This window comes from Molothrus ater, chromosome 3 (genome assembly GCF_012460135.2).
Source record: "Molothrus ater isolate BHLD 08-10-18 breed brown headed cowbird chromosome 3, BPBGC_Mater_1.1, whole genome shotgun sequence".
Taxonomy (NCBI): Eukaryota; Metazoa; Chordata; class Aves; order Passeriformes; family Icteridae; genus Molothrus; species Molothrus ater.
This window is the reverse complement of record NC_050480.2, coordinates 98,933,428-99,077,606: the sequence shown is the minus strand read 5'-3', so window position 1 is coordinate 99,077,606 and position 144,179 is coordinate 98,933,428. Positions and strand designations below refer to the sequence as shown.

The window sequence follows — 144,179 nt, the reverse complement described above, 5'->3', positions numbered from 1 at the left end:
TGGAATATGTTTATTTAGAGATTAGATTATGGATATGAAATATTAGATGATCAGATATTTTATGATGTGTTCTTTTACTATTTTAAAGGAGTCTGGTTTTGGATAAAAGTAATTTTTTGTATAAAATTAGGACTTGAATAAATGTTCTTTTCTGATCAACAGAAACTAAAATGAAGTTATCTTTGGGCAAAACTCTGAAATCTATCTAAAAGTTGCAGAAATATTGGCACCAGATTTGAAAATCACCATTTTGATAACTTAAGTTTCTCTAGAAAACAATTCACTGTACTCAGTGATACATGAGTCTCAGGAAACAGAAGCTGGACTTTCAGGCCTGCTCAAAACATTATTTTAATGCATTAATATTGCTCTTCTGCTTTGGCCTCATTGTTATAAACAAGGATGTTATGTCCCCATTGCATCTTCACAGAGCATGACCCTGATCCTCAGGGAAGGATCAAAGTTCACTCAAATTATTGCCAGTAATAAAAGAATCTTTCTAACTAGGATATTACAACTGTGAGTCATCTCCTGGCTTTAGATGCCAGAGGTGAGCTGGGGAGGATCTGCTCTGTGTCCTTGCCCTGTTGCTTTTCTGAGACACGAGGGTTGTGTGAGGAACAAGAAACCAAGACCTCAGAGTGCCTGCAGGGTTTGCATCCTGATCTCATGCAAGAGCACGCTAAGCACAATTTGGCCGACTTCTTTATCTTTTTTCATTTACTCAAATATTCATTTAAAACTCAGCTGCAACAGATGAAATAGTACATTCCATTTCAAAACATCTCAGTGCTCTTCAACATCACATCATGCATGCAGGACCTGAAGAGATACTAGGTGAGGTCACAGGCAACACAAAACTGGGAGAAGCTGTTGACTCCCTTACAGACAGGGAGGCCCTGCAAAGAGACCTAGACAAGCTGGAGGACTGGGAAAACATCAACCATATGAAATTCACCAAGGGAAAATGCCAGATTCTGCACCTGGGATGGAGCAAGCCTGGATGTACAGACAGACCAGGGAATGAGATAGGGAAGCCTCATCACAGTTACAACTTCCTCCTGAGAGGAAGAGGAGGGGCAGACACGGATCTCTTCTCCGTGGTGACCAGTGACTGGACCTGAGGGAGTGGCCTGAAGCTGTGGAGGTTTAGGTTGGATATCACAAAAAGGTTTTTCACCCAGAGGGTGGCTGGGCACTGGACAGCTCCCCAGGGCAGTGGTCACAGCACCAGCCTGACAGAGTTCAGGAAGGGTTTGGACAATGCTCTCAGGTACATGGTGGGATTCTTGAGGATGGTGCTGTGCAGAGGTGAGAGTTGGACTCAGTGATTCTTGTGGATCCCTTTCAACTCAGCATATGCTGTGATGCTGTGATTCTGTGATTCTCCTTTGTTTCTATTCATTTCTATTATTGTTTTATGCAGTGCTAAAGCACCAATTAACTGTCAGAAAACTTCCAGATTCTCATGATTATTAATCTCTGCTTTTCAAAGAGCTAACTGAGTTACTGTTGTGTAAACCCAGAACATTATTCATGAGGCTCTGACTGAAATGGCATTTCTTTCAGTTTTCAACAAGATCAACTATATCCTTAATGAACAGGAGCAAATGGGAAATAAATACAGCAGAGGATTTTGATACTGAATCTGAAAATACTACAGTCTATCAGTCTTGGCAAGAAAATTGCATAAAAAACAGAGAAATAGCGTTTGCATTATGCATGTTGAAAAGAAAGAAGGAAATGTGTCCTGGTTGCATGAGAACATTAGGAATATTGCAGTGCTCAACTTTGCTGTACAAACCTCACAAATATCACTAGGTACACCATTTCTATTTTATAGCATATCATATCAGATAAGTGTAACTGATTATTACGACTGCAAAAAACTTTACATTTCCATGAAGCCTTGCTTTGTATCCTCAAATAAAATCTCATTGGTTTTTTAATTTTCCCTTGGATCCTTTAGTATATTTAGAACATTATGCTACAAATCTGAGAAAAAATGAAAATGAAACAATTTCCTTCATTTTTAAAGGTGTATTTTTTATTACATCCTTTCTATTAAGCCAGTCTTTTCTGTGAGGTGGTGAAATTCATGATGTTGTAGGAAAATCTGCTTTTTTCTCAATTTCCTTTTCATATTTAATTAATATTGCCTCCATGATGACCATTTTTGCAGCAGATTCACCATCTCTAAACACTGTATTTATTCACTGCTGTTAGTATTCGCCAGTAAAAAGACAGCAGATTTTTGCATCAAGTAGCAGCCAGGCAGTGAGGGCCATTGGCATTCAGTGCTACCCTGAGTCAAATCCTTGCCACCGGGGTAAGGGGTTCACAGGAGATTTGGGGAGGGACTGGGTGCCCCTGCAGGGCTGCAGCAGAGGTTTCTGACCCCTTCACTCTGGCAGACAGGGACTCCTTCTGGAGACCTGAAGCTTCCAGAGTCTCTGCATTAGCTGAATTATATTTTTCTGTGCCTCCATGAGAACTTTACCACTAAGCATCTGATCTTTCAGCAGAAACAGAGAAAACTTGACCTGATCCTTTAGTTCCTTGAATGCTTTTTTTACTGTACTAGTAGTCAGCAGCAGCTGGCTATTCCACAGTCCGCCCAAAATAGATTAACACCTCAATCACCTCTTTCTGTTAATCATCTTTTCTACAGCAATCACAGCCCCTTTCTGTTAGTCACTGTGTATTTTTTAGAGGCCTATTTACCTGAAAGATCTTGGCACCCAAGCACAAAATCAGAAATGGATACAAAAAGATGGGAGAGTTCTGAGGAAACAATGAAATTATATGAAATGATATAACATAAGGAAGGAAAGACACTTATGTCAAAACCACCCATTAACCTGACCAGCTAATTTGAAGACTGCAAGCATAAAATCTGCACATGAGGGGGATCATACCTGCAACATTCTGCATGCTGGTTTGTCTGAGAGCATGTTGTTAAAACTACATTCCCATCCCTCTGTAGATGTAAATTTATTTTAAAACTAATTAGGTTTTCATAATTTTGAAGAGATGAAAGAGGCTGAAGATGCTCAAACACTTAGAAAGCACTTCAGTCAGTTGTTACCGTTTCTTCACCTTTCATAGAAAAATAAATTTGGGGCCAAAAATTTCATTCTATTGCCAGAGTTACTCTGGCCATGGACATGACCACACAAGTCATTCTTGCATGTCATGTGGATTTGTCATCTAGAGCACAATAATCATATCTGATTTGCCAAACCACCAATGAAGGTTTATTCTCTGAGATGTGCAGTGGATGTATATAAAACAAATAATTAAATAGATGTGAACTTATACCAGGAGACAACAAAGTCGCAGAGCTGTCATCTACTAGATTCACTCTGTGCTCTTCACAGCTTCCTAAGAGGTTTGTTTTTTAATGGTCTTTGTCTCTATGCCTAGGTGGAGTATGTTACTAAGACATTCTATTAAGAAGAGAAAGAAAAAGAAAACTTCTGTGTTGGGGGATTTTAGTTCCAGCTAATTTATGTAATATTGCTACATCATTTGTACCCAATTCAGTGACAAGCTCATAAAGGAACTTTATTACACTCTCTGCCTGCAACCAATTAAGGGGAAAAAAGAGCCTTTGTTCAGCTAATCATCTGAGTGTTATCAAAATAATCCTTCTGGGCCCCATTTAAAAGTCTAAATACCTCTGGCAGTTGAAGTGTAATGCATGTAAATAATTGAAATTATAAATATCTCTAAACAAAAGAAATTGCTAGTGATCTGGTAGCTTGCCAATAAAGTCTTGCTCAGTGAATTAACTGAGTTGAGAACAACAAAAGAGGTGTTGTAATCGGACAGCATATGGCAAAATTATTTTTAAAGTTTTCAAGTAGTGTTTTGTTTACTGACTTCTTTTTAAATGCTGTGCTATGGAAACAGAGGGCAGCTAATTCTGCTTATGGTAGGAGACAGATGTTCCAGGCAGCAAGAAAATAAAGGAATATTCTTCAGGTGTCTGACTTTATGTTTTGCTTTGCATTTTTATGCCCCAAAAATAATACCTCAGGTGTTGAATTGAGGACTTTCAGTAATTTACTGCAAGAAGTAATTTTACATTCTTTAAGAGATCACAGTTCCTCTTTAAAATAATCCAAGGAACCTAATGAATTAAACATTTTGCAGCTGCAGACTCTCAATTTTTGTTTACTTGTACTATATGTGGTAATAGTATCTTTATATGCATAATATTTGGTGTACAAATATATCTGTTTATTTATTAATCAGAAATAGCCAGAGCTGAATTAAAATCAAACAGTCAAAGAAAGTATTTTGCAGAATATTTATGAGGTTGTGGTTTGGTCTGAGTGATAGTTTACAGGTTCAAATTCTTTTTTTCTGTGCACCATTTGGAAACATCTGTGGATTTTGGTATTCAAAGATGTGAAAATTCACTTCCTCTTAAAATGCTTTACATTTCAGGTGCTCGAGCAAGACCTTAAATAATCAATTTCTGTTTAAATTTAAATGGAATTTTTTCAAAAATTTCTCTGAAATTTAAATAAACAGACTATTAGTCTCAGAGAATAAAGAAAACCTGACCACATTCACCTATCACTTCCATTTTGTGCGTCTCTGATTAGAAATCATGCTTGCATATAAGCAATAAGATTTACAACATTACATCAATGACTGTACTGGATGAGAAAAATGACCTACCATGATCCTATTCCCAGCTGTAGCATTGAACACAAGTCTAGGGAAAGGAAAAACAGAGCACATGCTTTTTGTATCTCCCACTCAGCCTTTGCCTGTTTTATCCTGAGAGGGGTCACGAGACTGATGTTGGATTGCCATTTGGTTCTCCTCATCTGATCTCTCTTCCAAGAACTTTAAAGTATCCTGTGAATCCACTTCCTCAAAATCCTCTGGAAAGAATTTCCCTGGAAGCAATACTCTCTGCAATGCCCTGGCTCTTCTACTGACAGAGAAAATGAACAGCTTCTAACCCTGCTCTCTGTGTCTCCCATAATTCTGCTGATCTCTCTCATGTCCCCTCTACATCAGCTCAGCAAGTGAGTTCTGCTTCACTCAGAAACTGTTTCCTACTTTTCATCATTCCCATCAGCTTTCTCTGAATCTCTTAATGTGTCTTTTATCAGGATGAGGGGATCAAAATGGGCAGGATGGGATGGAGGAATAAATAAATTTATTCCTATAGCAGGAATGATCTGTTTTTTTTCCAGAAACTACAGGACAGAACCTCAAACGTCCATCCAAAATGCTAACAGCACATTTCTACCAATGCATCATACTGCATAAAAGTGATTTCCACCTCTTATTTGACTACCTAATCATAATATTTCATAAAGGCCCCTGTAATTCTTCACAACCTGCTCTGATCTCATTACCCTGAATAATTACAAATTACCAGTATACTTTCTTCTCTCACTTCACACCCTGTTTTTAGATAGATAGATCATTACAATGCAACATTTCCCTAGACTTCCTCTTCCCAATGTGATATGAACAGGACAGAACAGGTTTAGGATAGATCAGGTTCCCAGACCAGTACTTTTCCAAATCACTTCCTAGAAATACCCTCTGCCATCACCATTTGCTGCCTGTTCTCCTAGTTACTGTTGTTTGTTTCTGGATGAAGTCGGCACATGACAAGGAAATATATTTAGCAAATTGATTGAGAGGAACCTTCATCCTGGGCTATAGTGATGAATGACTTTCCAATTGCAAATTCTTGCAAATTTTGATACATAATGTATTTGATACATTTTAGTGACATCTAAAAGTCTGAGAATCTTGGGGAACAATTAATGAATATCAAATAAAAGTCTGCCTTTAAAATTTCAGTAAGACAATTGTGATTTCTTTCATTGTGGAAATAGTAATAAGTTACATTACATCTTCTAATCCTTGGACCAATTTTGGTGCCATCAGTTGAGACAAAGTGGTATGTCTTGCAAACCTCTAAAAGAGTATGTGCTGGAAGAGCTGTTGTTCACCACTATTAACTGCCTCTCCTATTTTAATCTGGCCAAAATTCATATTTATTTCTTTTCTTCACAGGATTATTCAGATAACTGATTAGATAATTTTTCTTGTCTCTTTCAGTGTCAGTATGACCAGATGTTATTCTTTCTGTTTGCTTATTTTGTGCTACTTTTATTAAGTGATTTTTTTTTCTTGTCTGTTGGTTTTGACAAGCATTACCATCAGTATAAGGGCCAAATTCAGTAAATATTTTTATTTAATGGAGACTATCATAGTTATTTAGATCTATATGTATGATAGAGTTAAGTTAAAAGTTTCATCAAACTGCAATTAAAACAGAGACATTGGAAAAAAAATCTGAGGTAAAGACGTCTATAAATGTAACCTTTCAAAGGGACTTGGCAGGACTTCTGGCTTTGGTTCTGCTACTTATCTTACTGTTGCAATGTTATGACACATTTTAGCTAATGATTTTTTTTTTACTCTGTAAATGTATAATATTCAAATTATCAGGAATATGATAAGGAAAGAGCCCCCTATTAAAAAAAATGTTGGGGAAATAATTCTTCCTTGACATTTGGACTGGAGGAGGACACTAGTTTTATGTGTCATGAAATAACTCCAGAGGTGACATCAGATGTGACAGAATATAAAAGAATTCAGTGACCTATTCATCTTGTTCCTTCAGAAGCTGAACAAATCCAGAGGTCAAGATTATCAAAGCAGGGTTACAAAGGTCTAGTTCTGACACTTATATATAGATATGTATTCTGAATAAAGGTCTTGGACCTTGTGTCCTAGCTCCAAAATCCAACAAAGAGTTACTGAACTGAGGCAGAGGTTCCAAGCAGACCACACACAGAAGTGAAGTCTCACTGACCTGCTTTTCAGAAGATTATTTGTTCAGAAGTTCCCACTGAAACTAATAGGGCCTGTTGAAAGCTTGGCACTTCTGACAGTACCACTTTCTGTGAGTCCAGCAACAAGTCAGGACTTACATGAAAAATCTGATAACACATTCCCTGTATGCAAGGAGAGCATGTGGGAATTGCTGATTGCATTTAAAACATCTTTACAGATGTTTCAAAATTACTTGTCCATACTGCATACAATTTTCATTTAGTGTGTTAACTCTTAAAACTAGATTCCTCTCTTCATTTCTGACAAGCAGTATTTTCATTCTCCTAATCTAAATTGAGCTGTGTGATGCTGCAAAGTACATTTCCTCAATGATAACTCCAGACTTACATAATTTCTCACATCCCAAAGTCTAATGTGAAGGATACAGCATGAAGCACATAGATGGGAAAGCAAAATTAAGATTAAAATGTCATTACTTTAATTTTGGGGAAAATGTAATTGCTAGGCTTGAAACTAATTTGAATATTATTTGAGAAACTGGATGACTGCATGCAGAGCTCTGCAGGACATGACAAATATACTTGCAACCCTCTTCCCTTTGAAAAGGTGAAAGGAGTTGGCCTTAAAGTGAAAGGCAGCTGGGGTTTATTTACATTATGTTTACATATATGGTTCTCCACCTGGCCATGTCAAAAGTAACTGTTTTTTTACCCTGGAAAAAATACCTACTTTAATTTAAAATTCATAGGAATAGGAAGTTTTAATAATGATGTTCAAGTCAAAATTAACAGGAATTTAAGTAAGCAAGGGATAGAAAGCCTCAGGAAGCAGGGTTCTGCACTGGGTTCAGAGGCAGTACTGACCTACTTGTTTTGACAATAAATCCTTATTAAGCTGCCATGACTACAGTCTCAAAAAGAAACAAAACTGATCTTGTATGTACATCCCAATGAAAAATGGAAGTAATATCTTTATATTAAACAAGTAAGGAACTCGTTAAAATGGCCTTCCCAAGGTCACACAGGGAATCTGAATAGGGACTTTCTCATGGCTCTTCTGCTTTTTACTGTTCAACCTAAAGTCTGGATTTGGATTCAGATCTGAGGATTTTTTAGTAAATCTTACATATGGCCTAACCTTATGTGACCTTGTCTGCACTATGTACACTTCTGCTCAGAGTGAAAAAGGTGAAATCCTAAATAATGTAATTCATCAGAAAATGAGAGCAAAAGAAGTACTGTAGAGGAAAACTAGAAGTCTTGATTTAATTTTAAATGTTTCTCCTTTTAATTACTCAAGAGAAAAATCAATTTAGGCCATTCCACACTTCATTTGCTTTGAAGCATGTAATTTTAAATGCTTGGTTTTGTACTTTGTCTCACACTCTTTTATTACTTCTAAGTAATAGATGTATAGAACATAAGTTAGAAAAATATAAAACTACTTAAACTTACATTGTTTGAAATTTTTTCATTAAAAAAAAAAGAATGAATGTGAAGTCTATTTTTCTCTTTAGTTACAGGTTTCCCAGGCTTTATAGTAGGAAAAATTAAGAAAAGGTAAATCTGAAAATACTAGGAATAAAAGTATTCATTTATTTTTAGTAACATGTGTTTTCAGAATTCCTCCATTAGATATGAAACTCTTACAGCCTGTTTCAGGGACTCCTCCCTTGTAGGGTCTGCTGCTTCAGAGGGCAGTTTGATGAACTTGTTTGAGGATATGCAGCAACATTTTGGATTTAGAAAGACAATTTAGAAAGACAAATTAAAAAAACAATTTAGAAAGAGTGACAACTCTCCTAGATGTCCCCACTTTTGCTGAGTACGTTATGCACTCCTGTAACAGCTAGAACCTTCGAAGGAGTCAGGCTAATCACTTTAAGGAATAATACATGTTACTGATAACAGAAAACTGACAGTTTTGCCATTGACAGTGACTGACTGCAAAAACTAATTTAACAGAAAATACAGATAAGCTCTAATCACCAATGAGTTAGCTAACTCTATGCACCCTAATCATTTAGGATGCATAGAGTTAGGTTCTTATTCAGTAGGTGTCCCTGTTAGGTTGTGAGAGATGGCTGAGGCAGGGTAGAAATCAGGTTCAAGCTGTCAACCAAACCCAGAAGTATGATGGAGTTTTCCTTAACTTCTCCCCATTTCTATATTACTTTTATACTGTTTCTTTACACATAGGTGGAACCTGAGTGACTCTGGTCTTACATACCTTTGTTACTGATTGTTGTAAAACTCTCTCACTTCAAACATAAGATATAGTCAAGAAAATATGGAATGCATGCTCAGGGAGGGGTGGTCATACCTTGCAAGTGGATAGCTTTGGGATGGAGCTGTGTGTTAGTATCTAAAATTAGATTAAAATGAACAAAGTTCACCTGAGAGGAGCAATTTCACCATGGTTGCTGGTTCAGCAGCTGGATGTTCCCTATCTCCCTTGGCTGATGGGTACTTTGTGGTTTGTTGGCTACTTGGAAACATCAAGTTCTCCTCTGCAAGCATTAGAACAGAGCCTGGCTGTGGTGTTTCCTCTCTGCTCCATCCTCCATCCCATCCCTCTCAGCAGCTGCCTAAAGTTGCAGGCTGTGTTGGGTGAGGAATCATGGTGGAATAGACTTTGTGCACACCAACTGCATTCCATCCAGGAAGCAGCAACTGCATTTCACCATATAACATCTGTACTGTTATAACTTCTGCTAGAAAGTGAGTATAACTGCCCAGTTTTCTATAATTTCACCCCTAGTCATCTTCCCACAACAAGAGACCATCATAATATTAGGCATGGTACAGATACATGGAAATAAGAGTTCTTCCTCTCAGAGCACAATCCTAACATTCTCTTTCATCTTAGCCTAGCAAACATGCTGAATACTTGTTTCCCAAGATGTATTTGTATACAGAAAATAGTGCATTAATCTGTAGAAACAAACAAATTATTCTGCCAAAATGACCTATGAAAGGAAAGCCAGGGTAAAAAAAAAATCAAAACAAGAAGTGGTCCCAGATTTCAAACACCTTTGAATTCCAAAGTAGTCCAATGAGCATAATGTAAAAGCACACACCATCTGCAAATTTAATATTTCCCATAGACTGATTGTTGTAGAGTGGATAGTTGATTTCAGACCATGTGTGAATGGGTGGCAGGTTTTCTCTACAACATATTTAACAAAACCCACACTGACATTTTATAGCATTATCATGTCAGCACATGACATTAAGAATAAAGATTAAAAAACATTTAAGGCATTTAACTGACTTAATTCCAGCAAATGACCTTTGCTGACATTACTTACATGCTGTTTTGCAGTGAAACAAAAAATTAGGTTCAACTGTTCACAGCCTGTCAACATTTTAAATTACTTGAGGAACAAATTTCTGATTTTCTGATTTTTCAGAAAACTGGAACCTTTCCCAGTGGCCTGGGTAAGTGAGCTCTTGAACAACCTCAGGCAGTGAAGCAGATAAAGGAGATGGTGAAAATTTTTTGGGAACACCTTTACCAGAAAGGTTTTTCTCCACAGGCTGACTGATCTGCTGTCCTCTAGCTAAGCTGAAACTTCAAACGATGCTACATTTTTTGACAGAGACCTAACTATATCTCCAGTTTTTCTTTCCATTATTTTGGTCTAATACCACCACTTGACATTTCCAGGTGTTTGTCTTGAACTATGTAAAAACAGCAGAGTGAAACTTCTGAGCTCCTTCTCCTGCAGTATGCCACCAGAAAGAACAGTTATTTCCATGTTCTTACATGGAATTTTCCACTTAGCATAACTGCTTTTGTTTCCTTATATTCGCATGTTTTGGACAAGAAACCATCACGAATAAATACCAATCCAATTTCTCCTGTCATCCTTCTGCTCCTTTCATTTCTGGCCAATCAAACTTGAAAGAGCCCTTTACACAGTTCATAAATCTTCATTTTCTTCTCACAAATACTTAAAATTTGTTGTTAAGCTTTAAGTCCTATATGTTTACCTTTCAGACTTAAATTAGAATTTCTGTGCCTTAAGTCTCATTGACAACTAATATTTTTCTAAACTTGAATATTTTTGTCTGCAAGGATCAACCAGCTTGACTCACACAGTATCAGCTTGCTTTTCTAATACCTGCACAGGTCATTACACATCCTTTTTAATCCCTAATGACAATGATTTATGTGCATGATCTTCTTTTTCATTATCCTTGTCCATCTCCATAAACAGTTCTGTCTTGCTAGAGAACTGCCTGCTTCAGTGAAATTTTCTCATATAAAACTAAAGAGAATTTATCATACTATTTTTAAAAAGGATTTGAGCATGAAGAAAGATGTAACTTTTCCAATGAAAATTAAACACAATTAAAGGCATTATGATCTGCCATCTCCCTGTTAGTCTTTTGCAAGGTACAAAACCGGTTTTCAGCTAAAGCAGCACTAGAAGCATGGAAGGCCTAACACATCATCGTAACTTTAGAGGGGTTTATTTAAGCTTATTTCTCCATTTTCTTTATAATTTAAGTTAGAAATTAAAGTCTGCTAATTTTTAAAAAAGATAATTTCAATAAGAGCTCTCATTTTTATGAGAGCCCTGCTCTATGGATGCATATCAGCAAAACAGAAGTGTCTTTGTACTGACAGCAACTAGATGAAAATGCAGAGGGCTGGTTACTGATGTTTGTGTGTTTTAGGTCTGTTAAATGCTGCACAGCAGCTCGGCATTAATAGCTGTGCTGCATGGTAGCTTTGTCTTTGTTAGCTCAAGTTAATGTTGAACAGAGTGATTTTTCAACTCCCTGGCAATTTGAAGTGAGTTAGTACCAGGACATGGATCCTTTTTTGAAATCTGTATGGGATCTCTCTCTACCTGCTGTGCCTAATTTCAAAGCCCAGTGCTATCATTAGGAAAAAAGTGTTGTTTTCTCTTTTGTCTGTGTGCTCTACTTCACATCAATATCATCAAAAACCTCTCATGACTCTTGCTATAAATTGATCCTGTGTAGCCCTGACTGACTTTCAGACGTCACAAAGTTGAATTTTTTCAAGTTTAAAACCTTTCTTTGTGACAGATCAAATAGCCTGGGACACATTTGTACCTATTATTATTCCATTGAAAATATTTCATTTCCATAAGGAATGAATTTTTAACCAAGCAGAGCACTTTTCAGCAGTTAGTACAGCCCTGCTCTCTCCAGTATTGTAGAGGGCGCAATCTGCTTTTATCCACTGGCTGAAAAGAAGCAAGGAAAAAGAGGAAAGTAATTCTAGGCCTCACCTGGTAGTTGCTGCATAGGCAAAAGTACTTTATTTGAGAGTTCTTCAGGTGGCTGACTTAGAAGATTTATTGGATTTTCATAGGCATCATAGCTGTATACAGTCTGCACTAAGTTATATCCTAGAATCCATCTTGCTCTTCAGTTTATCTTCTTCTGCAATTTGTGCATTCATATTTTAGTGCAAACATCTGTTTATAATACCTGCTCCTACAGGAAACACTTTTTATATACTTTTCCTAATGCATCCTTTCTTTAAACTTCTTTTAATTTTAAAGGCTGTTACTTGGTACAGATGTTCATTAGTTTTTGTTAATAGAGACAAAAATAAAGGGCTTTTTGGTCACTCCCTACCTGTGTTTTATAATCAGTATACTTAGGTACATTTCTGTATTTCAACTCAATCAGCACAAAATTGGGATATTTCCAATCCTAAAAACTGGGTTTGGGCTTTACCTGTTACTAGGAGAAAGGTATTTTTAAGATAAAATAAATATTATCAAGTAGTGGTTTTGCACACCATTTTTTTTAGAATATATTGTTATCAGATACTAAATATGCTGGTAGGCAAAAGCAGAGCAAGAAAGGGGCAGAAGAGAAAAGAGAGGGTCCTTGAATCCCAGCACAGGCACACTAGCTTCTACAGCTCCACTACATGGGACACCAGCTGCTTTTGTAATGCTAGAAAGCAGTGATTTTATCAGTGTTCTTCTAATACCTCCTGTGAGCACAGCATTCCTGGGAGAAGAGAGAAGATGCAGCCTGCAAGGCACTCTGAAAAACCCTCACCCTGTCTGCGTAAAAAGGAGGAACATTTTTTGTCTGATTCAAAATGTTTCTGAATAGCTCTAATTTTTCGTTATTGTTTGTTATGGTTGTTATTACTAATTATTTAGGATTTATTAATTTTTTATTATTATTATCCCACACAAAAATTATGTCTGAAAATCTGTCATATGTAGGAACTGCATCAGCTATAAAGACTCTGTTAAAATAAAACCCTGGAGTTTCTTCAGATGGCTATGTAGTGAGTTTTCAGGGTTACAATGAGACAAATACCATTAACTTCCTTGGTCTGCTTCTTTCACCTCATTCTGCAGGTCTGATTAGACAGGATTTCAGTGGGAATTTCTCTGGAACTGAAATGCCTGGGTCATGTTGACTTTCTGTGCAAGGTCAAAATGGCACCACAAATTCCTAGACACGTGCATTCACATATCAATGGATCCATGCAATATTTGCTCTTGTATTTGCTTTGAAAATGTCACAGTAGCACAGATAGTGCAGTTAGGTGCTTGGCTTTGGTAAGTTGCACCTGCTTTAATGTCCTTAGAACATAATGGCCTTTTTATTTCTTGTAATACATTTTCAGCTGGTGGAAAAGTACTTGCTGTTTGCATTGGGGTCCTTCTATGGCAGCAGTCTATGTCTCCAGAGGAATATAGGGCCACTTTTTATTTACTGGTGCTAATGGTACCATATGACTTTTACTGTCAGTTGGAAAATGAGGCCACTGCCAGATGTGTGAAACAAAATTGCATTTTGTACTCAAATGCTTTTTCTCAGTGAACTCAAAGGAAGCCTGCAAAGACAAATGTTCTGGCTGGTAATGACAATCTACCTTTTTAAATTAAAATAGAACATGTGTTTTATAAAGGAGTTAAGGAAAATAAATGATAAAATGTGCTAAGTGCTGCAGCTAAATTAAAGCTCTTTTTTTCCAGGTGAAGCACTTTGATTTATTTCCCTAGACTACAAGGACTTTTTCACTGCCTTCTGCTATCAGCTAAGAAAAAGGAGCTTTTTATTTTCACAGTGGCACTCCAAGCTTTCTCAGATCTCTGGAATGAGTGATCCAGATGTTAAAGGACACAGCAGGACTCAATGGGGATTTGGGAAAGACTGGCAAGTAGATAAGGTCATAGCTTAAAGAGCAAGGATGAGTCTTTCTAAATTTGAGAAGACTTACAAGTTCCTACAACTAGAAGAAACTTTTTCAGCCCTTGGATAACTTGTGGATGTGTCCTTTATCCAGGGGAAACACTCAGATATGGTGCATCTACTGGAAGTAAATGTCATGGAAATCCTGCTAAGATTTCCTTTCCATAAGGTAACTAATAAATAATCAGTTTTCTTTAGTATAGTTTCTTTTTCCCGACTCAATTTTACTGTGTCAATCAAAAGACTTTTCTAATCACATCTCAGTCCTCCAAAAAATTCTGAGAAGTATTAATTATGGTCTATTAAAATGTAAAATGTAAATCAGGGTTTAAATACCAATCAGAAGGATCATATGCATGAATTTTAACACACCTTGCACAAAACACTTTTAATTTAGCAATTTAGCAATTAGTTAAATTTAGCTGAAGTTTCAGACTGAATTAATAACAAAGATCCCCCCACCAAAAGTTTTTAATTGCTTGAAGATTTTACGGGAAAAAGCATACATACTGATTTCCATTTTGCACAAGCATATTCAGGATGTGTGCCAATTTGTACTCAAGTGTTTAATCTCTCCAACACATTCAAATGTGGAGGTTATAGCAATGGATAATAGGAAAATGTAATTTAAAATGTAGAGAAAAGAAAGTGTCTCATGTCCAACTGGTAGCAAAGTTAGACATGCAGAACATAAAAACCTCTGTTCTTCCTTTTTCTTTTATATACTTGCCCCAAAACACACAAACATCAGTTTATCTCCTTGCTGTTTCTCAGACCAGCTGAGTGTTCCTTCAGCACCAACTGTTTGCTTTTTGCAGTTTACCTCAAACCCTAATATTTTTTCATAGGAGTATCATCTCTATTAATTGCTTCTTGGAATCAGCATTCATAAAACACACTGCACAAGGAAGTCCAAATCCGCAGAAAATTAAATATATATCAAGTTACAGGCTCAACTGTAAAGGCACAAGGGAAGAATATCAAGGCCTCACCTCTTAAATGAAAAATTTTGTAAGCCACCTATATAAAAATACATTCTCTATGTGTGTGTGCATGATATTCATGCATGATACCTTTATACTGTGTCATATAGCTTTTCAAGTGTTAATGAATGATGAGCCAATTAGCCTGTCCAGGGAAGTGGACATCAGTATTTTTCCCCACAATGTGAACTGCAGATATATTTGTTTTTTGCAAAATAGAAAAGAATTTTTTTAAAGCAGCTAAAAACATAGAAGTTATAAATGGCCATGGATGTCATAAATAAATGCATCTAATATGTTGTTGGATATACAAGTGGCTAAAACACTCCTCCTCCTTGACAGGGTGAGAAAGTGAGATGAAAAACTCCTTGAGGAGGAAGGTCAGGGAGGCCATTAACCAGCCCCCCCCTACTACCAACACCTTGACAAGTACGCCAAGAGCAGGCCGGGAGAGTGGCACAGGGTGTGTGAGGGGACAGCCCAACCCCTCTGAGAGATCCTGTCCTTCAAACTGATAATGCTATGGATGAACCCCAGGACAGCCACTCATCACATTGAACAGCAACTACATAATCAGAGACAGGTTACTGCAACTCTCTGAGCAGTAGTGTGACAGAAATGGACACTTCTATAAGGTGTTGGTAGAGGCCTTGGAGCTGAAAAACCCTGACGGCACTGCCCTCCCCCCAGGACATCCCCATCCCTGACCTGGGCTCAGCAGGTCCCTGTGGGGTGCAGGAGCCCCTGCAGCTGGCAGAGACCCCAGTGAGGGGGAGTGGGGACAGCCCTGCTCGGCCAGGGGCACCTGGGTCACCTGTCCCTAGCACCACACAGGGACCTGCAGCCACACAGAGGGGAGGGAGGTTGTCTGTGCTGCCAGACAGTGTGAGAGCACATGGAAATACAAAGGGGCATTACCTACAGAAGGAAGTTTGGAAATGGGCTGGTTTCATTTCAAGCATCTGGGACTTTTGTTTATCTGTTGTGTCACCAATATTGATCCTGAATGTACAGTTCATTGATAGGCAGTTCACCGACTGCCAGTTAACTCTGTCATCAATAAATCAGCAAACCTTTAATCCTTATTTGATTTAAACCACTTACTACAGGTGAGTAGTTTTTCCCCATGGCACATATGATCTATCTCTACACTCATTCAGAGGCCGGAAACCCACTGAGGAGGATACAGGACCATGCTTGTGTCCATAAATAAACAAAAGTTCTTAGCTGAAATGGTCCAGTAGTGGCAAGGGTAAATATAGTGGAATATGGAGGATTTTATGCTCTAGAAAACAGAACTTATAACTCCATTACTAGGGAGAGCAAATTGAGAAAATTATACAGTAGGTTTTGCAAACAGCAAGACTCCTTATGTTTAGTAGTCATTATTTTTTCAGGTTATTGAAATAGCACAATTTCCACCTTGTATTCACTGTTGATTTACAAAGGAGCTAAAAGGTTTGTGACCATTCTGGCTTCTGCAAGCACAGAATGGGTTTCTCTTGTTAGTTTTGAATATCAGTACTTTGTTGCTGATTGTGATTTCCAACTGGCAAGCTTGGTTATGCAGTGCTATGTGGAGATGCAATGGTAACCACCATGTAGAGCAGAGAGGTTCAGCTGTAGAGAGGGTATTTACAGCAAAATCTTCAGCTTTCCCTAGGAAAAACAGATTCCTGCAACAGGGCACAGAGTCAGCCCAACAGAGACATTAGTGAGAAGAAAAATCTGAACCATGTTGCTCACTCAGAAATCAAATGTTCATGAAGAATTTTCTGAATATTTATCAGACAGAAGAATCAAAAAGCTGAGAAAGATAACCAAATTTTAGAAAAAAACTAAAAAGGATCAAAATTCACATGGAAAACTTCTGCCCTGAATCATCCCTAATACAACAAAATTTCATGTGAACAAAGTTTTCCAGTGCTTCAGAACACAGAAACAAATGACATCCCAGATACTAAATAAAGATTGTGGGGACATTCAATTGTTGGTGAATAATTATACCTTGTCTCTTAAAACATCTTTCATAAATTTAGTCTTCAATAAATGAAAAATAAACATTCAAACTGGAGGAGCTTTTTAAGCAGTAACATCCACCATTTCTACTAAGTAATTGCTAAGAATATTTGCTTTTATTTTGAACACATACTGGTTTTGACAGTCATTCATAGGGAAAAATGTATCTGTAATTAATTTTTTTTCTTACCAGTTCTGCAGCACTTCAGCCCTAGATAAAAGACCTGTTCATGGCCTGATGTGCTGAAAAATCTCACTTATAAACACAATCCTTCCTTACAATTGAAAATACTATCATTAATTAGTTAATATTAGAGCAAGATCAAAACGTTTGGTATTCTGCTGACATTCAGATGTGAAAAGAGTTGGGTGTTTCATTATACTTTGATTTGTAAAACCAAACAATTGGAAAATGCACAACTGGACAAAATTCTCTTGTAAAGGGACTTCTGGAAGCAATTGTACTTCTGGCTAATGGCTAAGGTAAATGACAAGTTTCATTGGATTTTGACATCTGGATTCTGCATAGTACCTCCTACAGAATGAGAATTGTAGAATTGCTGATGTATTCATACACATGAGAGATATTCATTGTTTCACCCCCTACATCTGAGATTCAAATTTCAAGGCCAAATTTATTATTATTCTTTATATGTGCATGACAACTGCTGATGAATCTGGATATAGCTGCCACTGGCAGAAAGCTGAATAAACTGCCATTGGAACCATGGGCAGTATTATCTGTGGCATGTCTGCAGGCTCTCTGGGAAATTCAGTACCAAAATCGTGCAAATTAATTCAGCACCTTTGTAGCAACAAAAAGGTGAAAATAAAGTTTCAGAACAAAAATGAAGTACTATTCCTAAAAAATTTGTCCCTTTAAGACCAGTTGGCTGTTCTGCAGAAAGCTTAAACTAGTTTAAGCCAACTTAATCTCACTTTACTCTTGTCCACAAGTTCTCAGTCTTTTCCTTGTATCTATACAAGGCTTTATGCAATCAGGCATACATCCTACTGGCCCTACTGAAAGAAATATTTTTCGGCATTAGTTTTTAGCAGAATGAGCTGGCTGAGCTGGCTGACTGGAAAGCTAATGTGAGTCATGCTGGCAGAAGTGCACAGCAGAAACACACCATGGAGAGCAGGCTGGGAAAAGTCCACTCTGAAGTCCCAGCCAATCAGATCAACTGGAACCAAGGCTGCTTTTCCAATTGGCTCTGCTCTGAACTATGTAGACTATTTTATCATCCATGTCATGCAGCTCCTGTGATATTGTGACAAATAATATGAACAAGTAGAATAAATGTATTATCCTCTGTCATGATCTGCATAAGAACTGAACAGTATGTGCTGTATAAAAAAATAGGTCTGGGAAGACAGAGGGGTTGTGTTGTAAAAACAGCTGCCTTTGAAAAGAGTTGTTGATGAATATGCTAAAACAGCTGAAATTAGGACAGATCTTGTTAAGAAAAGAAGTTTGCAACAGGCTGAAATGTTGCATTTTTATTTTTTTAGTGTCACTGACACATGCATCTGCTTCTTAAGGAGCACGGGGTGAAAAGACCTCTCCTTAACTTTCTCATTCAGTTCCTGTCATTGCAGACACCTATGCTACATAGTTGCTTTAAGTGTTTATCAAGATCAATTTTTTAAGAAATTTGTTACATTTCTTATCTACTGTACTTCTACGAGGAGAGTTTGAACCCAGCTTTCAGTGATAACTAACAGAAGAAAAACCAACTGAATATCTTCTCAGAGTTCTCAAGTATAATTTTTAAACACCGGAAAAAGAAACCTCATTTCCTCTTTCAAATCATAGTAAAGTCTCTCATGATGGCATTCTTTTTCTTCCCTAAAGGTTCTGTAGTTAAAAATGTCTCTTTTGTATTTCTGTTTCTTGAGCAAGCTACATTTCTTTCATATATTCTTTTACTTCTTCCAAAATCTCAACTTCAGTGACATTTTTTCAAAAATCAAACTAGAATTTATGAAATATGTAATGTTCATGACACATACTGATGATCCCATCAAATTAGAATATCGCATCAGGATATCACCAGGATATTCAATAAAGATTTTTTAAATTAGAGTTTTAGAAGCTGTTTCAGAAGATTTTCAAAGAACTATTTTCTTACTTTTCTCAGATCAAAATGTGTTCATCAGAAAAAATAAAGAATTGTGCAAATGCCTTTTCTTGAAGCCAGCAGGAGGTATGGCTTAATCAAAATTCATTATCATTTTGATTAACCTTTCACTGATTGTATTTCCGTATCAACAGAAATAGTAGTATATAATAATAAATAATTGAATCTCTTCTGCAATTTAATAAATCATAGAATCAATTATTTAAATCAAACATATCAATTTCTTCTCCAAAACATTTAAATTGCTTGAAAGGTCTGCAGAGAAATGGTTACAAGAAATTGAAAAGGAAACTAAGGAAATTCATATATGCTATACATAGCCATATGCATGCAAAATGCTTCAAGTTGTTTGTATAGCTCACGTTTGAGCTGTAAAAAAAGTCAACAAAATCCACTCCTCCCTAGAATTATCAATGCATCAAATAAAAGAAAAATGCATAATGGGAAAAAAAAAACCTACAAAAATATAGCTATTAATCTTGATTTTAATACAACAGAAATTATTTTAAAATCAAATTTTACTTTAATAAGTTATAAGTGGCATTAATACTGCTACCTTGTTATGCAATGCGTCTTATTTGGGAAAGTGTATATCTGGAAACTGGTGCTCCAGAATTACTCTGGAATAAAAAATATAAAATATACACATGGAAAGAGAAATAGTCTTGGTCAGAAGAAAAAGTGGAAATTAATCTTGCTGAATCTTTCCTATTTGCACTCCAGCCAGTCACCAAAGTGAGTTCTTTTAAGGCTTTTGGTTCATAATTTATAGCAACAGCTATTGTTGGCTCACAGGGAATGTGAAAAGAAAATAATACTTTCATGGCATTTTAGAAGAATAAGTTGTGTGCACTTTCTTCTTATGCACAGGCCACAGGAGGATTTTCAGCAAGTTCCGCAGTCCTGAGCTACTTTGTGCTTCCATTTTTGGGAGCAGAGCATTGCACCTTTGGAAGATGTCAATTCCAAAGCACTTTCTCTTTGTCTTAATAAATGTGGACAGTTAATTTACTGTCCATTTTATGGCAATGATATTCCAACACTTGAAAAGCATAATTCATAGCAGACATTGCCCTCAGCTGGCCCTCTGCATCATTTGCTTTCCTCATCCTTGTGTCACCCAGGCACAACAGAATGCCAAGCTGTAAAAGTTCCCTTGTTTGAGTTAAAAAATTGAAATTAATCTTGACAGAACAAATAAAACATGTTATCTCTATGGTGTGTACCTTTCAGTCACCTTAGAAAAATAAGACCTTCAAAAGTTGTAATGAATATTTCATATGTGTGAGAGGAACCATTGCACTCACACCTCATGGATGAAGCTGCATTTTTATAGGGATTCATAAAGACATACTCAGCTATTCTGGAATGACAGGGTTAACTGGACTACTTTTCCCCCAAGCACATAAGAAAAAACAGAGGTGAAACACACTGGGAACAAACTCTGATAATTTTAACTGGGAGTTCAAAACCTGTACTACAGTGGTGTTATGAGCACCATGACTTTAATTAGGGAAGTGCTAATGGTGTCTCACACATAGAGGGGCTACTTGGATACCTCTGCTGGGTTTTGTTTTAAAGTAAAAAAAAAAAGATCGAATTCCATATTATGTTTTGGCAGTTTGCTTCATGTTCTAAACATCTAAAAGTAAATATAGATCTTTAAATTTGTGTTTATCAACATGTGAAATATTAAAAAAAATCAAAAGAAGGTGTGGTGGAAGACAAAAACTTCTTTTGCATTTTTTCTACACAATAAGTTTTTCATTTCCTGAAAAAGCCAAGATATATTTATTTTTCATGAACTGCCACAGAAAAGAGACACATAAGCAAGCCAAAGTGCACAGTTAATGAAGATTAAGCAGTTTTATGATGCTGCAAATTGTTATAAATATTAAGAATAAGTTTCTGGACAAAGGCTAATGAAGAGAAGTGCCCTGGAGTGCATTTTCTAGCTGAAAATTTGAGTATTTGGAAAACAGGGTGATTTTGAGGCTTATTGTCTTGTTAATGTCTTGTCTGAAATTTTTCCAGCAACACTCAGTAGAGGATAATTGAATAGGACATGTATAATCTAAAAATAAACACACTTTTTATTTGAATTGCCATTATTGATCCAAATATTAGCTCTCCAGTCTGAATACATTTGGCTTCATAAGGAAAGCTATGGTATCTTACATGTGCACTGGATGATTCAGTAATGAACAAGTGCTAAACAGAGTTTGCTGGAGCTGAAATAGTACTGACAGAGTTTTTGCATATTGGTTTCAGGAACTGAGTGTAACAGCATTATTCTTGTCACATAGATAAGACATAAAATATGCAGGTAGATTAGACTAGCAGGATTAATCTTTTCAAATGAAGCTGTCTACAGTATGGATGTCTGAATTTAAGCTAGATCTTGTGAGATCTCTTAATTGTGAATGGAGAGAAAACAAGTACACTAGAGTGCAATTGACTTGATGCTGGACCTAAAGTCAGCACATTCAGAACAGGTCAGATACATGAAAATCAAGAAGGACTAGGAGCCAGGACAACTATGTTAGAGTTAGATGGATACTTTGTACATTTAAAGTAAAATGAGACTATTGATACAGGAAGGATCTTCACACAGGAAGGACCAAGACTAACAGAGTCCAGCCACATGCCTCAATTTCAGTGAAGTTAATGTCCAGCAGAATTAGTTTAATGGGGAAAAGAAGCTACTCAGAACAGCTCAGTCTGAATTCTGGGAGTTACTGATTCCCATACAGTTGGATTTTTAAGATAATTCAAAATTAATTTAAACCTAAAGGAAAGTAGTACCAAACAGGAGAAGAAACATGGAGGTGAAAAAATATTACTCAGCTTGAGAAGACACCTTGGCAAAATAAAATATGTTCTATGTCATATTAATAAGCTTTCCATTGCTGCCTTCCTCCACAGGTGCACTAGAATGTCCTCTGAGTCACACAATTTAATAAACTGTGATTTTACTGATCCCCAAATCAGAAAACTGGGAAAATATGAAAAAATGTCTGAAGGCATATTGGAATGTTTATGAAAGAAAATAGAAGTCAAATTTCCAGTGTGTCTATATAATGGAAAGCCTGACAGGCTATAGGACCCACTTTTCTTATTTAGAACTATGAGCAAAGTCTGGCTAAACGTGGAGAAATTGGGACTAGAAGAAAAAGTTTGTATGTTCAGCAATCTCACCTGAGGATAGATACCATCAGGTTGTGGACTAAGCCTGTGAAAAAGATGGATGAAATTGATACAAATAAATACTAAGCACATTCACTGAAAAGAGCATCTCTATCTCAGCCATCGAGGAGGGGAATGACTGTATTTGATCGTGGCAGTAACAGTTCAGTCTGCAGTTAATATGTTCATGAAATACTGAGAACCAAAACACAGATAAGTACACATTGTCTCCTAGAAGGGGACATTATGTCAGTAAATTAACATGGGAAATTATTGCTCCTCTCAAATGAGAAATATATGTGTTAGCAGAAGACCTGATGTAAATTTCCTTAGGCAGAGACTCTGCATCACTGTTCTGCCTGCCAACCTAAAGGTTGAACACTTAGCCCTATTAAATACTGTGCTTTTTGGTTCAAGCAATTTCTGTGATGTGTCAGAAGTTAATATGTGTGTATGTGTTTGTACACAGGTTTTTTTCAAGAGAAGGATTTTGCTAAAAACCTGTAAAGGGAATTTGTGCTGGCAAACAGGGGGAAAAAGATTATATAACTAATGTTAGCATTTATATAATGCTAACATTAGTTCCATTCCTGTGCTGGGGTCTGTGGGAGTACTTTAGTGAATAAAGACACTGATAAAATGGTACATAAATTCCCTGGATTGAAGGCATAGATGTGATATCATGAGGAACGAAAACACCTTTGAGATTCAACTCCTCTGACACACTCATTAGTGTGATTCTGGCAAAAATTTCAATATTAAAAACACTGACCTGAGAATAAAAACTTTAGTGGCAATTTGTCATTATCTTGCTCTATCTCCAAGTTAACCGCATGCAAGGAGTGAGACTGTCCTTGAAAACACCTGGAGAACATTTGTGTTTTTAAGGAACAACACAGCTCTCTCCTTTTATTGGCAAGAGAGCACAATTCTACTGCATAGCAGTCGAATATAGTTTTTCTTTTATGATCACCAAAACTGGTGTACAGTGTGCAGTACCTACCATGGGAAATGTGAATTGTTCATTCCTCTTTTTCGCTGAAGAGATTGAAAAGAATGGAAATCCATCCTAATTTGGAATCTGCTTTTGTCATCCTCAACATTTTGCACTCAGTGTGCTGTAACTCCTGCTTTAAAGTCCTGTCAAGTTTGTTTACAGAAGCATCATCCCTGGAGCAAGAAAGATAACCAAAGTAACCTGGTCAAAAGACAAGGAAGAAAAAATTTCAAATACAGAATGATGGGATTCTGCAGAGGTAACCTGGATTTCTTAATAACTCAGTATTGTTTTTCTGAAGTTTCTCATCTATCCATTTTCCCCTCCCTCTTCTTACCCACACATAAAGGGTGTAGCTCCCTCACCCCTACATGCCTACCCTTTCCATCCTTCCCCACTCAGGCATTTGAATGCAGTTTTTCTGTAAAACACAAGCAATAAACTCAAAGGAGGGGGAAAAATACTCCAATAAATATAGTAAAAGGAATATTCCATTTTCCCAAACATTCTACTGATTATTTTCCCTCAAACATCCGCTTTTTGTTCTGTCTCTAGTTGCTCTCATGGCCCTGTTGAAAGCTTTCTAATTTGGAGCCAGAGAAGAGGCCAGCTGACTGCAGGCAGGGCCTCACCTCAATCTGCCTCCTGCAGCCTCAGCCCTCTCTGAGAGAGATGGATTACTTAATTGCAATTTTATTGTGCCAGCGTTTGCCTTTGCAAGTGTAGCAACTTTTGGGAAAGCACTTTTCTAATGTGAGACAAGTACAATTTCAAAATAGAGCAGTTTGGACCATTCTATTTAATTCAGTTAAATGTAATGGCAAATGGTACTTGAAAAAAATCCAACTTCTTAAGATGGTATAAAAAAATCAATGAAAATGTATTTCCCTAGCTCTGGTTGCATCATTAGAGAAGCTGCAAATTTTGGATTCCATATCTGTGGGGCTTTACTCTTTTGATCCCAATTCAATCTTATGCTATTCTTCCCTAAGGAAGAGAAGAAAACTGACAGAAAACAAAAAAAAAAAAACCCAAAAAAAAAGCAAACAAACCTGAAACACCAAACCCCACAAAATCTCAGAATATAATGCTTCATTTCACATTTTTGAAAAATATTTGCTTACTGACAAGGCAATAAGGTCTAAAAATGAGAGACATAAAATTTCAAAATGTGTGGTTTCCAATGGTTAAATTACCTCTTTTTCTAGTTATTTTTTTCAGGTAATGCAGAAAAGTATGTCTGATATAAGATTTGATGCTGTAATACCTCTACTAATATGAAGAAAGGTAACCTACATAAATCCTGTATCCTCCGAACAAAAAAAAATTAAAAGGATAAAAGAAGGAAAATACCACTTTTTATTTCACCACCCCTAACATGTCATTCAACGCATGATATAAAATGAGCTTTCCAACAGAGAAACCTACCCAGGTGAGTGAATGTGTTTGTTTGCATTTCCAGAGCAGTGCAGGGGAGCAGCAGCCCTCCAGGCAGAAGCCACAGGTGTGCCATGCACTCAAAGTGCCCTAGCTCTATCTAGTGGATGGAAAGGAGATCCTGCTTGCTGTGCAAAAGCTGCTTAGTGCTTTTGCTGGACATTTGAATGCAACACAAACACCTTCTCTTTCCACTTTTAGTGTAGCTGTGCCATCTATAAATTGATGCATGCAACAGCAAAACTAGCTGTATTATTTTATAATACTTCTGTTTGCACAAAAACTTGGAGGTGGAGTTACAGAGAGAAATAATATTTTATTAGGCAACCGATATTATTGGACTAAAGAAAAAGTCACACAAGTTCTTCTCTGGAGTTAAACAAGAAATTTTATGTTATGGAACAAACTAGGTCTTCACCAAAAATAGTATTATTTTCCTCTTTTTTCCCCTCTTTTTTCTTGCATTATGAGTTTATGGTTATGAATACTTTGTTTACAAAGATACTGCTTATCTCCTCTATACACAGTCTTACATAAAAATCATAAAGACTATAGCACCAATATAATAAGTAATATCTTTTAAACTTCTCTTAAGGCAATTAATTATGACATTTTTGTCTTAATTTTTATATATTATACCTATTTAGAGAAAATGAAAGACAATACAAGATGAAAATGTTTACACATCTATTAGCTAATAACAGTGTTCCCTCTTGAAATGTAGCTGTAAATCCAGCCCAGGCTTCCACCTACTCTTTCCTGCAAACCCTTGTGCAAGGAGGAAGACCTGCATGGGGGCTGCCAAGCTGAGAATACAGCACAGCCCTTGCTGTGGACTCAGTGGATGCCCAAAGGCCTTGCATGAGGTGGGGAAGAAAAACTTTTAAGGGGATCCCTTACAACCACCAGATAAGAATCATCTTTTTCATTCAGTTTGAGGATGAGGTTGAAAAGAATTGTGAGGTCTACTCACAAAATCACGAGGAGCTCAATGAGATTCTGTGGGAGGTCCCCTCTATATGTCACTGAGCAAGTATGCTCACTCATTTCTTAACAAGGTATTTGCCAGGCTGAAGGGTGTGAAAGCTCAATTACTTTTTTTCATTATCATCACACATTGCACAAATTTATGTGTATTTAGGGTCTCCCAAATGAACTGATGAGATGTCTGCCATATGAGCTGTTTTTTAAGGCCTACAGGAAATTTATGCTTGTGCTGAATGTAGCTGCCAACTTGCTTACTGGAGTGAGAAATGTGTCTTTCTCTTCCAAGGACTCCAGTTTAACTCTGAACAATGTTTGTCTTTTCCTTTTGATCAGTAAATCCCTCTACATTTGAAACTTTCTTCATTGCCAGAGCATTGATCTGTTGAAACATTTTAACTAACTTCCTTTAACTTTGCACAGAAACTCTTTCAATCTAGATATATCTTTATATATTGCAATTTCAGCAAAGGAACCAGTGTTGTAAAAGTCTCAGAAGCACAACTGCAATAAAAATTACATAAATCTAAATAAATCAGAACAATGTCAGGAAAGTAAAAGAGAAGTGAAAGGGAATAAAAGATCATTGGCTTAGTTAGATTAGAAAAATATATTTTGTAAGAAGAGACAATCCTAAGTTAAACACATCTTAAGGCAATGTATCGTGTCCATATCCATATAACACGTGGACATGTAACATATCCACCTTCATTCCAACCAACTAAAATGAACTGGCAAAAATCTTTCTTTCCTCAGCATAATTGTGTTTACATTCAGATTTACAATAAGAAACTGTAGAAAACTGTACTGCTAAGTGTTGTGACTTTTTTAGTTGATGCAGTTATTTTTTTGGATGAACTGACACAGCTTTATAAAAATAGACAAGTTTTATTTATTGAGAATATATATCATTATTTTTAGCACGGATTTCTAACAAAGATTCTCCTTCTCCTCCCCTGAGAACGTGCAGCTAGTATCACTATAACACAAAAAGATTCTAGCATGAACCTACCTGTAAATCAATACTTTTAAAAATGTTTTTCCTAGCATTTTTCAAAGTATAGACACTTCGAAAGGTCTTCTAGTAGAGATAATGATTCCTGTAAAGAAAATTTTACCCTAATGTCCTTAATTAGCTATAGAAGACCTTTGTTTAGACCAAAGATCTTGAGAGTCCCATGGAAGCACAGATTTTAATTGAGTTAATCTATTTTTAAACAGTAGATGTACATATCATAATTTTCCTAACATGTAATTTTACCTACAACCAGTCTGAATAATTGCTGAAGATCAGAGAGCAAGCAACTGGCAGAGATGAGAAGAGGCAGTCTTGTTTAGTGCTTAGCTGTACAACACTCAAGTCTTATCACTAATTACTGTTTTTGCCTGAAGCTGAGGAAAATGCCAGAGGAAGTCTGGCGAGAGCACAGCACTGTCTTGGGAGGAGGGGATGCTCAGAAAAGAATGTACTACAATTAAGATATTATTATGCTGGGGCTGGAACATTTCTGGGGTTTTTGGTGCAAGATGGTGATCCACTGAAATCATATCAATTCTAAGATACAGTGATTTTTTAATAAATAGTAATATTTATCTGAATGCATGCTAATATTTTATATGCATTCAGATCTTGTTGATTTAGCTTGTTTCCTAAATCAAAAAGTATACACCCATTTACACAGCTGATATTACATATGCAATTAGCTAAATTAAAAGCTGGAATGAAAATAGGAATATTATCACCATTTTGCAATTCCATGATTTCACAGTCAAAACTCTACCACATGAGGAAGAATTGTACAACTGGACACCTTAATGTGCTTGGATAAAAAATTTTCAAAATTCCTAAGACTTTTTTGTCCCTTGGTGAGGTTTTGCAGAAAAACTGAAATGTCTAAATATAACAGTAATTTATTCTACATAGACTGCCACTTAATTGAATTGTAACTGCACCATGACAACCCTTTAAAAATGAGAAATGAACCCCTCAGATTATTTCTTCTTGATTAGGAAAATAAAATAAGCGTAACAGCCTCTACAAATCCCGAGTCCTTTTGTTGGCAGCATGAAGTAGCTGTGCACAGCACACAGATACTGCTTAGGCATTTATCTGATATACTGAAACACTGCTATGTAACTGCAATGTATCAGTCTCCCAAACAGAGGTTCAAGCTATGATGTGTAAAATATTAACAGGAAGATATAGGCTCATTTTATTTGCACATTTTGAAAATACTCACTAGAAAACTCCCAGGGAGGTGAAATGCTTCTGGTCTTTGGATGAAGCATTTTCAACATTTATTTCTTGGACCTTTATATGACTATTCATTATATTGCTGAAGGGATTTCATTTCACCCCTACCTTTTAAAATTGTATAAATAGCTACATAGATTGTAACCCATATATTCCTGCCTGCAAGTGCTATCTCTATTGCACTTTGCCTATTAGGATTCAGTCATTACTAGAGTCCATGGGCTTCACTCCCAAATTATTTGTTACTGCAACTTCTCTTCTCGCTTCCCTCCAGGCACGCAACTGCAAATACAGTAAAAACTAACTGCATTTCTTACAACACCCCCTTATATCTCTTACTCTCACTCTGCTTCCAGTTGTAATTCCTGATTTGTAGACTACTGCTGCAGGCAGTCCCACAACACAAGTAATGAGTCATGCAGAGCAGTACAGAGTGCCCAGGCAAACAGGGGAAATCAGTTACATGCTCACAAGTGCTGCAGCCAGCGAGGCAATATGTAGAATTTAGACACTGGCAATATATCTAAGGCACAGCTGAAGATATAAGCCCTTCCTCTTTCACCTAGTCAGAGCCCAGCTGGGGAAGATGAAATTCATATTTGGAGCCTGGGCCATCCCAAGAGGGCAGTAACAACAAATCAGCAAGAACAGCCTGCCAAAGGGAGACAGGGCAAGTGGCCCCTGTCTAAAATATGCTAAATGAAGGGGATGAGTGCATGGTAGGGACTGAATCCCTTGCATTGAACAGGGAACAGCTCAGCAGTGAGAAAGGGGAAAAAAGGAAAGAAACTCTCTTTTTAAGGCTCAGTATTCTTGTGGAAGTTGATATATTGTATTGGCACACTTCTGAGTTGCAATATATATGGAAAAACTAGCAAACCTGATTCCACCCTCTCTCTAAGACAGATGGTTATGCTAGTGGAGGAACAGCAGTCAGTGTGCCTCAGGCACAGATGTGATCTTTAGGATATGTCTAAACTGCTAATTGCAAGAGGTCTTCTGGCTGCCAGGACCTAGGCCACACCCTGTGTTGTCCTTTACTGGGATGAATGCTGATCACAGACTGGTTTGGGGGGGAAGAGACCTTTAAAGGCCATCTAGCCCAACCCCCCTCAATGAACAGTGACATCTTCAACTAGGTCAGGTTTCTCAGAGCCCTGCCTAACATGACTTTGAATTTTTCTAGGGACAGGACACCTACAGCTTCTCTTGGCAACCTGTTCCAATGTTGCACCACTTTCATTGTAAAAAACTTCTTCCTTATGTCTAATCAAAATTGACCCATCTTCAGTTCTAAACCATTACCATCAAAATGATGCACACCAGCTTCCTTTCATTGTGCTTCACCTCAGTTTGTGTGAAGGGATGGAAACCTGGGCATCCACTGCCAGTAAGGATCCAAAACATGTTAGACTCTTTTCCCATTCTGGATGGGAATTCTCTTTTCCCATTCTGGATGGGATTCTGTGGTCTGGGACCACAAACTCTTGTCCTGTTAATTCTTGTAAACACAAACATATAAATGAGTCATGGCTTATATTCATATTATCTCTTATTGGGAAAAATGTAATCTACTCTGCTTAGCACGCACACTTTCATCACACCTCTGACAACATCACTGTGTCAGTAACACTTTCTTAGACTTCAGATGGTATTTGTTCAGTTCTGGTTTTGAAGACCCCAGGCTTCCCCTCAAGGGTGCAAGAACATAAAAGATGGGTGCATGTCCCAAAGTCTGTTCTCGCTTAGAACCATTACTTGCAGTAGACTACTCTTATTGTATATCTTCAGGTTGTTGTGTGGAAGAAAACAACTAAGCGGATCACACATGAGGATCAAATTAAGGGCTGAACTGTTGATTTAAACTCTGTCATCACCATGGTGTAAGTACAGAGAAGCTGTACTCATGTTGGTGGATTTAAACTGATAGGAAATGAGGGTAAGTAAAACAAGGGCAAGAGTCCATCCACTAAGGAGTCTTCCCAGTCCTTGGGGTAGTGTTATGCAAAATTAAGGCATTCCAGAGAGGAGTTTGAAAGAAAAGGCTCTGAAGAAATATTACCCTTGCATTATCACAGTTTGAGGTCTGATACGCAGAGCTGAGACTGTAGCTTACTATGTCAGGAATCATGTCTAAAATGTCAGATGAGCTGGAATAAATCTTCTTAAAGCTAATAGTTCCTTTCATTGTTATTCTTTACTCATCAAAATGATGTATTGATTTTGAAAAAGCAGAGTGGGTGGGATTTTTCCACTTCTATCTTTAAAAATTTAAAATCTTACAAGGCAACAGACAAGAGTTCAATAAGGTTAAAACATCTCAAGGACCAGAATGTTGTGATTATTTGGGGTCTTTGCACTAATATAAGTAAGAATCCATGTATCTCACTGGAGGTGAGATTTGTTTTCTGTAATAATACTACATTTTTTTTCTTAATCACAGTGTCAGTTGAACTGGTTTTAGAATTAAATACACATAGATGGTATGTACACTATGACAGGTGAAAGAAATTTGGTTTTCTTAAAACAAAATATTTGTGTCAGTCAGAAATAAAAGATATCTCTGCATGCTGTAGAGGAAGAGCTATGCAGTAACTCAGAAAAAATCTTGAACAAAGATAAAAAATGTCAGTTATTATGCACTTAGCTGGCAGAACAGCTCTTAACAGCAGAAATGACACACAAGAGTGATGAAAAGAGGATATTTTAAAACCTTTTATTTTACATAATCTGTAACAGAATAATTAGTTATAATTGTGATAATTAATAGCACTGATTTTGATTGGTATTAGAGAATATATAAATATTAAAAAGTTCTATTCTTGTATGGGAGAAAAAAAAAGCATGTTTTAGATGCAGCAATCCAGAGACAGAAGACTAAGAAAATACCTTTTATTTTTCTTCTTTACAAGACCAGGGTCCAGCAAATCAGAAGGAAATTATTGAGAATAAAAATATTCTTGAAGTTCTTTCCTGTCTTAGTAGGTGGAAATTACATTTTACTATTTTTTAGGCTTAGTACTATGCTGCTTAATAATCCATTTCTGCATGTTCCCATCTCCACTTGTAACACCATTGTAGGAAAAAATATTTTTATGGTTCTGTTCCACACAGTCTCACTCTAATAATTTGGTCTTACTAAATAAAAGGTATCAGCAGTACTTTAAGTTTTGCAAGTCAACAAGAAACACTGCAGAGTTAAACCCGAGACTAATTTTTTTTGCAATTACTCGAGAATCTTTAAAATAAAAGCCTCTTCCATGTTCATGACTCTTGAGTAGCCACCAGAAAACTAAGCTGGACACAAGTGTGAATTCCATCAAATATGTGAGTCTGCTCCCTCAGAAGCAGAAATCTGGTCAGTAAAACCAGCACATTACCCAACTGTATTTCCAGTAGATCTCTCACCTAAGAAACAAATTTCATTGGATCTTTTGGGAAACGTTTTGTTGCTTTGGGAAGCGTGTGCTTCCTGAAAGCTGCTGGATTGACATGGTGGCAGTTTGCACAGAACTGCTGGGATAGTCATCTAGATAGACAAAATTAAGCTGGTGCTAATATTTGACTGTCCACTTGGATGTGTGCTGTTTGGAGTTTCCTGGTCAAATTTAAATTTGAATTAATCTACATATTTCTTGACCTTTAAAAAAGATGTGATGTGACAGAAACAAGCTATATGGACTTCCATTTATTTTGCTCTGAGTTTATGGGCATTTATCCTGTCTATGGCTCTGTAAGAAAAATCTGTCTAACCCCACTTTTAAAACAAATTATGTTTATGATGTGTGGGGAAACTGCACTGTGCTGGATCCAGTGGCCCAAGAGAGGCTGAGCAGACACAGAACACACATGTGCATCTCTTACAGACTCCTGGAACAGTCCTGAGAGGGGCCCAGGTGGAGTGTCCCTTCTCTGAGCCCTTAATTTGTGTTCCCACGTGCCACAGGGCTCTCTGCTCCTCTGGGGTGGTGAAGATCCACTCGTGATGAGCTGATGGATCCTGGAGGATACAGAGCAAGGTATTATTTGGCTTGCCCTCCATGTACCATTACTTCTCTGTGTTTCTGTGTATAAAGACCTTTTGAGACATAGCATTCAGATGCTGGTGCTCACACAAACAAATTTAGTGTCTAGTCTTTGATCAGCAGGAAGTGCCACACTGAGAATGTGTGGAAAATGAGAAAATATTAGAAAAATTTGCTTTTGAGATCATCTTTGACATCTTTCGATACCTCTTTCACTGTAATTTCCTTAAGATCGTGATTTTATGAAGCAACAGATTTCCAGCTCACACAGTGCACCCAGAGAGGTACATTCTCTGCTGTCAGAGAACAATGATTGACACCTGTCTTTTTCCAAGATTTGTGGTTACAAATAGCAGGTAAAATGCAAGGAAGACACTGTGTGATTAATCAACTGGTTTCAACAAGACAAAACAGATTTTGTTTTGCAAGCTGTCATTTGTGAAGGTGCATAATGCAGTACATAAATAGAGAGTGCATCTCACACAAGCAGTATGAGCTGCATGGCTGGTTCTGACAGGATCAGTGGAAATATCTGTCCCCCTGCTATCAGGAGAACAGGTGGTAGTAACATCCATTTCTGTTCATCAAAGCAGCAGGGTGGGTAGTGCAGACTTTTCAACCATGTATTTTACTCTGAGCAAGTAACCCAGACCCACAAAAGTGACCCACTGATATTCTGTGGCATCTCAAAAATTAATGAAAATTATACCAGATGACATTGGCATCTCCCTTGTCATTCCACACAGATCCTTCTGAAATCAGCACTGAGCATTTGGTTTTAATGTTACAACAAGCAAAATAACAGCACAGAGATGTTGCTGCCATCCAAAACTCTCGCCATGGCAAAGGCTATCCAGGGGCTCTGAGAAATGGCCTGTACAGTTTCTAGATTTTAGAAATATATTAATCTCTTTTATTCCTTCAAAAGAAAGCAATAAACAATGTATAGGATACTAAAAGTGATGTTGGCTGAGCCCTGATCCAAATGATAGGTTACATTTTGGTGTCTGTAGTCAAGCACAGAGGCAAGGGGATGACAGCAGCATTTAAACTGTAACACCCAGGGGACAGAGCAAGGACCTTCAGGCTTCTCAGATCCAGCAGTACTGAGCTAAAGCAGCAGCCGAGCAGATGGAAAGCTGCTATCTGCTGGATGCCATTGTAGTACCAGTCCTTTATGGCTCTTTGATGAGTTAGGAGAAATCACACATCAGTCCCATAGCATGCAGTGACAGTTCCAGAGCTCAGAGTGCTTGGAACCAGGCTCTCTTTAAAATGTCAGATTAACTCATCACTTAAATGTACAGCAACTCCAGAGAAGTCAACAACTAACTGAGTAACCACTGGTGTCTATGTGGCTTCTTTAACTAATATTTGATGTCTCAGTGCAATGACATTATTTGACACTGTTGGTCATGTGTACTTCAAGGTCAAAAACATGCTCTGAGTGGGGAAGCTACATCAACATACTAACTGTGATACATCAGTAGTTTACAAAGCAGCTTTGTTAGCGGTCTCCAAAATAACTTTCACTTGGGAACGGCCTCTAGAGGCATCCTTCACAACCACTTCTTGTTGATGGGTCATGTGCCAAGTATATATTGGATGAAGGATGAAGCCTTTTGCCTGAAGCAGCCATATGATCTCTGTCTTCTTTTGCTTTTCCACAATCAGCATCAGCTTTTTTTTCTCATTCTTCTGGTTTTATTGATGCCTGTATATCTGCATGAATGTTTCATGTTCTGCATGAAAATGTGAATTTTCAGCACACCAAAATTAGAGTGTAAACAATTCTATATGCATATATCTTAAGAGCACTGCCCTAATTTTTCCATGAAAATATCAGAAAATATTAGTCACAAGAAAATGTGACTGATCTGAAGCTATTCCTCAAAACAAAACTAAAGTAAGTTTTAAAGTGATGTTTCACAGAGATTCCTGTGAATGTTGTTTTCCCAGTATCTAGTGATGTATCCCCAAAGGAGAACTGACATTTACTTTCAACTATTTATTTAATAAATGCACATGCTGTTAAGGCAACCAACAGAACCCTGGGATTAGTTCATCCTCACTGTCGAGCAAGGTCAGCAAGGTCAGCAGTGGTGGAGCAATGTGCAGAATAGGCCTGTGCTAAAGAGGCCACCTCACTGCCCTCTGATGTTTAAAATTCTTTTCCTAGTATGTCCCTGTGTGTTGCAAAGCTACTGCATTTAAGCAGAATTGTGAGCATCCCAAAGGAAGCACAAATTTGATGCAGTAGTAGGTGGCCACATTCCATGTGCATCCTCAAAGTCAAACTGATTTACCATTTTCCTTAACTCTACCTGTCAGTGACAGATACCCCCACATCACTACAGCAGTAATAATAATAGCCCAAATAAAGCAAGGTGCTTGCTGGGCCTTGCTGTAACTTAGTGATTTATTGTATATTACATGGGAGCTTAAAGGTGAACCTTATAGTGAATCTCCATGATTTAGCACATATTCCAGAGATGCTTAGCATGTAATTCTGTTGTAAATTTATATTGATTTGCTGTACAATATACAGAACCTTATGCTGTAGCTTCATTGGGAGGTTCTTCTTACTCACTTCCAATATCATGCACTGTGACTGTAGCTCCAGTGTGAAATGCTCTGATTTACAGGGGGCACAGATGATTTCACTGTGCAACTCTGCTGTGACCCTCTAATGATGTCCTCACTGAGTCCTGCTGGAGCATAGGCTGAACTTCAACAACCCACTGAGGCTACCATGTGCTAAAGTATCTGCAGCCAATGAAATATTTAAATATTAAAAAAAAGCTTTCAGAACAGAGAATCTGGATTAAAGCATATTTGCTTCTAATCCAGACACTAAGGAGGTGTCACAAAACATGACTTGTTCACCTTTTCCACAAAAATCCTAGTATCAAAAATACTACACATCAATTACTCCTATTTCCAAAAGCTCCAAAATTTTTAATTTTTAGCTTGTACAGTGTTTTCACCTAGGTTTATCTTAGGCCAGGGGCACAAATTTTCAAGTAACAGTTTATGGCAGGTTGACTGCAGTCAGCAGCCAAGCACCCCCACAGCTGCTCACTCACCCACCCTCCCATCAGGGTGGTGGAGAGAAATGGAAGAGCAAACAGAAGAACTTGTGAGTAAAGACAATTTAACACGTGAAGGAACAAAGAGAAAAAAAACCCAAGTGACATAAAGACAATCCACCTCCCACAAGCAGATCAGTGTGCAACCAGTTTCCAAGCCACGGCTGCTTTGAAAGAATTTCCCCAGATTTATTGCTGAGCACATTATATTGTATATAAATGATATCACCTTTGTCAGTTTGGGTCAGCTGTTGCAGCTCTGTCCCCTCCCAATTTCTGGGCGACCCCAACCTATTTGCTGGCAATGCAGAGTGAGAAACAGAGAAAACTTTGCTGCTGTGTAAGCCCTGCTCAGCAGTAGCTAAAACACTGATGTGTTACCAACACTGTTTTACTCACAAATCCAGAACACAGCACCTTTGCTGTGGGCTCCTTTGAAGGGAATCTACTCCATCCCAACCAGACCCAGTACACTGTTGTACAATATCTAAGAAATCAGATTTCAGTAGCATTGTCCTCAGCCCTAATTTTGAGAATTAAACAATATAGTATAGAAAATAATGTAATTTATTTTTTTGCCCTGTGGCAATTTCTATCTGTTTCAATAAACAACCAGAGGTGCATGGGAGCTAAGCTCCTAACTGAGGTGTGCCAATAAAGTGCCTAAAATTCTCTGGGGTGAGTTTGAGCACAATAGCTTTGAATTCAATTTAGTATTCTACATAAAATTCATATAGAGTGTGTATGGAAGGGACACAAAACAGTGTCAGTAGTAGCTGCAATTCTGTAAATGGTGGCAGCAAAACAAGAAACCCAAAATGAAACAACAACAACAACTACAAAAAGAATAAAAAACCAAGGACATAACATTACCAGGATGGAACATCATAGTCAGTGTGAGATGGTAGAAAGCTCTATTTGTGGACATTGTTATGATGAGAGCTCAGTGTCAGCAAAGAAATCAAAAGGCACTCCAAAATTACAGATTAAATTGAACAAACGTGATTGTATACCTTCAATCAAAAAAAAAAAAAATTGCTCTGTATTTGCAAACTCATGCAAGTGATTTCTAACTTTCAACCAGTCATTCTTCATCCAAGAGCTGGTCTTTTTTTCTCAGGTGAATTAGAGCTTGCACAAAGCACTCTCACTTGCTCAGTCCTCTTCACATCTTTCTCCCATTGCTCAACACTAACAATTTTAGTGGAGTTTCTTGCAAATAGCTCCTCTCCTCTTTACTTCCTTTACTGCCAAATCCTGGGACTGCATTGGTGCGTTTTCCGCAGACAGTGTATTCAAAGGTGTTAAAACAGCAGAGTTTCAGAGCAGCTAAATTAATGCTCTGCAACAACATTGCAGTATCAATTTTTATTTTGAGAATGAATTTGAAGAATTTTGAACATAATTGAACTCTTTAGTTAAAAAGAGCCAAACAAACTAAATCAAAAATTCATGAAGGTGTTGCAAAGAAAAGGTTGGAGGAAAAGGATTGCTAAGACTTAAATACTACAACTTTGTGAAGAAATTCCATATTGAAAAATGTGAGTTGTGGTAGCAGACTTGCAGAGCAAAGCCATATGGATATATTTAGTCAGAACCACTTAAAAATGGCTATCCCACATGCTGAAAGATATCTAGAATGTGCATCTAAATTTCAATAAATCAAACTCTGGGTAAAGTTATGTTTCTGCTCAGAAATAGAAAGGTGGTTGGAATAGGTATTTCTAGGGTGTGTTTATTGACTATGCATTTATGATTTTCTTCCTGCAGATGGGGAAAAAAATGACACAACAGTATAGGTAAAATGGAAGTCTCTATAAGCAAGTAGATCTCCCAAAGTATTTAAGTAAGATGGAAACATGAAATAAATTCTACTAATGGCCTACATTACATTACAAAAATGGAATATTGCCATTAAATGGTTTGTACTTTTGTTGCAATGCTGTTAAGGATGATACACCTAAAGATCACACACACACACACATGAATATAGATACAAGCCTTTCACTGGACTGTGTTATTATCAAGAATGAAAACAATATTTTGGATCTATGGTGCTTTACTGAAAAGGCCATGCAAATTCAACAGATAAGTAAGCTTAGCTAAACCAATGTAAAAGATACGCATTAGCTTTCAGCTGCCACGCTATTTAAAAAAATATTGTAAGCACATATATAAAACATATGGGTGCATTTTAATGGGTGTTTTTCAGCAGAGCATGACAGCTTGAGATCCCAGAGGAACACTGCACAGTGCACTGCTGCCCTCTGGCTGGAGCCTGAAAGAATAAAATTTGAATATATACTTGGGTGCATGACATGATCACCTTGACTTGCTGGAGACATGTTAGCTAACAAATTCAATTCTCTTTTCATATCTCATGAAACATGAAGCCTGGTTAGAAGCATGGCATTTCCAAATAGAAAATGAGTTACTGTATGAAGGGGTTTGTAGCTTTTGTATTATTTTTTGGATCCTACATCACAAAAGAGATCAAGTTATGATGTGTACCAGGGGTATGAGGTACCTCCATTTCTCATTGCATACATTCAACATAAAATTTTCCTGAGCAATGATATTATAGAGTTTCACTACATTTTCACTGTGTCCCTAGTGTTCCATTACATTATATGTCTAACTGTAGCTGTACACCACTTTTTCTGACTGCTTTGCTACTCTGTTTCTTCTGGTATATTTTCTTCCATACACTCACCATGGATAGATTTCTCTCATTAAAAATATTGTGAAAAAGTAAATGATAAAAAATAAAAATGATGATAAAGCTATTATTATTTTAAAAGCATCATTATTAAAAATAATGATTAAAAATAATTTTTAATCTCCTAAAATATATAGCGTAGCAGTCTGTTCAATGATCTCACAGCAACATGGGACCCAGCAAACAATGAAAACGAGCCATCCTATTACAGCTGTAAACACTGTGAACATACCATGCATCAGTATAGACTATCTTAGTGCATCATAAATTACACTGTGGAGTCCCTTATCAAAACACTGCCACTTTCCATGGTCATCTACCTGGCTCCAGTTTCATTCTCTCTAACACTCTGACGTATTCCAGATCATCTAATCTAAATTTTTCTTTATGAAAACCTGCTGCTATGTTTTAACTGTAACATATAGGAAGAAAAGATAGTATTCTGCTCCTTAGCTACATCCTCTACATGCCTGAAAACCATTAGGAAAACCTGTATTCTGTCTCCACTTTCTGAGCTACACAATTCAGTTATTTCTAGTAAATAGGTCCTACCTAGATGTATTCACTTACTTTGGTGCCCAGATTTTCTCCAATAAATCTGCATGTCTTTGAAGTGTGTCACCTTATTACCAAATACTGAGAAGAATTTAATTGAGCAAAATGATCAGGTTTTTGTTCTTGCAAGCTATAGCCTTGTTAATATTTCCTGATCTGCCTCTTCTATGCAATGCTGAGCTGGTGAAGACACAGCCAGATTCCTCTCTGAACAAGCACAAACTGAGGCTCCTCACATCCTTGTCTCAGTGTAGTATCCTGCATTTACTCTTATTCAAGTACATATTTCTCCCTTGAGGCCCCACTCTGGAAGTGTTCAACTCCACACTGAGTGAAGCTCCAAGAAAACCTGTTCTAGAGGAAAGTGTCTCTGCCCAATGCAAGGGGCTTGTAACTAGATGACTATTAAGACTCCTTTTAACTCAAACCATTCTACGGTTCTATGATTTTATGAAATCCTATGAAAAATCATCAAGAGCATATGCAAGATTACGGATGCCAGGGTTTTTTTTATTTTATAACACTACACTTATTTATATTATCTAACTAATAATGCTCTAGACATTGACCTCAGACCTGTAGAAGAGTGAAGTGTACTTTCAGGCAACACTTGAAGATCAAATGTTAATGATACAACACTCAATAATAATTAACTTCAGCTGAGCAGAGTGAAGTAATTAACTTTTTCTTGTTGTCTTTCTAAGGAATATGCATGAAAACTTAGTTGGGGATACATGCAAATTTAAAATTCATTTGAAATAAGTTGAAATAAATGTTTTTGTGCTTTCTGACAGAATTGGAGTTACTCTATTTTGATTACATAGCATATATTTAGGAAAAGGTATTGAACAATATTGACCAAAATTTGGGACCCACTAGCTTCAGACTCCATCTGTGAACTTTGTAGTTTAAAAAAAATATCATTCATTTGCCAGAAACATGAAATGTTTTCATTTAATCATATATCAATGTCTTTTCAGAGTATGAGTCATCAAGGAGTATGAGTCACTACTTAGAAAATACCTGTAGGTTTATTTTACTGGTTTACCTTATCTCATTATAACTGATTATAACTTGTAGAACATCAGAACATTAGACACCTGAGGTTTTTTGGTTTATAAATAATGGCTTTCTGTCAATCTAGTCAGGTAGTTGGACATACAGCAAGAGGTTTAGTTATGATGTTATTTTTTCAATGTTGTGATAAGAAAATATATGGATAATATATGTAGTATATATCATAAACTTCATGTTTATTAAATTCAGTTGTATATATTTTTTAAGTGAAGGTATACAGTGGCATATAAATTATAAATCCAAGACAAATGAGAAAATGTCTTATAAACCCACACCAACGAATAACTATTAATCTGTGTGACTACTGAGACTAAATATTAAGTATGCTAAGTAAGCTCTCTGAGCAAGTAAATAATTTTTATGTGTGTCTTCTGCCAAGAGTTTGTGAAAATGGTAAGTAACCAGAAAGAGAAGAGAGAAGTCAGATTTACAGAGCCCCCGAAGAAGTGCTTGGGCAGCAGCAGATTTTTTTTCAGAATGGGAAATTCTGCTTAAATGCAAGGCTATGCAAATATATGCCCAATGCAAATTAGCCTCTAGCAAAGAAAAATATTCCCCTATATGCCTGAAAATTGGGCATTCAAAAATGTATCATGAGAGTAAGAGGGAGAATCAAATCCACACACCAATCACAGACATGGGAATTCATCGTGTTTCTTTAGGTTATTTATTTCTTCATGCTACCTGAGTATATAACGAGTTCTTTGGAATCACACAAAAAGCTTTAGCATACCAGGTGCTACATTTCAAGTACAATACTTTGTAGAGGAAGAATGGAAGATCCATCAGTAGGCAAGTAGCACATTCCTGTTCACACCTTCCTAATTCTGCAAGTTGACAGAGGCATTGACTGAATCTTGTTTTTACTCCACTGATGACCAAACTTTCACTGACAAATTCCTACACATAGATCAAAATATTGTGACAAGAAAAAGAACACCAGAAATCATTGTTAATGCAGAGGTGGTGTAAGAAACAAAAGTTATCTTTAATAATAAAGGATGACAGCAGTAACAAGAACAAAGAGCAAATCTAAACCTCACCTCCTGCTATTCCTAAAAAATATTTTTCTTTACACTAGCTGCCATTTCTAATTTTAGGATTGGGTCTTTTGTCCCTCTATTTTAACCACGAATTTTCAATCTCTGAATTTGCATCTTAAATGTTTCTTTCTTATTTCAACTTACTCTTTCTGCTCCTCTCCTCAGTTGTTTTCTGCATGCTTGATAAAATCAAGTTTCCTAAAAAGTACAGTTTAAGCTCTAAATTCTCTGGCTTTTTTGACTTTTTTTTTCCTCATTTGCCATTTTAATCTGAATTAACCCATTAACCATCAAAACAGATATAAAACCAACTCATTTTTTATTGCACAGTGGCCTGACACTGCTGACTTACTATTACTATTCCCTCTTCAAGTCACCATTTGATTTCTTTTAATATTTTTATTAACTATAATTCTTGAAAACTCCATTCAGCAGCAGAATTCATGATGTATAGATTACTATATAATCCATCCTATCTTTTTTATTTATATCCATTAAGATACTGATTCCTGCCTCTCAGGTCCTACAGCCTCAGTCCTTTGCCCCTCTCTCTACAATGTTCATTGTTCTAGCTTAGGTTTTAAATCGAACTCATATTCTTTTGGTTTAGCAACCCATCAGTTACTGAATAGGCTGGAACAAATCCCATAACCATACTGAACACAAAATTCCCCGCCTTCCCCAGTTCTAAACCCCACTCCTCATCACTATCCTCATCACTCCCATTTTTCTGCATGTTATATGGTCCTGTTACAGTTGAATAGTTGCTCTTCTCCATTTCACGTTCTCTTTTCTTCTTTTCACCAGCAGGTCTGCCAAAAAAAACTCCACCTGTTTCTTAAAAGCTTGTTAATGTCACTTCATTAATATATCAGCTTTGTGCTGCATGATTGTATATGGACAATTAAGTGTAATTAACATGTACTGTACAAAGGAGGGGGGGAAATCCCAAAGCATTAAAAAGTTTTTAAATATATTTAAAACTAATTTCAAGAATCTGAGCCATTCACTGTATGCATTTACACAGCACCACTACAGAAGAGTGCTCCTTCTAAATAAAATATCCCAGGCATTTATTCCTTTCACTATCCATTTCTTCAGTTTCTAACTCATAATGTTTCATGGCAACAAAGTATCGGATAAAAGTTTCGCCTAATGCTTCCGTAATGCACGTATCTTTCTCGAGTGCAACCAGAGCATCTTCTAGTTTCAGAGGGATAGAGGAGTGTTTCAGATCAGCAGTGTGATCTTCCTCCTCAAGCATATCATCATACCTGAGTCCTCTCTTTACTCCATCTAGACCTGCAGCAATAGTAGCAGCAAGGACCAGGTATGGGTTTGCTGCAGCAGAACTTAATTTATTCTCCATGTAAGTGCCTTTTCCACCATGGCATTTGACATTAAAGGCACAGCTGTTATCATTATATGCCCACTTTGCATTTACAGTCTCTTTTGATTCTTTACTGTATTTGGAATAAGACTTGCGGCAGCTGGTGGTAGGAGCCATCAGGCAGCTGATAGCTGCCGTGTGTGCCAAGAGACCTGACAACCAGTTTATTCCAAGCTCTGAGAGCTCCTCAACTCCATAACCGGCAGAAAACAAATTCTTCTGGCCATTCAGATCCCACAGGCTGTGTGATAGAGCCCCCGAATTGTAGAATCCTGATTCTGAGAAAAAGCTAGCCACGTAGTTATACTTCTTAGCCACCTCTTTAAGGCCTGTTCTGAATGTGAAGGCACTGTCAGCTGCATCTAGGCCAAATGCTGGATGAAAAGTGATCTCCATTTGCCCAGGCCCACTGGAAGAAGAAAAGCTTTCAATGTTGGCACCAGCATAATACATTCCTTCAATGAGCTCCTGAATGAAAGTCTGGTCATGGTTATTTAGTATCGTGGCTGCAGGAAAGGATATTGTCTTTGAATTTACAACCTCAGTAATGCCATAAATACAAAATTCATAAGTGAATGCAGAGTGCAAAGAAAAACCATTGTCCTGAAGCTGGCTCAGCTGTTTCTTGGCAATGTGCCTTGGGGAGGTCATTAGTGGGGTGCCCAGCACGGTGAAGGAATCACATATCACTCTTGCAGTCTGCTCAGTCCAGGGTAGTATTCGAAATGTCGATAAATCAGGGTTCAGAATTATGTCACAATTGAAATTGGTTGCATTTATGTACTCTAATTCATTATCTTTAGGATTCAGCGTCAGTTCAAGGTAACTTCTGGGCATGGCAATACCATGAATTGCTTTCTCCTAAACACAGAGCAGAATGACATATTACCAAACCAGAAAACAGCTCAACAGTATTTTTATGGATGTAAAAGACATAAAATTCAGATTCTCAGGTAGAACAATGATATTTTCATAAAAGAACACTAAAATGCAGTGATCACTGATGTGAAGGGTAAGAGCCAGTTGCTGTGTCTTTATAAAGCAGACAACTTTCTGCAAGATTCTTATGAAAACTGTGCCATCAATGATCATTTTTAAAATTTCCATAAAGGACAAAAAAATTGTTCAACACTTTTCTTGCATGGTGTTTATATAATTATGGGTATCACCAGTTAGATGCATACTTTGCAAGTCAGACTTTTATCTATAGTTAGTCTATTTTACTACCATTTTTTTAAGTAGACCCAAGTGACCACACAAGACTCATATGAATTCATTTCAGGCTGTAACTTCTCTTTAAATACTGTTTTTCAGATGCAATATTTAACAGAAAAATCTCACTTTCTAGACTTAAAAAGTTTGGGGCAAAATGCAGACAACACTTACAGGTGACAAAAATTCATAATTATACTTTCTTCTCCATTTGAACAGAAAGTGTCAACTGATGAAAATTAAATGCAGATAAGACCCCAAGGAAGGATCATCTACCTTTGATCAAGCACATTTACAAATTCCCTTACGATCAAACATTTTTCTGATGAAAGCTGCAATTAGGCCAAGTTCTATCAAGTGAAATTTGGCTCATATTTACATCTTACCTTTACTCTTCTAAGGGAAAAAATTGCCATTTGCGTGAGCAGAGGAGACAGAACAAACCCAGAAAGGAGAAATCTCAGAGCAGAAAATAGCCAATTTTGCATTTTCATATGGAAACTGCGTATGGTGGCTTCTCTTAATATGAATGAATGAATGAATGAATGAATGAATGAATGAATGAATGAATGAATGAATGAATGAATGAAGTCTGTCTTCTTTTAAGCAGGTGGCAGTCAACAGTATCAATGTGTGACACCCATAACCAAACTCTGATGATCCCTGCTCCAAGATGTCTAAGCTGTCCCTTTGGTACTGAAAAAGGTATCAAAGGTGACTACCCCATAGTAGTACCTCTCCCTCCTTGAACACTGCTACCTAATTTATCCTGCTTCCTGATTGGATTTTTATTTCCTGAATCATTACTATGGCAAATATTGCTGTTAAATCATTGTGCAACTCAATGATATTTTCCTATCTTATTGATAATTATGACAATTTCATAACTAAAATTATTGTATTTTCAGTCATTTTATTTCTTTCAGTGTTTACTCCTTTCTTTTTTTCAATTTAGAAATGTTTGGCAAACTAAAATTTTTATAACATGTTGAATCTGAAAAGATATTTCTGAGGGAAGAGATAATTAGAACTTCAAAGAACTGAAATTATTAGCCTTATCTAATTAGATTACTATTTGGAGGAAAGGAGGAATAAATTATTGTAGTGATGAAAGGAGTCTAGATCCTTTGGGAACATGAGCAAGGGTAGGGAACAGATAATTTGCTCTAAGTTGGAGTTGCTGCCTGCAGTATGAAAAAATATATAATTTAAGGATGGGGGCATGAAAACACATAAAGATACAACTAGAAACTAAAAACTTACTTGAAAAAAACGAGAAGGAACATTCTTTGATCTTGACACACCATGGAGGTCTATTGATTCAAATCTGACAAACTGCACGTTGTCCCTGGCCATCTGCTGCTTAATAAATTCAATATGAGAGAACAGGTAAAGGAGAGTTGGGTTTCCGAGGCCGTTTATGTCAGGGTCTCTGTTGAATGCTAGAAGTGAAGAGGAGTGTTCACGTCAAACAAAATGATGAATGCTGGAATAAGGCTCTCCTAAAAAGTGCAACAGTAGGAAATTGTGGCATGGGGTGTAAAAACAGAAATGACAAAAAGATATGGATAACGAGAGAGTTTTGCAGATAAACACAAGTATTTTGCCCTGACATCCTGTATAAAATACCTTATTTTTTGAATGGTCTGTAGTTTAAACTCTTTTTCAAGTTAAGAAGAGAACACATGGTAAAACCAGGAATTTATGAGGTTTGTTGAGGGGTTTTAGGAGCAAAAGCAGTAACTGGATACCTATTTCCCACTGAAAACTGACAGAATACAGGTGCTGTTTCTTCAATGACTTCTTAAAGTGTGTTGATACAGAAACATAATAAAAAGGCACTTGTCTTCTACTAAACCTTTCTCAAGGCCTCTTGAGGAGGATTACTTTCTTCTCCAGCACAGGCAGTGACTTTTAAGGGAAGTTTAGGCATTTATACATTTGCTGTTATGGAGTCATCAACTGTATTGCAGAAGCTGTAGGGCACTATAAACTTCTTGACATGAAGGCAATAACACCTGAGTACAGCTTCTATAACAGTGCAGAGAGATAGGCACAGAAACTTCCTTTCTCCAACCTCAATCTCTCAGCCTGCTTTTCTTTGAAGTATCTATGCATTGTTTTTATTCAAGTTAAACTATATAAGGCATCAACTTCCACTTGATACAATAAACTAAAACAACCAAGAGTAAAATTTTATATTAACAGGCAAAAAATTGGGGAAAATATATTTCTTTTCACATTTCTGGGAGAAAAGTGTTCCATTCTGAGGATGTGCGCAGATGAATTTATGCAGAAGTTTCAAATCCACAGTGAAAGATCACCAACAGCAAGCATTCACTGCCACCACCGTTCAAGTGGAGGTTTAAAGCTTCATGCTGATGCGCTTTTAAGGTTGGTGGATCCATCCCAATCTCTCCAGTAGAAAAGTACCCAAACTAGAGCAGATCTCCTCTAGCAGGAGCCAGCAGGCACAAACACAGCTTTTTGACCTCTCCTTTGGGGCGTAGGACTGCCAGTTGCAAGGCTTTAATAAGGCTCAGCAGATGGCCCAGCGCAAGGCTGTCAGATTATTCCCTGAGAAGGCCACAAATTCATCTGTAGTCACAGACTTCTCAGAATCTTTGAGTATTACTGGAGCATCCTCCAGCTTAGATGGCAAGAAGGATACTTTAGGTCAGTCAAGTAAGAAAAAGTTAATAACAGTGCTTCCTGAGGAATGGCAGCTGAAAGCACAGAACAAATTTTAAGTCAGTAGGAGAACAGAGTAAAAATTGAGCAGAAAGAAAATAATTTTGTCACATTCACTTCTCTTCACGACATCTTTCTCTTTGGCCTGTTTCAGCTCTAAATTCCTTATGGAAATAACTTTTTCATCCCCAATGTCTTCTATGAGCACTGGGGCAATATGCCCTTTAAAAGATGAGCATTAAATAAGGAAGTCCTATTTAATAGTTTCGTGTAACACTCACTCTGTTGCAGGTGCTGCCAAAACACAAGCAGGGAGGACTGGCCTTGCCCTGCCTATGCCACCAAATTATTTGAATACCACTTCAGTCATCCTTCAGTCATGTTGTTTTACAACATATGGGTTTACAGGCATTCACCAGATTAGACTTTTTTAGGAACATGACCAATATTTAGATGTTTATTAAGAGGTATAAAGTGTGGCTGTTTAATAGTTTAACAGAACTTTAAAAGATTCTGAAAATCGTCTTAAGTTTATATCAAGAGAAGTTTTTTTTTTATTCCAGGGACAGAAACCTGAGGCTTTTACCTTTAAAGCAGTGCTTGAGGCCTTATTTTATATGTTTAATTTCCTTGGCAAAGATGGTAAACATTTCCTGTCAACCACCTGTCACACTGAGATTTTTATGTCTTTGTATTGTTCAAAGTAAGGATTGGCTGACAACTCTTGACATCAGTCAACTTTTAATGTAAATTTTGCAAGTATTTCTTAAAATGTCCTGAAATGTTGTCTGTTAAATTTTCATCTACTGAACAAATATTTTTCAGGTAAAAATATATAAATTATGAAAAAAAGCAACTTTAATTCTGCTCCAATTAATTCTTTAAAACAATATTCCTGAGAGATAGAGATTCTTTTAATCAGTATCTAAGAAAAACACAAGTGTTATGTCATATTACTGATGTATAAATTCATTTTAAAAGTACAGCTACAAATACTGAATTAAACATCTGCCAATGGCAGATAATTTTCCAAATTTTATATATGTGTGTCTTGGAGCTAAAGTTATTTAAATAAATACATAATTCCATATGTGAACAAACATTAACAGAAAATTCATAAATATACAATTTTTCTAAAGAACACTAAGAAAGAAAAAATTAATAACTAAAGGAGAAAGAATTTGTCTTCTCCAGTTAGACTTTTACAATCAAAGATATTTTTAAATTATGAGAATAAATTGTATATATTGATCTAGTATTAGTCTAGAATTAATCTATATATCCGTGTAGACACCCTGCTAATCAAAAGACACTTAATCATCTACAAGAGCTTTTTCCAAAATCTTTTAGAATCAACAGAAACAGTCATGCAGCCTTCACACACTTTTTAGAGTTCATCTTTTACACCATTTTCAGATTAGCTTTCTCATTGAAATAATGTTTCTGTAAATTGTAAGACAGATAAAAATGTCACCTCTGGTTGATTTTGGAAATATGTGAGGGGATTTGTTGCTTAAGTAATAATTAGTGAATAACTAGTAGCTGCTCACTTTTCCACTACATAGGACCCAAAATATATTTTCTTGGTAGCCGCTAAATAAATCACTGTCAAACTACATCCATGATTCTAACAAATAGTATAGTAGGGAACTCAATACTCTGTCTTTACTCAGTTCATATAGTCACCATCTGGAGCATTAGCTACCAGAGGTAAAGTAGCTAATACATATTTGACAGGCCTAGCTGATTTAGAATCACAGTCTAAAATTTCTACATTCTTCTAAGGGAGGATTCTATTTGCAAGTGTAATTTTTTCTCTAGGTTTCTGCCTAGAAATAAGGACATCTTCCTTTTCGTTTCAGAAAATCTTGTTAAATTCAATGAGATGCTTAAATTTTTGCTCATATTTTCATTTTAAAAATCAAATAAAAAATCCAAACTGGCCATCTTTCTTTAAGCAAATCATTAAATATCTACATCAGTTTGGGAGGACACAGGAAATAGCCAAATGTTTGTTTGTCTATGGTTCTGTCTGCATTTCCCATTTAAGTTACCACTGAGAAACAATTGGTAATATTCATGTTTCTATTGTAATTAGTACAAAATATCTACAAATATGAACTATGTTCACATATTTAAAACATATTAATTGCACAAAATTAAAAAATATTACAAATACTATTATTATTATCATTATTAGGGTGTCATTCTTATATTATTAATATTTCAATAATCCAGATTGCTAAGAGCAGCTAGGGCAAATAGCTGACATCAGCTTTCCCTTCTCAGCAACAGAGAAGTGCCAAAACAGAAGAAAGTGCATGTCGCAGATCAATCTCTCATTTTCAACTTGTTCAAGGGTGTTAAAGCACACCACAACTCAAGTGAACAGTTTCTTAGTTCTAGAAGAGGCTCCTATGTTAGAAATCTAACACAGGGTGCTCTGCAGATCTTTGTTTGACCACTTTACAAAAACAGACACCTTATGTTGATGGTACTCACTAGAAATGAGCCCCACAGGATAATCACACAAACACACTCTAAATCCTTTGGAAATTACTGTCAGAACCAGTTTAAATGTCCGCTCTTCCTTACAGTGGTCTGGTTTGTATAGTTAGGAACAGCCAGTTTACTTGTTTTCACAGCATGTTGTTTACTGTTCTCACTTTTGCCTTCAAACATTAACCACCTTTATTTCTCAAACCTTATATGACAGCTTTTCCTACAGCTGATATAATTCGTATTGCTACTTTTCTATTCCCATCTGTTTTTTTGACATGGTAAGTAGACATTAGTTGCATTCAAATGCTCTATTGATGTAAACAGTGATCAGAAGCATCTTAGGTTGAAAAAAATACGCAATTTCCATTTCTTTCTCACCTAAAAAAATGTTTCGCCAAAACTGCTCAATGATTTGATTTCTGCAGTAAAGCACATAAAAAGTTGTTTCCTACCTTGTATTTTAAGTCATCTTTGAGACTCTTAACAGGGGAATAAATATGCAAGCCTACTAGAAACTCTCAAAGGATACGAGATAGTAAAAACATTTCCCTGATCTGTTTGACAGTGAACTTTTTAAGTCCATTTTTTTCCATTTATTTCTTTGTTCTATACTTGCTGGCTTTGCTTTATTTTTTAAACTTAATTGCAAAGCAGGCTTTTTACTGGCATGACCAGGCTTTTTTTACTGGCATGGAGAAGCTAGGCTTTTTCTTGAGTTCTCTGGCTAATTTAGAGACTGCCATATAGCTTCAATCAGCCATGAATTATTCTTTCTAAACTGTAAGAAAACAACATGACACAGCTTCTCAGAGAAGATACATCTTCAAGAGTCAAATGCAAAGTACATTTTTATCTTTCAATAAGTGAGAGATGAAATAAATAACCTATATTTTTCCACATCCCAGGATATTTTATATAATATCTGCAATGAATGAGAAAATCATCACAGTTGTCTACAAAATTTAGAGGATTTGAAAACAAAATGTGCAGGTGTCTGAAAGAAATTTAAGTTATGAAATACCCAATGTAATTACCTAACTGATAATTCTAAGATTAAACTACACTGGCCTATCTTTCTTCAAAATCAAAAAGAAAATTTGGATTTATGAAGGAATCATTGAGCAAAGTTGTGTGAACCAAGGCGTACACTGTTGCAAACTGGAAAGTCCCTACTGGTCTAAAAATATTTGTCCTAATTAAAAAAAATCAGGATAATCATAGAACAGTTTGGGTTGAAAGAAACCTTAGAGATCATCTAGTTCTGGGGCCCATTCCATGGGCAAGGACAACTTCCACTAGACCAGGTTGTTCAAATCCAATCTGGCCTTGAACACTTCCAGGATGAGAGAGAGCACTATGCTCAATGGGAAACAAGGTTAATTAGGGAAGAGACTTTGTACAGTATTGAAGGTAAGGACTAAACTTTTCATTAATAAGTTGTAGAAGGAGAGGCAGCTAGCAGCCATAACAAGCAAAGAATGCATTTCCTTTACATTAGGTCCAATCTAACAATTTTTGCAACCTTTAACTATTACTGTAAAGCAAGCAAGCATGTCCAGTGGGTGGGAAGAATTACTGCCAGAATACACCTCTTTCTCACACAGTCATGCCATGACTAGCTTACAACAAATACAAGAGACAGATGAGTTGAATCTCAGCTGAAAGAGGACAAAATAGATCAGAAAGACTGGATGGAAGTCCTGTCTGAGCATTTTTCTTTCATATAGATTAAGAGGAAAGATGGGAAATCATGCAGAGTCATAGAGGAGGATGATTTCATCTATTAGTATGGAAGATAGAGTACTAAAGAGTTTTTGGTTGTTTTGGTTTGTTCTTAGAGTTTGTTAGGTAAAAAAGAAATGGTCAGTTGTATACAGCTTAGTTTGTAAAGAAAAGGAAAGAAAAAGAAAAAAAAAATTTTTTTCAACAGAAAATAAGGGCAAGAGGGTTTAGAAAGGAGCTGAGCTTCAGCCCTGCTATGTTCCAACTCTGTTCAAAATGTAGAAAAAGAGAGAAAAATTGTGTGGAGCCACGGAAAAGGCATGAGGAAAGAACATGAAGGAACAGTTTATCTTTGGTTCTTTACTTTAGGAGAACTGCAAGAATGGCACAGATTGTGTCACATACAAAGTGGAAAAGGGTACCAAGTGAAAAAGACAGTCCTAAGTCCCAAAGTAAGACATTGTTATACTGCAGGAATTACAGCAGAGCCAGTGACTATGAAGGGACCACTTATATTCCCTGATTGTCCACCTGCAGCTCCCAAAGAGTCCCCATTTCTCTTTCCTTGTGACTGACTGGTTTTGCTGAGCAGAGTCAGTGGGGGCAGACATGTCTCCTCCAGGTGAGCACAGAGGACAGTGAAACCACAGTGAAACCACATGGGGAGTTGAAATTTGGTAAAGACAGTGTGAGCAAATTTTTGCATGTCAAAAGAGAAAAGCCTAGGCTATTTCTTTGCTTAAGGATTCATAATTCTGTCCCTAAATATTAGGTAGCATTGTTTGTTAGTGCCTCATTATTAAAAATAAGAGCTTTGAACAAGTCAAGAGTAAGAATATGAGGTTAATATTGTAATAGAAAACAAGATTTCTAGTAGGATTGATGAAATCCACTTCTAAGTATGAAATACAGCCTGCTAGTATCTTCTTGAAATGTTTTTCTTTAAAAAGCCAAGTTAACAAAGGAACTTAGTGTTTGGGGTCAGCATGTGATTCTTGAAGCATTCAGACTTTCTTGTGCACTTGAAATTTCAACAGTCTCTAGGTAGCTATTGGTGCCTGCAGCCATAGCTGAAACATATTTTCTTTCTTCCGTTTCCTCTCAAGCAGTTCTTGGCCTCATGTTGGTCATATTTACATGGCTATTGACATATACTCAAGAATATGAGTCCTGTTGAGAGGACCTGCTTTGGGAGCTGTCCTGGATGCCCAGCTCTGCAGTCTGAACTGAGTAGATTTTAAAACATTTTCTATCCTGGCTACCTACCAAGACACGCAAAGCAAATTTGAAGCCTCAGATGAGAGATTTATTCCAGTGCTTTGCTCACCTACAGCTACCTGGGGGTGATGTAGTTTTGTAAGGTCCAGAAGAGCAATTTCTCCTCAGCCTGTGTGATGTCACCAGCCTCAGCTGGTCCTTCTGCCCAGAGTGCCTGCGGCTGCTGAGGCCACCCTCAGTCCCTGGCTCTGGGAGCCCACATCCCCCTGTGTCAGAGGAGATGATACACCAAGAGTCTGGGATATCATGATCCTTGGGTGCTTCATATTGCTTGAATAAAGTTATTTCCTCTGGCCTCCTCTCTGGCCGCTGTAGAATTAATATTCTAATGTAGCAGCATACAGAGCAGCACGTGGTAAGATTTCAGTTCAGAGAGGTCAGAACACACCTGCCCTATGTGCTATAGACACTATACATATAGCACATGCATGAATTCATCCTGTGTGCATGTACATACCATGAATGGTTATTTAATACTACTTGCATCTTTTACTGTTATTCTCATCCTTCACTGTTTGGAACCATCCCTCTTTGTCTCCCAAGAATGCAGGCATTGAACAGCTTAAGAAGCACCTGGTAATTGATGACTACATACCAACTTGCAGAAATTCATGTCATTATCAGATATGGACACTTCAGCAAATAAAATTCCTAAATTCAGGTTAGTGCTGGCAGTATATTCACCTAATTAGCTGCATGTGTTAGTTTCTACCTTTCTTTCTTCCTTTCTAGCTTTAGATTGAGTTTTAGCTTTAGCTTCAGCTCCAGTTTCTCTGACATTGTTCAAGTAACATTTTTCTTACTAACCTAAGTATCTTACATGTCTGCTTCTTTCCCTTTATTTCTTCCATGCTCAAGTACTTTTTTTTACAAAAGATATGACAAGAAATGGAAAAAATTCAGATCAGAATTTTGGAAAAAATATATTAATTTATCATTTTAGAGAGATGTTAGCCATGTAACTAACATGCCTTTGTATAAATCCTCTGATGTACTCTGAATCACTGATGCCCAGCTACGTGTTTTAACCTTTCTACTGCTGATCTCTAGAGATTGTCCCTTAATTCTGTACTTTTATAACAATAAAGTATATTCCTGTTTTGGCCATATCTCAACAGTGAGTAGATCTGAAATATAACTTCTTGTAATTTTTCCAAACATTTGGGATGAAGTCTTCTGATTTGAGTGAGTTCAAATATTTGAAAACATGCAAATGATTGGAGATTGTATTTCAGATCTACTCAGAGTCAAGATATTTTTAGATCCAATAATTCGGGCACTTTGGTAACTGAAATATTAACATAATGTTTTAGTCCAAAAAAATGAAAATATTTAGGATTTGATCTTATCAATCAATAAATTACCACAGGCAACAATGAAATACGCAAAGGCTACGTTTATGCAAAGGCTCATTAAACAGTGCAGAAATTTATCTAGAACTTTCTTTTCTTCAGTTAAGTTACTGAATGTATTCAATGAAAATTAAATTTTGAACACATACAGTTCTTATTAAGTAGAAACTATTTCTGTGCATTCCATTAACTAGTTGAAATGCACTGTGAGGCCTACCACTTATTTGATCAAAGATAAATGGAATCCAAACCTCATGAGATTCCAAAAATCTTTGATATTGAATACTTTTCTGGTGAGACCAAACAGTTTTCTCCCAGCTCCCCTCAAAGTTACTTCTCACCTGTAGGTCTCTTGCAGCCATCACCACCACCAGTCACTCAGGGCAGGGTTAATCCCAGGCAGCTTTAGGCATCTCAGAGTTAGACAAATGACTCAAATTAATCATCACGGGGCTTCTTCCCCACTGAGTGGAAATATACACCCACCTTCAGAGACCAGTTTTTCATCCACCTCTAGTACCTCTCTGAAGACAAAATGCCTCTCTTTACTGACTAGGTAATAAGCTTGGATTAGCTACTTCAAGTTGAGTGGTTACAACCAGGTTGAAATTTCCCTGTGGAATCTACAACTAATCTCTTCAGTTCCCTCTACCTTGTAAGTGGTGTTATGACAAAGAATAATTAGTCCTATGTTTTTAAATATACTTGCTGGTTTTGCAGACAATGAGAACACAGTATTGTTAAAATTTTGATAATGGATTTTGCCAGCCTTTAACAATGTGAAAAACAATGTAGTCTGAAAAGGGAACAGCATCAATCACAGGCTGAGAAATAATCCTCTAAACTTTCTATTCTAATAGACATGAATAGAAAGTGGTTCAAGTGCGAAGTATCTTTTCACAGCTTTGTATTTGTCATGCAGTGCCTTGAGTAAACACTAATACTGTTCATGGATTTCTTTTTCAGACTTGTTCAAACTGGGTAATACAAAATGTCTGCCAAGAAATCCTGCTGCAGCTGATAACAATTGACATGTTCAAATTGTCTGTTTTCAGAATATCTATAGTAGGATTTCTATCCATCTGTCAGGAGACTTGAAAAAAGCAGGATAAATTAATACTATTATAAATATTTCATTGCTATTATTATATTTTCTTATATAGTTAATGATGGATAAAGTATTTTATCAATGCAGAGATTCATATTTCTTGTATTAGCAAGATAAGTCAAAAGGCAAGATATCTGTCCTGGAAAGCTGATAATGTGATCTTCTACTGATGCTCATGGAAAGGTATTAATCTCATATTCATACAACTGAAAAACTGATGTTTTTGTGCTTCCTGGAAACAGAACAACAAACTGTTCAAACCCATTACATTATCACAGCTAATAATAGTTTTCAGTTTGTTGATCCATCTAGCCCAGAAGCTTTTACAAAGAAATCACAGCCTATTAGTAGCAATTAATTGTCTCTACAAACACTTCCAAAATGGACTTACTGAACAGCATGAAAATAAGTGGAAGTTTTCTCTGCCTCATTTGCTTTTCTTCCCCTATAATTTGCAAGAGATGTTTTTGTGTTCCAGTCCTCTCACAAGACAAATAATTGAAAACACCATTCCTACATTGGAACAATTTCTACTGCTGGAAATGTTTTTAAAAAAAATAAACTTTAGGAAGTGCAGATGCCATCAGAGCTTTGCAGTATGTAGCAGAATTTTGGGAAATGCTGCCTTCACTCAGTTTAAATGAGGAAATATTTTAGTTTTAGTGAAAAAAGACGTGACCGCTAGTGCGTGAAAGTTTTGGCAGGCAGTTGGGCTTTATAAATACCTTGCTTAAAAAAAAGAAAAATAGAAAAAGCAGCATAGATGTAAGCACAATATCCAATCCATCCTGATCACACAGAAACCACAGGTGTCATATATCTCATGCACTAGCTCCAACTTAAATTTGCAGCTTAGCAAAACACCACAAAACTACAGGAGCATTTTCTTTAAGGGGAGAGCAGGTGATGTTTAAGTATCCTTACCGTCGAGGCCTGGGGAGGAGTCAAACTGCACCTCAGGAGCTGTGCTGTCTGCAGGTGTAGGAGCTGCTGGAAGTCCCAGAATAAGGTGATCCACATTGCTTCCCACTGGTTGCTGCTGATCAGAGCCGGCAGAGCTGAGGACCAGGACAGTTTTGTTCTGCTGCCCCATTCCCTCCTTGTGGAAGCTGAGATACTTTTGCTTTTCCTCTCCAAAATGGGGACTAAAAGTCTCAAAGGGCCGGCCCTGCTTGTCAGCTGCTTTCTCCTGGGGTTTCAAATTTTTCTGAGCAAAAGTGCTGCCTGCCTTGCCACAGAAACTGGGCCCATGAGAAGGCAGATGACCTTCACTCAGCAGGTTTTTCAACTCTTGTAGACTTCGTTTAGAAATGCCAGGTGCCCCCTTGAAGGCCTCTGCAGTTCGGCTCCCTGGCATGGATGTGGCACTTCCCAGGGAGCCTATCTTTGTCACGTGAAACTTGACAATGTTTTCTTCCATCCCACCCTGTTCTTCTGGCTTACCCCCTGCCTGCTCACTGTGCTTCTCCCTCTGTGCTGCCTCCATGCAGCCACCTTTCTCTGCACCCCTCACAGGCTGCACACTTGTGGGCAGCTTCATCTGAGCTGCTGTATCTGTTTCCTCATGCATTTTTCCTAATATTCTTTTCCCAGTATCAGCATATTCCTGGGTTTCTTGTGTTTCTCCACACCTGTCTTCTTTACCATCGCTGCCAGAGTTGGAATTGTCATGACCTCCTCTGTCCTTTTGTGCTGCAGGAAAGATACTGGGGTTTTGGAGAGACTGCTCTGATGGCAGCTCTGAGCAACCAGTGGTTCCTTTAAGTGGACAAGGATCTGGGATTTTTGAGGTGCAGGAGAGCTCCATCTTCTCATTTTCTCGAGGAGGAACATACTTTGTAGGACCTTTGATTCCCTTTTTCTTTCTGAAACCACATATATTGTTGCCATCAACTTCATCATTGTCACTTTCAGATGTGTTCTGTAACCAGCAATAAAATATACAACCAAACAACATGCATGAATGACACAAACATGGCAATGGAGCACTACCACCTGCTGCATTCACCCTGTAGTACTTCCACTACTTCTCGATGATGGAAGTCTCAAAACTGAACACTTTTTTTGACCTTTAAAATATAACACAGAATTCTTTTTCTTATGTTTTACAACAAAATTGGAGAGAACACCTTCATAATACTGCTCTTAGGAAGATTTAGTAGATTATAATAGGAGACATACTACGTTGTGTGACATCATTTACCAAATATGTCCTTCGAAGTTGAAAAAATGTATTTTAGTACTTACAATTAAGTATATTCCTGGTCATATTAAAAGTATTTGTATTTATAAAGGAAATTTATTGCCCTGAAACCAGAACACTGGCAATTCTTATGAGTGTGAGGATTGAAACCTGAAAATAAGCATCTTTTAAATTAATTTCAGGACATAATTTGGACAAATAACTGAACTTTCAGAACAGTGTTCAAAAGGAAAAACTCATATTTGGATGTTTAAATAGGAAAGAACCCGATGTTTACCTTTATATATGACACTGATATAGCTTATATTGTAGTGGTGGGAGCAGATTTTAAAATGGATGTAAACCTGTGGAAAAAGTGGAAAAAGGAGCTACAAAAAGTGATGTGCTTGCATTATCCCCAGATATATCACGTGTCCGGGTCACCATCTCTGCTAAGTGTCCTGATCTTATCTCAAGTGTGATTAATTTGATGGTGACAGGGAAAGGGACAGGAAATCAAAACCAGACACTTTCAAATTAAAAAAAATAGCACAGATTTCAATATTGTGAGTGATTAATTGTCACAATAGTGATTGAATTCTTCATCTCACAATGTCTTAAAAAAGACTCCCTAACTTAGTTTAACCAAAATCACTGCATATCCAATCACAAACCATTATATTACTAATGAATACCTACTGAATTAAGTCTTTAAGAGATATGAACACTACTTGGCTTGCTTGGATTGGGCTGGAATTAGCACCTGTAAAAACACTGGGAAATCCAGGGATATCCTCTGAATGAGACCATTCTTTACCTTTTCCACAAAGGAATAATCTGCACTCTCTCCAATTTCTGGATTTCCAGAAGAAGGGATCTGCACAAAAGCAAAGTGAATGCCAGTCTAGGTAAGGCAAAAGTGATTTCTTTTGGAAGACAAAAACACATAGAAGGAAAGGCAGAAGCATCCAGTGTGCATATGGAATGAAGGAGCATGGCCTACATTAAGGTCATTAAGAACTCCCCTTCTTTACTATTTTCTCACCATACTATTTTCCATCATTTTGTAATCAAAAGAGGTTCACGGCTCCTCTCCTAAAGAAGAGCTCACAGGAATGTTTCCTCCCTCTCTCCCACCTCTCCCAGTTTACCATGACAGGCTGTATGTACAGCTACTTTGGAGCTCACTGGGACCCTGCTGTTGGAGTGGCAGGCAGCTGGCCAGCAGCTCTGTGGGGAGGATAAACCCCTGACTCCCATGCACATATCCTGGCAGGGACATGCCTGTGGTGCTTACTTGCAATGAAACACAGTCACTGGTGCATTCACATCAGAAGTCCTTTCCTACCCCAGTTTTAGCACTCCGTGTTTAATGAACCCTTTTCTTCATCCAAGGGCTTTGGTTTATTCCCATAACACACCCTATAACATCCCATAAAAATATTCTGGGTGTTTGCTGATACCCCTTCACATTCACCCATGCAGAATAGACCTAATTCTTACAGCTCTGTACATTATGGAATAGAAACACAATAAAAAAGAAACTTTTTTGAAAAGAAAAGTGGACAAAACCAGATTGTAATTCAGAATTATAATTTTAATACTTTCCTTAGTAATACAAAAAGGGAATGAGGCTGGGGGAGAAACAGTAGTGGTGGAGGAACTAGAGTGTGCCAAATGGAAAAACACAGGTCTTAAAATAAAACATTCATCATATTTAATTTCTAAACATGTAACATTATTTTTTGAGAGAAAGTAGACAAGAGTTCCAACTATGAAAGCTATAGTCATTCAAAAAAATTTTATTATCATTAATTTATGACAAATATTTGCATTAATATCTTCTGTGGCAGAGGCTGCCATCATCAAAATATCTTGATTTACAATTTATGGTGTTTTCAGAATTCTTTTGTTTCCTTTGAGTAACTCAAAACCAGTAACATAATCATAACACTATATGCATTTCCGCTTTATAATGTATGCTGATAGCTATTGAAAAATTTTTAAATAGACAAAATTTTTGCCTGTTATCCATATTGTAGATCTCTAAAAATATTTGGCAAAATGACTGAAGGAAAGTTGAGCTCATCCTTTTTTATAACACCTCTACTGAAGTCAGGAAAAGGATTGTATAGATGTCAAAAGCAAAATGTCAGAAAAGTACTTATTCATATAACTAGCCATTCTAAAGGATTTCATGAACACAAGATACTATTCCCACACTATAATCCTTACCAAAACAAATTCCTTCTGAATAGACATGAGCAGGAGAAGGACTGATCACTTGTAATTTTGTAAATGGAAATTTTGTTTTGCAACAGACCGCTAATAACTGATGTGTCTATAGTAGTTTGCAAAGGGTTTATTCTCCATGAAGAACTAGGATATGGTACTGCAGTTTGATTTTAGACCCAAAAGAAATACTATACTCATTACTCTTAAACAAAAACAGTGATCAGTTTTAATTTCAAATAAAGAAATCTCTTACAATAATACGGAGAACAACCTATTAATTACTTTTGGTTCTCAGCACATTGCGCATTTTTGCAGGGAAATGACTCTTAATTTCTAAATAAACTCAGACATTATGGACTTTCATTTAGAAAATGTCATTTTTCATTTTAATTTCATTCATTTCATTTCATTTCATTTCATTCATTCATTTCATTTCACTTCATTTCATTCACAGTATTTTCTGCAGTGAAATAAACATTTCTAAATTTGTTGCAAGGTACCACTACAGCATCTCTTCATATTAAAGACAGTCAAATACGTGAGATAGAACACAGATTTAGACTTATTTGTTTAGTAGTTTATGTGGTGTGTACCATCAGAAAAGGCTTGGTACATGCGTACAGAGAGGAGACCACCCAGGAATAGGACTTATGAGTTGTCTGTTTAACTTTTTATTTCTTGAAAGGATTTTTTTTCTACATAGACAGGGATGATTAAGTGAAATAGTGCCTTAAAAGAGATACAATGAGCTAGCTATAAATCATTACTTAATTTAATTGGACCATATGTCGTGCTGTGCTGAGAGGAAAGTAAAACAGTCATAGCATTAATATAGCAAATATTCTGACTACTTTTAATTTCCTTTCTGAGTGCTCCCACACTTTGTTGCTCTGCATCAACAGCACTAGGAAATAAGCTACTTTAAAGTTCTTTTACCCAACATTTGTTTCAGCATGAATTAATTTTTGTTTGCTGATTTTCAAAAATTTGCTTGCACCGTAAGCCAGAGGTCTTGGCAGTTCTGAAATTTGCTTCTATGTCTTAGCAAGTGAACACTTGGGCAGCAATTCAAATATTCCTGCCAGAAGAATCAGCTCCAAAATACAAACAGTGTGAGCCACATTGTGTGACAGATCTGAGATTTAGGTTCTAAAGTTTTATCTGATGTTATTTTTCATTTATATTTATTGGTACTTGCCCAAGCTCTGATTCTGTTAGGTCTACTTGTGCTAGTGCTGAAATTTGTGCTGATACATCGATCCCCTCCGCACTGGAGTTTGCACCTGGTAAGGCTTCAGGTAGAGGAGGACCAGTGCAAGTCCTACAAGAGGCAGGAACAGTAGGCTGGATCACACTTCATTTCCCTTTATGGATAATCTCAACTCATAATAAGACAGTTTTAACTCATCAAATGACAGTTTTACTCGTCTGCACTTTGCGCCGGCTGTGTTGCTCTGAGTACACAAGAGTCTGGATGTCTCTGACTATCAACAGATAAGGACTACACTTAAGCTTTGCAGCTGCATGTTAAGGCACCATGCAGGCAGGAAGAGAAGAGAACAGAGGACAGTAACAGCAGGCAACTATTTCAGCAGATGAAATTGCTCACTCTACTTAACCAGATTAAATGCCGCTTCTGGCATGTGACCAGGATTCTACATCTGAGGGACATTCTATATCTTGTGGTAACACAGAAAATATAAATCTAAAGCAATTTTCTTAATCAGTTTGTGTTCATTCAGGGCTTTGTACAGTCCTGAAGTGAAGCATTAACTGCATCATGAAATACAGCACTGCCAAAAGGCAGTTCAACTGTAAACCTGCCGAGCTGAGAGCATTGGAAATGTAAAGTGTCGCCTTTGGGAGAAATAACAAATACTGAGTTTTGTGGTGCATGAAACAGGTGAAAATCCAGGGCAATTCTTGAAATTTTGCCTTAAAATGTTATTATAGGTGACTGAAAATATACCTGTAGTGTTCTATGTGGCAAATTCAGATGCTGCAGAGGGAACCTTCCATTTTTCTCCTACTTTTTGTTTGTGTAGGCATCAGTGTCATGACTTCAGGCAAGACTGCAAGCACTATTGTATTTTATAAACCTCTCTCAAAAACGTATTGACAAAAAGAGACATGGAAATGAAAAAGATAAACTCTCCATAAAGCATTTGAAAGGAGGGGAAAAAAGAGAGAAACGAAGTTAGTTTAAAAGGAGCTCTGAGTAACTCTAGATGAAGAGCTACAGAAGGATTTCTATCAAAGGAAAAGATGTAAGAGGCAAGGTGCAACTCTAGCAGGAGCTTTAGTATACCTAATCAATAAAATAACCCAATGTTCCTGCTACTGACTACCTAAAAAAGTGATGCAAGCATTCAACAAAAGACAATAGGAACTAAGTCACATTTCTCATTTTTTATTTCATATCGTTAACTGATTGTTAAGATGTCAACTTGTGATGATCTTTTTGACTCAGTGCTATAGATTTTTCAAGAATGAAAGATTATTTTTGCAAATAACATCTAAATGTCAAAATCTGGTAAGCCTAAGAAGTAGAAGAACGTGGGAAACTAAAACAAAAGTAAAAAATATATAAGGTTTGGTTGGATGAATTTTCTTATATATGAAAAGTTAATTTCTTCACTTAGGTTATATTTTTTTTATCACATAAAACACTGCTGAAAAACTGAAATTAAATGTTTCCAGTCTAAAAAAATGTAAAAATGTTGTTCAGGTCATGCTGACATGGGACATTATTCTCATTGTTTGAAATTTTTTCTGGTTCTAAGTCAAAAGCCAGTTTTTTAGTGTTTTCAAATACTGTCATATTCCAAATGCTGAGGAACTTTTTCTGTCCCACTCTGGCTGTCGTGAGGTTACCCTTTACAGTTCTCCCAGTTTGGTACATCAAGTTTATTTAATCTTTTTGTGTAGTAATGAATTTCAAATACTTGAAGCCAAGTCAGCAGGAGGTTTTGCACTCAACAGTACCCATAAAGCAAGTAGTTCTGTGTCCAAGTGATTTCCCTGCCCCTTTCCCTGGCAGGAGGAAAGCATTGCCCTGCTGCTTCCCCAACAACCAGGCAGCAAAGGAGCAGAGGATGCAAGAACAAATTATCTACTGCTGAGAATTAATGAAGCTTCACTGGAGTCACTGGAGCTACAAAGATTTGAACCAGGACAGAATCTGGGCACGGAGTTGTACTGAGGACAACACAGATATTTTCAGGGAGTATCTCCAAGCACAGAGAGGGGGTTTGGCTCTTGGGTGCAGTGCTAAAACAAGGCGTGTGTGCGACGATAAACAAACACTGATTGTTTGTAAGCCACAAACATGAGATCACATACTTTGTCAAGATATTGCTGTGACTAATTTCTCCCTCAGTGACCTTGTTTGATAAAGTGGCTCTTTGAGAGTGATTTACAGCTACAAAAACCTTGTTGTGAAGGATGTGAAAGTGGCATAAATGTTAGGTACATCTCATTATTATGCAGTTTGAGAAGCTGAAGCACAAACTTGCCATAGGTCAAGGGAGATGTGTGGCAATGTGAGAGCAGAAGGAATCTCCTTCCTTCTTTGAAACTTTTAAATATTCTCAAGATTATTAATATCCTTCATGTGAAAATTAATGGAGTGAAGTTAGCTAACAATATTGTGCTACTTATTTTCACATCTAACATCTGCCATTGTCTGTTACACCCATTCAAAGCCTTCATACTACATACACAATTATCAGAAAAGATTCTCAAGGTCGTTGATTATCTTGCTGCTTAAAAGCAACAGAGTTGTCCTTGTAACAAGATTATTTGTAATTACTTTCCCTTGACTATGTTACCTGCATTGTGTTAAAAAAATCTCTAAATAAGGCAGAGTCTCAAAATGAATAAGCTCAAAATGAATAATGATCTTTCCTTCACAGTGGTTTGGGACCACAGAAGTATGAATTCAGGACTAGAATCTGCTTTAAAATGCAATTATATAGAAACTAAGCATTTCCATTTGGGTCAGTAGCCTGACTCAAGAGTGTCACTTTCTTACCCAGGTCAGATCTCGATCCACAGATTGTAGTGCTTTCATTTAGGTTAATGAAGTCAAAGCCAATATGTTTCTCCAATAATATTAATAGGATCAGATTTCAGACATCTATTTCTGTTACTTTTGATAAAGCTATAAATGAAATGAATAGGAAGTCAAAATCTCTTGGACTTGCTTCCTAAAGCAAATGGAGTGTTTTCAGTTTAAACAAGAAGCCTGTCTTTGACCTCCATTTCCTTCAGAATCAGACCATGCTCAACATACATGCATGAAGAGCCTTGCACATAATTCACAAGGAGCAACACACTCACTTGAAACCTTGAAGTAGATGCAAGAAGTATTTTATATCAGTATATCTGCTTGGAAATCATTTATGATCAATCTCTTACCTGCTGACTAAGATCTTCTTTTTTGTTCATGTCCACTTCATTCTAGTTCAGGTCACCATTAGAAATGGCCTAGTAAGAGTCTGGTAGAAAGATATCCCATATTTATAGGCACAGACACAATGAAGGTTAGTTCAAACAGAATTGCTGTTAAGTTCTTTTCCCAGAAGGCCACGCAGATGATGAACCATGGAGAGCAACCCCAATGACTCATGGCCAAGAGCACTGCTCTCTGGAACAGCACAGAAGTACTAAACTGACAAACATGCATTATTAAGCTGCCTGCCTGGAAACAAAGACAACTGAGCATAAAACTGGTTTGCTCAACTTTTCTCCTCACAAAAGGCTTTTGTCCCGTAACAAGCCATTTCTGTTCTGGAATAGAAGCTATTGTTAGGCTCCTTAGAGGTAAAACCTATACTGGGCATTACAACAGCAGTATGTTTTTGAGGCACATGAACAGGGATTTGAAAGGCACAGAACACTGTAAGAAAACATGCAGCACCAGCCAGTTATTCTGGCTTGCATGTTGTAAATTAATAGTGATGCATCTGGTTGTATTAGAATCGGAGAGGGGTCTTTTTTGCATTAGATATCTAAAAATATTTCAAGATTAGATAGTTAAACTTGTCTTTCTGTTTTTTCTTTTTATTTTTCAGGTTTAATATGTATTCAAAGGACTGTTTTTAACTGACGTTTCATTCATTCAAATTCCTTTGGATGACATAAAATTAAAGGATGGCCATTGTTGTGCTTACAGGAGCCCAACCTAACAACCAATCACTCAATAAATTCAAGTAAACATGATGTTCAGATTTAATTATGTGAAAACTCAGATTTGGCATTCTTTTAATACTCAAAAAAAAAAAAGTTTTTAACCCAAAATAACGACTATGCACTAGGAGTTATAATTCACAAAAATCTTGGGCATCACCAGTCCAATGCATAAATATAAATGCCCAAGTCCTAAACTGGGATTCTGAAAATCATTCTTTTTCTTGTAGGCCAGAGATCCTACATATGTGACTCCATCTATTCAATTTCTGTAACTGCCCATTCTGAACTGCCCCACTTGTCACAGACCAGAGCAGGCAACAACTGAAAGTTCACTACTATTCAAGAAATAGGCTTATTTATGACTTGACATTTTGTCAGCCAGACATTAAAAAAAAATCAACACCCAGACCATTGAATAGGACCAGGCTCCTACAAGACAGATGGCATGGAAGTCAGCATTTTGCTTTCAGAATAATTCTTTCAAAAACGCCTCAGACTGCCATCATACAACAGTAGGCACAATTGCACTGTTCCTTTTCTAGGCAATGTACAGCTGTCATAGACCTACAGTCTGCCACAGCAGAATTGCTCGTGAGCCTGCTAGGATGAGCAATGTCCAAAGGACACTTCTAAACAGGACTACTCACACCAAATTGTCTGAGAGGCAGAGGCCAGACAGAAACAATTCTTCTGGCTTCCCATTTTTACCATTTTGAATGCAAGCAGGAACGACATCAGTTCTTAATTTAAAAAAGACACACTTCAGGTTAAAAATCTCATTTTTCAGAGCAATAAAAATATTCTTCGCAACAACAGTGGTCAAACACTTGCACAGGTTGCCCAGATAGGCTGTGGAATATCCATCCTTGGAGGTATTCAGAATTTGAGTGTAAACGCCTTGAATAAACTGAGGTAAGTTCTGACTTAAGTGGCTGATCAAGCCTGATAACTACCACAGATGTTATCCAGAATAAATTATTATGTGATTGTACATCTGATTAATTTATACATATTTTTAATTAACTTCATTACGTTCTTGCAAGTACAAAACATCTCTGGCTCACTTCACATCCTGTTCTACTCTGCTCTGCTAAACAGATCCTAAAGACAAGAAAGAGAAACCTCTGCTTTAAACAGTGTAGTTGAGGCACCAATCTTCTGAACATCATCAGAAAGAAACAATCCTTTCATTCGTGTTGAAAGAATCAACTATTTCCATCTCAAGTATTTATTAAGTCCTCTTAAAAAAAGAGTTGTTTTGTTTTGCTTTGTGGATAGAACGAAAGAGGAGACGGAGGGGGTTCTCTGCCAAGATCTGCCTGCAAGATGCTGCTGGTTTCAGAAAAACTGTGCTGATTGGAGAATCTGAGAATCAGATCCAGAAACTGATGGAAGCTTATTTCAGATCTACCACAACACACAGATTACTACAAAGAGCATTGTTTGGTCAGTTACACTCACCATCTTCCCACCTTTGGGAAATAAGATAAATCAAGACAAATCACTGTATCTCATGAGAAAAAATCCGGGGGTTTATTTAGAAATGGCTTTTATAAATACATTCAGAAAGGCAGTTTCTGTAACTAAGCTTTTGTAAAAACCTGCTTTCAAATGGACATGGGAGTTTTCTTCCTAAAACAAACCTCTGCAGTCTTTCCAAAACAAAGAAACCCCCAAAAAAAAACCTACAGAGGAAGGCGTCCTCTGAGGGAGAAGTATTCTGACAATAGAGAAAAGGGAAAATAAAGTTAATGGAATCATGTTTATTTTACATTTATCATTGAATTGTGCATAAGAGACATTATAAGTAGTGAATTCCAAATTCCTGAAAACCCAGTTTAGTATTGGCCACAATAAGAAAGGGCGAAAAAGTAGGGAGCAATATTTACTGCTTGATCAGGACACAGCTGTGAGAAACAGCCATGGCATGCTCATCCACCCCTTGTTTTCTGGCAGACAGATGAGATGGGCTGGAGCAGACCTGCCTCTTAATCTTGTTTTAAAATGCTTGTCCCATCTTTCATCCCCTCATCCTTTTCCAGTTCATTAGAGAGGAACCTTCTCCAGTCCTTAAACCCTTCAGGTAGGTGTGAGAGGCCTTGAGATGGCTTCAATTTGGCATTAGCATAAATGTGCTAAAAATGTTCTTTTTCCAGCTGTACTGGCTACAAAACAGTTTTTAACATAATTAAAAGTAAACGAAATTTCTCAAGGGCATGTATGGTGCAGACTAATATTTTCATGTTCATATATATTCTTTGTGGCATCACAGGAAAGGGAGTCTGAGAAGAACAGCTCAAAAAGGTGTTTTCTGGAGGAGAAACAAAGATTTACACAAAATAATCCCTTTATTTTAGAATGTAGAACTGATAGCGTGAGTTTGCATAATTGTTTAATTTAAATATACAGGGCTTCAACCGCAGTTTATCAAATACCAATATAAAAATTAGACACTACAGAACTATAATACAGAACAAATGTCACCAAAGTGGTTACTTAATATTTTAACTACAGATACTTTGTATGCACTGTCTATGATGAATAAGTGCTAATGAGAATGTGCAAACTGTTAATTATCCCATTAGTAGCTCTTCAGCAGCTAAAAAAAGAGAACCAGCTTCTCTGGTGACAGCTACTGTGGTAAACAACTGCCAGCTCAGGGGAACGATCTGCTGGTGAGTTGATGGGAGCCTTCAGACAGGCTTCAGCGTCATAGTGGCTTAAAACTATTTCTGATTCCAGCTACTTACAAAAGGGTGGGGGTTTTTAATGTATTTTCAAAAGAAAAAAAAAAAAAAGTTAAAATTTTCACTGCTTGTACTCTCCTCCTATTTAATTTGTTTCTCCAAGGGGGGAAAATTTCTATATATGAATTAACATCCCTTTAAACAGCGAAGAATCAGACTTTGGAGCATCCACCAGGAAAATATTTTTTCTCCTAACTAGTGCAGGTTACATTCAGTTGCTAAAAAATGTTTTCTCCCATTTCAGAAACCTTCAGAATAAAGAGACTTTTAAAGCTGTTTAGCATTCTTATAATGTGGAGATTTCCAGACTGGTGCCAACAGTACTGTATGGATACACAGGTTACAGTATGGATACAGTATACAGTACTGTACGGATATACAGGTTACAATGTGTTTTGGCAGACTTATTGCAGGAGTTTTTTATAAAAAAGACTCTTGAACTCTCCAGCTCCAAGGCTGGCAAAAGGAGGTGTTCACTAAGTCTCTCCCACGTCATCATAAACTTATTAAATTCTGGGCTAATATCTAAAGGCTAGTATTACAAAGCTAAATACAGAATTGGAACATCGAAATGCCTTCAAGTAATTCTAACCTAATGTGTTCCTTCACCCAACAGGATACATTTCTTCTTTTACCTCTAACCCTGTGCCTTGCCATCATTACTAAACAACACTGTAGCTTCTATTCACAGGCCTTTTGCTTTGCATTTTTTTTACAGCTGATATATTATTCAGCATCAAGATTTACAAAATAGTTCATCTAATTAAAGTCCATATTGCCATCTAGTAAAACAGATTGTTAGGGCTTAGATTTGTATTGCCATCTCAATTACTGTAGCTATATTTCTCCTAGGTCCTCCTAAATTTTCCTCATATGGTTTTCTCTTCCTACATTTTCAAAAGGTAGGCACAAATGGTGCTCACACTGAATTGGAACCAAAACAAGACCATGACTAGAAGAAGAAGAATTCCTGTGCCCTGAGTTCTACCCAATACACCTTCCTTCTCCTTCACCTCTCTGGTGGCAATACACACCCACTTCCCCGGCAGTCATGCTTTGCCACAGTGCAGCTGCTGGACTGGGGGAGCAGCCATAGAGCCCTGTTAGAGAATTGTGTCCTATTTCCTCTACATGCCTCTTCCAGCACAGTACCACGTGGGAAGGCTGCCTTGCAGCGTGGCCCTACTCAGAGCTCATCACCCCGTGGGGAAGTGTGACCTGTGAGGAGGTCTGGAGAGGTGCTCCAGCAAGCAGGGCACAGGAGACTCCTTCCAGTGAGCCTTGTGGCTGCACCTGCCCCTGCAGACTGTAATTAGCAATTAATATGGATTGCAGTATATCCAGGTAGTGCTTGTCATTCTAATCCTGCAAAACACATCATGTGAGCATTAGTACCATTGCTGCAGTTTTACAGCTACCCCTGTAATTCTGTCTCACTATGACATACTCCCTGAGGTGAATTGCAAGAAGCTGCACAGCAGAAACTGCATAACAGAAGCCCTGACACCATCTGTGGCAGCTGGGATTTTCCACCTTAATATACAAAGCAAATTCCTGGCACATGTAACAGACGTTACTTGACACAGCACCACAGCAGTGTCACTGGCTGAGGTTCTGTAGCTACAGATCTTTGCAGTCTGTGTAAAATCTTCATGATTTAATCTGGAACCACACGAGGGAGGCCATGAATCCATGCTGGAAGAAGGTTTGATGGTTACCATTAGTTGTCAGCACGGACCGTGACCAGTGCTTCATCACGTGACTCTTGTTGACTCTTGTTACTTGCCACCACGCTCCACAGATTTCTTTTTCCATATACAGTCAGCCTTCAAGTGAGACATAAACTTTAAGGAATTTAGAGATTTTAGAGGAGCTAAGGTTTTAGTTTGAGATAAGATTTATTTGAGTTAATTAAAATAAATGGGTAGGCCTAGATGAAGTTAAGAGTTAGTAGTTAACTAATAACTGATTGATTGTCAACACAATGTTTGGTTAGCTGGGTTTGTAATGAAGACTATAGAAACTGATAAATAACTTTTAGGAACATAAGACAATTGTAGGCCTCCTCTGTTCTGAAACCAATTGAAGACAGGGAGTAGGAGTTCTACCAAGGGTTCATTTGTCATATTTGCATTGAGAAGGTAGAAAGGTCAGAATGAGGAAAACTTCACTTACTTCCTCATTTTGAGACCCTTCCCAATGAAAGGGACCACCAACCCATTTCAAGAAACAAACTGTGCATGCTTAATAGCTTTTGAACTAATTACCACACGAAGCAGGGAATGGGATGTACCAAAGTTATGAATATGCATTTGTATTTTGGGTATTCAATACTTGCATAGATAAAAGGACTCTGTAATCACCAGTAAATGGTGGTGTGTGTTTGGGAGCTATCCCACACACTGCCCGGTATCGCAATAAACATACACTTTCTAACTTTAAACTGTTACAGAGGTTTTGTCCATCACAGTTGGATATTGGTACTAGATCAATATCCATATTTTTTTAATAAATCACAAGAGCCTTTTGACATTACACCTACCAACCCCATTTTAGCAGAAGGTTGGAGAAAATTCATGGCATCTTATGGCCTTTGTTCACATGTCTTGCATGCCCTCCAGGTAAATGCAGCACAATGTCCATCACACACCTCAATCACTTCAATTTTTCCAGGATTACCCCTGCTTGCTGGAAAAAGAGGAAAAAAATGTCACTTAATAGACCTGGCCTTTTACTTAGACTTAAGGTGAGAGTTCAGATGTGCTTCCACACAGCTTCCAAATTGTTCCACTTTAAAGCAGACGGCCAGCTGCCATTAAAGTGTATTAGCACTACAGTGGGAGGTGCTCCATGGCAAGGCGTGCACTTAGGCATGGATATCCAGTGTCTTTAGGTGGTCTCACCAAACAAATGGAAATAAGTAAGAATGTTTACTCTCTCTTAAGGGAAATAAAAATTAAAAAGAAACCTTTATATATTCTTGAACATATTTCTGCTAAATGTTTTTCTCTTGGACATATTTCAACCCTTTGTAACAGTGTTTCAGGTGGCTGTAGTCCTATTTCCATGCTGTTAACTTGCCATCACAGTTGAAAATCTCATTAGAAAGAAAAAGTAAAGGGAAAAACATCCCTCAAGTACAACACGATCAGACTGACCCAGCCTCTCTGCAGTGTGCAAACATAGCCTGCATGGCAGATGATTTGTCAAGTATTTTTCCTGAGGAACCATCAGTGGTTTCTTAGTACACAATTATGCAAATCACTGAAAGCACTATGTGAAAATGATGATGTTTAGTATGCACTCTGAGTATACTAACAATATTCAATGCCATTCATACTACAATCCCAATTTTCCAATTATATGTCCAAAAAGTACATATTTATGAGATAAATAATGATAAATTAATAGCATCTGCTACCTTAATTTGCAGTTATAAATTGGCAAAATCTAAGAAATCTAACAACAAAAAATGCATATTTGCCCACATAATATACCTGGTTGTAAAAAACTCTTTATATCCACTAACTTTAGGGTCTTTCTCAGGTAACACCCGGAATTTTAAAACAAGTCTAGAGGAAGTTATCTTTAAAAATTATTAATGCAATAATTTTTAGCATTCTATAGCTGAAGAGGAATTCTGCACTGGGTGTTATGCTCAATTTAAACTTTGGCACTTCTGATGATTAAAACTTGACACAAGATGTATTAGCCTAATTACCTAGATGTTTTAATGTATTTGTGCTATGACACCACAGTTCCACTATTCCTTATTTTGATTTCCTCAGTAAATCTGTCCACTCTGAAAGTAAATTCTCCTTTATGCCCTCTGCAGGCATAGAACATTCTGGCTTACTTGTATTCATATTCCTTTTTCCTTAGTAGATTATTTGTGTTCACACGTAGAGCATATACTCCTTTTTCATTCAATAAAGTGCAGTTATCTAGGGTACAATAGATATGGTTTGAAATCAACTTATGCCTGGATGGATTTAGATATGTAATTCTGCCCCCCTTACTGACACCCTTAATAACTATGTTCAAATGCTTAGTGATTCAAATCTGTATTTGATATATATTCAAAAATGTGAGGTTCAAACTCAAAAGTAGGAAGGATTTCTTTGCCAAGAGGGAATCAAGCACTGAACAGGCTTCCTAGAGGGGTGTTTCATGTCCCTACACTGTCAGTGCTTAAGAGGCATTTGGGCAATGTCCTTGATAATATGCTGCAACTTTTGGTCAGTCCTGAAGGAATTGGACTGTACAGTTGCACTGTACATCACTTCCAGCTAGAACCATTCTATTCTATTCTATTCTATTCTATTCTATTCTATTCTATTCTATTCTATTCTATTCTATTCTATTCTATACAAGTACTGTTGCTAAATGAATAGATGACAAACATGCTTAGTCCTCCTTGTTAAAATTGCTCTGCTTGATGTAAGCTGATTAAAAAATCATTGGGTCAGATAAAGAGAAGAAGTATAAGCTTAAATCTCTATAACTAGTGAAAGATTCTTGCAGACAGAGGGAGAAACAGCTTTAATCTCTGTCTTGGTAAAAATTATATACTTTAAATTGAGGCTGTTTTCTAGCCACCTTTTCTGCCAGTCAGGTTTTAAATTAGCATAGAATAGATACAGTGGGGTAAAATTAAGAATCTCTACTTTCATTTAAAATACGCATTTCTATCATGTTTTCAAGGAAGCCTTGAAAGCAAGCTAGTGTGAATGGAAACCGAAGGGAGTACTAAATTCCTAATATTTCAATCCCTGCTGGTAATTTGACAGCAACAAAAAGTAGCTGCCATGTTCTCTACTTACATTAGGTGGCACCATCCTCACAGATTTATTGTTTATGTAAAAAAGCTTAAAAACATTAATTCTGAAATTATGTTAATTCAAGTACAAAATACCTTGATAAAGCTGATGCTTGAATTGCAACTCAGAGGAACATCTGACATTATTTAGACAAGAAAGAGTACTCAAATTTTGTGTAAAAGAAATCTTCTTTGTTGAAGAAAAGGTGCAAGGAATAGCTAGCAGGAAAGCAGGAATACCGATGGATTTACCCCTAAACCTTGCTCTGTAATAGGCTTATTAAGAAGCTCACAATTCACTTTTCATCTCTAAACAGGTTTTGTTCCCTGAAAAACAATAGTGAAAACCTCTTCATGATTCAACTTATTTAACTGGGTTATGATAATTTGCAGGACCTTTTCATTCTTCACTTATCAATGGAGGAATTTCTAAAAATAGTTGAGAATTGCCAATTCCACTTTGCAACATTCATCACTATTTCATAGTGTGGGTGTCCTTGTGTTAAAAAGAAGTTAGTGCTATTAGAAATGGAATGAAGGAGAGGGTAAGTGTTGAGAGCAACCAACATCAAATTCAATTAAGATCAACCTGTTCTCAAATGATCTCTGTGTCAGGCTAGGCATGGACTTAGGCATGGATAGCCAGTGTCTTTAGGTGGTGTCCCAAAACAAATAAGTAAGAATGTTTACTGTCTTTTAAGGAAAATAAATAAAAAACAAACCCTTTATATATTCTTAAACATATTTCTGCTGAATGTTTTCTCTTTGATGTATTTCAACCCTTTGTAACCGTGTTCCAGGTGGCTCTAGTCCTGTTATCATGCTGTTATCTTTCCATCACAGTTGAAAATCTCATTCGAAAGAAATTCTTACAAGACTCATGACACTAGGGCTCCTGTTCTTGAGAAGAATCCTTCTAATAGCTTAACTTTAAAACTCAATGTTTAGTTTTACCAAATTTGGAAAATTACATACAGTCCATCAGATAGAAACAGTTGGGTGTGAACTGCCTAAATATTTTAGGACCTCTAAAGAGAAGTGACTTTCTGTTTCCTTGTTCCATCTCTAGGGTAACATACTAGAAACTCATTAAATCAGTTTAAGTAACCTCTTTGTCATGGCCTGAGTAGCAAGAATCAAATTTATAAAGGCAAATAGATGTTATTTGAAATTTTCATCCACATACCTCGCTGATCTTATTGCTGATGATCCTCTGATACTAAATTTCACCCCAGTGTGAACTTGTGCCATTTACTGAGGTTCACAGAGACAGGTGACCCAAACAGCCTGTGATGAATATCCCTCCACTCTGTTTATGTCAACTCAAAAAACCAATGACAATTCAAAGTTATGACTTTGGGTAGATGATTAAAGTAAAAAGAATGCTAAAATATGGAAGGCCCTAGATACCTAGCCATGACATTATTATTAAGTCTATCATATATTACTGTATATGTATAATTATCATATTTTATTATTATTAAATCTATGTATAGTACAGTATGTACGTAAGCCTGGACTGATTACAGGATGCACACACACTGTTTTCTTGCACATATTGCTGCTTCAGAGATAAATTAAGGATGACTGATCTATTTATTAAAAAACAAAACCAAGATCTTGTCTCAAATAACAGTGATAAAAGTTGGAAAATATTGCAAAGTAATTGAGTATGCATTTTCTATTGCTCTAAAAGAATACATTGGTATCACAGTGTTTTCAAAGATGTGCAGCAAAATCTTGCTGAAAACTACTTTTAGAAGTTCCTTTCTAAGTTCCTACTGTTTGTAAGATTGTTTAAAGAGCGGATAAAATAGGTCAATTGGATAATGGTACTGAATAGGTGACAAATGCATGGCATTTATACAAGTTACAAGTAATCTGGATATGTTTTCAATAGAGCATGGTAGTCCTAGAAAACAGATTTGCTCCCACAAACCAGTGTATTTTTACACACTTATTGGGGTAATAATACACTCCATACCTAGAGGGCAGAGGAAAGAATCAGAGGCTGGTTCCACAGTTTATGTTACTGGGACTGTATCTGCAGGTGTAAAAAAGAGGCTTGGCTATAAAAAACCAACCATGCCAGCTAAAAGCAGTCAATACATGCAGTACAGAATATAGTGAGTGTTCCTTTTTGCTGCAATTTTACACATTTACTTGAGCCAGGTAATTGAAGTGGATCTCACAAATGTCATTTAGCATTTGTCCCAGTGCTTCAAGCAAACGTTCTTAAGACTGAGTCACTGAATGAAATACTCATTAACTACTGGAGGTAGGAACTGGACAAAGTAAAGCTGAGTGTGCTGCCTCTGATGCCTCCTAATACACACATTTAGTGTTTCTACCCTAACCACTGAAAGACCACTAGTCAAGGCTATACAAATAGATTTATATATTGTCCTTACTGTTCTTTTAATCTTTTAAATAAGGATGATTTAAACTATAACAGGTATTCCAACAATGGTATGGAAACTTCCATGTGCACGACGGATGAATGGATTGAAGACATACCCAAAATCAGTTTGGGAGGTTCTCTAGTAGTGCACTTGTGCTCCATCATCCCTCCTTGCCCATAATGGACTGTGTTTTGTACATGCTCATGTGCCAGGAGGCATTCAGGGCTCAGAATCGTTTCTAACAAGTGGTTTAAATATGTCAAACCCATTTTGGAAGGCACAAGCTATTAGACACAAGAGCATGACTGAGGCAGTTCCAATCAGCCTGAGGATTCAAGAGCTGCTCTTGGCAGTATTTATGTACTGATTTGCATTTAATCCAACAGTCCCATGTGGGTGAGGAGGAGATGGTGTGGCACATAAAAGGCTATCAAATGTGTGGCTCCTATGAGCTCTGCCATGGCTCTTTGAAAGAATTCGGTTGCCAAATCATTTCCTGATACTCTGAAAAGAGCAGTGAGGGACTTGCCCCTCTGTGTCATAATCCAGAGGTCATCACTTAGTGCATTTTGAATCTCTGTAAGCTTTTTGTAATAAGCAAAACAAAATTGGCATAGATTGTTAAATAAAGACATAGTGTAGATGTAATTACTGACTGATTTTCCTTGCTGCCTTATCAGGCCAGACCTAACATGTCTTCTCTAAGCAAATTACTTGCAGTGCCATAGGCAAGTTTTCTTTCCCATATCCAGCCCAATGGTTCAAATTTCCACTCATAAATAACTCCCTTTACCCTGTAGATATTTCTAATGATGAATGAATACTTTTCCTAGATACTTTCATCTTCAAGAAGTTCCTGACCTTACAAATATAATCCAGAGAAATAATGAGGAAAGATTCCCTATCTTCTTAAATGAGAAGGTGCCAAATCCCCACTTCTTTGCTACTGATTTGGTGTAATTTAGAAGACAATTTTTTTCTAGTGATCCATATAGCAGGCTGAGCATAAGAACTCTAGATGTAGGATCCCAAGGCAAAAGTCATTACAAAAACAGCAAAGAGGAGCCTGACCTGCATTGCAGTGAAGACTCCAAGGCAAACTGCACGGACAGAAGTGCTGTGCAATTCTTTCTTTTTCTCCGATAAGTACTACTCTGTGTTGGTTCCCCTTCTAGGCATAGAAAGCCAGGATAGGGTTAAAAGTGTTCCAAGACATGGAAAGATTTTCTGAGTTCACCCAAAGTCAGTGACAGAAGCATATTTATTCTGTGAGAAAAGTACATGTGTTACACCTGATCAGCCAAGGGTAAAGCAACGGCTTAAAATAACAATGAAGCTTGCAAAGTTTTTGCAGAAGATATCTAAAAAGCTTAAATCTACAGCTTGCTCACAACTTTCCTGAACCTGTATGAATTCTAATTGACATAATCATTATGACCTCAAAAAAAATTGGGAGGATTTTCACAGGCAGGAAGGAAGGTGTTGCGGTAATGGGCAACATAGGGACCCCAGGGAGGTACAAAGTTGTGCTCTTTATTGCAAAAAACCTGGCCTTTTTAAGCAGTTAGCTGGATATCACCAGCTAACACAACAGGCCCAAGTCAGTCAATCACCATACACCACGATGTGGACATGTGGCTGTCACACAGCAGGTCTCTCACATCTCTCATGTCTCTCTAACCCTATTCCAGCTCAGTCACTCTCCCATAGCCGAAGTAACAGGCTGGAGCCATGTTACAAGGCCTTCCTTTAATAGAGCCTTACCTATCTGTAACAATTCCCCCATTTTTGTTTATGTGTTGCACAGCTAAAACTCTGCGCCAGTAAAGCCATTATCTTATTAAGACTGCTATTGATTATTTGCTGCACACGAGATACAATACACAGGGTATATATCACAATCATTAAGAACACACCAAGGATAACTGTGCTATACATTACTAAGTGTTTAAGCCATGCCTCAAAGCTGAGGCTGTCGAGCTATGAAGACACCCCCCACCAATCACCTTCATCGTGTTGCAGCGGCAGTTTAGTGAGCTGCTTAAGATTACTGATACTCTTATGAAAGGACTTTGGATGGTCACTTAAGTTCATGCAGCACATGCCATCAAAATCTTTGCACCCATGGCCATGAGCCAGCAGTAAGGATTCAATGGCTGCCTTGTTTTGCAGTGTTGCATGTTGCACTGATTTAACGTCAATCAGCATTGCTGAAAGAGCGGCACTAGTGGCATTAGCTTCTCTGCAAGCCACAGTTGAGCTTGTTTAAAGAAGAGAAAGCATGAGCAGTACTAGTTGCTGGTATCAAGCTGCCAGAGATGCACTCTGCAGTGTTCCAGAAAGTCACTGGTGGATCGCACTTCTCTCTGAGAACCCATGTGCTGCACCTGACCCAGTGCTGAGCTGCAGCTGTTAGAGCTGTCTGATTTGGATGAAACGAGGTCAGTTGGCCAATAGTGCAACAGCTTTGCCTGGCATACCTTTCCAGATACACTCCCTACACATTAAGAACAAGTCCAAGGGGAGAGCAATAGCACTGATACCAGATGTCAGTCAACTTTCCAAAGTTCGATTACACCACAAGGAAGTACTGCTGAAAATACCTTTAGCAGAGACATCAAAGTTAACACTGTTTATATGAACATCAAATATATCCTCAATGTAAAAGCAAAGCATGCAATGGTACACTGCAAAGTCCCCAGTCTATCTAGTTCTTGTGGCTGCGAGAGCAAAGCTGGAAAGTTGTGCATTCTTCTCAGATCTTTGTACCATGTCTCATCCCATCCTGTGTTCTTTCACCAGGTGTCCTGGCACCACCACCTGGGCTGCAATATACTTGGAGCCAGGCAGTTTCACATTGTAGAGCTTACCAAAACACTCCTCACCAATGGGTACCCCTATGAACCACGTGTGAAAGGAATCCCCAGGGGATGCCACAGAGGTGCATAGTATCAGTGTGTGTAGCATTTACAAGGGTGATCCATACATTTGTGCTGTCCAGCGTAGGGGGTAAGACACTCGCAGTGCCTTTGCCAACCAGGATGATGCAAACAAATTTAATGTGGTGACCTGTGGAGACACAAGCATAACTCCTTCCCCACATTAGCAAGTCTAAAGGTCCTGCCCACTGCCCTGTTTCTAGGTCCTTTACCATCACCAGAGGCCTGGGATGAGCCTTTGTATCAAAAGAAAATTGCCTTTTGCATGCTTTTGGCCAGGTTCATCCCAATTCAGGAAATTGAGAACATACAGGGCTTTTGCTAACCTATCATGGAGGCACTCCAGGAAGGCTTATTTTTGACATGAGAGCCATCTCCCTGACAAATTTAAGATACCTGCAGAGTAGGGCTGGAGAACTTTACAGAATAGACATCAAAGTATTAACACAAGCAAAGTGGCACTTTTTCCTAGGCTCATTTATTGAAGGAGCTGAATTATTTGACTGAAATATTCTGGAATTCAGCCAGAAGCACAGGAAAGATATGAAACATTTTGACTTAAACTCAGTGCTTCAGAAAGGTATAAACAAATTAAAATTGATATTGTATAATGGGAATGGAGGCTGTTTTCAGTGGTGTCTTCAGTGGTGCAGAGCAAGTGGTGCTGCTCACACATGTGCAATAGACAGACAGAGCTCTCACCCTGCTGCATCTCTTCCCACTATTGCAGCAGGGAAAATGATCTTTTGATAGAAATGCCAGACTAGTGTAAAAGGTCATTAATGACCCATTCTATATAATACTCATTTACACTTCGCTTAGCATTCCATTTAATTAGTAGCTCAAGAAGCAAACAGGAAATATGCATCATCTGAGGACACTCCTAACATTATTCTCTGCAACCTCTCTGAAGCAGACCACAATCCCCCCAACAGGCTGAGACAAGAAAAGATTTGAGAAGTGGTATATATCACTCTTTTCTGTATGCCAGCTGAAGCTAGCAAGATGTACATGCCACTATGACTCAGCAACAACAAACCTGCAATTTCCTCAGGCTTTGGGCATTTGACATTAGAATGACTCATTGTCCATATGGAGAGCTGAGGAGTCATTTTCATATGACCACACCAGAACATCTTGAGAGAACTTAGAGAAATAGCTGTAGTTCCAAGGTGTTCTTTTTCTGATAAATTTTCTTAGCTATTTCAGTTACCCCTCTGTGATTGTTTCATCAGTGAGATACAGCTGCTGATTGTGGCTCCACAACTCTTACAAAACACTATTGCATATCTTCTTAGAAGTTCTTATGGCAGCAACTTTCCACCAAATCTTTGACATTTGGCAATATTAAAACAACTAACACACAAATATATTAATGTAGGTCATCACTGAATTGTGGAGAAAGGGAGCTGAACCATATCCTACAGGCCATGGCATTTTACACGCCTAGGAATGAGAAGCAGATCCCACTGCACCCCAAAGAACAGCCTGCTTTCAGCACCAGAGCAGCACCAACCTTCCTTGCACAACCATGCAGCAGGCTCAAGGACCTCCCAGCTCCATGAGGAGGTGAAATTAAAAATGTGCTAAAATGAGCAAATCTCTCCACCCATGCTTTGGAAGGTGGCCACAGCTATCCACCTTCAATCAAGAAGTGCCACACAGAGCACAAATTTATTCCATAGAGGAACCACTCTTTGTTACTCTTTCTCCTTCATCAGGGCATTTAAGCATTAGCACGTGGACTAATAGTCCCACAAAAAATAACAGACCCTTATTGTCCAAAGGTCACCTACATCAAGCTTTGATATTAGCAATCTGATAAACAAGAGGGTTCTAATCTGACCAAGGTTCTTAAACTGTCATGTAACAGAAGATTTCAGTCAAACAAAAGCTTTCAGTCACCTTTTCAAATCAATAAAGTAACCAACTACAAAACTAAAATGTGACTATAATATCGCATAGGTTGGAAGTTCTTTTGCTATCATTTACTATTTCAGCCATACAACTATGGCACTGCAGCTGGTGTGTAACCATCCATGGGGGAATGCAGGCTGAAGAACTGAGGTCTGACACTGGAAGATAGGAAATGTCAGATAAATTATTTCCTGTCAACCTTTATTCTGTTCCTTGTGCAATTGTATTTCAATACAGTCTTTAATTAAGTAATCATATCCTATTCTTCCCCCTTCTTTTTTGCCTTTAAGATTTAATGCAGAAAATTAATTCCCATGGTAGTTAGATGAAGGTCTCAGGGGCAACTCTTGGTTGTGATGCTCCCTAGCTTCTCTGCAGCTTGATCTTTCATCCTCAACTATATTTTTTGCAGGTTTGGTTTTTATTACATGTGAGTTTTTATGAACAGATAACATCAAAGTTAGGTGAATTTTGAGTGCCTTTTACCACAGATTTGCAGGTGGCTAACAGAGGCACTTTTTTGCGCATCCCAGGCTTGAACAATACACAATGACATGAGAAAAGTTTCAATATGTTGGTTGGTCTGTTTCCAGACAAAAGCTGTTTCTAGTAAACAATTAAATATGATAATTTTTCATGTGGGATGTTGCATTTGCACAGAAAATTGCAAAAATAAGTGATACAAGCAGCTGAGCTGCAGTTATCACAAGACATAAAAGTAACATTCAACATAAAATCCCCATAATTTTAAACATAAAAGTTTGAGGTTGAAAATTGATGAGGTTGAGCTCACACCTGAAGCACTCAGTATTTCACTGTAAAGCAAATATATTCTTCAAGGGAACAAAATCAATCCTCCTACTAATTCTGCTTCCAAGTGTCAGCCTGCATTATGTGAAAATCTTACCAGGCAATGGCATGACAGCAGAGAACAAATGAAACAAAAATCTCTTCTCAGTGTACTTTAATTTCCATATGAAATTTAAGAGAAGCAACTGCAGTTTTGCTTACTTAGCCTGTATCAGCTCCATTCTTTACAGTTAAAATGAACATTCAGAGGTGGAATGACCTCCCTGAAGAATACTATGTTTCTGTCCCTGACAGCCCATGCCTCCAAGTATTGAAAATACAAGCTTTTTTTCTTTTTTTCTTGGCAAAGGAAGAAAATCTGATATTTGCTGATATTTAGGTTTAATGCCTGCTTAAAAGCATCTTTTCCAACACATCACTGATCAAAAAAACTGTAAAATTTTTTGCATTGTCCTGAGGAATTAAATCATTCTGCTCTAGCCTATGGATGATACAATCCAGACCTCAGGTTTGCACTTCATAGAACTTTGTGATTCAGCTGTCATGGCTACTTCTATTTTTGTGTGTCCAAACCTTCAGCCTGTGCTTCTGGGTTTGCTGCAGTGTGGGTTTGGCTGCATTCAGAGAGATGTTCTTCATTTTAGCCTCTCTTTTCAGTCTCATAACTAAGCCTAAACTGAGAACGTAAAAGAACCAAATAGTCCAGGTTTGTGATGAAAAACAAAGCTTTCTTAGATGTCATTAACCTGTGAAGCTATTTAATCAATCAAGGAGATTCAATGCTACCATACGGAACATGGGAAATATTTGAGACTTATGAAGTGTTACTATGTTACAAACTTTTGGCTGATGGGCTTTTGTATGAAACTCTTTTACAAATATTTAGGAAATCCAATTTTTCAATGTACAGCCCTGAGACTTTGTTATGGCTTGCACCAGATATCCTGTGCCTGGAGCTAATACATAGCTGCAACAGCAAAATTTGAAAGGCAGTACTGCAGATTCTTATGGCATCTTCCTTTCCAAAAGCTACTGAAATACCTTTTTCTCCACTAAAATCAGAGATTTTATCAGACGTGGTTTGATATTGATTGTCTATACTATCTAATTGCTGTATTCGTTTATAGGACAGGGAATCTACTGCTAACAAAAGGCACCTCTAACTAATCTGTTCAAGAAATGGCAATAATAATTGCTTTTGCTCATCTTTATCAAATCCACTGCTGTGCACTGACTATGACTCTTTCAGACAATCTCTGTTGCTTTGTGGAAACATTTCTTGAGAAAAACATTCTCTTTTTATGGTGCAGTTACAGGGTTATTTTCTTTTTATTATGGCTCTCATTTTTATTATTATGAAAATAAACATATGCATAGAAGCAGGTTTTTTATTATTTGAGAATTAATCAAAATACCACCAGTTTTTTTGCATTCATGTAATTATTTTTATGTTTGAAGAGCAACAAAACATCTGTTAGCTATCTATCATAATACTATACCACAAATTAATTCTTTTTCCGTGAACATCATAAAGGTATATGTGATATTGCAGTAGACTGTCATGAAAAACATTACTGTGTAATGCACATGCTTATGATAATTTTATATGGGAAATAATTGTGTGCCAGGAGGTGAACTTCAACTCTTTCTAATAAACTGAGGAAAAATCAGCAGAGCACAAAAACTTACTGAACTTTGCTGCTTGCAGACAATTGCTATTTCCTGCAGTCCTAATTTGGAGTTTTCATGTCATGTGTAAGTGAATCTAGCATTCAGGAATGAGATACTGCTTACAGAAGACACCAAAGGAAAAAAAATTATTTTACTAACATATTTGTCCTCATTTTGTTGCACAAGTTGTTGCAGCCATTGCAAAATTGCCATAAAGAAAGAAGAATTTTTAGAAATTAAATATCTATCAGAATAAATCATATTGTTAGCTTTTAGTGAACAAAACAACTAAACAAAAATGCTTCCGTCATTTTTGTGCCTAATGAAGCTTCAGACGGTTATTAATTTACAGAGGTCTAGCACTGCAATCAAAACTATTACCCCTTTAATCTTTGTTTGCTCATAATCAAGGCCTTGAATCCAGCTTTTTCATTTTCTAGTACAGTCTACTTTTTATAAATACAGACTGACTGCTATCAATTATGTAAGGGGAAGTACAGACTGCATCATGTATCCTCCTTATAATGTTTCCTTTTCCTCAATACATGCATAACTTAATCACCTTAAAAAAGTCCCAATTATTTCTGCTTGAAATCCCCATGAAAAATGGACCATACATCACAATATAGTGTTTTGTTTACATTGATCAGTACATCCTCTTACCTACAAAGCAAACATTTCATCATTCATGCTCTTTCCCTTTTCTCTACTAAAACAGGATTTCCATGTAAAGAATGTCCACATGATTTAAAGTATATTTCAGACTTTTCAAAAAATTCCTCAAAACCTTGCCTAACTCCACAGCCCCAAGCCAAGTTTATGGAAAAAGGATTTTCATGCAAAGAGGATTTTCTAGTCAGTTCTTTCTTCCCAAAGGAATTCATAGAAGCACTTTGCTTCTAACTGCTTGAATAACTAAAATAATTTTTGAAAAAACCTAGAACAACTTCTTATTTGGCCCTCTGAAATTCACCTGCCTAACAATTTTGCCTGTCAATTTTGAAGATAGAAGATAAAATTAGTGCAGAAAAGTAGTTCTTTCTTATGGAAACACCCCTCCCCTCCCTCACCCCCAATTATATTTAGTTCTATGAGAAGGCAAAAATTTTGGAACACTGAAATGTCTGTTTTTAAATGTTTTTATTGTCATGTAAATTAGTCTTCTTGGCCTATCTCTGGTCAATACACCTTCTTCAGCAAATTTGCTGCTGCTGGCGGCTTGCAAAGGTAATTTGCCTACCAAGTTTGCAGGTCACGGACAAGTCACCAAGTGGTGCTTTCTGGCTGATTAAGCTGTGGGACATGTTCCAGTGAGCAGGTCTGAAAGCACATGCTGACCCTATCTAAATCTTTAGCCAGGTGAAACCTGGGAACACCTCAGCTCCCCCCTACCTCCACCTGAAGGCAACCTGCGCACCTGGTGCAGAATGTGATCCCTCTCCACACCAGCAGCCCTGCCTTGGCTGTGGGTCCTCACAGAAAATGCTTCTTCCCCCTTGATCAGACATAGCTGAAGCCTATGCACACAGATGAAGGAAGAATTTTTTTTAAATAGCTTTTCATTACAAACACCAGTTCTGCAAAATCTGGTAGGTCAATTGAAAAATCATTTTTTAAATGAAAAACACTGAAACATGACAGTTCCCTTTATTATGAACATAAAGGTTTGCTACATAATGAATTCTAACTATATCTTCAGGAGCCTTGTGATCTAGAAGCTGTTATTCTCCTTTGTCTCTTAGGAAGCTTCCTGGACAAATAACATTTTTCATTATTTACTGGAAACATCCTTTCCTATAGTGAAGAATGATGGTTTTTTTATAAGAACACAGATTTCATCTGATGAGGTTTTAATTCTATTCCTCTCTTTCCCCTTATTAGACCATATTTCTGAGGTGGAGGAGTGGGACATGCCAGTCTGAAATTCATTCACACTTCACAAAGTCTTCAGGCACAGTTGGGCCTTTAAGAGACATGAGTTGCAAATCGATAAACCTTACCCATGGTAAATTCACAGCATCAGTTGAGCACCCTGTCATCTTTAGAGCATCCAAAGTTGTGCCTTACCCTAAAGACTGGCTATAAAGGAGAAAGCATACAACACATTTTCTATGACTTTGGATTTCAGCACATCACCCATCGGAAATCCCTTGGCCCAGGCACCCACTTGAAAGTCCTGGATTACTTACAGATCATGGCCACACAATTCCCCCCCTTCAAAGAATCCAGGACCCAGGAGCCAAAGAAAGCCACCAGAATATTTTGACGTGAAGTTGAGGTCCAGAGATTAAGAATAGTGATGATGAGCAGAGACAACTTGCTGGTTTTACTGCTTTGGAGGATTAACATAGAGAACGTTAAAATCTGTTAAAATGTATTAAAATCTGGGCAAGCTGGATAGATGGGCTGAGTCCAGTGTTATGAGGTTCAATAAGACCAAGTGCCAGGTCCTACACTTTGACTAGAAAACCCCCAGGCAGCACTACAGACTGGGGGCAGAGTGGCTGGAATGGGGCCCAGTGGGAAAGGACCTGGGGGTGCTGGTTGACAGCAGCTGAACATGGGCCAGCTGTGTGCCCAAGTGCCCAAGAAGGTCAATGACACCCTGGCCTGTACCAGCAAGAGTGTGGCCAGGAAGACCAGGGCAGATTGTCCCTCTGAACTCAGCACTGCTGAGGCCACACCTGGAGCGAGTCCAGAAGAGGGCAACAGAGCTGGTGAAGCATCTAAAGAGTGAGTCCCATGAGAGGCAGCTGAAGGAGCTGGGAGTGTTTAACCTGGAGAAGAGGAGGCTCAGGGGTGACCGTACAGCTCTCTACCACTCCCTGCAGCCAGGTGGGTGTTGGTCTCTTCTCTCAGGCAGCCAGTGACAGGATAAGAGGAAATGGCCTCATGTTCCACCAGGGGAGGTTCAGACTGGACATGAGGAGGAATTGTTTCACAGAAGGGGTTGTTAAACAGTGGAATGGGCTGCCCAGGGAGGTGGTGGAGGCACCATCCCTGGAGTTGTTCACAAAACTACTGGATGTGGTACTTAGTGCCGCAGCCTGGTTGACAATGTGGTGATCGGTCAAAGATCGGACACCAAGATCTTGGAGGTCTTTTCCAATATAATTCTGTGAAATCATAGAATCACAGAATCACTAGGTTGGAAGAGACCTTCAAGATTATCGAGTCCAACCCATGCCCTAACACCTCAACTAAACCATGGCACCAGTCTTTTTGTAAACACATCCAGGGATGGTGACTCACCACCTCCCTGGACAGAAAATTCCAGTAATTTATCTCTCTTTTGTTAAAAACTTTTTCCTAATATCCAGCCTATATTCCCCTTGGTGCAGCTTGAGACTGTGTCCTCTCATTCTGTCAGTTGCTGCCTGGACAGACAGACACCAACCCCCACCTGACTACAGCCACCTTTCAGGAGATTGTAGAGGGCTCCTTTCTCTCTTTAGTCAAACTACTGTTAGTTCAGTAATATCCACTAATCTTCTTAAGGGATGACTCGCATCCAAGCCCAAATTTCCACATATTTCAGCCTGACTCATCACTGTTTAAGTTGGAATTGTTCTGTCTCACAGTTTTTGCAAATACACTGTCAGTCTTTGCTTACTCATATTAATAGCTTTGCCATGGCCTCATGTCTCCCCCCTCAGTACCTTTCCAGCATCTGTGGGCAAAAACCAATGTTTTCTGTCTGAGAAGACTGGAAGACTTATTGACTCCTCCATGAAAGAGGAATCTTTGCTCCTCAGCAAAGCCAGTCACAGCTTTTTCACTACTTGCTGCTGGGAGTACACTACAGCTGATCTAAAAAAGCCTTGGAAGGTGCTTGAGAATTAGAGCTGCTGGCAAGGCAAAGAAGTGGCAGTCACTCCCCGCCGCCTCCAAGAATTCACATTCTGTAAGGGGGATTTTCCTCTCATTTAAGCCTGAAAACATTCCTGAGAGGAACAGTTTGTCCTCAAGTTGGCATAATGTTGCATTAAACATTTGCCACTTACTGTTCTGCAAGCTGTTAAGCTTCCTGTGAAAGCAGTAAGATACCACAGAAGCACTCTTTTGTAAACAGAGTCCTACATCATTTTATTAAAGAACTGTGGCAATACTTATCTGGGAACAAAACAAGGGGAAGTTGCATCACTCTGTGGGCTGCAAATGAGGCAAGGGGAATTATTAGCCTAAATTAACACAGAAGAACAAATTATATTCAGCCAAGAAGTGTTTTACAAGGAAGAAGATGAAAGAGAAAGTTGTAGCTTTCTATACAAGGAAAGATACAACTTTAATGATAAGCATAAGAGAGAGGATATACAGATTAAAAGAAAGGAAGGGTGTAATTTGATCTTAGTCCTGAGTTGTAACTACAATGCAAAATAAAAAGAATACCAATGAAAATTTCAATACACTCTAAAAAAGGCATAGAAATAAAGGAGAAATGCACTTACTACAAAGATTCTGGAGAACATTCAAAGTGAGCAAAAAGTCCCTTCTTTTCTAATTGTGCAAGGACATCAGCATCATACTTGGCAACATCAGTCCCTTGCTTTGCTAAGGCCATTTCTATCCTTACCCAATAAACCATAGATCTTATTAGGAGTCTTGAATTATAACCCTAATTGCTATGTGCTTCACAAACCCCCTACTGCTAACAATCCAATTGCAACACAAGAATTGACAGATAAACACAGATGAACATCATTCAGTGAATCCATGTGGTACCTTCTAGCCTAGAATCTCCATAAAAATGGGAAAACATGCTGAAACTTTCTTATTTCCCATGACAGACATTGGTTGAAAAACACCTGCATCCTAATCACTACCATCTGCACTCTAAATTCATTTCTTGCAGGTTTCTGTTTTTCTGAGTGGATCACAGTAAATGTAGCACAATGAGAATCCTGTACTTGTTTATATCTCTGCAAATGTGATCAGGCTGAGCCTGCTCAAGAGGAAGCAAGTAAACAGTGTAATAAACCAGTTAAAGCACTACACTACTTTACAGAAGATTAAACATGCCCAGAACTTTTTTATACTGAAACTGGCTAGACCAAAATATCCAGAATGTCAGCACTAGTGACCACTCTTTGTCTCCAAAGCTTTCAAACTGCCTGGAGGGAATAGTGTCTGTTCTGTACTAACTCCCAAGTAGTGCCCAAGAACTGCTGGGAGGAGTCTGAGCTGATCCAGCCCAAACCAGGGACAAGGTTAATGATCTAGCACTACAGATGACTGAGTTTATTACTCTGGAAGATTTAGAGTAAGAGACACCTCCCATAGCACTAACCTCAAGGAAGTAATGAGCAAGAATTAATCAGAAACAATAGTGCTTTCAAGGATTTACTGCAAAAGCACATTCATTAGACTGCACCCCTGGATGTACCAGAGGCCAAAACCAGATCAATAGTCCAGAAAGCAACCTCCTAAAGGAGCTCTTGTTCAGCAGAACACTGCTTGGAAGGGCAAACTCAGGACTGTAGGCTCAGAAAAGATCTTCTTTGGTAAGTTTCTACAGCAAGGCAGTTGAGTGCTGCAGCAGGGAAGCCGAGGAGGAAGACAAGGGCATCCCTACTTACAGACAAGACTGCACCAGAAGTGCCTGACTTACATAAGCAATTTGTTCTCTTGTTTGTGTAAGTAATTCAGCTAGACCACAAATACCATCCTGAGTACTCAGGTGAAAAGTACTTGCAAGTCATTCTTCTGAGAAAATGCTCTGAAAAGCAGAGTCCAAGGCTGTGACATCAACTGCAGTCCTCTGTATACCATGACTGGATGCTGGTGAGTCATGGCATGCATAAACCACCAGCATTTGAGAAGACCTTCATAATCAGGTCCAGTAAAATTTATTGTTCTAAATTTGCAATTAACTCAGTTTAAATTGACATAATTAGGAGAATCTGACTCATAGCCTTTTTATAAGTGTATTTTAAAATCTCATTTATAAGATAAATGCATCTTCTGTTTCTGAAATGACATAAATATTGCCTTTTTTTTTTTTTATGAAGCTATGCTTCATTTCACCCAGTAAAGGAGCCAAACCCTAGTTTATTAGTACTTGGTCTGTGTCTGGCTGAGAAATGAATCAATACCCTTAAATTCTGCCCTAAATGAACTTTTGTGCAAAGTTGTGTCTTACAGCACAGCTGAGGATTTAGATCAACACACTGACTCAGATCCTGCCTGGAGCCACAACTGGATTTTTATTGCTCTTAGAGAGACCTGCGTCTTTCATCGGTCCCCTCCCTCTTTTTTTTTTTTTTTATATAAAACCACCAACTCTAATTCTAACCTGGACCACAGAGTAACTTCTCTGATGTCAGGGGAGTTGGCCTGGGGTGGCAGCTGGATGGGGCTGCGCCGAGGAGAGCAGGGCTGGCTCAGCAGCGTCAGGAGGTGTCGCTAGGCAACGCAGGTAACCATGGATACCTGCATCCCCTGCGGCCCGCGGGATTCTGAGATTAGTCATTCATCTGCAAAAACACTTTAAGAAAATAAATAATAATTAATGTGTTACAATGCAACACTGTCTCTGTATAAATGTTGTTGTAATGACGAGATCCAATTTAATAGAACTTACTTTACTTGGTGTTTGCTCCACCTGAAGACTTTGAGAACTCTAGGTCACAAAATCATGGAATCACAAAATAGTTTGGATAAGAAGAGACCCTAAGGGTCAGGTAGTTCCATGTCCCCTGCTATGGGCATGGACAACTTCCACTGGACCAGGTTACTCAAAGCTCCATCCAGCCCTGGCTTTGAACTCTTCCAATGATGGGGCACGGTCTCTCAAACATTGTGAGCTGCAGCATTAGTGACAGAACCAGATCTCTGGCCAAGGGTCACATGTTTTTAAATCCTTCATTAGAGAAATACCCTGAAGCTTAAAATGCTACAAGAAAAGTAGTAGAGTTCCTTTACATAGAAATTGCCCAGTGAGATTGACTGTCCCTTCCCCAGCAGTCTGGCACTGGTGTTTGGTTGGAAAGTGTGATCGCTGGCTGATTAGTATCAAAGTTGCCAGTAATCATGTGCCCACAACTAATGCTCTCCCATCTTTCACATGTTGGAGGTTTCCAATTAGCAAAGGCGGCCCAGAAAGAGCAGCATCCTGGGGGCCACAGCAGCAGGACAAAGAGCAGCCAAGGTCACCAAGCACCTTCCTTTCAGCTCTTGCAGGAATGTGATTGTGTAAATACATGTGCACAATTTTAGCAAAGCCAGAAAACCTCCAAAATCCTTTGCAGTCTGTGGCCACTACACCCTGAGCAAAATTCCCTCCCAGCTCCAAGCCTGGGAACCCGTTCAACCCTGTGCTTATGTGCCTCACTGCACACATCACCTGCGACACTGGTATTACCAGTCTCTTTCCTACCACTTCTTTCCCCTAATGCTGACTACTTGAGTCAATAAAATCAATCTGTAGTTAGCAAAGGCTAACTAACAGGAGCATGGATTTGTCCTTGCACAAGTGGTGTACCCAAAGTTATTAGCTCAGTCATTCCTGATAGTGTCTTGTAAACAAATTATTGATTCCTGGGTGTTTGAGGGATGTTGATTAGAATTAGTTTAAAGCAACAGCTTGTCTTACTTAATCAGAAAAAATTGTAAAAAATGTATCAAGGAGATCAGCTGCTTAATAAACAGTATTTTTTTTTATCTGTGATATGCTGGCTATTTAAAATATTACTGCAAAGGAATAAGCAAACCAAACAATGATAACACACATACTATATATATTACCTATCTTGCCTTAATTAATGTAGTTTACTTGTTTACTATTGGAATGAGGCAGGCCCTGTGACTTGCTTTAATCTGCTTATTCAACTTCTTTATTAAAATCATGCTTTTCAGCTGTGATCACTAAGCCAAATAATACACACTGTGAGCAAAAAGCTTATGAAAATCTGTATAAACTATTTTGATCAGTCTTAATGAAAAGTTGAATTTGGCTTCAAACAATGAACCTTTTTTTCTGTGAAGCCTTTTAGGAAATCCCACTGCAAAAATTCTCAAGCTTAAATGGTAGCTACTGAGGATACCATTTGCTTGCTGGAAACATTTAGAAAATTTGATTTACTGTGCACAGTAGAAAAACAGAGAAAGTAGAAAAAAATTTCTGGATTCAGTTGTACATTTGCAATACTGACACAGTCATAAACTACTCTTTGATCAATCTTGTGGTTCAGCTTCACTGACGTCAACGCCCTTGGACAAAAGCACTTGTAAATAGCTCCATAGTTTAATAGATTTTTCTTCATGAAGCCTAAATTTATATGCACATCTATGCAGTGTCCTTGCACTCTCACACATACTTGCGCAGTTAGCAGAGATTCTGATTCAGCAATCAGGAAAAGGCTTTTCCTCAATCAGAGTTGTTAAGAACCTGAAGGCAGAGCAATGGAGTCTTTCATTGTAAATGATGCATCACGGAGAGTGAAAAGTTTTAAACTAGATAATTAGGATTAATATATTTTATGTTAAGATAACAGCTATCTAAAAACAACCCAAAGAGAGACTGGAACAAGACATACTATAATGGATACATATTATCAAAACCTATTTGATTTAGTTGATGGACTTTAAATCACATGATAAATTCATTTTTACATGACTGCTCAGACTTTCTGATTTAGACTGGCTCAGAAATGTCTTGGCCTTTCTCATAGTGTTACTGAATTTCTACTGCCCAACCCAGTCAAAAGCAGAGTCACTCAGGAATAAATTATTTACTAAGTAAAAAAATTATATTCCTGAACATTGAAGCTGAAAAAGCCTGTTTTCCTTATAAATCTGTGCCTCGAACTTGACTTTGGCCAGACAAGGCACAGGAAACACTGCTTTTCACAAACTGTGCTGCCCAAATGAAGTTTTTCATTCCAGGCTTCAGGCTCCCTTTTCATGCACATTCTAATAGAGTATGCATTCCTGTTGCAGACTTTAATTAACAGACTTCCTCTCCTCTAACTGTTAATTTATTTGCATAAGTCTTGGGGCTTAATTATTTTTGAAATGTTTACCACTTTGTCAGAGTAGTAGAAATCAGACAGAACTTTCTAGTTATTAAGGAGGATTCAAAAAAATCACCATATAGGTAGAATTACCTCAGCACATGCAGTTGCACAAAGCTCACTTATTTTTGACAAACAAAAAACCCAAATCTAAAAAAAAAAATTACAGTTATGGATTCCAAGATTGTTTTATTTTTATATTTTTTGTGCCATTATCACCTGGGAAAGCTTTTAAGACTGATTCTTGGTTCAGATTCCCCAGTGACAGCTATTAATCTCTTCATATCTGAACTATCTCTTAAAGGATGGAAAGCTTCTTTCTCACATCTTCTCTTCGTTATTACCTATTCACAGAAGTGTTGGAGTTGGTTCTGAATGCTAAGGAGGATCATCTCAGCTTGCTAATGAGGACAAACACAACATCAGTACAGCTGTGACTAGCTTTAGAAGAATTTTCTGAGGTGATAAAGCTGGTTCTTTACACAAAAAGGTGTTTAATATTCCCACAGGGAAAAAGCTAGTTTGTATTTCTCATACATCTCTGCAATATTTATTTTTGAACATAGTGTTGGAACACAGAGTTCATACAATGTGATCAAGTGAGTGCTTTTACATTTTAAAGTGTGGTAAATGGATCCTATTTCACTCCTACTGAGCTTGTGGCTGAGAACAAATTAGATTTCTCCGCAAGAAAATGCCTGGAATTGTCTGTTTTTCTTAATAATTTATTTCACTACTTAATGTCCTTCAATTTAATAGACCAGTATCTGTAATAAACTGCATTATTAACATCTGTTTTCACAACATTTTCCCAATGGGGTTCAATGAAGACCAGCACTATGATGCATAGTTTGTGAAATACAACAGTTCATGGACAAATTCAAGCTCACCAGAGTCAGGGTGGCCAAAATCGATCCCACCCATCTATAATCTGGATTTTGGGGCTGAATGTGCCTGGACCAGAAGTGACTTCTCATGCTACTTAGTTTCCCTCACCTGCAAGAAATATTACAGCTGCTGGACACAAACAGGACCCTCAGGCCTTGTGTATATCAAGTTTGTCCACATTTGGTGCCTTACAGTGTGCAGTAGCCTGGGAGGGCAAACACGAGGGCCCACACATCTGCAGCAGTGCTTTCCCAGTCCCTGATCCGAGTTCTACAATACCCACTTAAGGGACATGGGATAAAAAGCACAGACAGTATTGGGAATACACGTTTTCTCATTTCACATAGCTTTTTGTCTTCCTAGGTCTATGAATTTTTTGCATTCTTTTTGGCATTGATCCAACTTCATCTACACTATTATCTGCCAGCCTGGTGCTTCCCCAGACTCTGAGACAAGGAAGATGTGGGTTCATCATCTCCCAGAACAAAGGTGATGGCCAAGGTCTTGCATTTCTTGGGCAAGTGCTCTAATTCCCTAGCTGCTGAACAATGGCAAGTATTTCTTCAAATGCAACTCAGGGCTGGGAAATTCCAAGGTGATGTTCCTGCCTGTAATAAGTCCATGACAAAGTTTCAGCCTCTAAACAAAGTGTAGTGCAGATGACCAAGCTGTGCCTTGTGTCCATCTTGCTGAAAATAGTTTTTAGATCTTAGGAAACTCTAACTTTTCTTCAGAGGTAAAAAGCAACTCTGGCTCACGTAACAGGCACAATGTAAAATTGCCAGAGCTTGACTCCTCAGTGATGGGTCCACTGTAGTGGCAAAGTAAAAACCTCCCATCTAAGATATTTAGCAACAGTATGATGTGGCAACAAATCAAGAGTGGTCTTTTCTGTCCACTGTAAAAAAGTCTAAAACACCAATCGATTCTCAATTAGACTACAAGGAAAAGAAACTTAGAAAAAAATTGTCTGCTCTGTTGATTGATTAGAATTTTGTAGCTTATCTTTTGAGGCTTTATTTGTGTAGGTTGCTGACCTTGGCAGGAGGGTGACTGGCATCTTGCAGGAGTGCCATCTGACTTAAAGGAAGAATTTTTAAGAAATCATAGAATCAGAATCTTAAAGCTATAGAATCATTAAAGTTGGAAAAGACCACCATGATCATCAAGTCAGATCTTTGAGCAAACACCACCTTTTCAACTCAACCATAGCACTAAGTGCCTGGCCCAGGTATTTCTTGAGCATCCCATGGGATGGTGTCCACCTCCTTGGGCAGCCTGTTCCAACATTTGTGGTCACCCTTGTAGCAGTTTGAAAGCAAACCAGTGGGAGATCCCAAGTCAGAAATACAATTTAATAGGGAAATTAAAATAAATGCAATAATATAGAAACACTGACAGAGTATAACCTGACACCCTGTTGGTCAGGGTGTTGGTAGCAGTCTGATTAAATGGTGGCTGCAGTCCTCCAAGAGTGACAGATATAGTTCTGTTGAAGCAGTGATCCTGTAGAAGGGTTTGATCTTCCTCTACAGGTCCAGTGGTGGTTTTGAGGCTCTTGTACTCTGGGAATTCACTGGATAAGGCTGCTGTGGTGTTCTAAATCTCAGATTATATCCAGGTAGAAATGCTTGGCTCCTTCCCCTAGGCAGAACATCTCACAACTGGGTGATGTAATTTTCATCAGCCATGCAGTGACAATCAATGGCCCATTAACAGAAGATATCTCCCTGGAGGGAGGATGGGTCATGGAAGAGATAAAGAACACTGCTCCACCTGGTTTTAACAGCCGGCCCATTGATAGAAGATATCCCCCAGAGTTACCAAGGACGAGTTAAGCAGGAGATAGGGAACAATGCCCCACCTGGTTTTAACAGCTTATGGAGATGGTGATAGAATATTTACCTTTGGGTACATCTGACATTGTAACCTAAGACAACCCTCAATGAAAAAATTCTTCCTGATGGCCAACCTGAATTCCCCTGGCAGAGCTTGGGTCCATTTTCTCTTGTCCTATTGCTGGCTGCCTGGCAGAAGAGGCTGACCCCCCACCTGGCTACGACCTCCTTTCAGGCAGTTGTAGAGAACAGAAAGGTCTTCCCTGAGCCTCCTCTCCGCCAGGCTAAACAACCCAAACTCCCTCAGCTGCTTCTCACAGGACTTGTGCTCCTTTGCTTTTCTCTGGGCTCGCTCCAACCCCTCTGTCTTTCTTTCAGTGAGAAGCCCAGAATTGGACACAGCACTTTTGGTGTGACCTCATCAGTGCTGGTGCCAAGAACAGAGGGACAGTCTCTTCACTGGACCTGCTGGCCACTCTATTATTGATACAGGCCAGGATGCCATTGGCCTTTTTGGCCACCTGGGCACACCCTGGCTCATGTTCAGCTGCTGTTGATCAGCATCCCAGGGGTTTTCTGCTGGGCAGCTTTCCAGCCACTCTGCCCCCAGCCTGCAGTGATGCTTGGGGTTGTTTTGACACAAGTGCAGGACCCAGTACTTGGTCTTATTGCACCTCATACTGTTCATCTTGGTACATCAACCCAGTCTATCCAAATCCTTCTGCAGGTGATAAATCAGATTAAATTTTCATTGGTGAAACGTATGGAAGATTTTATATCTGTCCTGATATTTTACTCTTTATAAACACAAGTGGAACACAATAAAGACAATCAAATATTCTAGTTTTGTATGTAAAAGCATCTGGTATGTATTTATACGTATCAAGTATTTATATACACATAAGGAAAAAGGAGGTAAAAATAATCGTTCCCCAACTAGCCATCTTAAATTAGGAGTCATGTTCATACATTTCACCAGAAATGGGACACTGAGAAATCTGGAGGATGAGCAATTGGCAGTTAAAATTTACTTAAATCAAATTGCAAGATAATGGTTGTTTAATGTTCTACTTTGATGTAGCTTATTTTTCTGCTTGACACATCTGTTAAGCTGTAAATTCAGAACTGCTCTTAGTGAGAATCTGAATACTCGTCACCACCTAATTTGCTAGGGATCACAGGAAAGTACATTTGTATTCCACTATATTACACCATACCTCAAACATACATATTGTAATTTAGGTCACAAAGTACATGACAGTGAAAAGGTAGCATTACAAATATAATAAATTAGACAGTAGTGATCTTTTGTTATATGGTTGAAAACATTGCCAGTCCCAGGCTGGTCGTCTGTCTGTCTGTCAGTCAGTCTGTAGGAGGCTGTTGGTGAAACCTGTGAGCAATCCCCAGTTGACTTCAGGCAAAGATGTTTGGGCTGGTATCACCTCTGTCATGGACTATTTTGTCAGTCTTGTTTGAAATTAGATTAGAAATTGAATGCACAGGTGTTTTGGCAGCCAAGTCATAGAGAATTAAATAGAGAATTAAATAGCACATTTGGGGCCATTAATGGCTTCAGCTGAGACAGGTTCAGAAGAGACATTTTCCCACAGCCTGATTGATGCCTTTCACATAATTTAAGTTCCTCATCCAAAGAATCTGAGCTTTCTGCAGGCAAAAGATTTGTATTGGAATGTGTTTTGAGTACCTTCCTGAGGTCAGGAAAGAAAACTTTTCTTTTTTTTGCTAAACAATCGTCTCCCATACCTGAAAGTTTTCTAAATATTTTTTTCGTGTTTTATTAAAGCAAATGGGACCACATGTGGTCATAGTCATGGTCTGTGACAGTATATGGCACAAGGAACTTTCCTTCCAGGATTTAAATGGTGGTGCAAAGTTGGGGTATCATTTTCTAAATCCCCTGCACACACATGACCCCATCAGGCACAGTGCACTCCAGGGTTTATGGCAGAACAAAGCAGCCAGAGTTACTGACGCAGAAACAGATTAGAGAAAAGCAAAACAGTGCTGAAGAAACACCACTGTTTCTGGTGGTCAAAGAAATTACTTTAGAGCAGCTTTCCTCATCATCCAGACCTGGATACTGAACTGCTTTTATAAATGCTTCTGCCATAGCCACATCCCTGGACAGCATACACTGAGCTCTGCAGAACACTGCTTGACTCATTTTATTACACTTTTTTAACTACTTTTTTCCTTTCAGGTGGACATATCTTTTTTTTTTTTAATCTAATGTTTCAACATGATAGTATTAGATTATGCAAAGCAAAGAATTAGTCAGTAAAAAGTGGCATTTAAGCATTGTGTGAATAAAACATGCCCACTCTTGGGGTTTTTTTTCTTTTTAACTATGAAAAGACTATAATCTCTGCAGGGCTATTTTTTATTTTGCCTTTTTTTTTTTTTTTTTTCAATTCTGGAAAAAATTTGCCCTTGAAATTACCAGTTCCAGCTACAGAGAGACCTGAAACCTGTGGTCAGATGCACTGGGACGCAGCCAATGCAGAGAGGTCAGTTGGGAGCCCGGGATGGCCCCAGCACAGGGAGCACCCCATGAGTAGACACAGCCCTGTGGGAGCAGGGACCCTCAACAGCCACAGCACGAGATGGACCAGGCCCAGGGGCCACCCAGGGTGCTCAGGCAAGAGCATCAGGGTCCATCCCGGACACCTACAGGAGACAGGCACACCTGCTCCACAGTTCAGGCTCAGGAGAAATAAAGGGCAGGGGTCCCTGGGGGAAGGGTGAGGGTCCCAGGGAAGGCTGATCAGAGCCATTAAAGTCAATTCATGCCCTGACATGTCTCACCATGAAGCAGCAGCAACACTTATTACAAGTCATTCTATTGCAGTTTTCTTACAAGTGAAAAAATCAGTCCCAGGGCTATACCAGTATCAGTGTTATCAAAAAAATCTTACTTGTTTGACAGTAGAAAGTTTTATCTGATATTACATTTCATCTATCTTGAAAGCCTTCTAAATGACTATTCTATATCTTAGTACTACATCTATCAACACGGGACATAATTTCTTATCTTGCCATGTATTAAACTATCATTATCTATCCCTTATAGATGTTTCAGCTAAGGTCTATGCTGCTGGGGCTGTGCAAGTATAAAATAGAAAACAATCTTTTACCTCAGCAGAAGTTCTTTAAACATAGCACAAGGCACTATAATAAATACAGTATATCAAATACAGTAAGTTGTGGGGGAAAATGGAAAAGAAAAGACAAAGGAAGTCAAATTGTATGTTAACAAAAGGCAGCCAAATGAACCTGCATCTTTTTGTTTTGATTCTTCAGTTGAGAATCATACCTAGTTGTCAGAAACCTCCTCTGGATGTTTATTTCCAGTGATATTTCTGGAACACTGTTTCTATTCAGTATAAAATTCAACTTGCATAATTTTTGTTTTATTTCTTTTCCATCAAAAAAATTTTCTAGTAATAAGAATTCCTGGCACTGCATTTAAAACAAAAAAAAAAAGTCTTTATTGCCCTAGGATCTGATCTGGCATTACTCAATGTCCCCACTGCTGACTGGCTAAGGTAGTGTTTTGCAGTAATGGAAAATGTATACAGGTTCTGCTTTTTCTGAAGAGAAGCAGCCAAGGAATGTGAATTTTACAGGAGATACTCTGCTCTTCTGAGATGAACTGGGAACACAGATATCTCTGAGATACTCTCAAACTCTACACATCTGAAAATCTGGGAGAGGAAATTTATATTAGTCACAAACCTTTAACATTTACAGAAGATAAACATAAGTGTCCTGCCTAAATTATCTGATCATCACAGTAAATATCTGGTCTGCTATATACCCTTAATTTGCAAATAGCCTATAGAAAAAGGTAGAACTAGAGAAAATGAAATCACCCCCAACCCCAATGTATGCTAAAAAGAAATTTTCTAAAGTCAGCCAAAAGGAACCATTTTTTAAAAAAATAAAAGGCAGTCTGGTCTCTTTTTTGGAGATTTGATTCCTTTCTTAAACCAGTAGTTGAGTTCATCTGTCCCCAGAGAACAAAGCTAAGACTTACCCAGGGATTACTTGTTTTAAAAGCCACATTTAAAAAAAAACTAGGCAGTGAGGCTTATATTCAAAACAAATGAAAACTGAGGACACAAATCTATCCTTCAAATTTTATGCATGAACATCAATTTGATGTTCACATTTCTTTCTACCTTGCCACATTTCTTTTAGCAAGGTAGAAATGCAACCTCAGCATCATCCTTCAGCTGAGGAAATTCAAGCCCAAATAATTTTGGATTGTACCTTGAGCACCAAACAATGGACTAACTTGATAAAAAGAGTACTTGCCATCATTCTTGCTCTAGTTGTCATTGTACACAGAAGAACATAGTGATCTGGCCACAAAACACTAATGCATGAGGGAATATGACAAAGTAGGCATAAACACTCTTCTGGGCAAACAAGAGAGCAACCAGAGCTCTAAGCACTGACACTTTTCCAGAAGAAAACATAATACATTAAAACATTATTAAAACATAATATATGTTTTACATGTATTATCTATGATGCTCCACTATCAACAGTCATCATAGAAAGACTTCAAAATTCTGGTCACTCTTCTGCCAGTGCACAATCTAATTATTACTCATGGGGTCAAGATCTCTATTGTATTCAGTCTTTACAGCCTGGTGGAATGGTTTTCATTCTCCAAATGCTTTATTTCCAGAAAAGGAATGAGCAGAATAATTTGTTGCTCATACCACTGTCCACAGCGGGCTGAAAGCAGACTGCATCAGAGCAGATAGAAATTATCCTTTCCTGGGATTTGCACATCTTGTAGACATACTGTAGCATCACCTCTGCAATAACTGAAAAGATAACAATTATTATAAAGAATATGAATAAAATATTTAATAATTATACCTTCCCTGAAATCTGAGACGGAAAAATTCTGACTATTTTTGTTGGGACATTTACTTACTTTCTGTTCTTGTGCTCCTATATGTGTTGGCCTTATTCCCACAAATCATCCACAGGCTAAGTGGGTCTCACCTGTCCATAGCATCTATACCTGCCTGAAGGGCAGGGAGCTTATAGCACTGCTTCTCACAGCAGGAGGAAAATTCCAGGCAAATTAAGGCTTTTGGACTCTTTGATACCTTAGGCTCTATTATAGTTACTTTTGGCAGGGGAAGGATAAAGTGTAGTTTAAATCTTGGGATTTACTGGTCCCAGAAATAAATATAAGGAGGTCAAAGGCATAGCTCTACAGAGTCCAGGCCAGCACAGTCATGGATGTCAGATGATATTTAAGAAACCAGGTATCCCTAAAGTCAGCTTGCATACTCTAAAAATATCAGTAACAAGTACAAGGGCAAAAGTTACTCAGTTTTAGATTCAAACTATTGCAGACTGACTGCTGAGATGCTTGTGCATGTAACTGGGTTAGAAAATATTCCACTGTAAAAACTTCTGGAATTCTGGATGCTTTTCTGAGAGAACAATATATGTGAATACTTACAGGTCTCCAAAATTTTTCCCAGTGTGAATCAAACATGCTGTTTTTGCACAGTGAAGACAAGACACACTTGGTACCCATTTCCTGCAGTTAATGTGCAGAAAACATACATTCACATTTTGTGTCATCTCTCCTTGTCTATTATCCCATGATCCCAAATGGGCTACTTTAATCCATGTGCACCAGTATGTCTACCCCATAAGGTAAAGAGCAATAAGAGATCAAGAGAGGCCTACAGGAATAAAAAGTATCTCTGTTGGGTAAACACAGTATCTTGTGGAGCCAAGGATATAAAACACAGAAACTGTAGTTCTGGTGCCCAAGAAAATGTGAAGGGGTTAATCAGAATCTCAATCAGCCTAGCTTCCCATAAGTTTGAAGAGCCCTTTTTTAGGGTAGCTTTCTATGAAGCTGATCAATCTTAGGAAACTTCTGTTAATAACCAAGACAGTTGCAGTGATGCACATACTGACATTTAGCTCTGGTTACAGTGATATCCAAGTTCTCAAAATTGGTAATTACTGTAAATCTCTAGACGTTTCCTATCTGTATAATGATTTTAAAAAATACATTTCCCATCTTTCATCCTCCCATGTTAATCACCTACAGGGTTGCTTAGCCCACTGAACCACAGACAAGCAATCAGCTGAATACATTACTTAGAGATACTCAAAAACCAGCTTTCTGCTACTTCCTTAAGCTTTTCTCCATGACAGATTAGAGTCTGGCTGGTTTCAAGTCAGGACTTTTCAGAAGTGGCTGAATTCTACCCCTTATCTAGAACTATAAATTACTTCTATTATCATGAACAATAATGATCTTAATGAATCAGTATTTAATCTCCTCAATGAATTAGATTTTTCAAGAAGCTTTTCAAGAGATTCTGTCACAAAGGCTCTTTTAAAAAAGTTCAGTGTCAGGAGAAGAAGGAAGGTTCCTCTCACGGTTACTGGTCAAAGAACAAGCAACTAATATTAGAAAGAAATGGCAGGTTTTTCATAGAGAAGGAAGGTGCCAGAAGCAGTCCCTCAGGTGTCTGTGTTTAGACATATGATATTAAATATATTTTTAAATGATCTGGTTAAGAAATAAAAAGTGAGGAAAAAATCTCCAAATGGAACAAAATTACAAGAATCAGCACTGGAAATAACAAGGACAAGTTTCAAAATGGTCTTATGTACTCCCATATATACATGATAGAGGGGTGAATAAAATTCATCATTCATGAAAGCAAATCCATACCTATCATTGTGAAGGAGAACAAACCATAAGGTTACAAACTTAAATTTATAAATACTAGAATTCAAATGACCATGAGGAAGGTGATCCTGGAAGTAGATATTGTGTAAAGTTCTCTGAAAACATATTTTCAATGTTAAAAAATGATCAAAGCAAAAAATAGAATATCAAGAACTATTATGAAACCAGTAAAGAATCAAATGGAAACAAGGTTCTTTGATCATACCCCAAAGAGACACAGTAAAATCAGAAAATAACTATAATTGGAGACTTGGAATTAAATAAACTAAGATTTATGGGGAAAAAATTGAGAAATTTGAGATAATTATGAAAGAAAAAATTATGAAATTAGAGAGAAGCATACAGAAACTGTTAAAGGCATAGAGAGGGTGAATAGGGAATAGCTATTTATTGTTTCCCATACCACGAAGACAAGGTGGAACACAATGAAATTACCAGGCAACTGGTTCAGAGCAAAAGGAAGTATCTTTTCATGAACACATAATAAAACTGTAATACTCATTGCTACAGGACATTATGGATGCCAGAAATATATAGGCTCAAAAAGAAATTAGACAAAATTAATGGATGAATTAATGCAAGATCTCTGTTCTGAAACTCCCAAAGCTTCAGACCAGTGAAAATTAGGAAAAATTAATTATGTCCTTGTCTTTCTCAAAATATCTACTAGTAGGCACTGTCAGAGACACATCAGTAAGCTAGACAGATCTAACAAAGTTCTTCTTCAACACAAGAATTCAAGTCTTTTTTTTTGGAAGCATGAACTTCACTCATATTCTAAAATGAGAATTTTTTTTTAAAGTCATAGTTGGACTTTATATTAGTGGCTAGATAGTGATTGGATAGTGGTTGCAAGCTAGTGATGAAAATACTGGTTTGATGTCTCAATTCTGGCACTGAGTAGAAGCTTTTGTCTGGCTGATTTGATGGCTGATTCGTATGATGGGGTCAGTCTGATTCCCAGAAATGAGATGATTCCACCCAAAAACCATGCTCACAAATAAAACTCTGAGTGAAAAGCCCATTAGTTCAGTACAGTTCAGCCCTCTTCATTAGCAGGACACATGGATTGGAGTACATCACAAGGCCTGCACTGACAGCTTTGTGTGTAAGGTTGGCACTGCCAGTCTTGTATGCAAGATCTTAGGATGAGCTTCTGTAAACCCTCAGTAATGTAACAGAAGAGTAATTTTCCAAAAATTATTGATATTATTCAGGATGATTACCTGCACCTAACCAGTTTTCAGGACTGGGGCCCTTGTCTAATTTTACGTAGTGTAGGGAATGAAAATTTCAGATCATTTCTCCTTTCCATGGAAGAGCTCCAATCTAGAACATAGCAAGTGACAAGACAGGTGTTAGTGGAGGGAATATGAATGGAGCCCATGGTAGTAGACTTTATTACTTTGAGTGATGAGGCTGAACTGGAGTTTTGCCTATTCTTTTAGTATGTGATTTCCTAATAGATAAGAAGGCATTGTGCTGTTGAATAGCTAAGGGAAGGTGATAGGGTAGGCAGGAAAAGGAAAAAGAAGCAGAGATTCTTTCACAGCTTTATTACTAATGCTTAGTTTATTGGATGCCTCCTAAACATAGTGAAGGACTTAGAAACTATTGAAAACCAATCATAGAATCACAGAATGAGATAGAAGAGACCCACAAGGATCATTGAGTCCAACTCCTGGCCCTGCAGAGCACCATCCCCAAGACTCACACCTTGTGCCTCAGAGCATTGTCCAAACACTTCTTGGACTCTGTCAGGCTGGTGCTGTGACCACAGCCCTGGGGAACCTGCTCCAGTGCCCAACCACCCCCTGGCTGAAGAACCTTTTTCTAGGATCTGACTTAAATCTTTCCTGAAACAACTTCAGGCCATTCCCTTGGGTCCTGTCAGTGGTCACCACCCTTGGATGGTGACTCTCCAATAATTTAACAACTTTCTTATATTGCAGCAACCAAAACTGCACACAGTATTCAAGGTGAGGCCACATAACTAGTTCAGAAAAGACAGTACTACTGAGACTTCTTGCTAATAATCAACAATTTATTTTTTCCATAAAAGGGGCTGTGTAGCCCATTTTTGTTTTTCTGCGTGGTTTTCATTAGAGTGTGCTTTCTCCTTGACTATTGTGAGAAAGTATGGTAATAATTATTTTGTGGAATATAACTGTTTTTCTTCAATGTTGTTAAATAGTCTTGCTTGGAAGACAGGCAGATTGCAGGACATGTGGATTCTGAGGTGTATTTTGCTCTGCAGAAACCATTACTAGCTGTTCAGATATCACAGAAGATAAACCAGATACAGACACTGAAGGGATTTGAGATTGATCAAATTTAGATGGTTTCAACACTGACAAATCAACACCTACAAGATTCCATGAGAATAGAACAAATAAGGCTGTTTAATAATAGTTTAGCAAGTTTTTATTGCTAAATATATTGGGAAGAGACGATCTCTTGATACTTGTTAAATTCCAGATAGTCTGAGACGTGACTGGGATTCTTTCTGCCACTTTGTGCTTATTGCACAGCATTGTTGTAATTCAGGCACCAAATTGCTCTAAGTTTAGCATCAATGTCAAATTTTTTACTTACTGCTGAAATGGGTCTATGAAATCTGAGGTCCAGAAGAATAGGCAGCAGTGGGAGGATGGCAGGAACTGCTTGCACAGACATGGTATGGGGGTTAGATTTCATGGTAATCAGCATTTGAAAGACAGCAGCAAGCAGCTAATTGTCTATAAATGACTGTATTCACCAGTTCCACAGGGCAAATTCTAAGCTAATGATACTTAAATTCAATAGCCTGCTACACAATCAGACAGACTACAAATTAAATCTTTTGAAATTACAGCTTTCTCACAACAAAGCAAACAAATAAATGAGACAAAATAATGTTTTCATTTATAGTGTTTGCACGTTGACAGATTTCTGAGGTTTAGATTGACTCAAATGCCACTTAACACTTCTTCTGTACTCGAAATAATGGATTTATTTAGCTGAAATATTGTAAAAGGTTTTCACTCCAGCTATCCATTTCTGCCCTTTCAGGAGATAACTGCTTACTTTGCACAAAGTTGCAAGACCAGCATACCACTAAATGTTCTGAACACATTTTCTTAATTCAGTTGTTTTTTCTAGTTTTGCTATTACTTGTTACTTAGAACTGAAGTGCATCTGCAAAAGGTGTTAATTTTGCTATGAAAAATTTTAGTAGGCTGATGCATCTATAAAATAGGAAATAACATATTTTAATCTTATTTCTTATTCTCTCTAAGAATATGAAGACATCACTTTCCATGAAACTTCTGTCTTGACCCTTCCCCATTGGTCTGAAATAAGCTTGTCCATCAATTTTATATTTCTATCCTGCTGTGTCTTCTATGCCTTGAGAGGCACACAAATAAACCATTTAATCTTGTATATACCATGGAGGTGTTTCTGCTTGTACTTTGGCTACACTTTATTGTCTTTGCCATGTAATAATTGCTTATGCAAACTCTTTGAAACCAGTCCCTCAGAAAAGGAGTAAGGCAACCATCTTGCCTCCCATTTTTTTACTGTCAAGTTTTTAACACTGAGTTTTTTGCAATCACAACCTGTTGGAAATGTCAGAGCTTATTAGACATTAGACTTTCACTGGCAAAACAGGTCTACACCAAATATTTTGACAAACTGCTAATAATGCATTCTGATAAATGTAACCTTACATCCTGAGTAGATAGTAAATACAGCAAGATATAACTGCACGTTGGTGTCTTTCAGATGCTGATACCTCACCTGAAACATCTTCCTCTAAACAAGTTCTTTGCCTAGGGACTACTGGGTCAGGCAAACCACAGCAGTTGTCTGAGAGCTGAATAGCATAAGCTCTGAGATACAGGGCCAGTCTAAAGGAATAATACACTTCAGCTGAGGCCTTTTATCTGCATCCCCTGTGAGATATTAAAGCTGTATTCAGGCTACTAACTCAGTGCTCTTAAGTCTGACACCCTGAGTACAGAGGAGGATTAAATGAATGTTTGAAGCTGTTACTGACTTAAGCTGTTTGCCTCACACTTTCTTTGAAGGACCACCATGGACATCTCATGACGTCAGGAACGAAAGGGCATTTTAAAGGTTGGCAGCAAATCCAATCAAGTCTTCCAGATTATATGAAAATGCCTTCATCCTTTCTGGGGATGGTGACGTTGTTTCTGAGTGTGCCTTCATCTGTGCCTTCATCCTTTCTGGGGATGGTGACATTGTTTCCTCTAACGCGTAAGACTATTTGCTACAGCTGAAACCAAGGAAAATTAACTTCAGTATCAATAGGGAGCTCTGCAGCTAGCCCAGGTGAGCAGTACTCTTGTTTCTCCTCCATGAGTATGTAAGGCTTTCAATCTGCATGTGCTTTAACTTCTTACTTTTTTCCATCTTATGGACACACAACTGGGCTCTGGGTGTTCTGCAAACAGGGACATCTTATGGGTTGGATTTAAAATCCATTCTGCCTCAAGAGATATAATTATGAAGTGACCATTGTGAAGTCCTGCCCAGAATCCTACCCCAGGTCCCATTTTGTCTCTGGAACTGTGGCCTGTCTGTACAAAGACCACACCTATCACATATATTAATGTCCCTGTCACATTACAGCCACTCAATGACTGATTTCACAGACTGAACACAGTCTTTCCTTCATGTGCAGGCACCGAGCTTGTTCAAACAAACTGTCACTTGACCTATCCTATCATCTCTGCAAATTTTTCTGCCTAAGCAGAATCAGTTAATCTCCAGGGAATAATAACCCCCTCCTTGCAGAAGGACATCTAGCTGAAAGAAATTTTTTCTTTCACCTTCTTTCAACTGAAAGAAGCTGAAAGAAAAAATACCAATAGTATTGGCAATACTGTGTATTACCAATCATAGCAATACACTTTGCAAAACTTTGCTTTTCCAGTGACGCCATATTCCAGATGATACTATTTCTTGCCTGGGTGCTTGCCTATCCTTGCAGTATCATGTTTTGGTACACTATTAGGCAAATGAATCTAGTCTTTTCTTGCATTAAGCAAAAGGGTGTTTCCATACTCTTACCAGGCCACTTTCCTCCCTTGCTGTGCTAGGGTTCACCATGGCCTTAGGTACTCCAGGATACCAAGGAGAAAGACAATCCTGAGTTCACAGCAGAGCATGTCAGGAAATTAAACCAATTTTCCAATACCTAACAGAGACTCAGGTAAAAAATTTCTAGCAGTCACTCTTTCTTCCTTAGCATGTGATACATGGGAATGTCACTATCCTCATTTAAAACTTCTGCATCAACTCACAGTCATTACAGCATAAATAACACCGATTTTTCTCTTTAAAAATTTAGAAATTGAGTGGAATGAAGATGGGACCTAGACAGGTGGTGATGAAGTTAGCATGCCCCAGCCAGCCAGTAGATCTGGACTGCACAATTTCCATGCTCTAAGTGGCCCACTGAGCTCAGAAGTGATTCAGAGGCTGGGCACACATCAGTACTTACCTGCAAAAGTCCTTCCAGTGCAGTGTTTATGCTCTCACTCCAGCCCAGGTGGGAAGTCAGACAGAAGCAGTCACTACGTCTGGCAGACTCAGCTTCCAGGGCAGCTGCCTCTTGGGGCAGCAGCTGAGCTCTGCAGCAAAAAGCATATGAGAGAAGTGCTGGATATCACAGATTTGTGGAAAGTGAATAAAAGATTAGTGTGTTGGTTTTGACTGGGACAGAGTTAGACACAAAACAAGAATGATCACACAAAATGCACAAGATAAACTAGCACAAAATCATAATACATGATTTTTCCAATGCAAGCAGTGAGCATTCATGATCTGACCTTGCAAGTACATATTGAATGGGTCCTAATCTGCTCTACCAGATAGTCTGGCTCTGCACAATAAAGTATAACTGTTCTTATCATTGAACTTATATCTATGTCTAAAATCAAATAAACCTTATGTTCTCAAACCTGTTTTATAAATTCATATTCAAATTCCACCTGAAAGAAAACACAGACTGCCTTGTGTTAATGAACACAAGATTAATTTTTATTAGCACTTCATGAAAAGTATAATCTGAGAGAGAGCTTTTGCTTTTATATCTATTTTAATACACCAACTTGAGAGTTTTTCTCTGACTAACAAACTGTGCTGCTCAGAGAGGTGGGCAACACAGTGTTCAGAGCCCCATCCAATCTGCTCTTGAATACTTCCCCATCTCTGGAAGTGTTCAAGGGCAGATTGGACAAGGCTCTGAGCAACCTGACCTAGTTGAAAATGTCTTTTTGGGGGGCTGGACTAGATAGCCTTGAAAGGTTCCTTCAAACTCAAACTATTCTATGGTTCCATAAGAAACAACAAAACAAGAGCTAAAAGAATGTATTGTGTTGATGGCAAAGGACAAAACTGACAACAACCAAACTGAGAACGACTGAGGAATGCGGTTTTGCCAAGATCAGAAGGTCTGTGGTCTGATAACAGAAGAATGGCAATAAAGATAGCATCTTATTGTGTATATCATTCCTGTTATTCTACAAGCAAGGCAGACTGTAAGCCTGAAGATACCTCAAATGAGGAAACATACAATGAGCAACCCCTTTTCTAAGAATTATGAAAAGAGAAATTAAATTCTGAAACAGAAGTATCACCCTGAAATAATGTTTGATTTAGAAATGATATTGAGCAGCAGTCCAAAAAGTCATTTGACATCACCAGTAAGTAAGAAAACAAGAGAAATAGTGAGGAATCGACAACTGTATCCTTTCCCATTGCTGTAAACCACAGATGATCCTTGCCAGACCACTTAGACAAACATTTGTGCTTTTATGTGGGTACGAGTGGGTGAAAATCTAGGGTTGACTGAAATCAGGGGTGTTTAAATAATTTTCTCTAAGTTCTCACAAGTGGTTTTCTCCATAAATTTCCCACAAAGTTGAGGAGAAAAAGGATGTGACTGTACTATGACATCAAACACCTAAATTCCTAAATTTAACTACTACAGGTATTTAAGCTGTGGAACTGTTTTATTTGCTAGTAAGGTCATAGCCTTAATGTCTGCTCTGAGGTGAACTAAATTGTTCTTCTGACTCCAACTGTGTTGATTAGATTTCCATTGATAATCATGGGCCATAGGCATGTCTATATGCATCTAAATATGAAAAATCTAAGTTGAAGGATCTTAATATCTGGCCCAGTATCACTGTCTTGTTCTAGATGTCATCTTTCTTTGCATGTGTCTCTAAATCACAATTTAGCAATGTTTATTTCATTAATATCCTTCTATTTTACAGTGTAAACAACATTTTTAATGTGACCAATTGGTATTTTTTTATTACTTCGTTCAAGTAACAGCATTAAATATCCTTAACTTATGCTAAAATTAGGTATTTATTGAATTCATATTTCATTTTATGCAGTAGAATTTTTTCACACATTTAAAAATTGACATATTCAAAGCTGCTCTAGTTCTTTGGTGTTATTTATGCTTAGCACAAGAGAGTTAATGTTGGCTGGGTTAATGCTTCCTGAAGATTAACAATGTACAGATTATGTAAGGTGAAATTCAGCATATCTGGAGCAATTATTTGCTGTTTAGCTCACATAAATTTTCCATTTTCCAGAGGTAACATGCCATGGAAAAATGTTCAGGTATTTCCATTTAAACAGATCAGATTGCATTTTACTTTTTATAGTAAGAGTAAACTCCTGTTCTTGAAAGTCCTGACAACAGTGATATCTGAAATCTTTTGTTTAGGCACCTAGCAACATTCATATTTAATGATAAAGTAAATTCATCTGCACTTGGCTGCAAATAGTTTAAGTGCTGAGTGAAATAACTCCCATTTTCAAAAGAATGTGATTAAATCTCCTCTTTCTTTCATGCCATTCTGGCTTGTAAGCTCACTATGACTATACAGTTGTGAGAGTACACGTAGAAATCAAGGCATTGAGGTTTTATTAGCCAGTTTTTGCTGTACCTGTGCTGCACCTTAACTTACATTTCTATGTTTCTTTGTGTGTGGTGTTTATTGTACAGTCCAAAATCTCATACAATTCAGTATGTAGGCAAATTCTAAGTCATGTAGTTTGCAAAATGTTGCTTTTAAAATCTTATTTACCCATCTTAAACAATAGCTGATTTTAGAATGAATCCAAAATCACAGAATGGATCAGGTCAGAAGGAACCACAGTGGATCATCTGGTCCAGCCTCCCTGCTCAAGAAGGGTTATCCTAGAGCACATTTTTACACATTTGGCAAAGAATTACATCCCACTAGACCCTGTGCCACTCATTACAACCCTCAGGGACCTGCCATTCAGCCAGTTCTCAAGTTCTGATTATTCTTCTTGCTGTTACCCACAAGGACCCTTCAAAACTTCGTTTTGATTGTGTTTATGTTTGCCTTGATCTGGGTCACTACAGAAAGCTTCAGGAAGAACTATCTGCTTTGCTCCCTCACAGTGGCTGTGGTATGAAGCCAAGGAAAGAATGCTGCACTGGGAGTGCAGGAGAAATGGGAATGCTTCCTCCTGAAGAGGCACCCCCTTTCATCCCTTTAACTGGAGCTGGAACCTGTGGAGTTTTCCCAAAAGCTTGGCATCCCTCCATCCACACACCTTTGACAAAGCTAAATATGGATGCAGCTCTGAGCAACCTAATCCGGTTAAAGATCTCCCTGCTCACTGAAGAAGAGTTGGAACTAGATGACTTTTCAAGGTCGCCTCTAAGCCCAACCATTCTATGATTCTACACCTTCTTTGCTGATTATAGTGCTATAGTGTTGGGTATTTCTGCACAATTTTAGTAAATATTTATTTCTTTTCATTTACAGCCACAAAGCAGATGTCTAAATACAAGGGAAATGCACTCTAGAGTTGATACAGAAAGAGTTCTCCTAGTCCACATATATCCTGACCATGGTGTAATGCACACACAAATTTTGATAATAATTTTTTTTCATGTTTGTCAGAAGAGGTATGATGTAAAAAACATCTATGGAAAATGAAAGATGAGTGGTAGAACCTGAAACTCTTTTCTTTCTTGATTGTAGTAACAGATTTGGCTTATCCTGTTGCCATTTAATCTTGACAAAAATGCCAAAAGTCACTATGTAAATTATCCTCAAGAAGAATTGTCCTTAGGCTAAAGTTTGAAGGGATTCTTTCTCTGTTTTGATACATCAGTATCTATTAATGCTTAGTATCTGCCTAATGGGATTTTTGAAATAGATTTTTTTTAAATTGTAGCTTTTATTCTCCATAAACTGATTTTACTGGCTTGTTCCATTTTTCCAAGCTCAAAATCTTATTTTTCAAAATGCAAAATATAAAATATAAAATAAACTAAAACTGAAATCTAAGCCTGACTCCCTTATAACCCAGTTTAAAACTGCTCTGTTGTCTTTTCTTTTTCAACAAATAAATAATTATTTGACAACCTGAAACTGTTTCAATGTGTCTTTTTCTCTTCTAATCCTAACCCATATTCTGTTGATTAAGGTGGTCTCACAGAAAGGGAGAAAACTGCTGCAGATCGTGATATATTAGATTTTTTTTTTTGCCTCCCACATAAGTGGGAGAAACCCCAACATTGCTTTTATGCGGGAGTTAAAATATCTACTACCACATGCTGCAAAAGTCTTTGTATCATTCATTGGAAATGTTTTAAAAGCATCCTCTAAACTGGTCCCCTAAGAAAAGATAGCTGAAAAGATGCCTGGTTTGGCAATCCTGCAGGATATTATTTTCAGTGTAGGTGAAAGCTTTGCAGTGTTATCCATTTATCCAGTCCCTGCAAGGTGGCAGAAGCAGGTCAGTGGCAGAAATTCACACAGTACATGAATTGCAGGATTATGTCTCTGCAAAGCTGAAGAAGTTGCCTCTACCTGAGTGAAAGATTTTTACATTAAACACCTTTTGGTATCAGATATTACTGCCTCAGATGATGGAGAGAACCATTATCTGCCCACCTTGCAGGGACTGTGGGGAAATCCATGCCTTAAAAATTGCAGGCTCTGAGTCCAACACATAAGTAGTTGCTTGCCTCACTTTCTAGGATAACACACTGTGTTCAGGACCTATGAGAAGATGCTTGGTCTAAACAGATGGACAATGCAAAATAAGAGGGTGGAAAATTTACAGATGGCACAGAAATATTCTGAGGAATTAAGCCAACATTTTCAAGTGTAAATTCTCAGAAACCATGCACACAGTAAAAGAAGTACCTTCTTTGAAGGAAGCTGCTCAGAAGTGTTAACTCCACCAATGTAGACAGATCCTGGTTATTTATTTCAGATTTAATTTTAGTTTCAGGACTTAAGTGAGCATTCAAGCTTGAAAATGTTTGTCTGTTGCTCACTTTAATGCTCCCAACTAGGAGTAAGGTAGGTCAAGCAAGTCATGCCATGACTATGAGTCAATCAGCCTGACTCCCAGGTATCAAGATCACTTTCATTATCTAAAGAAGAATTAGAGCATCCAGCACTTGTTACTCATGGGCATCAACTCATCATTTTGGACAAAAATTTGTTCCAGGAAAACAGCAAACATGACAATCTGTGTTGATATAGAAAACACTTTACTGCAAGATTCTCTTTCCCTTCTTTTAGTTTTCTTATTTTGCTCTATTTAGTTTATCTTTTCCATTTTTCTCATTCTATTTTTTATCTCATTTAACTTCCTCCTGAAATTGTATTCCCAAATAAGTCTCCTATTTCTGTAATCCTACTCAGTAATTCCTACAATGGTGTAAATAAGGCTTAGGAATCAGTGTACTGAAATTCTTCTGTGATTGACAAGTGAATGGAAAAAGTGCATTCAGATTTCTGAAGGTGGTATTTCCTACCTCTGACTGACAGAATGAGTTCAGGACAGATGATTTTAACTTCCTCTCTTTTTTTTTTTTTTTCTTCTTTTAACCTAGCCCAGATCTTTATTTTTACTCAATGCCTTACAGGACTAAAATTTCTCATTTCTCTTCTTTTCTTCCTCCTGTTCTCTTTCCCAGTGATGTCTTCAGAACCTTGTCTTTTAGCTTTCTTTTTTTTTCCTCTTTAAGAAAAATATGAATTTAACTTATACTATTTCTTTATGGTTTTTATTCATGTTTAAGAAACAAAGTACTCTAATGGTGCAAGGAAGGACTTTTTAAAGTTGAATAGTGGCATACAGTTTTAAAAATTTATGACAAAGAATCATACAGCATTTAATTTAGTTTATGTAGTTCACAAAACAATGCTTTGCATTTCAGAATATGCATCAAAGCATCTGGATATATGTACATAATGAATGGATATATATCTATATGGAAGGATAGGCATGTATGCCTATCTGTGGATATATATTATAATTTCAAAAACAAGACTATTAATATAAAATGCAAATCTGTCATAAAAACACATAAAGGCCCCAAATGACTGAACTTTTACTTTCCAAAAAGCAGCTGGTTGATGAATAATTTCTGCATTTGTTCCAATAAAATAGTGTGGTTTTAATTTCTACTAGTAAATTAATGCTTTGGAGTCTTCTTTTTCTGCACAGGTCATATGGCAGTGCATTATCTTTTTTTTTTTAAAGAAGACAAATGTATGAATATCAAGAAGATATCAATATTTTACCAAATTTGAAACAGTTTTGCTATTGCAGAGGGTAAATTCCATGTACTTTCAGCAGAATTTGTCCTGCACAGTTATGGATTCAGTTCCAGTATTTCCAGTGTGACATGACAGAGGATAGTGCACTTGTAAATAAAGCCATCTAATTAAACCCAAGATATTTCTTAAATCATAGCATATTTGAAGGGCACTTAATTTTTTATGCCAAAGCATTATGAACACATGATCCTTGAAATGAATTCCCAAAGTAAATTTGGAGGCAGACAATCATATCTTTTTGTGGAAAAAACAAATTTTTTCTAAATGCTGTATCTTCTATTTTAAAGCCTTTGACAGGATGTTTAGAATAACCATATGTCAGACAGTTATTTAAGGGAGAATGAGAAATTAGCAGTGTGTAATTCAGAAGGGAACCAGAATACCACTGAGTTTGGAAATCCAGAGAAGAAAGCCCCTCTTCCCAGCCAAGCTTTGCCTCATTCATGATTGCTACACAGCAGCAGTACTTCTTCTCCTGGGCAGTAAAACAGATTTTTATGGAACAGTTGGTTGAACTGGCATTTTCACCTTACCCTAACTTATGATGAAGAAAGAACAGTTTATTTGAAGCTACTCATGGAGTAGTTTGAAAAACTTCCTGTGTTGTTTTTCTCAATCGTCTGTGGGTTTTGGGCAAGCAAATTGGAGGATGGCTTTAGAAAATGCCAGTATAGCACAGACAGAACATGCATTCTCCTGATGGAAGAATCCCAAGAGAAGCAGCAGAGCTGACATGTGAAACACATTGGTTATTAAATAACACTTCAGGGAGTGTAACAGAAGTGGATTTCCCAGCCATGCCCCAGCTAATAAAGATGAACTGCAGCACCTACTGTATTAGTAACTCTCCTGGAAAGGCAATTATTGAGATGATATGGAAAACAATCCCATTTGCTGATAGCTTTTGAGATCACTTTCATTTTCATGCAGAGTGAAAAGATAATAAAGTAGATTTTTTTTCCCAATGAAATTCTGTTGAAACAACTCTTTAAATTTCAAGAACTCAAGTGGGATCACTAGTAATAATTTAAAAGCCCTACCAGTGATTAATCATGCTATTAAATTTTGCTGAAGATTCCTGAAAATCAACACATCTGAGAAGTATTTCAGCCATAGTAAACTGGGTATTTGAACATTTTTTCATTTTAACGAAAGTAGTTTTTGTTATAATGTAGAGAAATAATGTGAACGCTACCACTCCTCTCTTGCAACAGTGCAACCGCTTCAGTAACACGAATCTTATTTTGCAACTTCTCTAAGAAATTAGTTAAAAGGAATAGGAAACAAATGCAATGGAGAACAGAGATATTTTGTGATCCTCATTCTTCATGGGTTAATTCAGATCTCTTGTTTTCAGAAATGATAAATTTTTTTTATTTGGCATTATTTTTATTATTTGCTATCACTTTTGCACTGATGTTCTTTTGCAGAAATAAAAGTATTTTGGACTTGTACTGATGTAATTTGAGGCAGAACAAAGCCCTAGAATTACAGGGAGAGCAAGTGTCTGAGATAACCATAGCCAATACTTTCAGGAGAAGTTGGATCAGATAATTTTAGCTCGCCAGTTAAAATGTGCTTAAACAACACCAGTTGTTTAGGATGACAGTTTCCATACTAAAAATCTGGCTGAGTCTGAAAGCTTTTAGAAAAAATTAGCAATAATACTTTGGTTATTTGCAAGAAGGAAATAAGGAAATCCAGATTGTTTTCTACATAATAAAAAAAAAAATCTGAGGTCTTTTCTTGCCAGTATTTTAGCCCCGTCTCACTCCTTCTGTCTTCCTCTTTTCCTTACTTTATGACATGGTTTTGAACTTGAGCAAGATATGGACATTTAAAGGCTGAACTTCTCATTGTCCCTGTGAAACACCATCTTAAATGGCTGCATTATAAACTTTAAAGTGCCACTGACACACAGCCAGAGAGACCTGTGAAACAGAAGTCAAAATCCTCAGAAATTCCATACTCACTGAACACATTTAAGCTATACAAGACTTGTAGTGATGAGTAACCTGTTCCTACATCATATTCACAAAGTGAATGATTTAACACACACACATTTAGATTTGTTTTTCCTGGCTGTCTCAGCTGTTGTGCCTGGGACAAGAAGTGAAAACTGCAACCATATAATCTGTTTTTTTAAGTATTAAGCACTCACACTGTAACAGTTGTTAGAGGAACCTCTGCTCTAGACATATGGCTTACTAAAAATACTACCTTATTTGAAAAATGAGGCCTCAGTCTTCTTGGTTAGATACATGAAATTAATGGACCCCTTTGACCTTAACCTCTCCATACTTCAGCTTCCTTCACATCAGATAAGGATAAAATATTCCGTCGTTTCACATGGCATAAAGTAATAAATCAATGCATTTTGTGATGCTTCCAGATGCAAGTGATACATCTCATAGAAAAATCTGTGAGAAAGGCAATGATTCACAGAAGAATTTCAATAGTATGCACTGTCAGCTGTAATGAATTAGGTAATATTTTAAATATGTGCTTCTGTGTCATAATACATAAGCATTGCAATGCCAAATAAAGACTGTAGATGCATTTTTCATTTTGGCACTTACAAACTTTTTAGTGCTTAGTTTCTCAACCTTACTCACATTTTTATCTTTGTGCATATGCCTGTAGTCTTTAGAACTGTGGATTTTGCTTTTGCAGCACTATAAGTCTGCAGTTAATGTCAAGTTCTACAGGCCCTGGATAGAAAAAGACTTATTTCTGAGTGCCAAAATTTGGTTTTCTTTGTAATTGTTATTAATCACTACTGAGAGTATTTTGCATTTACAGTTTTTCTGACTGTATGACCTGCCTTGCATGTTTGCAACTCCTGTGTAAGCTAGAGACATTGTAGAGATAATGTCCCTTACTGTTCTGCAACCTAATCTTTCAGTTGCTGACCATCAGGAAAAATGAATATCAATACACTAATGGAGAAAGGATTCACTCTCACTACAGGCTATGAAATCACATAAATGGACAGCAGAACACATAACGATTTATCATTTCTTGCCATTTTACCTCTAAAGGACATTTTTATTGCCCAACTTGTTTTAGCATCACTTGACTTTGAAGGTTAGAAATTTTTGTCTGTGCTACATAGCCTCAGACTTTATAGCATTTTTAACTGTTGCCAGCTAAAATCAGCCATATAAGTATGTTCTTGATGTTAAATCCAGAGATGTGAATGGAGTTAGCAGGAATGTGAATGGAAGTAGCAGGAATGTATTTTCAACTTTATTTTGTCAATACAAGGGCTCTCAATTAATAAAGAAATAGCTTAACCCCATAAGAAAGTGTCAGATTTACAAAAACAGTGTTCAGGGAAAGTCATAGCTTGATGCTTCAACTAGAATTGGAATACACTAGAAACTGCAGTATTGAATATCTTAGAGGTGATAGAAAACTATAGATTCATTTCAATACCAGAGCTAAAGCCAACACAGAAAAACATCAAAAGTAATAGATGTCCTGGCAAATTCTGCACATTGTCAGAAGAAGAATTGTTGTTTTTTTTTTGTATGCTGTTCAAGCAGGCAGATTTCTAGAAACAGCCTTTTAAAAAAGGCATAGCCAAAAAGATTGAGTCTCAACATAATGACGGCAAATAGGTCACCAAGAAAACAGCAACACAACAAAAAACAGAAATAATCCTGAAGAGGAAACCTACACACAAAAAAAACCCCAACAAACAAACAAACAAAATAAAAAAAAAACCCACTCAGGGATCTAGCTGAAACAATCATTTAAATCCTAATGAAAAAAACAGGTTAGACAAAATAATTTCTCTAAGAGAGGTCAGTATAAATCCAGATCAAGAAAGATTAAAATAGAAAATTGAGTAGTTCACCATAGCAAATCACTTTTACAAAGCAAAAGTCCTTTATCTCAGTGTTAAATTAGAGACAAACTAAAAGCATGCAGAGAAAATCATATAAAAGAATAACTGCAACCTTTGGTGTAATACATGAAAGTTAAGCCTGGAATACTATCCATATTTTAGCAAATGTAAAGATCAAACACATGAAGAGAAGATAAAACTTTTGATGAATCCTGTACATTAGAAATATCCCAAAATCCCAGACAGAAACAGAGTCCTGTGTACAAAGAAACTATTCTAAGCAATGCATTATGAGCAAGATACAGACCGAACTTGTTTTATTCGCTGGAACTTTTTCACAACAAAAGTGATGGGCTTTTTCAAGAGATTTACTTTCCCAATACAAATTTATCCATAATGATGATCACACAAATTATGGGTGTTATGATAGCATACAAATACATGTGTATGTGCATTAATTAGATGTAGTAAGCTTCTAGGGAACAAAACCACAACAAAAGACCAGCTTTTAAATGTGACATCCTAAACTTGCAAGAAGTTAAAATTCGACTGTGCACTGCATTGTGGTTTCCATGTTACATCAATAATGCCAGTGTTTTAAACTTTCCCACAAAATACATAGAAACCAATTGCATTGCAGTTAGAAGAGAGTTTGCATCACACGTTTCAAACATCTAAACAATAATGTTCTATTTTGTCTCCTAAATGCTTCATCAGAATTCCCAAAAGACAAAAGGAGCTTTAAAAATACATTGAAAGGTAACAGGACCATGCCATCAGCATTGTTCTCCATAAATTCCCTGTAAATACCAACCAGCCAAATGTGCTGTTGCTGACTTGATCACATCTAACGTGCCTGTACTCTTCCAAACCTTCCTCCAGAGATACAAACGGTTCCATTTTGTCAGAATAATATCCAAAAACTGTTCCTCCTTTAAATTTTTATACTGATGTCTAAATGAGATAATGATCATGATTCCATCAAGTAAGCATAAAAATGTTTGCAACTCTAAATAGCTGCCATCTTACGACTTCAGTTAATGAGAAGGTCCCTTAATACAGTACAGGACTAACAGAGGGCATGTAAGTGATAACGAATGTAAACAGCACTGGACCACCTCAGGTCATGGCATAACAAATACTTGTAGCATGTACCTCTAACATGAACTTCAGAAACAGACTCCCTAAGAGGTTTCTGTCCCATTCTTCTCCTTTTTTTTTAATAATAGTTTTCTATTTACATCCTACTGACTGAAATTCCAAGGCCCTGTCTCACTAAGCTCTGACCTCAGGAGAAAACCTCCACTGCACAAAGTTTCCCTTGAGTTTTCAAAATTAATTCAGGGATGTAGCAGGAAAGTCTACTCTTTCAGTTACTCAATGATTTATTAAAATTATGCTGGTCTTAAAATAGACCAGTATTTTCTTCTCCCTCAGTATACAAATGATTCAGCCTTACCTAAGGGCATGAAGACCTTACTTAGGAGTAAGGAAGAGGAATACAAAACATGTACAAGCACTGGTATGTGAAAGATAATTTCAAGCTAACTTGGGCAAGTTCACAAGCTGTCAGCACTTCACCGTCCCAAAGGCCAGTACCAAGACTTTCATTTGATTATGGACATTGGGTTGAAAGAGGAGTTGTAGTAGGATTCTAGGCTTTTCCAGCCACTAACAAAGGTTAAGGAGGTCTTTGCTACAGATTGCTCACCTACATTAGCATTTAAGCAGGTAAAGAATATAAATACATGCAAAAAATTGCTGAGCTTTTAGAATACTCTCTGCTTTTGTAGCTTTAGAATGTTAAATAAGTGACTCGATTTCCTTCTACCAAAGAAGAAAGGTTAGTTTCAACACGGCATTTTTACATTCATAAACAGTTGTTTCTTCTAGTACAATCTCATGGATTAAAAATTCTCAATAAGGAAGTTTGCTAAATTACTAGTTAATCTAGCCTATTCCTCTATTAATGCAATATTAGTAAAATTAAAAAATATATTTATTTAAATATATATTATAACAAAACCAGCTCTTCATGAATATCAATATTTGTTAATTGGTATAATTTACTTGCAATTAGCAGATAGCAACATCATTAGCTTATTTTGTAGTTATATGAGAGTACAAGTTTACTTAATCCCCATGGATATCAAAAAGGAAGTTTACCCATTTTTTTTTTAACTTCATGTTTTTATGCTACTTTTCCATTATTTCTCTTGGCAATCTGCACAGCTGAATTGAATCTCTCTTTGCCTTTCTCATCTCAGGTCTCCAAATTACTAGACAGTGACCAAAGGTGATTGTCAATTATTAATAGGGACTTTTTTTACATTTTAAAAGTACTGCACAAGTTGCATTAATCTTAAATGGCATTTTACAGAAATTGAGAAACTATAATTTTCTTAACATTTTCACTTCTTAACATCTACATTTTCCCAGTCATAACCACAGAAGAGTTAAAAACAGTAATTAGTCTGGTGCTGACTCACTCCTTATTGCTTCTGAAGACACTTGTGTTAAATCACTATAAACATAGGTTTAAAAGGTATTTTAATCATGAACTGAGCAGTAATGCATTGATTTTAATTCCAGTTCAAAAAGTTTGCAAATCAAAACTGCAAACACCTTTTTCCATAATTTTAAGAAGGGAATAAAACAGGTTGTAATGTTATTTTGTTGCTATGTTCAAATGAGAAAGTGTCTTGCCAAATGTGAAGAGTTTTCACTGAATCAAAAAGCTTTTTCTGTAGAAAACATAAAATTATATCTTTTAAATACTGTTCTGAAACATCTTTTCAGCAAAAGTGGGTTGCAGTTGTCTGTTGTAGTAATAGAATCTAATAGTTTGGTAGGAGCTCAAACTGGTGCTAAGTCAATCTGCTTCTGTCAACTATTTCTACAGCATTTTGTCCCAGTTCATCCAAAACACATGAAAAAAGCTTTCTTCTTCTTCTTTCAAGTCAGTATTTGCCAGGAAATAATTCCAGGCCAAATTGCTCCAAGCCAAACATCATAGCTCTCAGTGGCAAATAGGCTAGAGAAGATTTTTCTAAGAATTTTCTTCTATGAACTTTTGGAATGGTATCTCCCTTTGCAAAGAGCAAATAAGACTGGAAAATTTAGGTTCTCCACTCCTTTGTGCAGTGTCTTTTTTAACCTACAACAAAAGAAAGGAGAAACAGAAAAATAATATCTGAAATGGTCGTTTGCAAGCACATGCAGACCTGCTAGAACTGCACAGAATTTTCTACCAGTGCAAGTTTTTTGGAAGACCTGTTTTTTTTTCTCTTAATGAATCCAACCATCTCACCCATGTCTCTCCCCTCTTCTTAAAATAACTCAGTATTGTAACAACTGCCTTCTGGCTCTCTCTGGTAAATGGCCTATCAACTAATTTCATAGAGGTAAAAAGCTTCACTCATTTTGGCAAAAAAAAAAAAAAGCATAGCTTCACAGCTTTTCAACATAACTTTGTTTATTTTTATATTTAAGAAGACATAAATTACATGAAGCTGAGCCTGTGTCTGTGAGACTTCAATCCCCAAAATACCAGCAGCATTACAATCATAGAAACAGGAGTCTGTAGAGGCCATCCCAATTTAGCTGAAGTATTGCTCTCCTGACACTGTCATCCCATAAACACAAAGCTCTTCCTATTCTCAGCTCCCACTTGCAGTTTATAAATAGCTGTGGTGCGTTGTGCAAAAACAGGTTGCAAACAACATGAAAGGAGCCAGCAGTTGGAAACAACCTACTTTTTTCCTGGGGTCTAATTGCTGTTTGTACTGCTGCAATGACCAGAGTCAAAGCACTTCAGTGTCCTGTGTGCTTTATAAATGAACTATGTCCTTTCCCTCTCCTGCAGGATTTTGTGTCATTAAATTGGTGGCCATTAATACAAGCTGATCATAGAGCAGTTCAAATTAAAAATAATTTTCCTTATTTATTCTCCATACTACCACTCCTTCATGATTCTTCAGGCAACATTTCTGACTGGCACAGAGACAGGAAGTGAATGTTTGGTGGGATGAAGGCAAAGGAGTACATTTTGTCACTCCAGCAATTAGGAGGTACCCAATGGCCCCAGTGGCAGCAGGAGTACAAAGAGGACCTACCAGTCACAGGCACTGGCACACAGCCCATGTCGTCTGGGCTGCCTGAGGAAGGGTGTTGTCAAATTGGACTTTGTCTGGCCAAGACTTGTGGGACAAAGAGCAATTTGTATAGGAAGCAATGATATTAAAAATCCCAATAGAGAAATGCTGAACTTATGCCAGTCAGTGTATTCAGAGCATTGGGAACTTTTAAAGTGGTAAATTTCCTCTTGCAAGGGGGGAAACATGTACTGCCCTACACATGTACTCCTTTGCTTTTATTTTTTTCACAGAGATGCTATTAACCTTGCAAAAATCCAGTAAGCCTCTAGTCAGACAGTTCTTTCTCCAGAAGTTCAACCAAGTCTGCTCTTAAGTCTCAACAGCACCTGTTTTTCCAATAGTTTGCTCCTGTGCCCTCCCTGTCCCTGGTATTTTCAAGTGGACATCCTTAGCCTAAAACCGCACTGCATCCTCTATTTAAAGAAGATCTGAAAAGAGACTCAATAAAAATATTCAAACAGCTGGTCCCAGGAGCAGCTTTCAAACTGAGGGTTTGGCAACCACAGGACACATATAGTACATAGCAGTATGTAAGTGACTAAGAACGACAACACAATGTGATACCCTGCTGCCCAGACCATAAAACATCCTAGGATAGTGACATGTCTGAAATCCATCCTGTCCAGAAATGTTGTGTGTTATGCCAGACAACATGCCAGACAGGCACTCCTGCCCCTTCATGATCCACAGCCATCAGTGCTTCCATGAGAGTAGGCTGGAGCTGTATTTATTCCTTTTCTTCTACACTGCAATGACATGATGGCTCCTGCATAACTGCCTTGATGCTAACATTCTGCTAAAGGAGGGAATGTCTTAGATTTAGTATCTGCCTTCAGACTCATATATATATATTTCCTATTTTCTGGAGAATTTCCTAATTGACACGCTAGTTATAGGTGGTAAATAACGTTCCAGAAAGAATTCTAAGAATTCTAATAAGGTTCCAGAAAGAATATCTAAATATTAAAAGGGAGGATTAGAGGTAATTAGGAATTTACAAACCAGTCAGCCAACTGCAATTCTCAGAAAAATACTGCAATAAACAAGCAAACAATATGAATGCCTTTAAGAGATAGCCTAAAAGTTTTTTAGAGAATCTCTGGCTTTAATCCAATCTAATCTCCTTCTAAATCAAGCAAAGATCATACATAGTAACTTACAAAAATTTTTTGATACTTCCATAAGACTTTATTAAAAGCAATCACATAAAACATCTTGATGAAACTAAAGGAAAATGGGCACAAAAACATTTGGGAAACCATTTCAACAATTTATTTTTAAATTAAAATTAATAGTTCATTGTCCAAAGGGAGAGATGATTGAGTATAGAACCACAAATATTTTCTTTGTACCAGATTCTACTCAGTGATGTGAATAAGTAAATTATCAAATAAAAAAGTAATTTATTAAAGTTATACTTTATATTAGGCTTTGGAGAGTATACAAGCAGATTGAAAGGCAAAATCAGAATTTGGATGCTTGAAAAAATTGGAGGATAGGTCAAGAGAAAAAAAAATAAAAAGAAGCAGACAAATGCAAAGTATTACTCTGTTTAGAGTTTACTAAAAGTGTAACTGCAAGATGACTTGGCAAAATTTCCTCAGAAAAAGAATCGGCAATTCACTGGATTCATCAACCAAAGTGAATCACTGTCTTACCATTTGAAAAAATAAGCCATACTGACATGCATAAACAACAGTATTGCAGATACTATATTAGTAATATTTAACTAAATTAGTAAATGTATTTTAAAAGATATGTTTTAGCCTTTATAAGTTAGGGAAATATTTACTGAAAACCAAGGCATTTATAATGCATGCCTCTGTTTTTTAACCAGATGACTAACTGCTACCAACAGGAAGCTGGGCATTAGCAAAGTCTTCCTTTACACTCTTTAGTTCAGAAGAAAAACTTTGACAAAAAGTAAATAAAAACAATTATTTAACTATTAATAGTCAATTTAGACTTTTAAAAAATTGTACAATTTTTTAATTTACAAAGGCCTTAATACAAAGATCTGAAATTATCACATACCTAGTCCAGTGAGCAGAAAATCTGTTTACTTACATAAAGTAAACTTAATTTTGGATTACAGGACTTCCCTCCCAAATTACAAGGCGATGCCAGACTTTGATAATCAACAAACATAATTTATTACAGGCATAAAAATGTGTGGAAAATGGTGATTCCTAAGGTCTGTATTTCACGTTAAAAGGCCTGACAAATGTACACTCTTTGTCCAAAATCATACCTGAATTCTTTCATTTCAACAGTGTCTATGGTTGAAATCATACTTTTAAAAGCATGTTTAAGGACTGTGCTATTGAATCTTTTAGATACGCAGAGGAAAAAAAAGATACAATCTGGCTGAACGCCTCCAACAGAAGGCAATAAACAGAATACAAATTCCTTTTTGTTTCACACTAACTAACATTATGTCTATAGTTCAAGTCAAGTAAATTCACAGCACAGAACTTCATTAACCCTACAGTTGAGGGTTTTGTCCCTTCTAAATTGATATTCATTTGATTGCTAGCCTTTTAGTGTTCAGTCTTACATTATGCCAGATTGTTTAAAATATGTTTGAAATATATTAGACCTCCTCGCCTTTTTAAATCCAGATATTAGAAATAAATTACTAGTTATTAATGCACTTTTCCTGCAATGTTTGAGACTTCTGTTTAAACCATTATCCATAAACAAACTGTTGCAACTTCCTACTCAGGATAAGAAGACTGGCTACTAGAATTCAGAGCAGAATTTGTGATGGGGCAGTTGGTGTACTGGACTACTGATGATACTGCTCCTTTATGATTATAAAACATAATCAATCAGTGAGCCAAAGACCAAAAGAGTAGAAAGGTAGACAATTCCCTAACAGTTTGGCATGAGTATTTCAGCAAAGATTTTTACATCTTGTTGGAGAAGCTCTAGTCACTCATTATGTACTGAAGACACAGCGCAGTCTGAGAATTAAGGGAGTCTTCTGAGAGATGCAGTCTCAGATCCCAGAAGAAGCATGAGAGGATTAAACTTAAGGTCTTGACTCCTATCAAGTGTGCTGATCCTGCAGTTTTAGGCCAACACAGGGACATAATTGTATTTGGAAACCATGTGAGGCCCTTTGTTTTGTTTTGGTTTGGTTTTTTTTTCGTTCATTAGAAGTACATAAATCATTTTAGGTCAAAAAAACCTTTTAGTGTTGCAAAAAATGAAATTAATTTATAGTGGATTCTGTTCTTTGTGGTTTCTAAATCTTCTCAAGGAAAGGATAACAAAAAAATTAACCTATTACATAGGACAACTTAAAACATCAGTCAGAGTGTACAACATATACTGCTCAGAACTGAGCTGGACACAGCATGGTTTTAGACACTGATGGGGTACTTTTTTTGGATAGGTGATACATTAGAGCCATTGGTAAGGAGAATTCATGCCACTCTAGAGTGGTAAGATTCAGGTTACCTCATGTGACCAGTTTGAAATACAGGGGCTTACTTCAATTGCTCATTCTTTTTCTACAGTCATGATAAATACTGCTGAAAAGCAATTTATCCCGTCTTTAGGACTTATGCCAGAACAGGATTTATCAGGCTCTAGAAGGACTTCTCTTGCTCTCTGAATTACAGGAAAAGCCTAGACAACTCTCTTAGACTTGACACCTAACTCATGGTAGCAAAAGGAAGCTGGATGTCTCCTACTACGGTAGGTTTCTACACGAGGTGCAGCCCAACACTAGTTAGTCTGTTTTTCCACTTGAAGTGAAATTACTTTTATGTAGCTTTAGTTAAATGTCTGAATCTGTGTAAATACCAATTAATAAATTTACTTCTGATTAGGATATTTTATAATTTGGTTTCCTGATTTGCATTGTAACTTACATTATGGAAATTAATGAGTTTCCCTGTAAATCAGTCTCTTAAGGCAATGACAGTTACTTTGAAGACATTTTACATCATTTTTTCCTAATAATTATATGACAGAAGAGAGACCATAAGGATACAAATATGTAAACTGGAAAGGACAGGTCAGGTCAGGGGAATTTTGTAAAAGCAGTATAGGAGAAACATAGAGCATGAGGGCAAGACCAACTTCTTGATCCCTAAGACTAAATGTAAAACTGCAGTCCTGATAATTCAGCAGGGGCAAATAGAGTAATACATTTTCTGAGGCTGAAGTCTGTAATCCTTGAGGAATGTTCCAAAGAAGACTGAGATATCTGGGTGCACAAGACACAGGCTTAAGATGACAGCAATAAATATAAAATAAATATGCAGTCTTTGGGGCAAAGAAGATAAATAAAACAATATTGCTGGTACCTATGATGCCAGCAGACATAAAGCAGAAGGAAGGGTTACCAAACACAAAGAAAGTGAAAATCCTTAAAAATACAGAATTTGTACTTCAAGTAGAGAAAGCAGTACACAAAAGCAGTTAAGATAATTCATAATTGTATCAGTGAAGAATGCATGCTGCTTTAGTTTCTAGAGAATGAATGGATTCGAGTAAAGCAGCATGTGAACAAGAAAATTCTAAGCAGGAACTTTAGGACCCCTTTTTCCATTACTATGATGGATAAATAGATAACTTTAAAAATTAATTTTGTTAAAGCACTGTTATCCTCATAGTGTTAAGCTGAAAAGTGTTTATGAAGTGACAGGAGCAGTCATTTACTTTGCTGAGAATTTTTTTACCTGCAGGCTGTATTGGTATGTCTTCCTTTTTTGTCTAACTATTCAGTATTTTTAAAAATGTTTTCTTAGAGACCATGGTATCTTTTAAAAATATCATTTTTAAAAAAAATATTAATTTTGTGTTTATATTCAAGATTTTATCCCCATGTTTACCTATTTTTTTCCCTCTTTTTGACTGCAGCCTGGCTAAAGAAAGTCTGCTTCATCCTCTAAGAGCTGGCCAAGCTAATTCAAGTTTTATTTCTCTCCACTATGGTTTTTGTCTGCTGTATTTTTCAGTGAGCCATGCTGACTCCTACTGATTCCATTTTTAGTTTCCTAGTCCTTCTCATGTTTTGAACAGGAATCTGTGATGTGTAATTAAGGGTGTGAATTCCCATATGCTGGAACTGTCTAAAGCTGAGCATCCCCAAGCAACTATTCCCTCAGAAAGCATGACTTTTGCTCTAAAATAATATAGATAATTTTGAAAAGTAATCTTTTAAACTAAAGGGCAACTTCCAAAGGTAAAATATACTTTTTGCTTGATCAGAGATGTCAGGTATTTTTTTTCAAAATTAATATAATATGTTAGATTGTGCCTGAATAAAGCAGAGTAAAATCTGACTAAATACTTCAGGCTATTTACTGAAAGAAGACTAAAGAGGATATTTTTCTTCCCTAAATAAGGATGGTGAAATTTCACAGAAATTGGGAAATAGTATTGGAAAAAAGCCCCAAAATATGAACAGTGTTTATGATCAGTTTTATTCCTAATAGTACCTTAAGAAAAAAAGTCAAGGTACCTGCATTACCTTGCAATGTATTTTATTCAATTTGGAGAGAAATTGGTAGCCCTTATCTTGTACAAGCAGTGCTTGGTTCTGAAAGCTTCTGTTCAAGTCGAGGCTTAGTGGATCACTAACAGGATGAGAGGATGTATGGATGAGAGTTGCCTTCTGAACCTTACAAAAAAGGCAGTAGAGCATCCACTGAGCAGCATAATGAGCTTGTTTCCAGAGGCTGTCTCCAAAGTTTGTAGTGTTAATCTTTAGGAATAGTGTCTGTAAAGCTCATTGCTTAGACATTCGAAAATGTCTCCAGACTGCTTCTTGCTTGCTTGAAAATGACTAAGTAAAATTAGCTCTTGAATTATATATTGAAATTTTATTATGTTTTCAGCAGTGGAGTTTATTTAAATGCAGGCATTTCTAATAAAATTACAAGCTACAAGAAATATGTCAGTAAATTTTGGGGTCTGGTTTCTTTTAAAATATATTTTATGTAGTGAAAATTTGAGAGTCTGCTTCTAAGCATCCTTAGTTATCCTAAAGTACTGCAGAATAAATTATCAGTTTTACATTAATCTTGTTTGCATCCTAAGAATTTTCTTCTAGTAACTAGAAGGCCTCTGCATCAAGTTTCTTTTGATATTTGAAATGTTTCCATATGTGACAAAGAATGTGCAGAAAATATTCGCTCTACCGGCATCTTGAAGCTTCTTCACTTTTTTCTATCATTGCAAATATTTTTAATCTGAAATACTTGTTAAGGCCTGTTTAGTGAGACTAAGGACTTAGTTCCATATCTGTCTACTCCTTTTTCCTCCCTTCCAAAGGCCAGCCTCAAGGACATGAGTTTCACTACATACAATTATCCACAGTGGGGTGTGTCACAGGACAAAGTATTTTCACATCTACTCAGGCAACCTTAAACCAAATTATCACCTATTACCTACACTTCCATAAACCAAGTACATCCTGAATACACAATGGTGCACTTGCTTACCCCAATGGTTATGATGATATTTCCCAGTTTACATAGTGCCCTTCTGAGTGGTGTGTGTCCCTAGGAACAAAGCAATCAGATTATTTCTCCTTTATGGCTCTAAGGACAGTGGTTATTTTAGCTTGCCACCACATACACCTGAGGTACTTCTGACCCCTAGAGCTCTGACTATTCCCCACTTGCATCACAGACACATTAAACATGCTTCCCATTCTGTTTATTTTATGATGCAGACATCCATGTGACATTCCATGTCTTTTGGACAGAGCCAAAATGTGAAATTACCACCATAATATTTTCATGACAAAATGGGCAGTCATGGAAACTGTTTGAATTGTTACTTTATCCCCCAAGTATACACTGGTGTTTCAAGCAGGAATTGTGCAATCCTACAATGAGAACATTTAAACACAGATAGGGAATAGTTGCAGAGGCTCCAGAATTTTGTATCTAAGCAGATGTAGAAACAAATGTGACCCACTTTTCTTGGTGTGGAGATGCTAACTCTCATTATTAAAAGAAATTATCCATGTGGCATCAGAAACATGTCGAAGTAAGAGTTTCAGAGAGGAGGATTATTGCTGAAATGCATATGCCTACAGCTGGTAGTTCTGAGAGTACATATGAGTATGTGAACTGCAGGAATATTAGACAGGAATATACAGTTTTGGGCTTGATGGCAGGTTCAAGAATACCAGTTTGAAAAATTTAAAAAGGGCACTAGGGGCACAAAAGAGGCAGTTCTGCATAAAGAAATTTGCACAAGCAAACTACAGTGTATTCAGTTACATTTTCAGTGGGGTACAGCTCCCTACCATTAGTTTGGTATGTATTATTTTGACCAACAGTCTGCTGACCAAAGTAATATTCTGGCTGTGCAAGCCCTGGGAAAAAAAACAACATAATCACACACATAGAAAGGCTGGTGCAGAGTTCATCTGGCAGATTGGAAGCAAAATAGCCCGAGACCAGGAGTACCATTGGAATGTCATCTATGTCACAAAAAGTACATGTTTATTGATAGCCTGACACAGTGTACCTGCTCTAAGACAAAACAAAAGTCTTTTTTTTTTATGACAAAGAGTTAGCATATTTTTGATCTGCTGAACCAGTTTACTCGAGCAAAAGGCAAAAGAAATTAGGGATCCAAAAGAATTCCAGCACTAGATCATGGAGGCTGACAGTTCTCAGATGCTTTCTTGTTTAAATCCAAATACAAAAGCCACTATATTTTCTTAGGACATGTGGAAAATTACTTATCTTTTCCTTACAGCTTCCAGCTTCCATCTTGATTTTTATACACATGAAATTTCCTTTCTTTAGATTAATACTAGTTAATCTCCCTTGTTTGTGATCTTTAGATCATAAGAATACACATATTTTGGTTTCCAAGTGATTTGCTTTTCCTGTTAAATTGAACACAGGTATATCTCTCTTCTAATACACTGACAATTATAATACTATACAAAAGAGAAATGTTCTAAAATGGGAACATTTAAACACAGATAGGGAATAGCTGCAGAGGCTACTACTAATCAAAGAAACAACAAAAGGACATGTATAGATACCAAAAAAAATATATTTTCTTTTACATGTTCTAATTTTCCTTCTTGTATAATAATTTTGTCATTTAATAGTATAAGGTCATATTTGAGCAATTGAGCTTCCATTACCAACTTTAGCTTCTATTTTTCAATTTTAATTCAATTCTCATAAATAAAATGAAAGGCAATGATTTTTAACAATAATGGGATTCCAACAGTAAACGATAAGATAAACTTTGAGTCTAGTGACAGTCTTGTGAGAGCATATCAGCTAACAAAAGAATATAGTGAGTTATATGAGTGGATGTGCAAAATTTTCCTGTCTCAATAAATTGTTATTTTGCTGCACAAAACAACAACAACAACAAAACCCACAGAAAAATCAATGAGCATTCCTCCCTAGCAACAGAGGGGAAAAAATCAGGAGCAGTGTGAAGAGGATGCTGAACAGGCAGTAAGTGACTGATAGCTGAAGTAATCTGAACAGACTGAGCAAAGAGATTGCAGTTTATTTCTGGTCGCAGCACTAATAATGCAAGGCAATACAATTTGTGGTTTATATTTTAGAAAAAAAATATAAATTAATTTTCACACTTATCCAAAGAAACTTTTTAAAAAGGAAAAATTACCAGTCCTTATAATTGCTGTATGCTCTTGTAATTGCCATGAACATATTTTATATTACTATTAAGAGTATCAGCTTAGCAGTTTTCATGCGTAGCATTGTTGAAAAACTGTAACACAAATAAATGAAGTATTTTAACAGCAGCTGTATAGGATCCTTACACCAAAATTTCCTAAAAAGTAATAGTAAATATGGAAAGCACTGTTAGCACCTAAGGCCCTGTTGCTCATACCTGTGGCAGGGCTACATTTTGCCACTAACATGCTTGAGAAAATATTCCCTGGCTGTCAGCTCAAACAGCTTCCTGAGATAAATGCTGTGGTATATCCAGAATGTCAAGCCATTGGACTCTTCCAAAAAGGAGAAAACCTAATTAAACCAAAAATGTCCAGTTTTCCTAGTGTAGAGGCTTTTACTTCAATAGGAATAAACTAGCAGATATGTTGTAAAAGAGCCTAACAACAGAAAACTTACCTGTAAGCAATATTGTGCAAATATTTTCTGAAATTATTCATCTTTATAATTACTCCTGTAATATTTAAGTACTATCTACTCAGATTACATGTTGCCTAAGGGCCAATAATGAATGTTAAACTTACCAAGTGACTATTACAGCACATGCCTATAAAAGATCATCATTTCTTCAGTCATGAAAAATCCTTCTTTACCACATCTTCACAGTTTTAATACAAACTGGGTATTATGGAGACAATTCTTTTATTGAACAGACAGAAGCAATATGAGAAATTCAACAAATGTTTCCAAAAAACAACTGAAAAAGGGCTTCACATTGGTTGCATTTGTGAAGTCTCAGTAGTAGTGTTCTAATTCCTCTGACCAGTCCAGGGCCAATGCATTTAACTAGGGTTCCAGAAAGAAATTAAAATGACCTTCTCTTCAAAATACAGAAACCAGCTTTGGAGCTGAAAATGGAAAATAATTGTCATTATCACAAAATCATATAGACAAGATCTAGCCCAAGATCATGAAACCAGAAACCTTTAGCATACCCAGCTTTGTATATGAAGTGCTCATTTCTATGAACAGTGAAAAGGTCTGTGTTAAATCCCCATAATGAATTCAGAGTATTTTTTTATAAAGATAAAAAGCCAAGGATGCTGAACAAATATGAATAATCCACTGCAAAGTCTTTCAGTTTTGATAGTGTGGAAGAGCATCACAAATAGATTTCCTGGTAAAAATCCTGTATCCCTCTTCTAGCACATCAGCACAGAAATTTCCACAGCAGAAAGGTTCCCCTCTAGCACAGGTCAGTGCCCCCAGTGCTCCTTAGGTGCTATTTGCCAGCAGTAGAGAGCTCCATGTGTGCTTGAGACATGGAAACAGAACCACATTTGTGGCGCTATTGACCGAAACTGGGGACATAAGAGAGAAATTAACTTATGTTTAATAATCATGAGACTTTTCAAAGAACCAAAGAAAAGGAAGAAGCTTGAAAAAAGATTTTGACTGAGGACATCTATGGAGACAGATGGGCATGCCAGTCCTCTCCTTTGGAGAGAGGTATCCCTTGAATGGGGTCTGAAAAGATCTTCTCAAACTCTCATGGATTTAGAAATCCTCCGTGGTCATGGTGAGTTCCCAGCATGATTTGGAATCCCATGCAGATTTGTTGGGACCGACTGGTTTTTCCCCCTTTGTACCACCCCCACTTTTCCCCATAAAACCCCCAGTTTCTGCCCTGTTCAGAAGGGAGCTGCTGTCACTGGCATCCTTTGCAGGGAGCTGGAATAAAGGCCACCTCTACAGAACAACCACACGGTGCTCCTGTCTCCTTGTCCCTGTGTTGGCCAGGGTACACCTCGCAAGGCAGAGCTGAAATCACTGCTAAGAGCTGAGCTTCCTGCCCCTTGCTGAGTTACCCTGTGGCTGAAGCAATGTCTAAGACTCCCAGAAAGTTGTCTCTTGTGAGATCTCTCTCTGGGAAGGTTGCTGCATCCCAGTCGAGCCATCAGACCCCTGACCGGCCGCCCCCACAGACATCCATCAAAAAATAAAAAGGAAAACATGCCAGAAGGGAGAATAAATGAGATCAAGATGCAGAAATGAAGCTGATATAGTAAGAACAGACAACAGCAAGAAACTCAGGATTTTGGGGGGTTTTATACACACAACAGAATTATAATCAGTGGGAAATTAAAAAGAAGCACTCAGTTAAATTATTAATGTTATTAAACTTTAGAAACATTAAAAGCAGAATTTCCAGTTAAGACAATATAAGAAATTCTCCAGCTCCATTGAGATAAAATTACCATAAAGAGTTTGAACTAACTAAAAAAACCTGAACTAAAGCATTGTTTACTACAAATCTTCTTTCGCTGCTAAATTTGCACTTCAAGATGTAAAAAACTGTATTTTACAGTTTATGATCTCCCGTGCATCACAGCATATGAGATTTCACCCAATAATTCCTGTACTGAAGCCAGTAACTTGTATCTTCAGTAACTTCAGACCAAGTGAATTTGTCATACATTTACAAACCAATCCACCTTACTGTTCAAATCAAGAAACCTTTAGAGGCCGATAGTTTCACCTTGTGAGATATCACTCCATCTATTTTTTGAGTTAAACAGGAAGAGTTCTCTATATGCCTCACTGTTTCCAGTCTTTGAATATTTTCTGCAAATTTGCATTCTCAAAAACATATCACTTTCTCTTCTGTGACATGGCTGTGGACCTACCACTCAAACACAAATTGACACTGCCCTGCAGTCCCTTCCACTGCATTATCCTGTTCACCAGAAGATCACAGAATCCAAGAGACCCCACAGTACTGAAGCTAATCTGAAGAGGGAGGCAAAAAAGGGCTAAGAGGTGGAGCAGTAAATATGAACAAAGAAGTAGGTAACAGGGCACATGAAAAATGCCACACACAGGCTCCAGATGCATTGGTTGGGATTTTATGTATATCAGAAAATCAAATAAGGTCTGTAAGATTTGCACATGGTAATTCATTAGTATTGATGCTATTAAAAAAAAGAAATCCCTCTATTCCTCACAATTTCACGTTCGATATCTAAGGATAACAGAATGATCATTCTTATTACCAAAGCACTGCCCTGGGAGTTCATATTGACTTGTCCATTATCATCCCTATACTCCTTTAAGAGTAACAAAAGTATTCTTGAAAACATATAAATCTTGCTTGTGTTCCTTGTTCTAGGTGTATGACTTTGCAAATGCCAGTACTAAACTGCATTTTTGAGTGAATAAGTTACTAAACAGCTTAGATTACTCTGAAGAACTATGCTGGTATCGTTGCTACTAGCTATTCATCAGTCTTTTCATCAGTCACACTTGTTTTTTAGACTGATCTTTGATTACACTCCTATGGTAAAACTGTTTGAAAACATGAACATTTAGTGCTACAGCTATGCAGTTACTTTTTATGCCAATCTTGTAATCTTATCAAAGCATTAAGTCAGCTTTCTTGGAAAACACTAGCTGTTTTCCCTAGAACTACATTGATTTGCATTACTTACATTCTTTTTCTTTAATTATACTTTGTTTTAATCTGCTTAGTCATGTATGAGTTTTCTATTAGATGACAGTCTAACCCAGTAATAGTCAACTCACTTCACATTTTTTACAGATTGGCATGACATAGGCATTAGCACTACCTTCAGAAACCTCTACACAAAAGGCTACAGTAAATATCAGCAGATCAAAGATCTAACCAGTAGAACCTTAAGTGTATACATTAATTCTATACATACTGACAAGTAATAGACATGACATCAAGAACTATATAAAATCCCCAATTATACTAAAATTTAAAATAGGATTAATCCATATAGGCACAGTGAAACTATGTCCAACTGAATAAATTCAGATTCTCACATTTCTTTCCAGTAAAAAATTGTCTGTGGGTTTTTGCCCCAATGTTATGTTACAGAAGACCCAGACAAACATTAGGAACAACTGACTGATTTTTAGAGGGACTGAAGAAGCTAAGTGTCTCCAAAAGACAAGGGTATTAATAACCAGTAATTTTATTTAGTCCTTGAGCAATATTTTTATAAGTTGTTATATAAAGATATATATTTAAAATATAACAGTAATGTTTTAAAGTTTAACTTCCATGAATCCCATAGAAGTAGCATTCTCAAAAAACAACATAAATAGTAGCAATGAATTAAAACCACTTCAAAGCAATACATGGTCTTGGTGTGACTGCACGTTGAAAACTACTTCCTGTTCTGGTCCCTCTGACTAAAAAAATAATATAATGGAACTTTTATAAGTACAGAAAGGTTGATGAAGATGACCAGAAGTAAAAAACTTTGCCCAAATTATATTAAGATTCCCCTTTACAAAAATGGCTAGCAAAGCATATAAAACATTTACACTTTTACATAAAGAATGTGAATAGGGATTTTTTTTCACTATTTTCACTATTCTTAGGAGAAAATAAAGTAATCATAAGGTATATTTGGATTTCTGAAACTTTGGTATTCTTTAAATTGACTGCTTTACTGCACAACTGCCTATTAAAACTTTCAAAAACTCTCGAGAATAGTCAACAAGGTAAGGACATTCAGTTCATACCCACATTTTGTTTTTCATTGCCACTGCTTCAGAAATGTAATTTAAACTTTTTCCTATTATAGCCTCTTATCATAAAACTTGCATTAATCTTCCTAATACCACAAGAGGGTCATGATCACATCTTTGTTTCTCGTACTGATAGCATCAGCCTCTTCTGATTATACCCCACAGATTTCTCTTTTCAAGCATTTATTTCTTTCTTATATTTAAAGTTCCCTTGGAGTGTCATCTCCTTCTGTTCCCTCAACCCGTTTTGTCTCATCAGTTCATTAACTGGCACCTTGTAACTATCCACTTGTCTCTCTCCTACACACATACCTCTGATTCTGCCCTGTATTATATGAAATAGGAGACTATTGCAGTCTCCAAGTATCTCTTGCCATTTCAGATCACAAAATTCAGGAACTGCATAGTAAGTGACAAACTACTATGACATAATCAATCACAACTAGGGGGACCAGATAGGGTCAATCTAATAAAAAATATTAATATATTGTTAAAATGATCTAGGCATTCTTTACTCAAGAAGAAAAAATCCTTTTATAACAGAAGTTTTCAGAGCTAAATCCTTTCTTCTTTGTGTATGTAATTTCAGAGAAACTGCCAGACTTATTTTCAGTGTAAACTACTGTGCTAGAGCACTCAAAGGATGTTGCAGCAGAAAGTAATTTGATTTTAAAATCCTGATCTGTTTATTGTGCAATGAAGCAGTAAACAAAACCTTGCATTGTTGGAGAAAAAACTCAAACACAAAAACCAAACAGCATGGATTAAATCAGGTAAAGAGCTTTTTAATCACTGACTCTGTGATTCATAGCAAATTCCTGAAACTTTACTAATGGTAGAATTTATGTTGACTTTATTTCTTTATTCCCAAAACCTTCCTATCCTAAAGTAAACAATATTTCAAGCACCCATTCACCTTGGGATCTTATTTTAAGCATTCTGAGCACATCTTCAAGAAGTTTTATGTGGAGAAGTGGAAGCAGCTGTGAGTTCATCAGACACGTGCTCTAAGCCAGTAAATACTGACACAATGTAAATAAATACAGCCCAGATCTATTTATAGCCCGGAGAAGCTAAGTACATTATCCTAGCAGAGCCATGGCTCCTGGTTAGATTAGCTCATGGCCTCCCGAAGCCAGGTGCAGTGAAAGATGGCATAAACATGCTGTGAATAGCACATCGCTCACGTGTCAGCTACCGTGAAAACCTCCTCTGGACAAAACCTCCTGGCTTATGCAGGTTCTACAAACCCAGGACATTTGGGCAGAATCACAAACCAGCCATGCCTTTGTACAAGGCAATAGTAACTTGAGGAGACTCAGATTGGGGCTGTTTATTTTTTATATAAAAAACCAACTTCTGCAACCTCTTGTAATCTGTAAAGCAGCAATAAAAGATCACGCAGAAGAAAGACTTAACTAGTTAAATACAACTAGAACGTTTTCAGACGAACCCAAGCTAAAAATAGGCTGTTATTTCACAAAGCTGGCAGTGACCCACATGGAGGTGTTTCCCGGGCTGCCGGTGTCCAGCCAGGGACTGCCGGCCACGCCGCTATCCCCGAGGCGCGGCAGCGATAGCAGCAGCGCTTCCCGCCGCCGGCTGCACCCCGCCAGTCCGAGTCTGCCTTTGGGGAACCCCCGGGAGCCGCTTTCCCAGGAGCGAGAGGGAGCACGAGGCCGAGCGAGCGCTGTTGTTTCTCACACCGCCGCTGGCCTACTGGGCTGCGCTCCCGGTCTGCAGCACCAGAATCGCTGTTTTCATCTCGACTCAAGAGACACCGGGTAATCTGCGGGCAGAACGCTCTAAGAGCTTCCTGTCGGTATTAAACTCGCCAGAGCGGTTTTGCAGCCCGAGGGCTAAGGGGCCGACGGATTAACCCCACGCGGGGCCGGCGCTGCGCCATGCCACCCCGCGTCCTACGACCCGCGCGGGAGCGGCTCTCCCGCCTCGCCTCGCCTCGCCCCGCCCCGCCCCGCACCGCCACGGCGGGCACAGGGCTGCGGGGCGCCAGCCGGCCGGCCCGGCCCGGCCCGCGGCGCGGGGAAGGCTCTGGAACTCTGTGGCCCGCAGGAGCCGCGGCTCGCGCCAGGCGCTCCCCGGCGAAGCCACCGGCGCGAGCGGGCGGGGCGGGGCGCGCGGGGTGTCCCGGCGCGGCCCCGAGGAGCGCTCCCCGTGCCGGCCCCATTCACCAACCGGTTCCCGCCGGCCGCCTCCGCCTCTCGCGCCCGCCCGCCCCGCCTCCGCCCCGCCCCCCGCGGCCTCGCGCCCGCCCCAGACGCGCTGATGGCGCCGTTGATTGGGTGGGCGCGACGCTCGTCAGTGACGCGCGCGAGGGGCGGGGCCGGGGCGCTCGTGCGGGAGGCGGCGCCGAGTGTCGCTCCTGGTGCAGCCGCGTCCGCCCGGCGCCGCCCGCAGAGCCGCCCGCCCGCCGCAGCCGCTGTATGGTCCTTCCCCGCGCCGCCGCCGAACCCCCGCCGGCAGCTCCGCGGCCTCCAGCGCCTCCTCCTCTTCCTCCTCCTGGTTCTGCTCCTCCTGCCCCCGGCGGTGGCGCCCGCACCCCGGCTGTATGATCAGGCTACAGTCTTCAATGAGTAACCATATTCCTGTGAGTGCCGCTCGCCCGCGCCCCCCGCCCTGGTCCCTCGCCCCGCTGGCCTCCCGGCTTCCGCGCCTCTCCCCCATCTCCTCCATGTTGTCTCTTTGTTCTGTCGCCCAGGCCGCGCCGACTGCGGGCGGCTTCGAAACAGCGGGCTGCGGCTCCCGTCGGGCGGGCCGCTGGGGAGCCGAGCCCGCCCGGCTGCGGCACGGCTCGGCCTCCCTCCCCGCCGGCGCCCCTCTCCTGCCCCCGCCTGCTGGCGCCCCTCTTCCCTTCTCCACCGAGAAAGGAGGAGGTGGCGACCTCTCCGTGGCTCCTGGGCGGCCCGGCCCGGGCACAAAGCCGCTTTGTGAGCTGGGCTGCCGCTTGCCCCGCCCGCCGGTCCGGCCTTCTCCCTGCCGGGCTCCGTGCGGCGGAGTCCGCCGGTCGGTCCAGGCCGGGCCGCCCGCCGGGAAGGGCAGCGCCTCCGCGCCCTGAGCCGCGCCGGGAGCCCCCTGCCGGGGGGAAGCCGAGCCGGGCGGCGGCTCCGGGGGACAAGATGGCTCCGCGTCGGGAAGCCTGATCGAGGCGTGATGCGAACCCGTGACCGCCGCAGTCGGGGCGACGGCCCGGCCTGGCCCGTGGGGCGCTGTCACGGCCGGGACAGTGTCTCCGCACCGAGGAGAGGTTGGGGCGGACCGGCCGGGAGCCTGGCACGTCACGGCTGCGGGGCGGCCGTAGCCCGGGGCTGTCCGGACAAGCCGGGGCTTGCCCGTGGGCGGCTGGCTGCCAGGCTTGGCTGGCGCTCGTCCCCTGCCGCGGCCCCACGTGCGCGGCTGCGGCCGGGGCGAAGGCGGCTGGGCGGCTGCTTTGTCTCAGCCGTACTCGGGCGGGGAGTCAGAGCCGGCTGCGAGCGAGGACGTGAGTCCTTTCCAAAATGAGCTCTATGCAGTAGAGGTGGGGTATGCCCGAACTCGGGTGTGCAGCCGGCATTGTTCGGCAGGAAAAGTCCGCAGACGAGTCATTAAGTACGTGTTGAAGCGGATGTTTCTGTAACAAGCCTCAAAAGCTTACGAATACAGTCAACTACCTTAATTTTGACCGAAACTGCTTTCAAGACCTTGCCATCTGTATTTTCAAGGAAGGCATTTCCTTCTGGAGGTGGATCGCAGTTCAGCTTTGGAAGATTTCGCTTGCCGCTTTTTGGCTTGTTTTCCTTTTTAAAGTCACCTAGTAATCTCGGTGCCTGTGCTGCGTAACATCTGTGACTACAGGGCACAGTGTGTATTTAGGCAGAAAAAAATCAAACAAGGCACGGCTTGCTGGTGGTACTATGCCCTCCAAAAGCAGGGAAGCAAGAAAGACAAAGAACAAAATCAAGTCGTCTACGACAATAGAAGCAGGATTGTTTGCTCACTGTTGGCCAGCCATGCACATTGCAAGTATTATGAGCTGACAATTGTACAGTTTGGGTGGCATGAAGGTCCTGTAATCTGGTGTTTCTTATTTCTCCTGGAGAGAGCTTTCCAGTATGTCTACCTGCATCTGCTGAGTCTTTCGAAAGCAGTGACTCAGAAGTATGAACCCCGTCTCTATAATCTCATAAAACTGCCAAATCAGGAAACCTGAAGATTACACCTAAATGTCAGCTCATATTATTCCATTGATGGGGAAGAGGTAATACAGAGGTGCTGTTTTTAATTGCACAGCCGTGAAAGGAAATGTGAGAATGCGAAATAAAAATGTGTGATAGATATAACAAGAGCCAAGGCAACAGGATGTCATTGTTTTACTGAAACTAAATGTGTCAGTAAGACAGTAAATAAATAGAAGTAAATCTTATCTAATAACTTCTATTAAGTGGAACTTTCCTGTTCTGACAAAATCCATGCCACATAAGAATGCCGGATGTGTCCCAGCGTGTAGGCTGACTGTAGGCAATCACTTGTTTTAAACGTTAACCAGAAGACCCTGATAAGGATATTGCTGAACCATAAACAACAGATTGTCACCTTCTTCAAAAAAATTAAAACTCACTCTATTGGATAAAGACAAGAAAAAATTCTGTGTTAAATGGAAGTCCTTATTACTTTCTTCTCAGTTGCACTTATTGCTAGGCATTCATTACTTAATTAAACTTGATTAAATACATGCATTTATTGCTGTATGTGCTATATTTCTCATGTTATTGCTTAAAACACAATGGAATCAGTTTTTGACAGGATTTATGTAGTTTGCTATTGAAGTGACAGTGTTAAGTCATTTGGAGATTCCTTCCTTTTAGAAACTCAGGAGGAAGTGCTAGACAACAGGATGGATTAGTTTCTGTGATGTCTAATTTTTTCCAATATCTGTTAAGGCTTCTTTGCATGTTGTTTTTGTGGTCCAAACAGAAGAACTTTGAACCAAATCACATGGCCTTGGTTTCATCATCTCTAAAAGTTGCAATGACTTGTTATACAGGAAGTTTTGAGATAATTTTTTCTTCCCCCTTCTTGAACCGCAAGAATATGCTTCCGGCACAGAGCATGTCACAGCAAATTTATGATAAACCTTTGGATTATCCCTTCCCATTGGTGAGATATGAATGTATTTTCATAGGCAATGGGTCACTTTCCATGGCCTAAAATGGACAGTGTTATCACTGGATATCATAAGGACAGGCATTTATGTGCTCAGTAGATAGGAGGTGCATCTTGTCAAGAGTACCTTATGAAGGTGTGTCTCTACCTTGTGTAATGGCTTTGCAGTTTGTACCCCTTACCTTGCCCCTCTTCCCTGTCTGCTTTGGCAGTTGCTACTGAGGCCTTGAATAGTAAGAAGTTGGAGGTATTTGTCATTCAGTATTTTTTTATTGGGTAGTAAGTTAGAACACTGGACTTCCTCACAGGTGTTCTCAAATTGTTGTGAAACCTAGTTTATTTTAGTTTTATAGTGTTAGTCCTGTGGTTTAGTAGGTGAGTGTGTGTAAGGTCTTGACTTAAGAGATTGTGAGACCACATAGTTGGTTCTGGGTATAAGTGTTTTCAGACTGTGAGCAGGTGGATTGAGTAACCGTGAACAATCTTGCACATCTTCTGAAGGTAAAAGTGTCATTTAACTGTGTTAAGAAGTGCTTTTGTTTGCATGCTTTTCAGGACACTACTGAGTTGTGAACCAGTGTCAACAGCGTGGGATAACCTTGCATCTCTCTGCTTTCCCCATATCAGTAATGAACAAATAGATTACTTTTGTAAACCATTTTTGTCAGACATGAGTGATTGTTTCAAGCCCCAAATAAACAGCCATGTGAATCTGCTTGTCACTGATGACAGATCTGTCCTCGAGAAGGGCATGAATTAAAGCCTTCCTTTTTCAGATGCCTTCCTTCTGCTCGAACAGTTTATTCTGTAACTTGTAACTTGAGTTGTAGTGGATCATACAATCATAATTAATGCAGCTATAATTGACAAATTACCTTCTCTCAGTAGGGGGTCCTGGCATATTAACCCTAGTTTTGTTTTCCAAGTTTATTTTGGTGGCTCTAACAAAGTCTAAATGTTGGGCTTTCTGTTGGGATGGAAACTGCTACTTTTTCCAAAATCCCTCAGTATTAAATTTCCTCAAGGAAAATTTATATGTAAATTGAAAAGAACCTGCTGGTTCAGCATACACAACTTGATGGTACAAACAATGAGTTGGTGTTACTCTGTTAAAGAGCCTTCTGCCTTCAACATTACATGTCTGAATTTCACTTATGCAGCTTTTTGCTTTCATGCACTGTCTTGACTGTTTTGATCGCTTACTACCAAAACTGTATGAGACAATATAGTAATTTTAAAGCTGTATTTCTAGGCCTTTTAAAAGCTTATTACATCATTTGAGTTCCCTAAAAGCCCGAGGTCATCATAATTACTGCAAGATTATTTTTGTAGCTGATTTCTTATCTTCCAGGTCTTTTTGCTGTAGCTGGGTGAAGCCTTGTACTCTGGCTTAACTGCATAACAGAAACAGCGTGCCCATGTACTACTCATCTTTAATTTTCATTTGACTCCCAGAACAGAATGAAACTAGGTTGGCAAAGCTGTCTTGGGATAGTACAATGTGTTTCTGCCTAAAGGTTGGTCTGTCTGTGAACCTTTCCTGCTAGATTGGTGAGAAGTGATGGCATTCACATCAAAGGAAACTGAGCTTTGGTCCTCTGCCGTGTGGTAGCAGTAGTTGCCAAGGCAAACAGCGAGGCTTAAGTACATGCTTGGTTAGGTCCTTAGATGTGTGAATTACTAAGGTTGCGATGTGTCTTATACTGACTGTTAAGTCAGAAATTAACAAAATTAATTCCTTTGTAAGGGTTAATAACACATGGAACTCAAATGTAATGTTGCATAATCTACTTGCTTCTGCTTTGTATAAGAATTTGAACTGTGCACTTTGTTTCTAAAATGTCATTAGCAATCTGCATTAAAAAGAAGGATTTTTTACTTAACTAATAATTTTCTGCCTCCCCTTTTCTGTGTTTACTGGTTTGTCTGGTATCTTGGGTACTCCTAGTTGCAGACTAAGGATAACCTGCCTTGAGGACTGGATGAAACCTGGTTACTTCTTTCTTCCTACCTGCCCTGGCAGGGTGACACGTTAAGTGTTCTTTTCTCCCCAAAAGCTCCATTTTGCCAATTGAAAGGTTTTTACCCTAATGACTCCATTCTGTGTCCTCAAGCTCACTTGCATGCATTTGTGTTTCTGACAGCCTTCACTCCCTCATCCTTTAGCAGAGCAAGGGTCTGTCTATGATTCTTCTTAGCAGTCTTAAGAAGAGATCGACAGGAGATCTGCCAGTGCAGTGCAAAAAGCAGCACAAGACCTTGTGCGGCTATATCTGCTTAAAGCTGTCCTGTCCCTTTCTGTCATTCTGCTTCTTAAACTAATTGAAAGTGACTTTAAATAAGTTACCTTCAGTTCTTTTTTTCAGTTGCTATTTTAGCTGTTCCCTAGATCTGGTCCTAGGAGGCTTTTAAATGCACTCCTGCCACCTTGCTAGGGCATGCATGGCTGGTGAGTCAGATGATAATTCTTGGAGTTCCTCCAAGTCTGAATTCTTCTGGTTCCTGTTACTCTGTTGACCTTTGACTTAAGAGGATCCTTCTTACTCCTTTTCCACACCTATTATGTTTAGAGTTCTTGCTCTCTGTCAAGTTGTTAAAGGTAAATACTGAAGTAGCTTTTTTTACAAGAAGCTGGCAAACTTAATCCTGTAGTCTGCATCCCTACCAGGTGATGGTAGTATCTCTGAAGTGGCAGCAAAGTGGATGTGAAATTGTCATCTTAGTTTCTTTCTATTAACTTCATTCTCATGTTTGTTAGCAGCAGGTTGGGGTTTTATTGTGTGCTTCTTTGTTTTGTTTGTGTTTTACAAGTCATGCCTGTGACTTAACACACACGTTAAAACTCTTACCAGGAAGCTGTCTGAAAACATGAAAATAGGTTGACTGATCAACATAAATAACTTCTTCTGCTAAATATTTGTAGGAGTGATTGTGTTTCTCTCTAATACCTTAGTATATTTAGTGGATGTGGGGTTCAACTTGTACCTCTATTTTGGAAAACAGAACTCCCCTCTTCCCTCCTGTGCCCTAGGCAGGTATAAGCAGTAGTACTGGTAGAGTAACTGGGCACAAAACTTAACTCATCTATCTGCTGTAAGGATTTTACAGGTATAAAAAGCACATATGGGTGGTTCATTTGCAACATCTGCAAATAAATACACAACTTGGAGCAGTTCATTTGCTATCTTAATTCCTGGTTGCTTCTTCCAGTAATTATATATATAAATTCAACCATAGCTGAGCAGCATGCCAGTGGACAGGAATGACCTGTTCAAGAAGCTTGCCTGTGTATGTTTTTAGCTAGAGCATCACTGCTTTCTGTGTATATTAATGAAGTCATGGTGTAAAAAAACTGTTGAGGCATATGAAGGTTGCCATTGGTCTTTAGCCTTTAGTATGTGAAATGTTCCTTAGTGTCAAGGTTTGACACTGGTACAATGCCAGTGCCTCCATGAAGATACCTTCTCCCTGGTTTCTGCTGTGAGATGTGACCAGGAATAAGCAAAGCAGGCTTTTACTTAGGGAAGAAAAGAACCAGAACTTTATTAACTACTCTACAACTACAGATAAAAAGGAACACACACACAGGGAAAATGAAAACTTCACAAATGCATTTCCTCCTCCCCCACCAAATTTCTAACCCAATACATTTGTTCCTCAAATCTCCAACTCTCAGTCCAGCACCACCTTTTAGACAATCAATCCTCAGTTCATCAAGAGGAGAGGAGTCCTTCTTGTACCATGGGCTTCCCCTGGAAACACAGTCGAAGCCTCGTGTGTTTCTGTGTCACTCGTGGCACCGCCCGGAGTACATCTGCCGTCGTGACTTCTTCCTTTCCATGTCCAGTGCTCTCACCACTGAACACGGACCAAAACTGCTTCTAGGGTTGTCTTTTAAGGATGCTCTGTCCTGATCCAAAAAAGGCACAGTCTCTCCTTTGGGACACCTGTCCCCACAATCTCTCCTTTTGGGACACCTGTCCCCCCCATATTTTTTCACCCCCTGGGGCCGAGGGGCACCAACACTGAACCCTCTTGGTCCTGAGGCCATTGCCTCCCCCTAGAATGCAGTCTCTGTATCACAAGGAACATGGTTCTGTCCATGGCTATACAAAAAGAGTCCAGCAAAAGCCACTCCATCATCTCTTCCCACTAGGATTCTTCTCTATTCTTCTACTATCTCTCACTCGCCCAGACCTCTCTCACACTGGCCCATTTCCTCCTCATCTTCCACTCTATCTTCTAGAAAAGGTCAATGATCTGTAAAGTTCTCATTCTCCAAAAAGGGGTTAAAAGCTCCTACAAGCGGCCGGCTGAACCCCCCCCTCTTCTCTGTCCCAGCCGTGCTGCCGGCGCAGGCCCATGTTTATCAAGTCTCAAGGTTACAGTCCCAGGCAGCGGCTCTCTCTCTCTCTCTCTCTCTGTGTCTCTCAGGGGGGGCTGCCCGATGGCTCCCAGTGTCTCTCTCTTTCTCTCTCTTCCACCCTTCCACCCCGGGCTCAGGCCTACCTCTCCCGGCCACATGGCTTTCCCCTCCCCCTGCCCAGCCAGCAGCTGGGCCAGGGGAGAGACCCGAACTCTTTCCCGCCGGAAACCCAAGAGGACCCTCCCAGGGGAGAGCTCTGCTTTTAACCCCGTGTTCTCAGAGGCGTGTCCATGTCTCAATGGTCAGGTTAAATGCCAATATTAAAGCCTGAATATCCATTGGCCAAAAACACAGCATCCCAAAAAACACATTTCCTGTCAAACCACCACATTCCACCCTTCGCCTCTGAGAACACACTTTCTAAAATTATTAACAAAATTACAAAACACTTCAACACTTCTACAAAACAAGAAAACCTTCATCTCCAGATTTTAACTCAATACATGCTTTGTTCTTATTCTTCTTTGGTCCCATCTCACAGCTTTACTCACAACTTTATCTTATCACTCCCCCAAAATTCGATTCCCGGTCAGGGAACCAAAAATGTCAAGGTTTGACACTGGTACAATGCCAGTGCCCCCATGAAGATACCTTCTCCCTGGCTTCTGCTGTGAGATGTGACCAGGAATAAGCAAAGCAGGCTCTTACTTAGGGAAGAAAAGAACCAGAACTTTATTAACTACTCTACAACTACAGATAAAAAGGAACACACACACAGGGAAAATGAAAACTTCACAAATGCATTTCCTCCTCCCCCACCAAATTTCTAACCCAATACATTTGTTCCTCAAATCTCCAACTCTCAGTCCAGCACCACCTTTTAGACAATCAATCCTCAGTTCATCAAGAGGAGAGGAGTCCTTCTTGTACCATGGGCTTCCCCTGGAAACACAGTCGAAGCCTCGTGTGTTCCTGTGTCACTTGTGGCACCGCCCGGAGTACATCTGCCGTCGTGACTTCTTCCTTTCCATGTCCAGTGCTCTCACCACTGAACACGGACCAAAACTGCTTCTAGGGTTGTCTTTTAAGGATGCTCTGTCCTGATCCAAAAAAGGCACAGTCTCTCCTTTGGGACACCTGTCCCCACAATCTCTCCTTTTGGGACACCTGTCCCCCCCATATTTTTTCACCCCCTGGGGCCGAGGGGCACCAACACTGAACCCTCTTGGTCCTGAGGCCATTGCCTCCCCCTAGAATGCAGTCTCTGTATCACAAGGAACATGGTTCTGTCCATGGCTATACAAAAAGAGTCCAGCAAAAGCCACTCCATCATCTCTTCCCACTAGGATTCTTCTCTATTCTTCTACTATCTCTCACTCGCCCAGACCTCTCTCACACTGGCCCATTTCCTCCTCATCTTCCACTCTATCTTCTAGAAAAGGTCAATGATCTGTAAAGTTCTCATTCTCCAAAAAGGGGTTAAAAGCTCCTACAAGCGGCCGGCTGAACCCCCCCCTCTTCTCTGTCCCAGCCGTGCTGCCGGCGCAGGCCCATGTTTATCAAGTCTCAAGGTTACAGTCCCAGGCAGCGGCTCTCTCTCTCTCTCTCTCTCTGTGTCTCTCAGGGGGGGCTGCCCGATGGCTCCCAGTGTCTCTCTCTTTCTCTCTCTTCCACCCTTCCACCCCGGGCTCAGGCCTACCTCTCCCGGCCACATGGCTTTCCCCTCCCCCTGCCCAGCCAGCAGCTGGGCCGGGGGAGAGACCCGAACTCTTTCCCGCCGGAAACCCAAGAGGACCCTCCCAGGGGAGAGCTCTGCTTTTAACCCCGTGTTCTCAGAGGCGTGTCCATGTCTCAATGGTCAGGTTAAATGCCAATATTAAAGTCTGAATATCCATTGGCCAAAAACACAGCATCTCAAAAAAAACACATTTCCTGTCAAACCACCACACTTAGTTAGAAATATGTGTGTGTCAAAAAGCCCACATTTTATTGTTAGGCCACAAAGACTGCATTTGCTTTCAAGGCCTACTGTTTGAGTCAGGTGGGTTTATACCCGTTTTTTTCTAAGGTAACTTAAGGTACTGTAACTTTCATAGATGTTGTGATGTCTCTCAATTCAAAGTGGAGCAGGCAGTTGTATAGGTATCCTGGAAGAACTATTCTTTTTTTAAATACTGGGGTTCCTGAAACTTGTTGCTGTGTTTAGCAGTTCTGAAATTGGTATTTTAATACATTGCAGGATTTGGTGTTGCAAAAACCCTACATGGAAACTTTGTAATAAGTAAATGTATTTGCTTTCTAGATTCCTAATTTTTTAATTCAAATTTTTTATTCTGTAATCCATGCTAAAAAAGGTAACAGGATTCTTGCACAAACCTAATCCTTGGAATAAAAAATAAACCTTGTGAAATAAGGTTTATTAATAAAGCTTAGTTGTTGTGGTTTTATTTTTTCATTTGTTAAAGCTTGATGTCTTAAAACCTTGTTTCACCTGTACTCATTATGCTTTCCCCCCCCCTCTCTTTACAGCAGTTCTGTGGTGTTC

At 38.2% G+C, this 144,179-nt stretch overlaps 2 protein-coding genes across 4 annotated transcripts in view; one reads left to right on the top strand and one right to left on the bottom strand.

Annotated features, from left to right (window-relative positions):
- Positions 1–41,242: 41,242 nt before the first annotated feature.
- Positions 41,243–101,951, bottom strand: LGSN (lengsin, lens protein with glutamine synthetase domain). Of its 3 annotated transcripts, XM_054514347.1 has the most exons (5): positions 62,655–62,684; positions 56,818–56,877; positions 54,743–55,739; positions 44,429–44,607; positions 41,243–42,814 (listed from the first exon to the last, which is right to left on the bottom strand). In XM_054514347.1, exons 1-5 carry the CDS (start codon positions 62,682–62,684, stop codon positions 41,615–41,617), a joined length of 2,466 nt encoding a protein of 821 aa, XP_054370322.1. In that variant the 3' UTR covers positions 41,243–41,614. The 3 variants fall into 3 exon arrangements, with proteins under 3 accessions (XP_054370322.1, XP_036236545.1, XP_036236546.1); XM_036380652.1 differs by lacking the exons at positions 56,818–56,877; positions 62,655–62,684 and adding an exon at positions 101,838–101,951; XM_036380653.1 differs by lacking the exon at positions 56,818–56,877 and having other exon boundaries at positions 62,655–62,752.
- Positions 101,952–134,489: 32,538 nt separating this feature from the next.
- LOC129046634 (uncharacterized) overlaps positions 134,490–144,179 on the top strand; it is a 9,789-nt gene continuing 99 nt past the window's right edge. Inside the window, exons 1-2 of the mRNA XM_054514258.1 lie at positions 134,490–134,716; positions 144,164–144,179. The exon at positions 144,164–144,179 is cut by the window's right edge and continues 99 nt beyond it. Of these exons, the coding sequence (XP_054370233.1) occupies positions 134,678–134,716; positions 144,164–144,179 (55 nt within the window). The 5' untranslated portion in view covers positions 134,490–134,677. The remainder of the gene's footprint in view (positions 134,717–144,163) is intronic.

What these genes read in the sequence shown, in the direction of transcription:
- LGSN (XM_036380652.1), bottom strand. Translation starts at nt 101,951, where the DNA reads ATGCTGATTACCATGAAATCTAACCCCCATACCATGTCTGTGCAAGCA. An exon ending in TTCATAGACCCATTTCAGCA is followed by an intron (nt 55,740 to 101,837) that starts GTAAGTAAAAAA and finishes TGCTGGTTACAG; the next exon opens with AACACATCTGAAAGTGACAA. An exon ending in CTCCTCCCCAGGCCTCGACG is followed by an intron (nt 44,608 to 54,742) that starts GTAAGGATACTT and finishes CTTCACTTCTAG; the next exon opens with CATTCAACAGAGACCCTGAC.